The sequence below is a fragment of the Pagrus major genome, chromosome 7 (assembly GCF_040436345.1).
Source record: "Pagrus major chromosome 7, Pma_NU_1.0".
Lineage (NCBI taxonomy): Eukaryota > Metazoa > Chordata > Actinopteri > Spariformes > Sparidae > Pagrus > Pagrus major.
The window spans coordinates 26,802,963-26,947,141 of NC_133221.1; the positions used below are offsets into that span (position 1 = coordinate 26,802,963).

General features: G+C 39.5%; 5 protein-coding genes and 1 non-coding gene across 8 annotated transcripts in view; 3 read left to right on the forward strand and 3 right to left on the reverse strand.

The window, feature by feature from the left end:
* Nucleotides 1–597: 597 nt before the first annotated feature.
* On the reverse strand, nucleotides 598–5,947 carry e2f1 (E2F transcription factor 1). The gene is made up of 7 exons (XM_073470769.1): nucleotides 5,589–5,947; nucleotides 5,252–5,351; nucleotides 3,054–3,273; nucleotides 2,749–2,901; nucleotides 2,423–2,537; nucleotides 2,053–2,335; nucleotides 598–1,362 (listed from the first exon to the last, which is right to left on the reverse strand). The coding sequence occupies exons 1-7, from the start codon at nucleotides 5,838–5,840 to the stop codon at nucleotides 1,124–1,126; spliced, it is 1,362 nt and encodes a 453-aa protein (XP_073326870.1). The 5' UTR covers nucleotides 5,841–5,947; the 3' UTR covers nucleotides 598–1,123.
* A 1,609-nt stretch (nucleotides 5,948–7,556) lies between these two features.
* znf341 (zinc finger protein 341) lies at nucleotides 7,557–16,773 on the forward strand. Of its 2 annotated transcripts, none has more exons than XM_073470432.1 (16): nucleotides 7,557–7,587; nucleotides 8,411–8,521; nucleotides 9,745–9,935; nucleotides 10,170–10,319; nucleotides 10,413–10,727; nucleotides 10,876–11,059; nucleotides 11,168–11,261; nucleotides 11,352–11,442; nucleotides 12,004–12,187; nucleotides 12,313–12,557; nucleotides 12,947–13,155; nucleotides 14,057–14,153; nucleotides 14,379–14,511; nucleotides 14,979–15,090; nucleotides 15,337–15,407; nucleotides 15,791–16,773. In XM_073470432.1, the coding sequence occupies exons 1-16, from the start codon at nucleotides 7,557–7,559 to the stop codon at nucleotides 16,378–16,380; spliced, it is 2,808 nt and encodes a 935-aa protein (XP_073326533.1). In that variant the 3' UTR covers nucleotides 16,381–16,773. The 2 variants fall into 2 exon arrangements, with proteins under 2 accessions (XP_073326533.1, XP_073326534.1); XM_073470433.1 differs by having other exon boundaries at nucleotides 11,171–11,261.
* A 697-nt stretch (nucleotides 16,774–17,470) lies between these two features.
* On the reverse strand, nucleotides 17,471–44,348 carry itchb (itchy E3 ubiquitin protein ligase b). Its single transcript, XM_073469590.1, has 24 exons — nucleotides 44,224–44,348; nucleotides 39,721–39,812; nucleotides 38,363–38,504; nucleotides 36,126–36,250; nucleotides 34,320–34,454; nucleotides 32,866–32,911; nucleotides 32,594–32,766; nucleotides 31,929–32,235; nucleotides 30,962–31,057; nucleotides 30,448–30,622; nucleotides 29,859–29,928; nucleotides 28,720–28,804; nucleotides 28,485–28,613; nucleotides 26,497–26,569; nucleotides 25,601–25,672; nucleotides 24,810–24,898; nucleotides 24,370–24,529; nucleotides 24,081–24,214; nucleotides 22,567–22,707; nucleotides 22,313–22,433; nucleotides 22,046–22,150; nucleotides 21,605–21,701; nucleotides 21,091–21,163; nucleotides 17,471–20,203 (listed from the first exon to the last, which is right to left on the reverse strand). Exons 2-24 carry the CDS (start codon nucleotides 39,788–39,790, stop codon nucleotides 20,104–20,106), a joined length of 2,718 nt encoding a protein of 905 aa, XP_073325691.1. The 5' UTR covers nucleotides 39,791–39,812; nucleotides 44,224–44,348; the 3' UTR covers nucleotides 17,471–20,103.
* Nucleotides 44,349–45,757: 1,409 nt separating this feature from the next.
* calcrl2 (calcitonin receptor-like 2) lies at nucleotides 45,758–78,376 on the forward strand. Of its 2 annotated transcripts, none has more exons than XM_073469923.1 (13): nucleotides 45,758–45,817; nucleotides 60,041–60,098; nucleotides 61,559–61,730; nucleotides 64,418–64,525; nucleotides 66,907–67,019; nucleotides 68,343–68,434; nucleotides 69,206–69,335; nucleotides 69,490–69,643; nucleotides 72,710–72,770; nucleotides 73,119–73,185; nucleotides 74,498–74,716; nucleotides 74,855–74,896; nucleotides 75,115–78,376. In XM_073469923.1, exons 1-13 carry the CDS (start codon nucleotides 45,768–45,770, stop codon nucleotides 75,385–75,387), a joined length of 1,539 nt encoding a protein of 512 aa, XP_073326024.1. In that variant the 5' UTR covers nucleotides 45,758–45,767; the 3' UTR covers nucleotides 75,388–78,376. The 2 variants fall into 2 exon arrangements, with proteins under 2 accessions (XP_073326024.1, XP_073326025.1); XM_073469924.1 differs by lacking the exon at nucleotides 45,758–45,817 and adding an exon at nucleotides 47,697–47,715.
* Nucleotides 78,377–78,745: 369 nt separating this feature from the next.
* On the reverse strand, nucleotides 78,746–78,817 carry trnaq-uug (transfer RNA glutamine (anticodon UUG)). The gene has a single exon. It is a non-coding gene; the product is annotated as a tRNA-Gln (tRNA).
* Nucleotides 78,818–141,133: 62,316 nt separating this feature from the next.
* LOC140999762 (vitamin D3 receptor A) overlaps nucleotides 141,134–144,179 on the forward strand; it is a 41,641-nt gene continuing 38,595 nt past the window's right edge. Inside the window, exon 1 of the mRNA XM_073470288.1 lies at nucleotides 141,134–141,189. The gene's annotated coding sequence lies outside the window, so the exon portion shown is untranslated. The remainder of the gene's footprint in view (nucleotides 141,190–144,179) is intronic.

Genomic DNA, 144,179 nt, shown 5'->3' on the forward strand with positions numbered 1-144,179 from the left:
CAGATGCAGAGACTTTAGAGAAAGCAGTCATTTAGGATTCCAGTGTTTTAGACAAAACTGATCATTGATGGAGAAGCCTTTACGTTTGTGCTTGTGATGACTTTTATCACTATGGGGAAACTGCACCATAGCTCCAAGATGCTTTTGGACAGCTCGGCACTGAATTGGCACAGTTCATAATGCTGGTTTCCCTGAAGAAGCTTTTCCATTTTTGAGAAAAAAAACTTCAGACTCGAGCCATCCGAGAAACCAGCCTTATAAGCTGTAGCATGTAAGGTAATTGGTGTAAGGGATAGTTCGGATTTTTTGACATGAAGTTGTATGACATCCTCACCATCAGTGTCGTGCAACACCGTGAAACAGCTGACGGAGCGGTGCGGTGTGTCAACAGGTGGAAGCGCGCAGTGATACGAAGGGAGGGGAAATAGTGCCAGGTGATCGTGAGGTCTGACTTTTTTGTCGTAAACGATTTTGTGATGCAAATGTTTTACTCTTTTGAACGGATATTGTTTTTTGAAGCAAAACGCTTTATCTTCGTGACCCCGCAAATTAGCTGTAACTACTTTCTTCAGCAACAACAGCGGGACAGACCTCGGCTCACAGGACGCAGTGGGGGAAAAGTCACTGCTGATGCACTGATGGTGAGGATGTCATACAACTTCATGTCAAAAAATCCGAACTATCCCTTTAAGGAAACCAGCCCGATGAGTTCATACTCCACACACAAACACCTGCACAATCCACTCGGATAAAACATTATCAACAACACAACAAACAAACTCACTCGGTACGAATTATCAAAATAACATTCATATAAATAATTTAAATAGCTATACTCAAGCTAAAGTCTTGGTCTAAAATGTTTCAATGGCCAAAGAGAAGTGCTAATCATGTGCTGTACAATTTGGGGGACTTTTTGAAATTTTGTACTTGGGCTTGCATTTCAGGAATCACAACCAATTACGACGCAAAACATTCTCCCACACCCTCCAACACATCACCTGGGTTTTCGACAAAGATTTGTCCATAAAACGTTGATTTCCAGTCCTCCGTTAGAAGCCCCCGGGAACAGAGTAAACGTCCTAAATCGAGAAGCCCACAAGCTCCTCATCTCTTTCTCCGTCTAACTGTCCCCCAAAACCTGTGATAAGTCCCCAAAGTCACAGTCAAACAGTTCACTGATGCCTTCGTGGTCCTCCAGTCCAAAGTGGTAGTCGTGGCTGTGAGGGGGGGACAGGTTGATGAAACCATCCGGGAGAGAGAAGCCCTCTCCATTCAGGAAGTCCGAGGAGGAGAGCGGTGAGAAGTCAAAATCAGGCATGTCTCCGAGGCTGGCAAACGGGTCGCCTCCCAGGAGCGACTCTGTTAGAGAAAGTCAGATGTCAGAAATACTAAAGAACAGTGACATTCGTTGTACTAATCAAACACATGAATATCAACAGACGTGTGTCATCCGTTTTGTGACAGACAGTACATATCATAGAGCATGCGTCCATTGTACAAAAGCTTTAATCTTATCCTCCCTGAAGTTATCAAGATTGAGAGTAAAAGCAAAGTACAAAACAGCTCAATGCCTTAAATATTTTTCTCCACTTCCCAACTTCACTTGCAGGCTCATCTTTGTTTGTATCAACATTCTTTAATTTTTCTATTCAAGTCTCTTGTAACTGTAATTTTTTGTTAGTATGATAAAATGTTTTGTCTGAGAGGTTGCATTAGTAGAAACTTCAGAGCTTGCAGCCTCTTCTTTGTCCTGCACCTGAACTCAACTGGAGTTGGATGTGCACACTATCTCTGTTCCTTTTTATGCTTTAATATGATGAAATGTTGTCATTTACTCACACTTGCATTACTGCAAAACACTTCCAATTAATTGCAGTTACTTTGACTCTTTCCTGTTTTCAGTGTATTTAACTGCATCGACTGCCATGAGTTCAAGTTGACCGCAGCCTGCGTTCTCCAGAAAGAACTTTTTACAGCTACCCTTCAAGATTTTGGGACAAGATTCACTTAAATAGTTTCTGAACACTTCTGATAAATGTGAACGCTCACCTGTGTCACCACCTAACACCAGTGACGAGGGGTCCTGCTGGGAGGCTGCTGTCACTGTGGATGACGTGGACGCTGGTGATGATAAACCCACTTCCAGGGCGGTCGTTGACGTTCTGGCTTGCGATTGGTCTGTGGTTTGTGCGGGAGGTTGGACCAGGGAGGGGTCAGCACTGGGTTTCGAGGGACTACTTCCTGTCACGGGGCTGCAGACGCCAGAACTGTCTTCTGGACAGAGGAAGACGTCGATTGGACCCCGTGTGCTCTTCAGCGACACCTGGTAACCCTGGAGAGATGAAGCCAACATGTTAAACATCTCGCAACCAGGAAATGAGGGTATAAGAAAAAGCTGAATCACGTTTGAGGGCCGTACCTTGCTGGGTTCTGTGACTTGCATCTGGGTCTCTGGTGGAGCTCTGATCACCATTACGAGTTGGTCTGGGGAATCAAATGACTTCCTCAAGTCCTGACAGCGCACATAGCCTAACGTGAACAAAACGGTTAAGGAATACAAGCAGCAAGTGGTGTCATACTGAGACGGTTTTATGAAGTGAGCCCATGTAGCAATATCTTTTATACAACAATGTGTTTCGAAAAGCGTTGAACCTCGCCCGATCATTGCTTGCGAGCCACTGAGCCTTTCTAGAACGCCCCTTTTGTATCCAATCATGACACTATCACCTGTTATCAAAAGGATATTTCTTGTTCTGTGGGTCCTCGGTGAGCATTCGGAGCTGTAGGTTGCATTTGGAAATGAGTTCGTCCAGCTGCTCCTCAGCCTCTGTGAGGTCACACACCTCCCTCTGCAACTCTTTATGGCGGGAAACCAAAGCTGTATCGACTCGATTACCCCTGCACGAGAAGATAACACAGCAAAATTTAATAACAAACCAATACACCAATTTGATGTAGTTATATATTTTCAGTATGTATATATTTCCGTTTTCTACTGCAACAATTCACCAGTTTCCTCACAACAGTATTGTTTTTCTTTTTTTACTCACAGCCACTGGATGTTGTTCTTGGACTTCTTGGAGATGAGCTGAATTCCCTCCAGGACGTTGGTTATGTCGTAGATGCGTCTCTTCTGGACATCAAGGACCTGCGAGGCCCAGTTCAGATCCACCACGCCGTCAGCCGACTGGGACAGCAGGTTCAGAAAGCGCTTGGTGGTCAGGTTCAAGGACGTGTCATAACGTGACTTCTCCGCTGTGCTTCGAGGAACTGGAAAGAAAAGAATAAAACAACATATATCAGTTTAAAAATTATCTATTTAACCACAATGGGGAGTTTCTTTTCTTATAAAACTTATTGGCCCTAACTTAATCTCTGATGTGCCTACAGCACAAATTGAGGCGGCAGTGAAAAAGAACATCCCAACTGTCCAGAAAAACCAAAACTATATCTTTCGTCTTATTGGATTAAGACTGGTAGGCACTCAGAGTAATGTTTTTTTATGATGGGTTCTTAGGCAAGGGCACGATCAGGAGACTTTTTTGTATAAGATGAGTATAAGTCACTTTTAAATGACACATTACTTGTGGCAGGTTCATGTACCATGTTATATTGTATATCTATTTAGAAAGTCATCTGCAGAGATCTACAGTCTACTAGGTTATAGCTCCATGACATTTACATCCTAGAAAACAGTAGATTTCTGACATGTCATACCTGCTTATACACACATATTTAAACAACCCCACCCATCAAACACAAACTCTTCTCTCTATAACCAATATGTCCTCAGTTTTAACACCTACGTGTTCCTTCCCTATGTAATGTCCCATGCTGACGTGACAGGTGCGATGCTCATTTACTCATGATTTATTCCAAATGCTCTAGCATTGTGTCAAATGGAACTGTAATGTTATTTTTACCCTTCTATGTAATTATAGGCCCAATTTTGTGAGATCTGATGCCAGCATAATGCTTTTAACTTTGATTTATTTACCTTATTTTTGTAGCATATTGAATATATTACTTCAGACTGGAGTTATTTTCTCAGATACAAGTCTGAGTTTGCTGAGAAACGAGCCATGATCTGTGTCAGTTTTCTCATTTTTTTCATGTTTATCTTGCTCCTTTTATGAAAAATTGTTGCAAATACTGACATTTATCAAAATGTCATTTCATTACAAAAGTTCGGTTCAGTTTTGTTCTTCAAGTTATTATTATTAGTTTATTTCATTATTATTATTATTATTAGTTTATTTCATAGGGACAGTGCACCACTAATCAACAGAGTTAAAAGAAAAACTGTAAGTGGGCCAGAGTTAGCCAACAAGGCTAGTTTTCGTCCGTTGTCCCTGGCCAGATGTTAAAGGCAGTTAAAGTTAAACATTTTAATTCAAGGGACGTGAATTCAAGATATCTGAAGATCATCTTGGAGATTCAGAGACACATCTTTAAAATTGTTCCTGAATCTCGGCTGTCTCGAATCATTCTCAGTTCCTCTTTCAAGGAAAATTTGAGACATGGGATTTAATGACTGTGTGTCACTTTTTGAGCCATTTCAGTTTTATATTCATACTAAATGTCTTGCTCCAGTGTCTACCACATGCAATACTTTCATGAATCAACCTCCCTTGAACCAAATCTATTACGTTTGCACTTTTTGCAATACACTTCCCTTAATACAACTGTTGATTGTACTGGTTGTCAAAACATTATGTCTTCTTGTATTTATCCCATTTTAAAAGACAGAAAATGAATTCATAGTTTGTCTAATAATCAACTAAGAGGAACAACATGTGACCCTGCCTGTCTTTCACACCCCAAGTTTTTGTTTGTTGTGCATGTAGTGAAATGGGACTCCATAAGCGGCCACTTACAGCTCAGACTTTATATTTTGAACTAAAACTAAAAACTACTACTACTAAAACTACATGAATGAATGAATGAATGAATAAATGAATGAATAAGAACGCCCACTGTCTTCCTGTATGCTTAAAACATCTCTTTTGTCATTCAAATATTTCTGATATGAGGTCAGCCTGCTGAAGACAAAGACATGTTGGCAGGCTGTTGTCTGCGCTCATAAAAGGACAGCTGTTTTTAGGACAATGACGGCTGAAGCAAAGGTCAGAGCAGCATGTATGGATTGGACGGCTGACGTGTTGCCTCTGCTGTGAATTTTGGGCAACAATGAGGAAAAATCAGCAGAATAAGCTGCAAGGGTGTGTGTGTGTGTGTGTGTGTGTACCTCTGGGAGGGGCAGGTGTGGAGGGCGGTGCTTGACCTATGGACGGTCGAGTTGTGCTGACATACTGATGGTCACTATCCAGGTCCAACTTCCTCTTTACCTGAAGAAATACAGATGGCAGCGGAGGAAACATTGTCAAAAAACTACGATAATTATATCACGTTACCACAAGGATGTACTTGTTATATTAAGAAGAGGAAAAGACGAAAAATAAGCCCAGCTGAATGACAAGCAGAACATCTTAAAGCGACAGGTGGATGGACTTGTATGTATTATACCACTCAGGTATAAGCACTTATAAGCAGCTTCGTCCTACGCCTCCACCCCCCCTCCTCACCGGAGGTCTTCCCAGCACTGGTCGTCTCTTGTCCTGGATCCCCACATCAGCGGGGCCCTGTGGCGTGGCAAACAGCAGGATTTCCCCCGTGCTGGAGGGCGCAGCGGCCGGGTGGAGTCCCTCATTGCTGGGGCTGGTGATGATCACTATCTGGTGGTCCTCGCCCAGATCAATACTCCCAGAGTTGAGCAAAGTCTCAAAGTCGGCCAACAGATCCTCGGATGTCTGGCCTGTTATCAGGGTCTCTGACATGGCAGTGTGTCACTGAGGAGCCCTTCAGGGGTGTTGAGGGGTCACAAACTAAACTGGATCAACACCTACTGGGTGTGCTCAGTGAATTTAAGGAACAGTGATGAGATCTTCTGAAAGTATGCCTGCAGGTGTTTACAGGCAGCTTGAACATTTCTCTAAAAAGTTCTTTTATCTCTCTTTGTCCACCTTAATGTTTATAATCGAGCTACTACAAGTAATTTATGACTAACTATATTACTTAAACACAAATGATAACATATTGGAAGCTAACAGCTGGAAACTATTTTAGGCTGACGGTAAAACAGCAAGACAGGATGTTCTGCCAAACAGGAAATCTGGCAAATAAAATTATATTACAAAATGCGTACAAGCTCTGCGAGCCGAGGCTTGAGCCGCTGAGATATTATTAAAGAAAGCAGGAATAAATGGCAGTAATACACGCTGGAGGTTAGCGAGCTAGCAAGAGAGCAAGCTAATCTTTTGTTGTCATCTCTCCTGTCAGTACAGTAGAGCCGCGAGGCCTGGCCACACTGCCCTCAACACAGCTACCAGCCCTGCTAGCGAGCTAGCTTGTGTCCAAACAACAAAGACTGACACAAGTTCACAACAAACCCGATGTAGCCGGCTAACTACCCATTTAATTATATAGCACACAATTATTTCCCCTTACAGCTAAGACAGAGCTTAATTAAATGGCTATTAAAACTTTATAGCAGCATTCCAAGAGTGAGCTATCGAAATAAAATATCCACAACACAACAGGCATCACCATAACTCAAAAGCCTCTCTGACAGTGTGTGTAATAAAGCCACAGGTAGTTCGGCAGAGTATACACGTATTTTTATGAATATGGAATATAGGGCAGATTAGCATGCTAGCTAAGTTATTAGCCGCAATTCTTCAACCCCCTCGTTTTGTTGGGGCACGCAGGAAGCAGTCCGACAAAACTGGAAATGTAAGCAAAGAAAGCGGCGAAGTACAAACGCATCCTTTAAAACAGCAGTAGCAGGTCCTTTGGTCGTTCACACCGCACGCAGTCCATTTATAAAAGCGCCGTCCCGACCCCGTTATCGGCTGTTATTGTTGTTATTGTCCCAGCTGATCTACATCTAAACAAGGCTCGGACGGTTTTCGCGCGAAATCTTTTTTGCCGCGAAACCGGCACGTGCACAAATCCGAGGGTTTCCATTGGTCGAGAAGCTTCACTTTCCGCAAGGCGGGGTGGACGGCCTCTGATTGGTGTAAACGATGGTCTGTCATTTCACCGAGCGCAGAGTCATCGTTCCGAAGGTGCGTTCAGGTTCCACGGAATAAATACACTTCCTAGTTTCACGTTCGTTTTGTCACCTTACATGAAATGAACAGACCATTTATTACACTTCATATCTCGCAAGTTGTTCCACATTTTAACTATTGCCCGTTTCATTGTTATTCTTAAACTCACGTTCAATTGTGTGTTACACAGAAAAATATTATTTAGAGCTACGAGAAACATGAGCCACAATGTCTTGTATCGGATAAACAAACAAGCTCATTTCCAGCAGATACATTTTTTTTTACAGACCATCAGTTTATTCTGACCACTTATTAGGCGAATAACCTACCCCGATTTTTAGGTTTTATTTGTCTTTGTACTTTCAGTGAGTTGAAAGAGGCGCACCTCAACGGGCAGCCCTTGCTAATCGAGCGCCTATAGCGCAGCGGAAGAGCTACAAGATGGCGCAGGCAATATTTGAAGTGCTAGAAGGTAGGAATAATTTGTTAATAACCACGTAACTACAACTAGAATTAACCGTGAATGTGTGTTTTAAACAACGTCAATATAATGTAACTATTCATATGTGCGGAAAACTCATTTTGAAACGATGTAATGCGTCTATTGGTGTTATAACAATCAAAACATCCCATAGAGGGGATGGTGTATGTGACTGTAAACAAACAGATTATTTATTTTTCAAACCAAATGGACAGCTTATGACTGTAGGCCATTCTCATATTACTGGAGGCAGGCAGTAAAATGATGTGGGTCTCCTATTGCTACTGAGACTGCATGTTACAATTGTGCAGCAGGCCCTTGTCTTAAAAATTCACTGTATTTTTGCTACAGCACCAAAAAGACTAATGGTGTGTCTGTGTTAGTTAGCTAGCTTTGTGTATTTTGTTGTCCTGAGACTTTAATCATTACTTGAATCATATTTGTATACAATCTTGCAAAAAGTTGTTATAAAATTAGTAAGTAGAGGTGAAGTGGCTGGGAAAATATCTTTATATGAAGCTTCTAATCTTGATTTGAAGCCTGCATTCTTTTTTTCATTTTGCGTCTGAATGTTTAGCAGATTGTTTTTCAACCCCCCTTTTAACCCCTGTTGAAATGTGTTTTAACAAGACACAGGATCTATCCCATCTCCAGGGCCAGATAGTGTTCTTCCCTGTCAGCTTATTACCTAGAAAAGACTCAAAAACTAAATTTCAGTGAAACATACAGCCACGAGTGCCCAGAATGCAGTGGAGATTTGCAGCATGTGACTTATTACGCGTTTCTTCACCCTCCTTTCATTCTTCCACTTCAGGCATGGACAACCAGACAGTGTTGGCGGTCCAGTCTCTGCTGGATGGCCAAGGCGGAGTTCCTGACCCAAACAACCAGAACGTTTCTGGAACGTCCACCATCCAGTCAATGGGTATTTAATTCAAACACAGCATGTAACAGCTGAGTGAGTTTGATACAAACTGAGGGATGACAAAAACCTACAGTTAGAAGAGTAGCCTTGCTGTATGTAGTCCAGTAGAATCATAAAGTATAAAACCAGCAAAGAGTGCCATCTTCACCACAGTATCAATTTAATGCAAAAACATAGTATTCAGAAGAAGGAGCCCACTTAGATTTAATAGGTGAAGGTGCAAGACAGGAAATTGTATTCCCTTGGGTCACTGATGACGGGTGACAAGAAGCACTCAGATATTGTTACTGTCATATTTCATATTAAAGATGTGTATCCTATCTGTGATGCAATAAATATATTTGTTTCCTAATAAAATATAATGAGAAAGTGATCCTGGTATGTTTTATTGCAATATTATTTTTTGTTGCAAAGTTGTAAGAGTATTTTGATTATTATCCGAATAATACCGTGATCACAATAATGTTATAGAGGATAACCATGATTTTGATATCGCACCATGTCTTCTAAGGAAATTGTTTATTGCACATGGCATGTCACTCAGATCCTGACAAATTTTGTCTCAAGATTAATTTAGTCGGTAAATGTCGACTTAAACAAATAACTCCACTTCTTCAATATACAGCATTTTGTGTGTGAAATAGCATTTCTGCTCTTTTTTTCAAAAAAGGTTAATGTTTTATTTACTTTTATTTGGATTTGTTTATTTGTTTATATTTTCAGCTAGTCACAAGTCGGCTACAAATGTGCTTATTATTGGTTAGTGCTTGTTTACTAGCTGCATTTCATTTTAGCTCATCTCCCAGATGTTATGGCAGGGCAACTTTTGCATGTGTCACATATTAAAAAGTCATGCTTGTTATGCTACACAAGTTTAGGACAGTCCCTTCCCATTTGCCACCTTATATAGCAGTGGAAGGGTTTGTTTCTCCCTTTGACCCTTTGAGCTGTGTTGTCGGGGGTAACAGGACCTGGTAGGGTCTCATAAGGCAAACTGGTCCCAGTTGAGTGTCAAGATTTCAGGATGATTCAGAGACCTCTATGGAGTTCAAAATTGAAATAATCTTAAAATATTCCCCCTTAACCATGGAAATCCTATTTAAAATATTTTATTTACAGGGAAATGCTGGATGTTTGACTGCAGCATAAAGCACCATAAGTCTGTTATTCTTTTACTCCATTGCTCCATGTGCCTTAAACCTCCATGTTTGTGCTCCCTACAGACGATGAGGATGTGTTCCTGTGTGGAAAGTGTAAGAAACAGTTCAACTCTCTGCCAGCCTTCATGACACACAAAAGGGAGCAGTGCCAGTCTAGTGCGCCCTCCCTATCCACAGTGTCATTGGCCTCAACCAACGCATACACACCCGTCCCATCAATCAGCTCAGGACCGCAGACTCCTGCCAACAGACAGGTGATTGATGAATTGTTTTTAAGTAATATCATGTTAATAGTGAATCAGTTGGTTGATTAATGTACCAGGAAGTGCATATGTCCATAATTGTGATGGTAGTATTCAGCATAGTTGATAAGATTTTTAGCTTCTATCAAATCATGTTTGCTTTTTCACTGGTTTGTGTTTTTTCTGAACCAAAACCACAAATTTAATTCATATGTTTGTGTGTATTACTCTCCACTTCTACATCAGGTATCCACCTACATCACGGTCCCTCCGTCCCCCCTCACACACACTCTGGTCCAAGGCAACGTGCTGGTCAGTGACGATGTTCTCATGTCGGCTATCTCAGCCTTTACCTCCATCGACCAGCCCATGGCCACCATGCAGGCGCCTATACAGGTAATACAGCACAGCACTGCACAGTAGATGTTTTGGCATCAATATACAATAAACATAAATAATATCTTCAATAATGTCTTTTTTTTATTGCAGAGTAACTTGAGCATGCACACAGCTGGTGTATCCTATCTGCAGCACCATCACCACCACCATCATCATCATCATCATCACCAGCAGCAGCAGCAGCAGCAGCAGCAACAACAACAGTCCTCCCACCCCCTGCCCTCCAGCCAGACTCCAGCCCACCCCCTGCCAGCTGGACAGCCCTCGCAGCAGTCGCTTTCTTCACAAGTTCCAGTGAGCCACAGCAACTCAGTAGTCCAGGTGTACAGCACGCTGCCCCATATGGCTGGGGGTGGTGGTGCAGAGATCCACACGCTGGGTCTGCAGCCTTTCCATCCTGTACAAGTGAGTAAAGCTTGCTGTTTGGTCACCATCACTGTATTAAATATGTTATTCACGATTTAATTCCAGGCCTTCTGGTGCTGCGTGAGTCCCAAGAGTGAAAGTAAAAAGCAGCGGAAGACAAAGCACTGAGACTGTGTGTCTCCCTCAGGTGCCCAGTCAGTGTGTTGAGAGCCAGTCTTTCACCACACCTCCTGTCTACAGCCCTGGGAAGCAGTGCACCAAAACAAAGATCTGCAGCATCACCACCAACCTGACAGAGCTGGGCGACTTTGAAAAGGTCATCATCCCCAAACGACCAAGGAGCAGCAAAAAAAGCCCAGACGGAGCGACAGGTATGTGACGGAAAAGATCAAATAACACTGATCAGTTAATGAAATTGCCATGGATTGGAACTTTCTGATGATCAGAGGATAAATGCTCATTCACTGAATTTCACTCAGCAGAGCAGCTGAAAGGAAAAGGTCCAAAGCTGAAGTGTAATTTCTGCGACAAGATCTTCTCCAAAAACTTTGATCTTCAGCAGCACATTAGAAGGTGAGTTACTGGCCAGCATGTCACTGTACCCATCTAAAAAACACAAAAAAGGGTGTCCAGTTCTGACTTCTCACTGTTTTCTTCCTACAGTCACACAGGAGAGAAACCGTTCCAGTGCATCGTCTGCGGACGAGCCTTTGCCCAAAAGTCCAACGTGAAGAAACACATGCAGACACACAAGGTTCTAAATAGTTCATTGTTACACTTTCTGACATACATTTAATGTGTTTTTTAAAAGTCTGTACTGTCCACACAAAATGTGCGTGTGCATATAAAAGATCTTGAAAGTTAAAAAGGTAAAAAAAAAAAAAAAGTCCAACAGAAGCTCCTCTCTCCCGCAGAAAACACTGAAACGCCTCGTCAGTAGGCTCTCCTTTTAAATCAATGACTTGGTGACATCACACATTGATTTAGCACAGCTGCTCTGTTGTTGTTAGCGGTGCTGGCTCGGGTGTGTGTGAGCTGACCAACCAGAGGAGACTGAGTATTTGGGAGGGGGGGCCTTAAAGAGACAGGAGCTAAAACAGTTGGACAAAACTGATGTGTTATTCTAAGCTGTTAGGCATGTAAACCTTCTAGTAGTAAACCAGAACTAACTATGAACCTGAAAATGATCATAATATGTCTCCTTTAATCTTTTCTTAAGCCCTGCCCCCTTAGCTACTGTTGCTGTACCATCTTAAGTGTCGTTGTGCAGCATAGTGCCAACAACACAGTAATAACAATTGTCTTTATGTTAAAGGTGTGGCCTATGGGAGTGGCCAGCACAGTTTCAAGATTACCAATCACAGTAAAGGTGGTACCAATGTCATCCAATGAAGAGGAGGGAGGAGGGGAGCAGCAGCAGCAAGGTGAAGTGGAGGAGGAGGGGTCACAGCAGCAGAACATTCAAACACAAGCAGAAGAGGAGGCAGCAGCTCAAACAGGTAATATTTGTTTAATACGCCATACATCCAGAAACACATCTGCTGAGTTGCCTGTTTATTAGATACTAGCTAATACTCGCAGGACCAAGAAATGCTTTTTCAGTAAATCCAGTGCCTCATTACAGAAGCTCCAGGGGAGCTGGAGGAAAGTGTGACGGAGGCTCAGGCCGATCCAGAGGGCAGCCGAGGTGAAGCCATGCAGAACGGGCATCCCCAGGTACAGATGCAGTCCAACCAGAACCAACAGTGCCAAGCTCAGACCAAGCAGATAGTCGTGATCGACAGCTCCTACCAGTGCCAGTTCTGCGCCAGCAAGTTCAAGACCTACTTCCAGCTCAAGTCCCACCTGACTCAGCACAAAGGGGAGCAGGTGAGCACAGAGGGCAGGATATGTGGAAAGATACATAAAAGTGAACACTATCTTTGATTTTATTTAATTTTTTTCAGTGTGAATCTGCAGTTAAAAGATTGGTTTGAAAAGTCTGCCTGTGCACTGTTTTTTCAAGCCTCACACTGGTTAAGTGGTTTTGACAGAAAATATCAAGTATGTTTTTCACTGTCATGCAAGTTTCCTATCTCAGTGTTTTTTTATTCTTAATATGATATTTGTAATAGGAAGCGGTGGAACCATCCATGCAAAAGTACAAAAAGGATATGCATTAGAAAATGGTGGGCAGTAAATGGGATAAAACATGTAAAAACACTACATCTGTGTTATCTTACATGACGAGATGAATAACCGCTCTCGCTTCCCTGCAGGTTTATAAGTGCGTATTGAAGTCGTGCTCCCAGACCTTCCAGAAGTTGGATCAGTTCCTGGAGCATATCAGGACGCACCAGGAGCAGCTGACCTACCGCTGCCACCTCTGCAGCAAGGTGTTCCCTTCACTGTTTGAACTGGGAGTCCACCAGTACTCCCACTGCTTCTGCCCGCAACAGAACACACGCAAGGAGACCACCGTCTACAGGTCAGCACAGCCACTCGTCGTGGTCAACTGATTACTATTTATAGTATTATTATAACAGAGGAGAACACAGGCGTGCTGAAGTCAGCTAAAATGGCCTCAGTGTTTTTGACCCAAGATAACAAGAAAGAAAACGTTTCTCTCCTCAAGAACAGATGTCGACCAATGAACAGGGGCATCGTGGTTTATATTGAGTCAATCCCACAGACACCATACTGCTGTTATAAATACTCACAAGTGCAGCAATTATGTATTAATCCGCACCTAAAACTAGTCCCCAAAAATGCAAATTATTTCTGTTTGAACAACATTTGATAAAAACTACAGCCCATCCATTTTAGGAATCGATTTGCGAACTATATATTTATTAGCCATTTTTAAAGATTTCCATCTTCAGTAAGACTGAATGGGATTGGGGCTGAGTGCCACAGATAGGGTAGGGAAGGTTGGAATATGAGATACAGGGAGTCCTTTGGTTTTTAGGATTTGTTGGCAGTAAAAATAGATGAGCCAACCTTATCCTCTGCAGATTTTGCAACAGAGACAGTCAAAACAAATTCAGTATCTTTTGCTTCTGTGAATTTAGCTGAGCGTAATGGACTTTTCTTCCTCTTCTTCTCTGCTGTTCATACTAATTATAGAAACAAATGTCAAAAATCTGACCCTCCTCCCTCACGGCTGCAGTTTGTCCTCAGCTCCTTTTACAACCTCGTTGGGACGCTGAGGTTCTGTATATTTACAAAAAACAACAAAGTTTATCAGTTTGTACTGTATTCAGTTGAATATAGGTCAAAAAGGATTTACGGGTTGTGTCTGGTATGGCTAGTCAGCTGCTGTAGTTGGTTTGCACGGCAGTCACAGTTTTATTCCTAACAAAAACCTTCTTTCTTGTGTTTGCTACAAGGTGTGTCAAGTGTCAGAGCAGATATTCTACCCAGGAGGCACTGGAGCAACATCTGCTGACGGCCTCACACAGCTTCCCCTGCCCACACTGTCAAAAGGTACTATACACACTGATGTGAACACATGCAAACTATATTTGTTTGGAATCTGTAAAGTTGCACTCTACAGTATGGTTAGCTATTATTATATTGATATTGGGACTCTAGTTAAAGTAGTCTAAGTATTCCGTGCTTATGGGTACGATAACCTTAGGGCTTTTGTTTTTCATGTGACATTTTAAGACCTCGCTGCAGCATTTGATCTGTTTTCCTTGTCCCCATCAGGTTTTCCCGTGTGAACGGTACTTCAGACGCCACCTCCCCACTCACGGCATTGGAGGGAGGTTCAAGTGTCAGATCTGCAAGAAGGCCTTTAAGACAGAGCACTACCTCAAGCTGCACACCCGTATCCACTCAGGTCTGAAAGACTTCTTGTCCTCCTGATATGCATGGAGACTTATAGCCAAGCAACTAGACAATCGTGCGTTGTCGTAGTCAGCGGCTGATGTGTTGCTATTTTCGTGTCTCATTGCTGGACATTCTCTGCTCATGATATTTGAAATATTTTTGAAGGTGTCTGTTTAGCCATGGCGACTGTTGTTGAGACAAGTTCTGCTCTTTATTCCTATCAAACCAGACAATTTTGCCACATTAGACAGAAGAGTCTATTGCTAAAACAAGGAATGGATTCATTGTGCCTTAATAATATCTGAGTAAACTCCTCGGCTACTAGTTGATGTTGATGTTTCTCTGCACTAAAATGTTAGCATTTGAACATCTTGAAAGGCTAAGCAGTTACAGAGAATCTGAACACTTGAATTATGTTCCCCACCATTTTTTATATCATGTAAAGGTGTGACTTTGATGCTGAATTCCATTTTCTAGGTGAAAAGCCATACAAATGCTCCCTCTGTGAGGCGACGTTCAACAGGAAGGACAAAGTGAAGCGACACATGCTCATCCATGAACCCTTTAAGAAATACAAGTGTCCCTTTAGGTGAGGCTCTTCAGTGGAAGTCACTTAAATAGTCCTAGTTTTAATTCATTCTGCCCTCCTTCCCTACTGGATTTTTTTCAGTTTTTCTTACATCTAACTTTCTTTCCTTTTCCTCCTCTCTTTCACATTCCTGTCCCTTATTTTTATTCCTATTTTTCTTTCGATTCTTGCCTTTCAGACTGCCTCAGTTTTTCTTACAAGTTATTTAATCTAATATTATGCTAACTCTTCTGTTTTTTTACCCAGGACACATGTAGGCTGCACCAAAGAATTCAACAGACCGGACAAACTCAAGGCCCACATTCTGTCACATTCTGGTGAGTGAACAATACCTGAGATTTTTAATAAACAAAGATAATGTTCTCATAGTAATAATGAATCATCCATCCATTCCAATCAATCTTAAACATCCAGTCTGTGAGCAGAATTTATTTGACTGAACAGATTTATATGAAAATCAGTGAACAGATTGACCAGTTTAAATATTGGTGGTTACCCAAATGTAGAAATATTGCTGTTGGATAAATGACTGGTTTTGGGCATACCTGAGATTTGACTGCAAATTAAGTTTAATTTAATTAAGTTATAGCAATAAGATCGTGAAGTAGCTGCTTTCTACCCATAGATCCATTTAAAATCCAATAACTGTATCACTGAAGCTTCAAAAACGACAAATTCTAATAAAGTCCTCTCTCCTTAGGTATCAAACCCTACAAGTGTCTATTCTGTCAGAAGGCGTTCAGCCGCAGAGCGCACATGCTCGAGCATCAGCAGTCCCACACAGATAACTACCGCTTCAGATGCTCCACCTGCAACAAGGGATTCACCAGACAAAGCTACTACAGAGATCACAAATGTCCTGCCGCTGGGAACGGGACAGGATCTGACGGAGGGACTGGAGAGGCGGAGGGAGACGAGGTCACAGGAGCGGCGATGGCGGAGGAGAAGGACGGAGAGGATGACGGGAGAAGAAGCAGGTTCGCGAGAAAAGCAAAAAGGCCAGGGACTGGGGGAGATGATGGAGAGAAGGACGACAGCTCAAAGGACAGCCAGGAGCAGGAGGAAACACATGGGGAGGAAGAGGAGGAGGAGGAGGAGGATGATGAGGAGGAGGAGGAGGAGGGACGGGGGAGGAGGGCGGATGAGGGTTGTCAGGCTGCAATGTCTATAACCACCATTGAAGGACAGACGGAAAGAGACGAGGAGGATGATGGGATGGAACATGGTGGCGAGACTCTGGAGCAGATTCAGAGCAATGACCAAAACTGTTTGCAGCAGCCATGTTTGTAGTTTTAAACATCATCTTCATTGGAACAGGTCCAAACACTGGACACGGACCAAACACACTCCGTTCATTATTTAAAAAAAACAATAATCTCTGGGAAATTCTCTCATTATTTGTTTTAAATTAAAACGTTATTTATATTATACGCACTACTTTTACGACCTTTACTGTAAATGATTTGTGGGATATAGTAACTATATTGCCATAATAACCAGTGCACCATTATTGTGTTCTTGTGTGTAACCTTTGTGCAGATTAATGCACAGTGGTTCATTTCAAATGTCACGATGTCAAAAGCAATGGCAACATTTTCTCTAATGTTGTGTCACAGAAACTAATTTATTTAAAGTTTTAAAGTATATTTGTGCCCATATAAATGTCATTGCATACCCTTTTACTGTTATGTGTGATCAGTTTGATATTCAGTTTCTGCTCAAGTGTCGTTGATATAACCTGGGCTGGATCCGGGCGCAGGCATTATCGGCACATCATGGCCACCAGGGGGCCCAGACTGAAGAGAGAAGAACATGAACTGCCTACATTAAATCATATTTAACATACATTTTAAAATATTTTGAACATATAAAGATCTAAAAGAAAAAAATCTCCAATCTGAAACTTTTTTCACTGTTTATATATTAGTTTATTTATTTATTTAAACGTACACATTATTGTCAATGTACAAGAAGAATTTATCCCAATGGTTTCACCTCATGGAAAGTTGGGAGAAAGCATCTGTAAATAGAAGTTTTCCATTTTAATATCATAATCTGCATAATTACAGCAAAAAAATAAATAGATAAGCTAATTTGTATATCTAACTAAATTTATAAGCATAATAATCATATAGGAGTTACTAATTGTCAGCATGTGAGGGTAGGGAGCCCCGAAACACAGTCTGCCCAGTGTAATCTGTTAATTTAATCCAGCATGGGATTTTTCTTAACTTGTTAACTTCTACTTCACTTGCTTACTTCTCTCCCTGGTTTGAGCTGGTTAAGACTGCTGGAAATGACCACACATCATACTTAATAATCGATCGGATTCATCGATTTACACAGATTCTCTCATTCATCTAAAGCACAAACACACACACATTTTTAATTTAATTTATTAAGGTGACAATTTCTATATTACACATCTTTCATGTACATCAGAAATTAACCAGGGAAAAGAAAATATAGTGTTACCATAAAACTCTTATTAAAACCTTTCTTTTACAAAAGAAAATCTGTTATTGACACCATTTACAACGTGTTTTCATATACAGGAGAATGACAGTGGTTTAGTTGTACATGGAAAAATTCTGGAGGAAAAGAAAAGCAGTGTATTATGATATTTACATAATTGCTTAACTACTATGTCCCCAGGATTTTAATATGTGATCGACCCAGAACAAGATTAAAAACAACACACTGCATCAGGAGGAACCATCTGAGGCAAAAATGTAAATAGGCAACTCTACCGGTCAACTTTTCATCGTGATACATTCATTATATTACACTGACTTTGTCTCAGTAGTTGTTATCTCAGCTGAAGGAACAATGAGCCGTTGAAACAGACCATGTGTCATCAGCTTAAGTGTCGCAGCTTTTCCCACACTGGTGCAGTTTCTTCAAAAGAACTTTTCAGCCTCCTCTTGGTCTGGTTGCTTCTCCACACCAGGGTCAAGAAGGACTGACCAGAGTCCAGAGTGTTACGAAGGTGGAAATAAGGCTACCTGAAGGCTAGTGACAAACACTTAAGACCACCTCACCACACATGTGGAAACAAAGAACCTAGAGTTACTAGAAACAAGGACCGGATGCCCCACGTGCTGCAAGAAAGTGGAGGGAAATTTTTTTTTAAAAGTGCTGTGCTTTGTCAGACTAAAAACACCTGAATCCAATGTTCCTCAGTAACCACGCCTGTCTTTTCAGTGTGTAATTCATTCATTCAAAAGGACACTCCAAAATGAGCAACCACAATACCTGGTGTTTATATTTCATAGATAAATGAGATTAATCATCTTCGATTATTGTTGATCAGATGTTGTGTCACCCAAACCAAACCAAACAGAAGACTGCAATATAAAGATGGTTTCTTTGCACACTTGATGCTGATTCCACATTGGTAAAGCATTTAGAGGCTTCTTTACGCTCACAAAAATAAAAGCCGTTCTTGGAAATTCATAAACACCACAAAGAGAATCTTAACTTGTCTTGAACACATCTTAAAAAAGGAAAACACAGCGACACACATTATTCCATCGTGTGTTAGAAATAAAATTTAAAGCGGGATCTCTGTCCGTAAAACTGTAAACGAGTCAATGAATCAGGAGAAATTTGACCGTTCTGAAGTGGAAATACTCTTCTTTGACAGATTTATAAATGAATAAAAACTGTATTTTTCTTATTAATCTTGTGGTTTCTTATGAGACAAGACAAGAGTTCACTCCCTCAAATGCTACACGTGTGTGAGGAGCTACATGCGATTTCTTTTGGAGTTTTATAAAGAATGCATTCAAAATGTCATTTAAGATTTTACCTAAACTTAAGAGAGTGGATTTGGTTTAACTTGCATTTGGTGTTTTTCACACATTAGATCAAGTACATCTTAAGTACTGAATCTACTGAACACCACCTTAAAATACTTCATCGTCAAGATCTTCTTCTTTTTAAAAAGACCATGAATTGAAAGAAAGAGGCTGATATTGAGATGATTAACTTCTCCCACAATACTCCTAGACGTCCAATCCCACGTCACAGTGCACAAACTCTGGCCCTATAAAACTAGGGTCAGCTAAAGTTCTGTTTTTAAATCTTCCACATCTCCCCACGCTATAAATAATGGAGGCTACAACACTTTTCACAATCATTAAGTGATTCACAGTCAATACTTATACAAACCTCTATCTCTCGTTACTTATATTAGCCATGTCTCCCAATTGTCTTTGAAGCACCAAGACTGCCTGTTATTTAAGCGTTAATTTGGAGCAAAGGTATCATCTTATATTGCCAAGTGTTACTGTTCACTTCAAAAAGGATCCATTTAAGTCCCCAGTAGAGATGCAGATGAAAGTGTGAGAGATTTAAGGGCATGATGAGGAAAAAGGATGCAGCTCATTCTAATGAAACAAACAATCTTAGAGCAACAAAGTTTGCATTTTTGGTTAAAATTAACCCCGTTTCAGAAAAAACAAACCCTCTAACATGTTGCTTTAAAATGTAATACTTTGACATTTACCAGACGCTTTAATGCAGAGCAACTTAAGAACAAATCGGGTTGTTAAAGACAGATTGAGAAGACACCACTGTTAAAACCTGTGGCCCTTCTGGTTAAGAGATGACTGTAATCCCGAGGCCATCCTGTTACCTGCAATTACATGGTCACGTGCAGGGAAGAATCACTACTGCAGATGTCAGAGGGGGAGTTTTCAGGATCCCATGCATAATTTGCTGCACATTCTAAGAGACAGGAGCAGCTTCCGTGTTTTGGTTTAAAAGAATAAAAAATTTTCTCGGCCTGCTGCGAGCACGGTGTAGACGCACATCCCAGCTTCTCTGCAACAACATGCAGGCTCTCACACACACACCAGTACAAGTACCACGCAGGTGTGTGCATGCATGCAAGAGCACAATCACACGAAACACTCGCCCTTTTTCTAAAGAGGCTCCCTGATTTGAACACTGGTGGTCTTTATTCCTTCAGACTCCTGCACCCACTTTTTCAACCTCTCCCGGTTTCTCTCACTCCTGTCCGAAGCCTTCTGTCTCCTCTATGGCAAACATCAACTTCTCCTTCAGTTGCTCGTAGCTTTTGTAAGGTGGCAAGTCCAGTCTGTTGAAGCTGGGAAAGTAAAATAAAAAACAAACTGCATTTCAGCTCAACATTGGACCAATTGTCCTAAAGTGTTTATTTAAGAGAAGATCTTTAGAAACAGCTGAATGAGCATCGAACAAGACTCTAAATTGACCCGCAAAGAACTACATCCTCTCTATACCCATAAATTATTGTGCTATGAGGTCTTCTCCTGCATAGATATAGAAAAGTAGATATTGCATTCACAATTAGATTGACTGAGCGCCATATTGGGGAGGTCAAGATCCGCCAGTGAACAAATACAATGTGCACTGATTTCACTACAAATCGACTGTAACTTGTTTAATTTTTATTAACCGATTTTCATGAAATTTAGTTTGTTATAAATGTTAGAAATTGAACTAGATAGTATGAACTTAATTCAGTTAGGGGCAATCTAATCAGCTCTATGCCAAAAACATTAATCTTCTGAATAGCCGCAACACTGGGACATGCAGGCGCTGACCTATGAATAAGCAACATCAAGTGTAAATTATTACGAATTTCAGCTTTTGTGAGTTTCTCTCAAAATTGTAGATTTCTATACATTGTTATAAAAGGCACCTTGTTGCTTTTTAGTGTATTAAATATTTATTCAATAGACAAGACTTCTTTTGTTTCCTAGACTAGGAAGCATTTTATAAGTATCTGTATCGTATTGGAATGGGCGATGACAGCCTGGGTTTTACTTGGTATCAGTTCGAAAAGGAAATCAGTGGTATCACACATCACTAACAAACCAAACTAAAGCAGGAAACACTTCAGCTTCCTGTGATGAGCAGCTACAGACAGGACCTTAGCATATTTAGTAAAGTAACAATGTCACTTCAGGGGTTTTATCAACACAGAGTTAATCTGCTGCAGGTTGAACTCACCATGTGTGACTTCTGGGAAGCCAGTTTTCTTTTCCCACCTTCTCAATGCAGAACTTCTGGGGACCATTGCTTCCTGTAAAATGAAGCACAGGTGAATAGGAGCTAGAAAGATCACAGTATTTTAACACACCGTCACAGGACAAACAGAATCAGATCCCACTGTTACCAAACCGTACCATCTGAGAAACTGCTATAACAACTGAAACTAGCTTTTTAAAAAAGGCTTGATGTTAGTCGAAGGCTCACCGTCTGCTCCGTTTTTAAAGCTGACAAATATTATTGCAACATAATACATTGACTTTCTGAGCCAACATACTTAGGATTAGTTTAATCTTAGACTAATATAAATGTAAACACGTGCTGCTGTAAGTTCTAAATAGACAGACCTAATTCAAGAAAAGGTTTGCAGGAAACAAAAACAGAACAAGGCTAAACTGGTCTAAATGCATATTTCATTCACATTTGAAAATAAAAAAATGCCAACTTAAAATGGTTATATTGGTGTAATTATTACCCATGAGGTCAGCAAAGCCTCCTACAGGCAGACGACAGGTGCCGGTGACAAACTGCAGCAGCCTCATCCTCTTCTCATTGTCCATCTCCTTTATAAACTGCAGGACAAAGTGATATACTGTTTAAAACACTGAAATGTCACAAGAGAAAACATATATTAAATTATTTAAGAATGAAATAAATAGCCCCGTAAGTAAAGGACTATGAGTAGAGAAATACATGTTAAGGAATTTTTTTTTTTGTACTTTAATACAAAGTGTTTCTTGGATTTTTCAGAGAAACCACAATATACGAACCTGAGCTTCTAAGCAACTTGCTACAATTTACACAATGGAATATCAGTCTATATGATTCCTTAGGTTACTTCTTAGGATGGCTGGGTTCATGTTTCTGTACATAACAGTAAAAAAGTATAACAGGTGACTCCTTTTGGTGCACCGACCTGCCAGAACCAGAGGATCTGTTTGCTGCTCCGAGCATAGTGTCTGTAGATAGTGTTTCTCTGCCAGTCTGTGAGGTCGATCTCCTGCATACCACACAGCATCACCTGTGACAGGAAACAAGTTATTAATATTAGTACATCAAATATTAATATTTTTAATATAAAAAGAATCATGTCATTTCTCCCGAAAAAGATATTACAGTGACATCAATTAATCTTTATTCAACACAAAGTTCACACGAGTGATGAATTACAGTTCATCCATACCTCGAGCTCTTTAGCGTCAAAGTACTGCAGGTACTGCTGAGGGAGAACCTCGTTGAAGCCTTCAAAGAAAGCCTGTGTCTGCTCCTCCACGCCTCTGGACAGCCTCCACTCTGCTACCAGCCTGCAGGGGGAGACAGACACACACACACACACACAGACATTAAACTCCACCTCATTAAACTCAAAAACCAACCAGACACAATCTACTGTGTGAGTTATGAAAAAGACTGACTCATATTTTTTAACAAACCCACCTGATGTACTCCTCCTTGTTCTCCTCAGTGACTTGGATGTCTCCTCCTCCTGGTTTCAGCTCATGGGTGGAGATTTCCCCCAGGATCTCTTTGTCAACGGAGAAGAACATCTCCAGACAACACTCCTCAATGTCGTTATCCCTAAAGAGCAGCATTGACAGTTACAGCACAACTTTAACATCACTGTATGTCATTCATTCATTCATTCATATAACTTGACAAATGGATGTTTGACAGACACGGTAGAGTTGGAGCTTGTCATCAAGAAATAAAAAGTTGCATAAAGATGGTAAGAGCTGATTTATACAGTGTCCCTGTATTGTGGATGGGTGAGACATGGTGGATGTTGGGTCTGGCACAAGATGATTTCAACTCAATGCAGACCACTGAGTTTTTTCCTAATTTTGACTGAGTTGTTTTCCCGTACTTTCCAAGACTTCCAGATGTTGCTTCTCTGATTAATTACAGATGATTACAGTGATAAATCAATCATCGTCATTACAGCTGAATCAAATTGATCCTCACAGGTGCCTGCACGCATCTGTCTTTACGGTTAAATATTATAGTTCCATAAAGGGGATCATTACTTCTCACAAGTTGGTCTTTAATTGAGCCACCTTCACTGCGAAAATGCCAAACTCTTCATCTGTAATTCATCAGCTGTCAAGTTTCTGCATAAAATAACCCTGTTGTTGTGAAGTCTGCAAACTTTAGACATGACTTAACAAAAGATTTGCATTTTGTGACTCGTGAACACAATTGTCGGATCTATTTCATAATAAAGAGCTTGAACCTAATCCCATGTCCTATTGCACAAATTACCCACAAGTGTCACACAGCAGTAGCCTAACAGCAGTTACCTTATGATGTCTATCCAAATGTCTGTTACTTGACACTTGAAAAACTTTAGTTTTATGAAGTGTGCATCACAATCAGTCTAATAACGAACTAATAGATATATAATAATACAGTGATAAAAAAACAAAGCCAATCCTCTTCTTGGTCTATTTCCCAGTAACAACGGGGAAACACTATAGTTTTAACTCTATATCAACACAGTTTAAACTATTTGTTATTAATTGATGTTTCCTTTTTTTTCTTTTATAATATCTGGTTTTAGAAGGTGCTGCAAGCTCCCTTTTAAAAAGGTCATGGAAAATGACTCTCTCTTAAAAGACTACTTCACTTTGTAACTTTTACCTTTAAAATAAAAAAGATCATTGTTATATCAGTAAATTGTTTATTTATTACCAAAGAATTTATCAGTAATACAGTTAATATGGGAAAATTATGAATGGATTTCGTTTTCTTGATGACTGAATTTATTAAAAACTTTCAGTAAGGAGCACCAGTGCTGCTAGTGGAAAAATTAAGTCAGGAGAGCTGCCTATCTAATGGTAATCTAAAGCCATCAATCCTGTTTGAATTCTTTTTAATGATTAACTACAGAATAAGAAAGGTGTTAAAGTAGACACCTCTGTAAAAGTGCTGTCCAAATCTCTATGCGTACTCACTTGATCCACATGAGGGAGTTGTAGAACTCCGGATCTATCGACTCCAGGTCTTTGAGGGCCAAAGGCTTGTTCAGGATACGCTTGTAAAATGGCAGTGAGAAACCAGTGTCGATGAACTTGCCGTGGAAAAGAGCCTGAGGGACAGAAAAACATGCAGCATGAATATTGTTCACATTTCTTTCACAAGTTGCTGTGCAGGAATATTATTTTCTGTATGGCACAAAACCCTAAAACTATTTGTTCTTGCCATAATAATAAAGAGGAATCAACATATTGAAAAATGACAAACCATGGCGATGAAGCGTCCTATGAACTTGAAATACTTGAGATGGTCAGGGTTGATGTAGGAGGCCGGGTTGATCTGGAGACAGTAGTTATCTTTACCGGCATATTCGAACAGGCAGTACATGGGGTTCAAAACCTCATGGGACAGCAGGAAGAACCACTCCCTGTAAGAGAGGACGCCACAGAAATGTTAAAAGGACAGTACCATGTATAGAACTAGCTGCTGGCTAACATATTACACAGTGGGGAGCCTTCCAATCAGTGCAGAATTACATAAACAAGGTGAAATTATACAAGTGACACTGCAGAGGCATCTTAGAAACAGCCAAAATAAGGACACACATCAAGAACATCTCTAACAACTTGGTTTGCCTCTTTTCTGAAAATAGAGTAAATCCAATGCATTATATGCAACCATTTATGTTCAGCCATATTCTAACTTACCTGGCGACACCTCCGTAGTCGAGGCCTTCTTCTCCAGGGAAGATGATCCACAGTCTCCTTCGCAGATCTTGAGCGTTGAAGCTCATTATCTAAAACAGAGAAGATGTATTGATGGATTCAAGGGGGAATCACTGTATTACACGGTAGTAACAGAGTGCACTGGGGAAATCAGAGTTTTTCTTAACTGCTTAAGCACATTCACAAAAAAATCTATGGTGTAGTTTCCCTGTGAATCCACCGATCCCTAGTAGAGCATCACATTACTGGTACCTACATAAATCTATGTTACACCCCCTTTGTGAGTGAGTTTGATAAATGAGAGCTGAGAATTTGCATCTGTAAACTGTGGACATGAGAATTGGTCACCCCATTTTGAGAATTATGATTTTCTTTCAGCATTTGTGCCAGAGCAACTGAGAAAAACTGTAAAGTGGTGCAGTAGTAGTAGCAGTAGGGGAAGTGTAATATCAGATATTATAGACCTTCCCTTAATACATTAAATTAATAAAACAAAGCTTTATTCACTGCTGTTAAAACATGGGTAAACTAAAGTTTGCATCATTTAAAACATATTTACACTTCTGAAGATCATCAGACACTCCACTGTGGATTATATTTTCGAGGTTTATACACCGATTTTAGTTTCCACTAGAAAAAAGTAACGACCAAAACAACAGGACTTCAGGTGGAGGTGGCGTAGGTGAGCATATCTTCTCAATGGCAAATGGGACAATGGTCTGAGTGTAATAACACATTTTCCCACAGTTCAATGAGCTCTGAGTGACAAATACCTGTTGGAAGGAGTCCTCAAACAGGGTTTTTCTGGATACGTTGATCTTGATGTGTTGAGGCATCGACAGTTGCTGGAGAAAAAGGGAAAATGTCAGAAGCACTTGGGGAGCGAATGTACTTTCAGCATGACAACACCTGCCAGATCATGAGTCATTCGAAATTCAACACACACACACACACACACACACACACACACACACACACACACACACACACACACACACACACACACACACACACACACACACACACACACATATTATATATTGGTTAATATTTTGAGAATGACAACAAAAATGACCATAAAGTACAGTGCAGTCCTTTGACCATACCCTGATGGTGATTTTATGTAGCTGTAAACAGTCTGCACTGGTTTAGACAAATTCTTTTACTGAGAAGTTAAAGAGTTAATGATAATCAATGTGCTATATAACGGCCGATTAAACCGTGCTCGAATTGTATTATTATCTTTAAATGCTGGTCCTCGACTGCACTGTGAGACATGTCCACCAATGACGGTGGATTCAGAGTCAATGATTCAGAGCTACTATGACTGAAGACTGTCTCAAAAATAATGTTGTATTGTTTGTTTTTTTTTAAATATATTTTTGGCCTCTTCATGGCTTTTAGTGACAGGAAAGGGGGCGAGAGAGAAGGGGGGATGACATTCAGAAAAGGGCAACAAGTTGGACACAGCCTCTGTACATGGGGTGCACGCTCTACCAACTGAGCTACTGGGGCGCCCCATCATGTAGTCTTCTGACTGATAAGAATACAACCTGAAATGATGCATCAAAGCACTGTGATTCATCTTACTGACATGCCTCAAAGTTTATACTTGATATCAATTGCAATCAATATTTTATTAGACCCTGTGCACTGATATGACTCTTACCTGGCACCAAAATCTGAAGTACTGTACTTTGGCCTTGAAGTCTCGAACGTAGGTGATCTGAGGTCCGTTTTCACTGCCAGGGAAAAAAAGGAGAGACAGACTTACTACGTTTTAATATTTTAAAGTGCTACTTAGAAAATGATGGCATTCTAACATTCTAAACTTAAACTGTGAACATGGTAACCAGCTACCATTAATGTGAATATCTTCATAAGGGTTTAAGTTTAAGTTTAAGGTTATTTGGCCAGTATGTCAAAGCTCCTGTCAGTTCACACCGTAACGTTCTTATCCTCATTAACCAAACTGGTTTTTCCACCCCTGGGACCAAACCGTAGTCATTACTCTCAGTCTTGTTATGCTAAAAAGTTATTATCATGAATCAACTAAGGTGTTTCCTCTATGAGAAGACAACAGGTAACATTAGTCACATCAAGATTATGTGTCACAGGTTCTAAAAATAGAGAGGAATTTCAGAGGCAGTTACACATTTAGCTAAAAAAATCAGCACAAACAGAACTATCTGGTGTAATAGCGCTATTTGGTGAAGTCTGTCAAATATAAACTAAATTCAGCAATAAGTTGGGCTGATAAAAGATTTGAAAAAAATAAACATCACATTCCTAGTATGATCAAGTAAATATTTTTGTCTTAATACCAGTCCTATGACGTCACGTTAATTAGTTTATTCAGAACGTTATGACACCAGCACTTTCCTCTGGCGGAAAACACACGTCACACATTCATTGCTGGAATGCAGAGGTGGACTGGAAAGACTGAAGCGAGAAGCTTACTAACAGTGACCCCAAGCATCATGTATCCAAGGTGTAAAAGGTGTAACAGCTACAAAGAACCTACTAGTACGCACTTTTTACTCTTTGTTCCTATAAAGTTGCTCATCTAAACAGAAAATTCTTTCCATAATCCACAATGCTCATTCAATAAATCTAGTTATTTAATGACACACTGTTGTATTCACTTCCTCTAAACCTGCTTCATCTGCTAAAACCAGTCAGTGATTTCCTAATTTCTCAGAATGTCTTTGGAAAACAGGAATATAAAAATAAATTATGGTGCTATGAGAAGGCGTTTGCTGTTGCACAGGTATAATTTCTAAAGGTGTTATACTTAGGGATGTGTACTGGCACCCAGTATTAAACAGGCCCTGGGGCTAACCTAACCCTTGTTACAGTGAGAGCAAATAAAACCTGTGAGTGAGTCAAATTATTAAACTGGCAAATTCTTGTAAACTGCTGCTGGCTGAGACAGCCACCTCCTCCCTCTACCAGCACTACCTGCAGGCAGTGAATCACCTCAGCAGAGGGAGGAGGACTGATACCGACTGGTGTCTGTGTCATCTAAACTTCACTCAGTATTTTAATGTCAGGAATATTATTTATTTTAGTCACATTTCAGATTTGTTTCCAATGAGATATTATTGAGTTTATTTTGCTGTTGTAAAAGTTATTGTTGCTGCTCTAGAAACAATATTTAGTTATATTTAAAAATTAACTCTGTTCTGAATTCCTTTATTATATGTTTTAAAAGCATTAAGTTATGAAAAAGATATTGAGAACTGAAAAAGTTCCAATCAATAAAAAAACTGAAACAATGAGCAGTATCAATCAGAGTCGTAGTATTAATAACATCCTAATCATACCCATTCCTTCTTTTACTAGATCCAAAAAAGGATAAAACTTAGTTACCAGTAGTATTATTTCAGTGTTCGATATGGTAACACACTATCTCTTCATTAGTAGTTGATTGTCTGCTCTAGTTAATGAGCTTCATTGTGTCTGATAAATCCAAACACTGTGGTTAGAAGCTGTAATGAAAAAGTGTTGATTTCTCTAAAATCTGCTGATTATAGAACAATGGCCAATAGATACCCGATTACCTGATCCCTCTTGATGTAACAAGGTTATACTGTTATGTGATTCTCAAGACTCAAGACTTTGATGCAGAAGTAAACAAAATGGTGGAGGACGTACAGTGAGGATTTTCCAGTGCGAGGGTCAATGTAGGTGGTCGTTCTCCTGTTGTGATCTACGAAGTAGGGGATACCATCTACAGTGAACCTCATCTCCCAGCCCTCTGGAAGTGGCTTGTCATTCAGCAACCTAAAACATGAGATTACATCAACATGTAGTGATGGAATATTTCAGGAGAAGCTAAAAAGACACATGAAATGACAGCAGTGTCCTATGCACACACACACAAACTGACCCCTGTGTTCGCGGGTCCTCCCACTGTGTTGCCCGTGTTGGGTGATGTACAAAATAAACTCTGCCATTTGTGTCCGTTCTTTTCTCTGAAACAAGAACAATCAGTCGATTATTCATTAACACATTACTTGAATACACTCAAACAAACAAAAATTTGAAGGTGCCCACATGTCAAATTTAAATCTTACTTTATCTTATTAATTTGAGAAATTTGAGATTTGGAGGGATTCTCTAATTTCCCATTACCCAACTGTAATAGCCTCAATCTATGTATTTAGGCCTCTATGGGATATCATCCCATTTCTGTCATACATTTGCTGTTTTTTTACCATTTTAAGTGAGAGAGTATCTACAGTATTTAAGTGTTGAAGCCAACACTTAAACACTAATAAAAATCTTGTATATTTACACCGTGGTTTATGTGTAGGATTCCTGGGATGTTTTGATTATAATTCAAGAGCACTTGGTTGCACCAGCTTTGTGCACGTTCTCTCCTACAGTAAGTTAGGGTGTAAAACTGACACTAGAGGCTTAGTAACTTGTAGTTGGTTTGTAACTAAATCAGCTACATAAATTGGCTGCACCACGATTACTTTGTGCAACTAGTTTGGATGTGAGGTCATATACTGTATAAGGCAAGTGATCAATCAATTATCAAAGGTCCATCATCATAAATACTGTGCATATTAGCTAACAGGCATCGTAGCACATTGTAATAAGTTACGACATTGAAATATCGTAATCATAAAGTAGGTCTCTACTGGATTACTGTGTTGCAAAACAGTATGCAATTGATGAATTGTGTGCAGAAAAACTGCTGTTTTACCATTAGTGAGTATAACTGACATTTTATGAATGCGATATTTATGTTGTAACTTATCTCCATGGTGCAATAATTTTACATTATACCTATGCTAAGTGAACTCGCACACAGCTGTTGCAACAGGCTGACATTCAGAAAAGTTTGTGAGCCAACTTTTTTAAAGGAATTCAGCTACAACTCTGTTGTTGGACGTTACTTATCTAAAACAAACTTCTTTATTAGTTCTTAAAGGGAAATTTATGTGGAGTAATTAAACACACATTAGCAGGATGGAATAAAACCTGTGTATTTAATGTCAAAAGTCTTAAAGATCTTACCCCATCCATGCGGCAGAGGACCGAGAGGATCAAACTCCTTATTCTGAGTGGCTGCGGGCTGGTCTTGTACCTACACAGCAGAGAATCAGAGGAATTCATATGAATCAAAAAGCATCAAGAGGACAAAAACAACGTTTGTTGTGTCTTTTTTGATATACAAACAAAAGAATGGAGTTACTTCAGTTTAACGGGACATATTATGAAGGAGGACTCATGTAAATACAAACGTCAGATTAAACCAAAGTAACATCTTTAATCCAATTGGTTGTTAACATTTAACATTTATGTCACAAACATAAACACTTGCAGCTGAGCTGATTATGTAAATACTTTAACGATAAATTGCTTATTGACAGTGTGTATTGATAACAATCAATGTATTGAAGTGACAACATTAAAGAAAGATTTTCAACTTGCAAAACTCACTTTTCATTGGGAAATGTTTTAATTTCTTATGATGGTGACGTCCTTCTTTTTCATCACACACGGGACAACCAAAATGCTGTTCCAGGCAATAACAGTCACCGTATTCCAGTTTATTAACACCCACATTACCACACAGTTTCACTTTACAAAGAGGAAGTCTTACCCCGAATATGAACCTCTGGTTGAACTGCTGCATGGCGCCCTGTAGCTGGCTGCGCTGGTGCTGCCACTGCTCGTAATTCCGCACCGTCTCCATTGTGGGGCGCTGCCACGTGGTGGTTCGCGTGATGTGGTCGACAAAGTAGACCCGCCCCATCTGGTCGACACGACGCTCCCACCTAGAGATGAATGAAATGAGGGAAGACAATGGGAGAATGAAAAAAATGTGAATACAGGTCAACTTAAACATCTCAAAGTCATTTATTCTTATTGTTCTAAATGTAGCACTTTTCTGCATAATTGATGATGTCTGATGTACTTGCACCACGCAGTTGTTGGCAGGGTTGAATGCACTTAGTTTAAATGGCTTTGGATAAAAGTGTCAGCTAAATTAATTGAACGTAATGTAGATAACATAATCAGGAACTTAAAACTGGACATGAGCCAGTATTCTAGTAATCAAGGAAAATACTATCTGTATCTAAGAAGAGAGAGATAAAAAGGGGAGGAGTTTTTACCCAGCAGGCAGTGGTTCGGGGCGCTCCCAGGTTGTTCTCTTTTCCACGTGGTCGACGAAATACACCCTGCCGTTCTGATCCACCCTCTGCTCCCACCTGGATAATAAAACAGCAGTAAAAAGGAGAACATTAGGTAATGGTGCACAGCTCTGACCAGTTAGGTTATCTTTGGATTTAAAACAGCTTGAACAACATGAGTCACCCTGCAACAAAAGCAGAAAATAACCAGTGAAGGTCACAATGTTGTCATATTGACGACACTAAAACAGCAGCAATTATGGTGATGATAATGGAGCGAGTTGGTCACAACCACAGTAAAAATGTTAAAATGCCTTAAGTGACAAACTAACAGATGTAATAATGGTATGCTGTGTGTGTGGGTGTGTGTTACTCTTTCTTCACATTTGTCACTTGAGCATGCAAACATACAGTAACTGCTTTGTGTTTGTTTTAAAATGTTTCTTCTGTGTTTCAGTAAAGGTTTGATGTGAAATCTAAACCAAACCAAACCAACCAGTAATCCCACTTCATGTTGTCTCTGCTCTCACATATCCTTGTGTTCTTAAAGTGCACACACATCCATTTATCTGTATATCGCTTCAGGACTTAATAAATCACTAAACTCTCCCTCACTGCTGTAATTTGCTGGGCTGCAGTAAAGGTTATTCAGGACTTTTTACTCAAAGATGACCCAATTTCTTTGCAATACATTAATCCTGGCGAAGCTTTTAATCAATCTTTTTCTTCTTGAACTTTCTGTTGAAGAGGTTCGTGTCTTGTTCTGTTTCTTTGTTCATCACACAAAGGAGCAAAACATATAACCAGCCTTTTGGCTTGCTGAGCATGACTATGAAAGATCACATAACATTTGTCAGTCTTTCATGTTAAAGACACATTAACTTTTTGATTATTCTTTAACCACAACCAGCATAAGTTCTTCTGCAAAAACAACAAAGTAAGAGCTGACCCAGGCGGCAACGGTCCAGCACTGACAGCAGGGACCCTGGGAGTGACAGCAGGGGTGACGCTGCTGGTTGGCTGTCTGGTTGCTGCAGCTCCAGAGGCTGAGGCTGCGACTGAGGCTGCGGCTGAGGCTGAAGCTGAGGCTGAGGCCGAGGCAGAGGTGGAGGCTGAGGTGGAGTTCCTGTCCGAGCCGGTCGATGGACTTGAGTCCGGAGCTGGTGAGGGTCCTGAGGCCGGCGTTCGCACCGGTGTATCAGAGCCTGACTGACCATCGCTGCCATCAGCTGGTGCAGAGCCGTTGCTGGAAGATGCTAAGGAGATAATGAGATATCACAGAGTTAGATCGTATTGTTTCTAATCAAGGTGAGACTGCTTTGCAGCTCGAGATGGCAAAGGTACAACAGTAGACTTAATAAAATATCTTTTCTTTTTCATATTTTACCGTAATCATAGTTTCTGTTCTTCACTGTTGCCCTATGTGAATATGGCTAGTAGTAAGTAAAGTGGTTGTACAAAAAAAAGTCAGTCAGAGTGTGTGAGAGCTGTATGGTAAATGTTTGACAATGATTAGATCACGACAGTCTGTAGAGAGAAGAGAACTTGACTTTTCCCTTTCTTTCTTAGTTGAAAAGTGTCTAGAACAGATCCTTCCTTAAGTAAATGTCTGACCTGGTGAAGAGGTGGGTCTACGGGGGGTTGGAGGAGGAGGTCTGGAGGGTCTGGGTGGTCGGAGAGGCCTAGATGACACTGAGGGAGACCCTGTGCTGTTCGTTGACTTCCGCCCACTGGGAGAAGACCTGTGCTCTACACCATCCACAGCTGGAGAGTTGTCTCGACTCCGCCTGTAAACAAGGAGGGTTGATGAAGATTAATAAATCAGAAAAAAAAATAGAAATGTGAAACTTGTGAAACTCGACTGACAATGGGAATAGATACTTCACCTTATGACATGATCCCCATTTGGTTGTGATTCCCCATTCGATTTACCTGAAGTAAGACACACAACACAAATGAGACTTGTTTTGTGTTCACACAATGAAATCTTGTGTACTGGGAAATATATTGATAGTAAATCCTTATTGTGATATGACACTCTTAGATTTTAGATTTAGTTATATATCATTATGTAGTATAAAGGGCCACCCACACCAAGAATGATAACTATAAAGAAAACTATTAATAGGTTGTTCTTTGTAACATAAGTGCATTGTATTGTGCACACCACAGCTATTAACGACAATGGGGAACGATATCCTTCGGATCACTGTCAGAGCATTTTTGATGAACAATAGAAACACTGACAGCCAATCAGCATACACCCAAAATTAGAAGGCAATCGATCAGCTTGATTTTGTGGACATTTTCCTACAACATAATGTTGCAGCAGTGGTTATAATATTGGTTTTCAACTGTAGCCGACCTCTTTTATGTAAGTTAATTGATGGCATTCTTTAGAAGGTCTACTCTAGTATCTCAGTCTTGGATGTTTATCCAACTTATTAAATGCTTACATAACCTTTATTAGGCTGCAAATTACACACAAAACACATCAATTCACTTGAGACATACTGATGTGGTTTCTGAAGTTTGTTTTGATGTCAGCATAATTGATTTTGACTCGGCCTGAAGTATAAATAAAATTTGTCTTCAAAAGACCGCACCTCTCCTAACAAAGGTGTTGGATTCTCCTAACTCCTCATCTTTGAAGAATTTCATAAAACCATATCCTTCTGGGGGGTTTCTTTTTGTCGTTTCTGTGTGCAACATAAAGCAACAGACCATCAATATCCATTTTCCTAAGCTGCCGACACGGCTGCTTGGCGGCACTGTTTACACAACATTATCCTTCATCAGTGTGGATGCTCACATCGTTTTTGTTATAGTGGTTGTGATCGTTCTTGGTGTGGACAGCCCTTAAGTAACCATCAAGTGATGTAGTTTTCTGGACTTCCCAGACTGTTCTACTGGTTCCAATACTTGCCTTTACCCACTTACGCATTACATCCACATTACTGATGAGAATTTATCAAAAATCTCATTGTACTAATGTTTTGTGTCAGTACCAATAGTCATCCAAACAATATTGTTGTAATGTTTGATATTTGATTTTGTCCCCAGTCCTAACATTTATGAAGTGCTTCTGAAGAGATTTCAAAATACCAAAATATATTTTGTGTATCATGATCTAGCCTAAAAATATTGTGATACTATTTTAAGGCCGTATCACCGAGCCCTTTATCTGACTGTACTAAACAGAATGAAAAATATTTATAAATGTGTTCATATCCTGTTTTCACATCATTTTGTTTCAACCAGACAAAGGCGGTAGTTTTTACGGTAGTCAACAGTCAAACAGGTTTGCATGCATCCAGCTTGTGGCTCAGTTGCGACTCACTGTGATTCTCAGCCTCGGCTGTGGCGAACATCTCTGGGTCGACTGTCATGCCGTCCAGGCAGACAGACAAATCTCCCACCACATCTGACTGGTCTCTGTCCGCACACAGCTGTAAGGTCTGCACCACCTCAGAGACTACAGCCAGACAACAAAAATACAAGAGGTAAGACAATGACAACTGAAATATATCTTCTGCTGTTAATGACATAGGCATACCTTGAGCCAATCAGTAATAGGATGCATTGACCCTTTAAAGTTCCTCAAAGTAAAACCAGTGATATACAGCAGCAATACTAAAAAGACTATTAACATCAAGAAATAACTTCAAAATGTCTGTTTTATTGCCAAATATCAAATGTATTGAATATTTCCAGTATCACCGTTCCATAGCCATATTAGTAGTCTTTTCCTTGGCTCAGTGTAGAGAGACATTACAGTTTAAATTAAGATAAATTATCTAAATGAATGAGAGGAACACAATAACACTGTTCGATCAGCTGTTCCTGTTTAGGCTAAATGTTGCTGTTTTGCTCAGATAATCATGGGCTCAAACATGAAATCAAATCTCTGAGTCACTGAAATTACAAACTTATGGAGATCAGAGTGTATTATCCTGCTCTGACATGGAACGTCAATCAGCTCATGCCATGTGATTTGTACCCAGAGTTCTCTGTCATTAGCACTGCTGGACAGGGTCCATGCATAAAAAATGACCAGGCAGGGGAGTGAATGGAGTCTTTGACAAACAAACCAAAGATAAAAATCTACAAGGGAAAATGGGGGTTGACAAAAACCAGCAGCCTGCTCCAGAAATGTAGAGTGGACTGCCTCATTGATTATTTTTTTTACTCTAAAAAAAGTCTGATAATGCACATGTGTAAATGCTTTGAAACAGGGTTGCATGGTTGTTGATAAAGGACTTGAGAGCCTCCAAAAGTTTCTACATTTTGTTTGACTGCTGGAACACAGTTGTATCAACACGTACCACATTACATAGATAGCAGATAAGGCTTTGCAAAAACCTCGGATGTGCAGGATGTGATGCATTTTACATTTCTTGCAACTGCAACAGCAGTTTCAAATAAATGAACAATGCCCCACCTTCAAAAGTTTCTTCAACAGGAAAACAAAGAATATACTACCCAAACTATTTGATGAACAAAAACATGCATTGTTTAGCAATCGACCAAGAAAAGGCACCTTACTTTTTTTTTTTCTATACAGAATAAAGATCATATGAGAAGACATAAACTTTGTCCCCTAAAAAATGTAAATGATTAAATAAATAAATAAAAATATGTTTAGAATAATTTTAAGTGGCACAAGACTGAGTACTGATCTACATACGCTATTTCATATTGACATTTTAACAATCTGACATGACATCATGTCTTTGTAATCACTGCAGGCTTTTGAGATAACGGTTAATTTAGTAGTCTAGCTATGTCTTGTAGCATTTATCTTAGTTTGGTTTGAAGTGCAGAAGAGTTGGTACGGGTTTGGTAAGTGTTAACATCTGTGCATGTGCTGGTAAAGATTGTGGGTTGAAACTAGCCCCCAATCATCCAGGAGGTATGTTTGCCTGATTACACATCTCTAACAGAACACCAAGTGTGTCTATGTCAATTAAATCTAAAATTTTTGGAGAACAGATGCACACACACACAGGACACCCTGAGAGAGCTGGCACATACTGTTGTGAAAGAAACAAAGAAAATATTCATAGCATGTAGTGAAACAGGAAGGGAAAAACATACGCATAACAGCTGTGTGTGTTTTCAGTGTGTCTTTGTATCATACACTCACTTTTCATGTCGTTAGTCTTGAGCGTGTCACTGACGTCCAGCGTGGCCATACCCAACATCACGTCTGACTTCAGGGTCTGGTGGCTCCACACGCGAAACACCAGTTTGCTGAATGGAGTCACAATCCTGTCGAAACAAACAGTTCAGTTGGAAGATGCAATGCATTGATACTATTGAAAAGCAAAAGGAGCCATGCCTTGCTCTTGTCTACTGAGAATCTGATTTCAGAAAGCCCACCAAGGTCTAACTATCAGGACTTAACAGACATCTCATTAACCACAGTTTTTCACTGAGCTTTATCTCCTCTTTTCTGGCAAGAAACTGGTAATCTAAGGTAGCTTGATGTCACAGCTGTCACCACCTGACATCTCCATCCATTTATGAGTGTTTGGTTAAAATGATATTGTGAAACCAAGCAGTGTAACAGATAGCAACAAGGACAAAAAATTACTTCAACTTCAGCAGGTTTGAGCAGCTGTGAGCAGCGAGAGTCTGGTTGTGAAAGCACCACAGACAATAAAGTTCAGAAGCTATTCGGGGACAACGAGTGTCTATAACCATCACTATGACAGTTGTTTAGCTAGCACCCTCAGCGCCCCCAGGAAAAAAAACATTTGTGGACAGATGGACTCAGGTCCCATTACATCCCATAGTAAACACTTGTTATGTAATAACGCTACCCCCCATGGGTCCAGGGGAAACTGTAGGAGAGCTCTATTTTAAGAGAGATCGTGGACAGGCTAAAATTAAGAGGACATCTGATGTGTGAATATGTTGCACTGCAGGGAGTGCACCAAGTGTACAGCATATGTTTAGAAACAGGATTCCTGTAAGTGAACCGGACACACTCCCTCACCTCCATGTGGCATTTTCCTTGTAAGTGCTAACCACAGGGAGATAGCATATCAATTCTTTCAACTGTACACACCATTCTCATGAACTCTGAGTTACTCTAGAGAGAAAATCCTTCCCGTAAACCAAGTCCTGGTGACTCATTTAGAAAGAAACTTGCTGGAGGCAAGACATCTTGATCAAGATCAGATGTTACACCAGCAATTTTATACAATTAGAAGGAAGTCTATTTTTGAGCGCTTTTGAGAAACTCCTCAAGGTCTGGACAGTTTAATAAAGAAATTTTGATGTGCAACACCAAATACTACGGTCAGCAAGAACTTTTCAAACACATTTTTCTATCCCAAAACCAAACATCCAAATAATACACTGATTACTGTAATTACTTGATTCAATCTCTGGGGACAATGAGCAATCTCATGATTAGCCAGAATGGCTTATTACACAAAGACCATCAACAGACTTGTACAAGCGTTTGTACATTGAGTTGAACTGTATTTCACCCAGAAGCACAGGAAGTGATCACTATGTGCTGTATGGTTGTTTCTTTATCAGCTTCCAAACATTTTTAATGATCAACTTAAAGCTGACATAACTGATACAACTATGACTAACCTTCCTCATCATTTCTTGTACTGTATCAATGATGGTCAATTATGGCTGGACACCAAAAGAAAGTAATTTTAGTTTCTTGAACAGTTTGAAAGTGCTACCTAAGACTTTTAACAACAAGTGCAAAGTGCTGATAGTTCTTTCAAACTGAGAGGTAAAACAAAAAAATCTGTGTTTGAGTCAAATCTAAGATATGAAACTTTTACAAGAAACAGGGTTGTTTTGAGCTTCCTGGAATACCAGTCTGGTGAAATTTACCACAATGGGATCACTAATAATCAGAGTAAGATGTCTACCAAAGCTGAATAAATTTCCTGTAAACATTCAAACATTACAATTCACTCAGTGTCCTGTGTGTCAAATCCGAGCATGCAGACGGCAGAACAGAGCAAACATCAGCATTTTAAAAACTATTCAACAAGGGTATGGTTGGAACTAGAGCTGCAACTAACTGATTAGATTCGTTATCAATTCATCTGCCAGGTAGTTTCACTATTAATTGTTCAATTGTTTGGTCTAAATCCTCACGTTTAAGAAGCTTGAACAAGTGTATTGTTAGACATTTTTGCTTGAAAAGTGACTTGTATGATTAATCAATTATCAGAACAGTTGGCAACTAATTTGACAACTTAAATTAATTCAACTTTTTTCAATCAACTAATCCATTTTTCAACTAATTGTTGCAGCTCTAGTTAGAAGACAATAAACAAGTATGATCATCAATGTGATCAAATGTCATATGGGTCTGGTAATCCCGGCAAGACTCTGACTCACACAGTGAGCGGCTGCTTCCATTTGGGGCTGTGGGTGTTGTTGCATTTCTCAGTTTTCTTTGACTGGCCGTCGACCGTCACTTCCACATAGGGACTGGGACCAAACCAGTTTTTCTTGTTCTCTTTCAGTTTTGCTGACAGCACTGAAACAAGGAGATGAGGATAAGGAACCATGCAATATTTCAGGAACAAGGAAATAAAGCACACATTTTTAAATGAAAAGCAGAACAAGGGAACATGACTGCGATGAAATCTGGACTGTACCAGCTGAAATTAAAACCAGTGCAAAATGAATTTTAGCTGACGAGGCAGCAGTAATGACTACCTCAAAATGTCTGGCGTTGCCGGGATGGACAAACATCATCACACGATGAAACACACCCAAGGCAAACTAGACAGTTCTCAGTTGTCTAAGAGCGCAGGTGTTATTAGAGACATTAACAATGGCTCTGTTACATTTAAAAGGTGCAATATGGAAGAATATTCATTGTAAACATCCAAAAAGTAACTAAATTTAAAGTTTTGACATTATGATGTCTATGTAGTGTATTAGAGGGATATTTAGGCCTACTGAAGTCAGCATGCCAACCAGCTAGCCCGTCCTGGACCAAAGCTCCCTTGCTAGTGGTGTAAATACCAACCCCTGGTTGCCGAGCTTCCAGTCCATACCGCTAGCTGCCCGACTAACTGAGCTGAGCTTCAAACTAAGAATTTTGATATTGACAATATTAGTGAGGTAATAACACAAACTTTTCCATAACTGAATAAACACGCTGTTCTCAGAGGAAAATAAGGTCCCCAGAACACTGTTTGAAACTAGAAAGGTGGCAGGGTCCGCTAAAATATAAACAAAGTAAAACAGTATGAAATCGTGTTGTCTTTAAGGTCAGTTTGTTTATTCAGTTTATTCAGTCATGAAAACAAAGAGAGTTTGTTTATGTGGTTTGTGTAGGCAGAAAGAAAATGAATCAATGATGTCTTCTGATTAAAATTCTACATAGTGCACCTTTTAGTATGAATTTGACAGGTGGCCAATTCTTACATATTGCACATTTAACTGTCCAAGTAAGCCATGTGTGACAGTGAGCCAACATGCACATCATCAGGAATCTGATACTGAAGCAGCTAAATGGAATTTAGCCAACCTTCATTTATTATCATAACGTTACGGTAATTATTTAAATTATTTAGTATTATTTATTAATTTAATTCCTTGTTTACAGTATAAAAAGCCATGTTAATCATGTTTTGAACATATATGACATAACTTTGAATGCAAAATGAGCAAGAAATAAAAAAAAAACAACAAACAATAGAACCTGACTTTTTTATTTTTTTTTACTTGAACCTCTGGCTCACCAATAATTTGTAGCTGTGCCTTCATAGGGTATCCGTTGGAAGTGCCCGGCTTGGTTACTCCACTGGCCATGACATAGGGCTGGGAGGAGGGCCTGTAGCACAGACAACATATCATTAGGGTGATGACAAACTGGTTTCCCACTGCTGCAGATAAGCAGCATATACATGAATACACACATCATTTTGATTAATTTGGCCCACAATATGAAAGACTTGAAAAAATTATACTTCTGTTAACAAGTTAAAAATAAAAAGTCCAACCTTCCCTCAATAATTAAGGACTGCACGTTTTACTAACCCTCCTCAAGGCTTACTAATGCTTACAGTAAATAGGTGAACAATATCGCTCAGGCACAATGAATTTTAAGCTTTATTTCCTTTAACTAGCATCAGTTTTCCTATTAAGTATGGTATGGTTCAGCATTCAGACACATAATATTGACTGTATAACATCAGTCAATCACTACTATAAGAATCTTTATTGGCCACATACAAGCATATTGCGTGTAATGTCAATGAAACAAGTGCAAGGATAGGGAGAACAGAGAAAGCCAGCCGGGAATCAAATCCGGCATCAGTGAGGTAACAGTGCTGCCTTAATTTTTACTTATTCAAAAAACAGGAACAAAGTGGTTTACAGTGTAGACTTTTAGGCAAGAGGCATAAAACAAATCATGCTCAATAAAACTAGCTTCTATTGTTGCCTGAATGAATTACATTATAATCTTCATCTTGCCTAAAATGACCTCATGCGCACTTCCCATATGTACACTTGTTTTGCCTGTATTCATGGCATTTGACCGTGCACAATAGCTTTCATCAGTTTCCGCTTAAAGCATGAATAAGTTTTACGCCATGAAATAAAACAGGCTCTCCCTGCTTTTATTCACAGTACAAAAAAAGGCAAATGATCTGGTCTCAACCAGGTCAAACATACTGCCTACCAAACCTCCATAACAGCCTTCAGCCACATGAAATACTACTAATATTGCACTTAAAATTTATGATGATATCAAATGCACTCAAACATTTCTGCCAAATGGAAAGTCTTATAATGTAATGTAACAACGCTCATCAGGAGCATCGATTCTAATAGATGGAGAGGCTACGTTTTCTTGTTTGTATGTCTTCCCATCCTAGAATCTATCAGCACCAAAAGTATGATCTTGACTCTTGCATTCAGCAATAAGACAACAGACACACTGTACACATCAAGGTCAGGCCTGAAGTCTGTGAAATGCTGCTATCTGCAATTGTCAGCTTCTCATTCTTCCATCTTCAACTTTAAAACACCACCTGTGTCTATCTTCCTGCTCCGTGTCTGAGAGCAAGATACACCTGACTGCAAACACAACCACATAAAGTGTCTACACAACTCAACACAACTGAATGCATACAGGTTACACCCACAGTAGGTGCTGCTCTCTGTAAATATTTAATTTGTATTGTAGCTTGGACTTCTAACCACCTATCCATCATTATCTTTCACCAGCAGCTAACCACATGTTTTGTCATGTTTTTCCACTTTAGTTTGATTGCCTTCATTTTCCACCAATAAAGAACCACAAACAAGCCACTACAGTATGTTAACCTTTGCTTATTCACTGCTCAACAGAGCTCGACCAATATTGGCCTATCACCGTAAATCGGCATACATGTTGCCCATTTCTTTAGTGATTATAATGAAAACAAAGACGCTTGGTTGATTTATAATTTTTAAATCCCCAGTGAGGTTTAATGTCTCCAGCAGCTGGTGTGCTTTTGACAATACTGTTTATTGTTAAACTGTAAAATATCTTGCCTTCGTTACATATCTTTGTCACAAGCATGTGATAACTGCATTTGAGGGATCACTGCAAAATATGTGTATATATGGTATCTATCAGCTGTAATAGAAACGTAATTCTAAGACACCCTGACAACAGGGTTAATAGGTTTGGGGGATACTTTTGCTTATAAAAAGAAGGTAACACCAGTCATAAAATGTTTGCTTTACAGAAAAAGGCAGACATGCATGATGTGTCAATCACAGGGAAAGTCAAAGAACAGGGACGTGCAAGAGTCGGGTCCTGTGATCTTTCCTAGAATCCGGTCCGTTACCACGATGCGTCGCTGAATAATGCATGTTCCCCCGTCTATCTCGTCCAGTATGCACATGGCAGAGCAGGAGAAAGTGAGGAGCTCCTGGGTAAACTTTCACTTTGGCTACTGCTTTAGTCTCTGTCAATAATTAATTGCAACTGCTGACTTTGCAGCCTTGCAAGCAGGCTGAACGTGTTTTGCAGAAGAGGGTACTCGCTGCATATTAAACTCTACAATGACCTGCCATTGACTTTTTTTTTAACCAGCTAAATAACAGCATCGTCTTCAGGCATTTGAAAGTGAGTTTGAGCTCATATGGTACCATTTCCTCAGCAATAGAGCTCTGAGTGTGTTCTCTTATAAAGGTGTGTTGTGCACCTGAACCCCTCTAAAGATCAGCAAAATCTCAAAAACATCAGCCACACTTGTATTCTCTGAACTGTTAAATATTTGGACTGGTTGCCTCATTGAGGTAAACTGTTTACACCATGACTAAGTGTAAAAAACAACAGTGCATATCGCTCAAACATAACTTCATGATGATCAACTTGATTAGAAGATAAAGGGACAAACATGTTGTTCTATCATGATGCTTAGAGGAAACACAACTCAAGAGTCTCACATCTAACTCATGTTAATCACTGTCCATACTCAGGGAAGTACCTCATTCTATATACTATTCAAATATAATGGGTTGTTTTCTACTTTGAAATATAAAATAGCACATATTTCCTGATTTACTGAAAATATGATGTGATCACTAACTCGGTCTCCAGTGAAAATTAGAGGTGGACCAATTATCAGCCCTGGTCAATTGTCGGGGCCGATATTCAGCAATTTCAGATTAACTGTATCTGTGATTTTTCTGTCAGATTGCCGATAAAATAATCTAATTAAAAATGTGCTACCTTGGCTCTGATGCAGCATCCTCTCTCACAATGTCCCACTCACAACAATATCTGATGGGTAACACGTCACAATTAATAGCCTATAAACACTAAATAATCAGAATCTTTAAAGTAACTAATAACTAAATGTGTCAAATAAAGTGGAAAGGAAGTATAAAAGTAGCAGAAAATGGAAACACTAAAGTAAAGTACCTCAAAATTGTACTTAATAACAGTACTTGAGTAAATTGTACTTTTATTCCATCACTGGTTGTTCGAAATTTTGAGACAAAGAGTTTTTACTGCAAATGAATATCGGTCCCATATATTGATTTTCAATCTCCTTGATTTCTAAAAATCGGTATCAGTATCTGCCCTGAAAAAGCCATATCGCTCGACCCCTAACGAAAGTCAATAGCATGGTTCTTTCAGGTTAGCCGATCGTGTTGGTAATCTTGTGATGGGTTATTAATAGTCAAAACATTTCCCATAACAGCAGAAACAGACAGGAAAACAGCAGCCAACCGCCCTGTTCAGTCACCAGATTACTCAACATTACGCTGCCTATAGATAACAACAGTGGGAGCCGAGGACACAAACCAACACAACCTTGCCAAGTAGCAGATGACTAACAACTGTGACAAAAATATCATTGTCTCTCTCCTTCTTTGTCTCTGTTACTCCCACATAACTGCAATTATCCAAGCAGACAGAAGTATGCAGTCAGAACTGCGGCAGGTCGGGAACACTGGAAAGAAGGAAACATGGTTTTCCATAACAGCATTATAACGTTTCAAATACCAGCTCGGTGTTTCTTACAACCAGTTCACTCAACTCGCGCGAAGAAACAGTATTTATAAGTTAAATTTAGCTTTAATTAATACTACTTTGCGGCTTAATGTATAAAATGTACGACATGTCGCACTAAGGAGTGGTTGAGTATCATATTTTGTGTCCTACAAAGCTTGCAACTTTACCAAAGAACGCGGCGAGATAAAACAGCCAAATACTGAATGGAGTTTGGCGTACTGTCCTCTGTATATGAGAAGACGTAGCTCAGCAAAACAACTCCAACCACTTTAATTCTAACTGCGCCAGCCGGCATGTGCATTAGTTACAGACAACAATCACCGAGGTAGCTTAGCTAAGCATTATCCTTCAACATTCCCTTTCAGATATGCTAAGCTAACAAATGTTGGTTAAGATTACATAATTTTATCCAACTAGAACTGGATAACGAGCTAACGCTAACTCAAGTTAGCCGTGCAGTGAGGAACAGTATGTCCTGGCTAGCTAATATACCGCACTGACGCTTAACAGTGTGTATGTTTACAGTGGCGGTGTGGTCACCGGAGTTGCTGAGTACGTGTTGAATGTCAGCTGGCCGCCGGTTCTGACAGCCTGCTGCCATCCCAGCCCGGCTAGCTGCTAGCATACTAGCTCGTGTCATCATCATGGCTGGCTGGAAATTCCAAAGTCCGAAAGGCCATGAAAAAACAAATAAGTGATGTTGCTGTCGGCTTCTATCGCTTACCAGGATCAGAAGGGAGGCTGTAAAATCAAGCTGGTAACGCTGCAGTGAACTCCCAGCCCTCGGTCTGCAGGATGTTTAGGTTTCAGTCGGGGCTTCACTTCAAGGAAGAAGAAACTTCCACCATCTTCGTAAGCAGACGTCACGTGACCGAAACAAGGTGGGGCGCACGCTTCTGCCCCGTTGCGCTGTGATTGGACCAGAGTTGGACCAGGATGGACCAATGGACGGCCAGTAAACATGGTGATGCGTTTATGGTCCAATTCAAGTGGCAAGGAAGCTTTTTGCGGTGTAATGTTCAAGCGAACGAAATAAAATGACACAATGCAGCAATTGTGTGAGTATTTGTGTCCTACTGAAAAATATAAGCGTGCTGATTAGTGAAAGTTTTTTCTGATTTTGCATAAAATCACATTTTGTTGCTCCCAATTGCACACAGTAGAAAATTACATTAATTTTTTGAATCCCATGTTCACCTGACTTCTATGAATCTTTACTGCAAATAATGTGAAACCTGATAAAGTTCCAAAAATAAACTAACAAAATACTTGCCGATTAAAAAAAGTAAAACAAAAGAAGTTATATTTGTGTTACCCGACACTGCCGTACTACCCTTAGATCCAATGTTCTCCGGCAGCACATAAAGGCAGCATTACCTGAGATAAACAGACTCCTCAAACGTCACATGATTCGCATGGTATTCAGTTATCGGATAAAGCTAATAGCTATACTGCATGTATATTGCTGTTATAGTGTCCTGTACTTTGCTATTTTCTATGTTATGGTCCAGCTGTCACCAACTACAAACAGCAGGTGGCATTGTTGTACTTCACAGCAAAACTACTATAGGCCTGCTACAGAACATAATATAAATCAGTAATGGTTTTATCTTTACTCATTGACATTGACAGCTCAATAATAATCTAATGATAAAACATTTCTCATGATAGTTTCATATCCTTTCACTTTTTTCATTACATTACCATTTACAGAATACAGCAGTTATAATCTTTTTTTTAAAATGCTTTTATTCATGATGATTTAAGCATTTAATCCTTACCGTCAAAATAAAAGCATCGCTTTTGTCCCACTGGCAAAAAGATTAACTCAACCACAATACAGGCAATGTGATGATCTATAAGAAATGTTTATTTCTTAGATTTATTTCACATCATATATTGTCACTCATTAACATCCAGGTTCTCTCCTGCCTTCAGCAAATGATCATGACTCCAGTCCGTGCTGATGTCCAATATCCTTGTCCTTAACTGTAAAAACTGTACATCAGAGTGGTGTGAAAAGCATTAGTAGTCATAAAGTTTACTAGAATGTGTGGCTTCATGGCTTCCTTCGTGTCTGAAGACGCTCATCAGTATATTCCAAACAAAAATGGCAATATGGCGGAGAGCATTTTATTTTGAAAGTGATAGCAGGAAGATGTGTATTTGGTCCTATTCTCAGCTTGACTGCAGTAGCTGAGTGGCCGGGGTTGGTCAGTGTTGACAGTAGAGCAGCATGAGACCCTCCTCTGCTCGGATCATGCAAGCATGGGGATATTTGGAGGAAAAGACAGTTTGACAGCCCACTCAAAGCAAAGGTAAGCAACTTGTGTCTCTTTTTTACTCAAAAGCCGGGCTGCCACATACTGGGGACAGTCCAGGTCTCACTTATTGCTGTGGTTTTTATGAGGCTTCACTTGAATGTGGTTGTGTGAAATGTGTCCATAAAACTCAGGATGTGATGTACTTTCATTTTCATGAAAAAGAACCACAGCAATATAACAGACAATGTAATTATGAGACTAACATAAAACAACTTTATTTTACAAGAAAAGTTAGGTAAAAGTAAGTGATTATAGGAACATAATGAGGATGATGATTTTAAAGTGAAAGTGCAGGCAAAGTGCAACACACCATAAAGTACTTTATGATCTATAATTCACATTTGAGCACCATAGACTGCAAGCTCCTATAAGAAGACTGTAGCAATATAGGACTGTGTTTATTATCACAAACCATATCAAGATCACTGTAAAGTAGCTCATGACTGCCACCCTACACACAGTAAAAGTTCTTATAGCAACAGAAAAGAAATATAACCTTAATTCTGTACAGTATATATCATTGAGGATGAGTGCAGGTTAAGGGAAGGTCACACCCTGAGCTGGCTTGTTGCCTCCTTCTACAGTTGCAATTCTGAGTACCATATGAATAGAAATAGAAACAGAATAGAGTTGAACAGAGTGTCACTGTGATTATCTCCATTAATACGAAAGACAACAGATGGCAGATGAGTCCTTGGTCAACATAATGGATGCCACATAAGTCAACACAGAGTCAAAAGTGAATGACATGAGACAATAAAGATGGGCATTAAGCAGTCATTCAGTCATTAACTGGAAGCTGGTAGTGTTGTCTGTCATCGCAGAGTGCTGGGAGTGCTATCAAGTTTTAAACAGCTTCTGGTACAGTAGCTGTAGTAGTTCATCAATGATGAAGGTTTCAGCAATCAGTTAAAAGCTAAAACATATCTTGTTTGCAGACTTGTAGAGTTTGATTTAAAAAAAATAGTACACATTAAACAATAAAGCTGAAATCCATTAACGTAAAGTAAAACAGTGGAGGTTACACGGTGGTGTAGGTACCTTGAATCTGTTCCCAGCAGGCTGGGTGCGCTGACATGTGCTTTGTTATTTTCTCCATGAATTTGCATTTCTCCTAAAAGATTTTCATTCGCTTTTACATGCATGTTAGCAATCACCAGTAGTAAGTTGCTCTGTTCATAGAAGTCATTTCATGCTGCTTGATGTACCTGATCTACATAGAAAAGGAAACCTATAGAGTATTATTATTCCTTAGCTGTCTCTCTGTAATAGAGTGACACTCACTAATGTTATTCTAATGCCACCCTGCGCCTCGTCCTTGCCTCTGCAAAATTTGCATGCCGGCTTTTATTACTCTGGCGGAGGCTATTTGTGTTGCTTTGTGTCTTTCTATGTCAGTCAAGTGTCTTCAGGAACACCCTTTCCCCCCTCCGCCTACTGTTGCCAAGTTGTAATCCTTCACACCCAAGACATCGATCTGAGATCAGCTCCTAACTTGACTTATGAATACCTCAGAACTTCCTGGACTCTGAAGTCTGACCGTGCGTCTGCCCGTGGGAAACTTTCACCCCAAACCCCACCCAGCGTTGTCTTTGACTGGAACAGTCTGCTCTTGCCAGGCAGCTATCAGTGTATTAATAGGTGCTTTGGCTTCTACTTCGGTCCCAACCCCCCACTTCGCTCTCCAGTCATCGGCCCTTTCATAACACAAACAAGCCAACAAGCCCTCCCCTCCAAGTACCTGAAAAAAACATGTGCTTATTTTAGGCTCAGTGGGAGACAACTGACACGTCAGGGTTGCATACTAACGGGTGCAGGGGTTGTGTTCAGAGTGGCAAAGACTTCCTATTATTTTGGACAATAGGAAATGACAGACGACCTCTAAATGCAGAGTACGTATATGCAGTATCTATATATAGTATCAAGGCTAACTGAGCTAAATAGTTAACAGCAGCTAGCAGTTATGAGCTACCCCCAGGTGGCCAATTCTCACAAATTGCACCTTTTAAGCTAAGTCCCTATATTATGTTTATTTTGATAACATCGTACTTGTTGCTACTTTAAAGGGGCACTATGTAGCATTGGAGAAGAAACTTTTTTGTTCGTAAGTGAATAAACACGCTGTTCTCAGAGGAAAATAAGGCCTCCAGATTACTGTTGAAGCTAGAAAGGTGGCAGGGTCTGCCACACATAAACAAAGTAAAACAGTATGAAAATGTGTTGTCCTTTAAGGTCAGTTTGTTTTTTTCAGTTTATTCAGTCATAAAAACCAAGCAAGTTTATTTATTTAGTTAGTTTAGCCATAAAACAAGTCAGTCAATAAAGATATTTGTCTTCTGATTAAAATCCCATCTCCAAAACTACATAGTCCACCTTTAAGGGCTTTAACAATGGGAACCATCTTGTTTATGAAACTTGAATTGCATCCCATTTTCTACAATGAGGAAACATGTGGGGGGCTCTCTGTAACAAGTTGAGAAAGAGAGATAAAAACGGAGAGAGGCATAGTGTGCTTATTCTCATGGGGAAACTCAGGAAAGACCTCAGTGAGATGAAATGGGATGAAAGAAGAATGGGAGTAGATGCTTTAGTGGTGAACGTGGTGTCAGGCTGACCATATCTAAGAACTGTGTCGGGGTGTGCTGGCTCCCACACTGATTGATAGGTGGGGGAGAGTGCTAAGGCTGGCATGGTTACTGTTGTACTGGTGCTGATCTTCTTCTCTTTCAACATAGCCTGCAGGCATCAGCAGTTGGCTGTGTGGTGGGAAAGCTTGCGTTTGGTTAATAGAGGAGTTGTGGGGGTGATCATGTTGTGTCTTGAGAGCAATGCCTCTCATCTGTTCTCTTGTTACTCACTGCCCGCGCTGCTTTTATAACCCCAGGGGCAAAAAATACAAATAAAAAATCACAAGAGACTACTTGGCGCAGCGCCAAACTGGGGGAGCTATTTCAGGGTTCAGCTATGGGAAAATAACCAAGTCGGTGATCATTCATACACGGACAGCTCAGTTGCTGTAAATCCTGCGGCTGCTGGTGTGCCGGCTCTCGCAAGTGATACATGGGATCGGACAGCGTTAAGAGACCACTTTCCACAATACGTAAACCCAGAAATGCTGGAATTTAACGCTGGGAAGAGAAGATGTCAAATGATGGACGTGCAAACACTTAACACTATATTGTTTGCAGATCAATGCATCTTCTGGACAAGAGACTGATCCAAAAAATGTGTTCTGTAAAGGTGCAGTGCATCCCTTCTTCCTCAGTCACCCCCTGCCTGCAAGTTCAAGTACCCTGTTCAACCTGTAATTGAACCCCCTTGTGGTCATTGCATAACAGGATCTTGTGGTGTTCACTGGTTTTTGGCTCTCACTGTGCTACATACTTGGTTAGCAGAATGTTTTTTTTTTTTGCATTTCAAACTAGCTGCCCTTAAAGATGCATTATCCCTGGGGTGCCCTGGCAGCTCAGCAGGTAGAGCGTGCGCCCCATGTGCACAGGCTGAGTCCTCACTAGCAGCCTGGGTTTGATTCCTGCCTGTGGCTCTTTGCTGCATGCTCTTTGCTCTCTCCCCACTTGCCTGTCTGTCTACAGCTTTTCTATCCAATAAAGACTAGAAAAACCCAAAAAATGATGCACTATTCCATATTTATAATTGCATATAATCAGCAGGCAGCTGATTTTAGCAAAAAGTCGCTAGTAAAGAAACTCAGACACCCAGCCATGCAAGCTAAAGAACCAAATATTTTTATTAGGAGTTGTTGTAGACCAAACCTGAGCTTAAAGGAGACCAATTACTGAACTTACATTGATCATCTGGTGAGTGGTGATAGTTTTGTTAATAAAAACTTTGTTTTTGTTTGTTTGTGACCTTTATTTTCACGACTAAGATGAGACGATGATGGAGTGTCATTAAATGCAATATCAGCATGCAATATTGTTGACAAAAAAAAGACGAGACTCAAATTGTCATGGTTTTGGGTTTCAACTTAGTTGTTTCCTGGTTTATTTTGTAGGTTTTATCCTCATGTGTCATGTCTTGTTTTTACACGTCCTGTCTTTGTCTTCTTCCCGCCTTTTACCCTGTTCACCTGTGTTTTATCTATTAATTAGCCACTGTGTATTTATGGTGCGTTCCACTGCAAGTCGGAAGCCATAATTTTGAAGTCGGTTTAAATTGTCCCATTGCAACTGCTCGGAAAAACACAGACTCTCGCTGCAAACGATTGTTTGAACAGCAAGTCTGCTAAGCAACTACAGCAGCTGATGTAACCGTTAAGGTTAGTTATTAAGGTTCGCTTTTTGTTACGTCTTCCTGTCTGGCTCCGTATCCATCTTGCGTTTGGGTCCTTTTTGCTAAAACATAACAAAACTGTAGTCTAAAGAATAAAAACTTTATCAAAATCTCTCTTTATTTTTGTTGACAAAGAAGAGGAGACGATATATGATTCACAGTTTATTTTTTCCCAATGCAGCAGTTGGGTTTCCTGTGCTGCACCAGTCAGTTTCTTGACCTTCAGTCTGAACTGTAGTCCATATAGGGACGACACCAGCAGGACACAATGACTCAGGAGTCGGAGTATAATTTATGTTGTTCAAAAGGCAAGTTTGTCATGTAGCTTCTTTGCACAGCCAAACAGTGGTTTCACAATGTTTTATTGCTTGTACAGCTCTCATTATTTTAGAAGAGTATTGGGTCCAAGGCTGAAGTTGTTGAATCGTCGTTTCTGTTGTGTATCTTCACATCTCCCTGTGAGCCGTCATAACAGTGTCACTGCTTATTTTTCTTGTGATGAAAGCCATGAGGAGATAACGAAGGCCATATTTGGCCTTGCTTTGTGTCCAAGCATATTGTGTAGCTTTATTATTGTTGATGCTAGACTGTTGAGTAATATGCTTCAATTGCTGCATCTAGACACTTTTGTGCTTGTTTTATTACTTTATATTGAACTAGATGTTTTTAAATATCACTTCTGAAACTCGTGATAGACGTTTTTCTCAAATTATTGATAACTTACAGACCAAACGTTTGCAACACTCTGCAATGATAAACCTCCTCACCTTTCAATGTCTATAAGGATGTTAACTCTGTCCCTTATGAATGTCCTTTGTATGTGTGTAACAATGGCTTATTTTTAACCTGTGGGGCTGTTTAGAAGTGGAGAGGGGAGAGAAGGGAGGAAGTGGTTGCAGGATGACAGAGGAAGATAATAGCATCCTCCTCAACCTTCATCCTTCCTCCACCTTTCCTCACACACACACACACACACACACACACACACACACACACACACACACACACACATACACACACACTCTTGGGGTTTGTGTTGCTTCCCCATGGTTTTCTGGATCCCCCGCTGGAATACAAATAAGTAGGAATAATGTGTTAACAGATGCACACAGGCAAGACGCAACAGACACACACACTTCCCTGATCCCTGGAGCTCTGACAGTTTGACCTATAAGACACTGAACTGGAGCAGCTTATAAGAGGGAACCTGAGAAAACTCTAGGGTTATGAAGTCAGTGTCAGTGCTGAATCTTAAAGTAACTCTGACAAGAAAACAGAGCCAAAATCACTTGCTTCAGCTGCTTTCTCATCTGAAATCCAACATGAAATTGAGAGACACTGAGAGATGTAAATAAATGAAGTAGCTTTTATGAATGATGCTAGAGCTGGGCGATATGAAAAAAACATCTTATCGAAACATGGATGGAATGAGTTCTATCAACGTTATCGACCATGTCTTCTATTTCTATCGAGAAAAAGTTATTTTGTTTCGTTATTTATATTATTGTTTTACCACCCAGCCCTAAATGAGGCAAAGCAAGTTCATTTATACAGCACAACTTCATACACAGATTGTGTTGGTTGACATGATGAGGTCCAGGTGTAAGAGGAGGAATGAAAGAGCATCATATGTCTTTTTTACATAAAGAAGTTTAAAGGTTTAGGTTTAGTTGAAATGTTCATAAAATTAACTAAAACTACCAACAGAATATGAAAGAATAACATTTTAGATGTTATGGCGTCTGTGTATTGTGGTGCAGAGATATCTCCTGAAGTTAGCATGCTAACCAGCTAGCCCCGGCACTCCTGGGTCCTTCACGTTCTCCTTGCTCTCAGTCTGGACTGCTAGCTGCACAGCTAACTGAGCTAACTGGCTAACAGCAGCTACAGTTAGCCTAGCAGCAGTTAGGAGTTGCTCTAGCGATATGCTCCCCTCTATTGTTTTTGAGTGTGAATTTGACAAGTGGACAGTTACATATTGCACCTTTAAGGTTAAGGGACCCATTAGAGTGTTCATACATGAATGAGGTAAATTTCCAAATGTGGTGGAGTTACCCTTTAAGGTGCTTGTACTTTACTTGATTGTTTCCATTTCTTGCTACTTTATATATACTACTCCACTATTTCTCAGGGAAACATTGTACTTATTTGACAGATATAGTTACGAGTTACTTCTTTAATCATCTTATATCCCTCAAATTTATCTTGTGACCTTTTAAGGGGGCTCTAACGAAAACCACTGGACTATGCAATCAGTCATCAATTTTACAGATTTTTCTAGCAAAAAAAGGCCTAAACCTTCTGGTTCAATCTTACTAAATGTCTTCTTTGTAAAACAAGACATTTGAAGACATGTCCTTTGAATTAATATTAGCTGATTCTGTAATAGTCTGCAGAGGGTTGAAAGCTTTTTTTCCTTAAAGCAATAGCTGTTTACAACACAATGACTTCATGAAAGTTATAATTAAGCGGTCCTTTCACTGCATCACCATGAGCCGTTTCAAAGAGACCGGTTAAGCCCACTGTTTCTTCTTCTTGCTCAGCTCTGTTGTAATTGGCTGTGTACTGGTTTTCCCTTGTGTTGAGTTTGTGGTATTTTATCTTATCTCTGGCAAGCACTCACTTCTGCAGCGCACTGTTATTGTTCCTTTTAGTTGTGTTTGTTTTGGTTATCTTCAAAAAAAAAAAAACATAAGTGAATTATGAAATGATATCTTGTGTTTTGTTGTTGACATCAGTGGAAGAATTCCAGTCAGCTGTTTCCTATTCAGGCTGTTGTTTTATGTGACAATTTTTCCAGGCTTTTGTTCTGTTCTCCCATAAGCATATGTTATATTTATGTGTCTGGAAGTGCAATTCATCCCAAAAGCAATTGCATCCAGTTACTTTGTTAAGGCAATTTTACGCTTTCCAACAGTTTGTATCAAAGTCCCTCCAATCTACAAAAATGCAAGCCTGAAAATGGTGAAAATGCCGCAACGGTAACACCATTGTACCAGGCAACACACAATTAATTAATAACAGGCCTTTTTTTAAATTACTTCTGCTCATATTGTCCCTCAAGCGGTAACTCAGTGACCTCCAGGGTCGGGACAAAAGCCTGCTTTACGTCACATCAGCATCTGCAGTCCATTTCACTGGTTGCAAAGGCCAATAAACCTAAATCTGGTGTTGCAAAACATCAATATTTGGATTTACCATCATTCCATCTGATGACCAGTGACCCCATGAGAGCAGTATGACTCCCACAGTGAGGTTTAAGGATGTGGAGTGCTAGTTATACTCTAACAGAGTTAGGATCAGGATTTAAACATTAGCTATATTAAAGGTTCGATAGTCAAAATCACCCTAAAAATTTAATTCTTTCCACTCTGGTGGATTCTGACCAAACATAAATGACATGAGATATTTTTTGCAGATACAGTTGAGTTTGATTAAAAATGTCTCAGTAATCTAAAACTGGGTTTTTTGTTATGCTTAGTTGACTCTCACATTTCTCACCCCTGCACAGTCTGCTGTTAAAATCATTAATGCTTTTCCCACCTACACATCCACATCCAACGTCTGAATGGAAAATGACCATTCCTTGTCCAAAGGCATTCTGGGAAAGTTTGGACCTCACTCATTGATTTAAAGGGAGAAGCAGGTTGAGTGGGTTGAACAAAAAATAGCAGCAGTATAATAGTAAATGATGTTGTGGTAATATTTAAAGATTTAATAAGTTATGGATATTGTTCTCCCACTTCTCTCAGCTAAGCCTCAGGATATATGCACATGATACAGCCACAAATAGATCTACTGGATGTTCTAACTCACAAGAACACATTGCACGCGCAAATTCTTATTTATTTTCAACCTATTACTGATCAAGAAATTGTAAGAAACACTTTTGTTTTAGCAGAAAATAAAAGTTTAGTCACACTGACTGGTCCAATGAACATACGCCATCACACAAACCTTTGGCTCAGGAGATGTGTGTTTAATTTCCTCAGTTGGGGTTTGTCTCCTTTGGATATAAAGTAAAGGACCCTGAGGCTCCAACACAAGCCTTTATTCTTTGTTTCTGGACTGCGTAACCCTCTTTGATCCAATCAAGCCAGTCAGGATGCGCTGAGACACTATGCACAACATATTAAACCTCCCTCCTCTTTGCTTTAAACCCTTGTGAAGTTGCACAAGGTCGCTGTTTTCAGCATTTGTGGTGCATGTGTGTATGAGTCCACAACTAATTGGACTGTCTCATCATTGTGTTTGTTGTGTGTATGTTGTGTGTGTGTGATTTCTGCACACAAGAGACACAGTCATCAGAAACATCACTTACCTTGAGTGCTGGTTGCCAAGAGACACTGCTGCAGCTCTTTCAGCAGTTGTTTTCAGCAGCTGGCAGCAGCTTTGACAGTAGATTGTTTCACACAGATAACTGGCATTACAGGGTCTGATGTTGGGTTTTCAAGGCTGATACTCTCATATTTTTTATAATCAAAGCTGCCAAAAGCTTCTGACTTTCTCCTGTATTCTGATGGGATTGTGTGATATTATGAGTATAAGTCTCCTACACATGGTGTACTCGTGGCTATGTGTTGTTTCTACAGCTGTTACCAGACAAGCAGAGCATGCATTCCAGTTTGACAATGACTGCTCTCAGACCGTCTAAACATCTCGTGGAGGAAGAAATCAGGGCTCCTTTAAAGGAATACACTGAGTTATCGGGAGATTTGTCTGCTAATAGACACCAACAATAACTCATGTTTTACTTCTGGATTATTTAGTGATTGGTACTATGCTTAAAGAGACCAATTATGCCTTTTTTTTGTTTGTTTTTTTCCCTTTCCCTCAGTGTTAGGTTAAATAGGTTCCTGTGCATGTAAGAGGTCTTGCAAATTAAAAAAGGTCAAAGTCCGCACCTACAGAAGCTCAGGTGCTGGCTCAGGCGTGTGTGAAGTGACCAATCACAGGAGCCTGGGTCACCGACAATATATTATGAACCTGAAAATTAGCATAATATGTCTCCTATAACTTGTGAAAAAGACTACATCATTTCCTAAATTATCTGGCCACTGTTGTTTTACAATGTTCATTGTAATGAAGGAACATGTCACCCAGTGCACCATGTGGCTCACCGATGTGTTTTTAATAGTTTTTGGACAACAATGGAGCTCTGTGGCACAGAGGATAAGATATCAGGCACTGCATACACAGGCAATACTTGTTAATAGGATTTGTCTGGAAAGTCAGAAGTGTATGTCGATGAGGTTCCTCATTGAGGCCATTGGCATCTGTGTGATTTTCGTGGCTATAATCTCACCACTGTCCAGAGTTAAACTGACCAACACAACATGGAATAAAGTGAAAGTCCAGAGTTAAGGACACACACAGACTCCACATGAGACAGACTGTCTGAGATAAATGTTGACAGACGACAGTGTAGGAGAGAAAAAACAGAGACGACAGAGGCGGGCTGAGAAAAAAGGGACCGTCAAAGAACAACAATGAGAGTAAAACTAGAGACAACATGAGAGTGGAGAAAGAAAGAATGAGTGGCAGAGTTGATGTGGGTGTCTGTGTCTGACTGTCTGTGTTTGTTTAACCTGAATTTAAACTCCTCTTTCCCTCGTGTGCCCCTACGGGGGGAATGTCTGAACACAAAGGAAGAAGTTTATCCAGAGAGTGATGAAAACACAGACATGCATCTCAACATGGACAAGAAAAGGGAGTTTGGACACCGATCAAGCACACAGACCCATATAAATCAGCATGAACAAATATATGTACATACGTTTAGTCTGTGTGAAGTAGGCTTTATCTTATTGACTTTTAAAACTCAAATATTACCCTACAGCTTCCAAGACATGCTTCCATTTTGCTGTAATTCTTTTGAGCGTCTTTGCACCTTCCTTGCTGTTGTCAGTGTCCTTGTTTTTTTAATTACACAGTATTTCCTCATGCCTGATACTCTGGATCACCTCCACAAATATTTATCGGTGATGACCCTGTAGAAAGGACAAAAAGACGAGGACAGAGGAAGTGAGAAGAGGGGCAGCCTTTCAGTTTGTATCGTTACTAGAAAACAAAGACAAACCAAACTACTTGGCCACAGTTCACAGACTGCTTGTCCACAGTGTTTGTTGGTGACAATGGCACACAGCGAGCGCTGCCAAGATATTATAATGTGAGTGTGTGTGTCCTTGGGTTTACAATGTCCTGATCGAGAACAATACCATGTCAGAGGCGACTGTGTACATAATAGATAGAGAGGCATTCATTGTTTGGTTTTTCTTATTGAATAGAATTGTAATTATAAATGAATGTCTGTTTGTGAACCATCGCCATCGCCCACAGAAATTCAAACTGCAGTCCAAGGGAAAAGATGTCACTGTACTGCATGAAATGCAAACATTACAACACATCCTCGTATCAAACTGACAGAACAGGTCGATTGTCAGCAGTTCCCAAAACACCATGTTACTGTAAGTAACTTCTGTTACGTAACCTTCGACTTCTGGTTTCCCACTGGACATGAACAGCATTTTCACTGAAACTCCTGTGCTTGTTTCACCTGATCATCCATCCCCAACTTCCTCCCTATACAGATTTTTTGCTCATTATACTACTTCCCCTCAATTTCTCCTTTGCAGACGTTATTATTACCAGAGCCACTAGAGGTCGCTGCTTAACAAGAAACCTTAATATGGGTCATAATAAGCTGCTTCCATATACCATATCCTATATGGTCATTTTTCTGATGAGCTTGGGCTGAAAAATCAACCAGGGATTTGGACACATTTACAAATACATACTGCATAGCCCAGCGTCACAGGACAAGTTTTAAATCTGTCTCCATGTACACGTAACTTAAAGATGACATTTTGTCAATATTTCATAAACTGATTTTTATTAATATACAAACAAAATCACAATCTTACCTTCTAACCAATCTAACCTCAACCAAAATGAATCCTAAAGGTAACATTTCATGACTTGGAAACAAACTTTTTTCCTAACTTTAACCACAGTGTCTTTGTTGCCTAAACCTGACCACAGACTGGATGTGAACCCTGGATTCTGATGTGACAGGCCTGGACTTTGTTCGCCCCACCATCATGACCACCAACCTGTGACTCCCATGGATCCATTAATGTAGCGTTTCAACCCAATCGCCAGAATAAATCTTGGCAATGTACGTCTCTGCAAATGCTAGATATTTGGTTAGGGTTGAGAAAAGATCACGCTTTGGTTGATAAGACCTACTTTGGTTACCTATTAGCATCAGATTGTGTTTTGTGGAAGAAAAACATCACAACTATTTTCTCTGTAATTTGTGCAACATCTTGTTCCTTTCTGGCCTCAAAACATGACTCACTGCAGACAATTACTGAATGGTGAACTACACATAAATATTACATTCTTCAGCACTGACACATTATTCACTGCAAATGTATTAATAATTACTTTTGTAGTTGAGTCAGAAGAGCTTACTTCTGTACAACCTTTGCACATCATTCCCTTTGGGTATGAGACATGACACAAAATCGCTGAACATTATGCATGAAATTATGCTTTGACTGCTCACTGATCATCATTTATTAAAATGTTCTGTTTCAGTTAAATCTGGGCTACCTTTTCCCTCTGTTATGCTCGTCAACAATCACGACACGCACAGGCTATGAATTTCCTGCTCTATGTGAGCAAGTAGAGGAAGAAAGAAAAAAGAAGTTCCAAAGAAGGAATGAATAATGTTTTTTTCATACTATTCACGGCCCTGGTTCCTGAAACTCTCAGACCCCTGACGCAAAACATTCCCACATTTCTTTCTCCTGTATTTTCTCATCTCTCTTTCCCGTACTCTGAACTGTCCAAATGTTTGTGTTACTGGAGCTTCTTGGCTTGAATTTTAACTTGACTTCCTGCCTATCTAAGCTTTAATCACCTCAGCTTGAACCTTAATACTTCCAATATTCCACTTAAATGTCATTCAAAGTTATCTAGACCAAACAATCTGACAATTTAAAATGACTGGAATACTCAAAACCATTCATCATTTTTATGTGTTAACTTTAATATTAATATCAATGTGTGTCATTTGCCTGTAATTCAGGAAGACTGGGTTTACTACACTTGAAGCTGATTGGCGTCTTTGGCCTCATCTCAGCCCAGTGCAGACTGTAATCTCTGTCATGGTCAAACGAAACGCACGGCAGCAAAATCAGCACATGTCAGCATTTCTTGATAACCCTATCTGTCTACCCTAATAGCTGCTTGGTCCACAGCACAAAATGTATTGGTTTCACAATAATGGCTCTAAAATTGTAAGATACTCAAAATATGTGCTTCGCAGACAGAAACTTGAAAAAAGACAGACATTTCTTTCTCAGAGGAAAATGCAGTATTTAAATACACATTTTAAATGTGTTTTGATAATAATTCGAGTGAGAAATGTATGTTTTATTTTCATAATATTCATTCACTGAAGGTGTATGATCATTAGTTTATTTATTATTACAAAGATTTTGCCAGGATTTTGCCAGAAAACTGAAAACTGCTGAAATGCAGTGTTTCCTATTGTTGCTTTTGTGGTTGCTATGGACTGTGCTTACACTAAAAACCATGTGGCTTGCAAGTTTCGAATCATTGTCTTTGCATTGTGTAGTTACCTGAGCTGTTATGTTATCTGTGTTATGTTGTGTACCTGTTTGATGATGCTCTTTCAGTTAAAAACAAGATTTTAGAGGTCAAAAAGGCTCCAAAGTCAGGCGTACTTCCAGTGCACCTATTAGTCTACACATTTGATGTGAGACTGGGTTGCACCTGAACTGAGCATCCGCCATTTTGAGTGACAACAAATTAACTAATTAATTACTAAGTTTTACTGCACTTACAACAAAATTAAAGAACACATACAAAGATATTATTTCATATTTAATTTCCTCCTTCATGGATAAATAGAGGCCATTATGTTTTCCCACCAAAGAGACACTTTTTGTCGCATTTGTATTGTTTTTCAGAGACACTGCCATCGTCACCTCTCTGACACCTCCTTATGCTGAGTATTTATTTCACCCTTGTTTGGCTCATTTGACTCAAGAGGAAACACTAAAGGGAACTTGCTGCCCCTACCCCTAACCCGCCCTAAAATAATAATAAACACACATCTGTTTCAGTGACCCTGAGCGACAGTGAGAGGAATGACTGGTGGAGCATGAACTTCCTGTCCTAATAGATGAGAAAATACACATAAGCCTACTGTAAATAAACATTTCTTCAGCGCACTTTCTTCCGTGGACCTCTCAGACACATTAGGCCTTAGTCCTCCATTTTGAATATATGACTTTTTTACTAATTAAATTAAATAATGAATGTGATGTTAGTGACAGGGATAAGAGCACTTTTGGTCCAGACTGATATATTGATTGGCGTGAATCCTGTGACTTTTGCGATCCCCTGACTTTTCCTGTAGCGCCCCCTACAGGTCAAAGGTTACCTGACTAATTAACGACATCCTCATCAATCTTAGCTTTATTTGTATTTATTGCTGGTTACTCAAATCAAGGGACTGTGGACAGAGGGTTTCGCACATTATACAGATGCAGATATTAAGTTCCCTGGAGCATTGTGATTTGTGATTTTGGGCTAAAAATAATAATAACTTGACTTGAATTAGCTGATGTTAGCATGCCAACACATTAAAGCCAGTGAACACGGTAAACATATTCATATAGCATGCTGATATTAGCATTAAGCTAAAACAACTGTGCTTAAGTTCAGTCTGACAGAGCTGCTAGTGTAGCTGTGGTATTATATAAAACTACAAGTATAGAATACATTGCTTATTATAAGATCCACAGTTTTAAAATAAATAACAGCGATTTTGGGATCTGGAGTACAAATGTCTAATAATCGCATTGTCTTGTTCTTGTCTCTCCTCAGAAACATGTGGAGGACCCTCACACTCTCACTGATAGTTGCACTGGCTTTGGGCACAGAGGTGAGTGTGTTTCTCCCCTTGTCATTCTCTGTTAATATTAGCTAATTACTTTTTGACACCCTAAATGTGCACACTGGGTAGGTTTTCACTTCCAGAAATACTTCTTTCAAGCCTGGCATCTTAATTCATTTTCATTTTTCAAGGGGCATTATCAACGGAAGCAGACCAAAATGCCTCTGGACACAACTGATAAGCTTATAAACCTATCGGAGCAACGGAACATGTAACATGAGCATGCACTGAGCTAATTAACATGACAGCACAGCTCAAAGCACAGAAGAAATGTAAGCTTGTTAGCCTGCACTGTATCGTAGTTTAGGGATGCTAGCTAGCCACTACTAAAGTTACAAGTTACTACAAAGTGGTGTTGCTAACATCTTCAACTCAACACTGCAACTATTAGCAAGCTAGCTTCTGTCAAGAGTCACCAGTTAACATGGTCACCGGTTTAACCAAAACATGGGCAGTGCAGTACTGCCCCTGCCTTATGAAAGTCAGAACAAGCTTTAAATTAGGCCTTGTATATCTAATCTACCATAAAATACGATTCAGCTACTGGGTTGCTTATTTCTCACCTCAAATTTGTTCAGAAACAGATTTTGGCAGACTGCTACAGGAAATAAGTGAAAGTTTACTCACCTTCTTCTTACAACAGAACCCTGCTACTCATGCTCAAACCCCATTGGCTCACAGAGCGCCGTATCAAATCATAGACTATATAAGGTCATTGTATCAAGCCCGCCCCATTTTAGATAAATGGCTGTGATTGGCTCGTCACAAAATGTGAGTGGGACCAGACGCATCTGCCAGAGTAAATGAAACATGAGCAGATTCATCATAGAACTTCTTTCTATACTCCAGTACTTTTTTGCCTTTTCATTACATTTTAGCCCTGCATTTTTATCTTAAAGGTCAGACTGATAACATTTTTATTTAGATCTCTGTGTAAGAATTCTGACAGTGGTTCCAGTTTCTAACAAGGTTTGATAGAAAATAGTGTAACCCTGTAGGTATCATGTGGTATCTGTGTTCCGTCAACAGTCTTGTAAGTCGCCAGTTTGTGGAAAAAAACCAAAAAAATATTGGCTGAGTTCTACAGTATGTGCCCAGCATACCACTGTAAATTAGCTAGCTAAGCAACGTTTGCTAGCCAGTGTTAGCAACGCTAGCTAGGACACAGTCTGGCAACCATTTGAGGGGGCAGATGATTCGAACAACAGCAGTGTTGTAATGTGAATGCAATGGAAGATGGATGGAGAGATGTAATGCTACATTTAGTGGTTTAATGTTATCAATAACACTTTTAAATGTTCAAGCTTTTTGTCATTTACGTATAGTAATAAAATCCCAGTTTCTTTGTAATCTAAAGTGATATTGGAGTCGAACCACAAAGGTTGTGCCAAGAGGAGACATTCAGCATTCTAAAAACTCTAATATACAGTGTCTGAATTTTTACCCAGGTGTCCCAGTCTGAGGATGTGGGGTCCATGCTGGCTGTCGACAAGGCGGAGGAGCAAGAGGAGAATTTCAGTGACATATCCACCGTACTGGGAATGTCCCGTCAGCAGATCCTGGCTGCTCAGTTTGAGTGCTACCTGAAGATAATCCATGATCCACCACTTACAGAAGAAGGTGATAAGACAGAACCTATTGTTCTATTATTTTTATAATCACAGTCCAGCTGATAACAGCTGTCCATCTGGGACTCACATATCCTCAATGGAATAAACATGTTTTGCCTCCACCGGATGGCAGATAAACGTTAATCGCATGAATCACAAGTTTGAGTGCTGATAGCTGTAATGAAATGGCTCCCCGTGCTATTGTTATCACTAATATTACCAGTAAAACACTGAATGACAGGATATCCTTTTCAGAACTAATTCATTGTCATTGTGCTTAGCTAGCTTTTTTTGGGCTCAAACTCCTATCTCCACAGTGCTGTGTCAGTGCTCTCTTATTGTGGTGTAAGGGAAAAAAATGCTCTGTCTTTTTATTTTTCTTTAAACCAGTCGTCTTGGGTGGTATGAACCCTACAAAATAGTTTCGGGGGGAATGTTGTTTGCGTGGGGAGGCGAGCCTTAGCATGAAAACAGCTAAATCACCGCAAAAGAAATGGTAGCTGGCTGCTGCTAGCTTGTTTATGTTCGTACCATTAGCAACAAGGTTACTGTTAGCGTAACTTACCATTTCTAGCTTGTAGGAGCTCGCTCGGTGGTTGTTGTTGTTTCCTGTAGCGGCGAGTGTTTTCAGAACAGTAACTTGCAGATAGCGGAAAGAAAGGGGGAATGTTGCTAAATGGAAGACTTACACCAACAGTCTATCCAGTAAATCAAACTATTGACAACATATTTTATCACTACATGCTTGAATCCACAATGGAGATGTAAATACAAGGCAAGGAAAAAATGTTTTCAGCCAGTTATCCCCATGACACAATTCTTAAAACATTTTCAGATAAATTAATAAATGTTTTACTGCATCTATAAGATGTTTCCTACTACAATAATCAATTAATCTCATTAAAGCTTTATGTCAACCGTGAACCACTGTGTAGAAAACTTTAGGTAGATGGGTCCACCAGTTAGGTCTAGACTAAAATATGTCAGTAAGTGTTGGATACCGTTAAATTGTATGGCCTACAGTCACAGTCACCAGAGGATGAATGCATCGGACTATGGTAAACCCCTGATTTGATAACCTCGAGTGCCACCATAAGGTTGACATGTTTGTTTTATACTTTGATATCTTGACTTGAATACTTTATTACCAAAACTAATGTCATTCCCATCCACCTTAGCTGTACTACTAATTAGCAAATGTTTGCATGCTAGTGAGTCATTTTGCGGGGGTTGTGATGTTAAAAAAAAAGTATCCACGGTTTTACAGACGCTTCTTTTATAGCAATGTAACCTGTAAAAGTGTTTTTTTGGGCGATGGGATGCTACATTTAGTGGCTTAATGTGATCAGTAACAACAGTTTTACAGCTGCTTCTTTCATAATGTAAGCTTATGGGAAAAAAATATTTTCGTGCATCACGTGACGTTGTTATTACACAGTATGGCCACTATGTAAAATTGGCTTCAAAGCCTGGCGTTCGTCCTGGGGGCATTGACTACACAGTAGCATCTTTGACAATCTGATGGCGTTTGTTGTTGATTGAAGAAAGACATTCCTCATTAAAAGTGGTCCAGTGCATATGGTGTTTTCTGACATAGGTTCTATTTGGATATGACCACTGGGAGTTGTCAAAGTAAGACACTGTCAAATCCTACACATGGGGGCTCTGAAGTTATTAACTGTCTCAGTTTATCAGCTAATTGCTCTGAAAATAAAAAGCTGCTGGTGGATTTCAGAGATTCAGCCTCCTGTTGGCTGAAGCAAATGACTCGAAGGCTTCATGAGCGGTCATCATTATTGTAGCATTGTGAAAATTGAGGCTAGTAAAGCACTTCAGCTCATTTTCATCTCTAACTTTTGTATAGCAGACAAGCAGCTTAATTATTTTAATTTAACCTTATGAACTCATAATTTCACACATATTTATTTAAAATTGCTACTTTGATACAATACAGTGTTCAGGGTATTTACATTTTTAATAAACACCTTATATTCTCATGCTGTGTGAACATAAGCACACACAAGCCAGAACATAAATGTCTACAATGTCTATGATACACTTTATTGAATAAAACATATGCACATGCAATTTTAAAATAACTGACTTAGATGTATGCATACTGGTTGTCCGACCTTCTCACAGTTTCCAGTGTGTGTGTGTGCACACGCTAAGAGAGAGAGATAGAGGAAGTGAGTCTGAAAGAAAGGAAACTTGCCCTTTGTCGCTTTCCCAGTGGTTGTTACTCCCTCTCAGTACTTCACTGCCTTTGAAATGTTATTTTGTGCTCCGTTTCCCAGCATGCCACTGTGCAACCTGGTACGACCAGGTTTCCTGCTATTGTTAACGCGCTTTGTGTGGGCCAGCTGAGGTTAGACACATAGTTTATAGACGTGCAACACGCCACTTATGTTGAATAGATAATTTATATGATTCATCCTTCCATGCAGGGACTTTATTAAAATTTTAAAATGTGTGTACCTTCATGATTCTGTGTTGACATGTGAGCTACCGACAGGGCAAACTTATTACACAGCTGTTATAAATGTATGTGTTGAGTGATTATACCTTACAGTAGACATCAGTTTTGGTTGGTGTTTTCTCAAAAGTTCGAAAATGTAATGTAAACTTATTATTTCTTTGCCTGATTACAATACATGAATGGAACACTATGGTATAATATTTTACTGCCCCCTGTAGGATCGTACTGTAACCGTACGTGGGACGGCTGGCTGTGCTGGGGGGATTCAGCTCCAGGGACTGTCATGCAGATGTGTCCTGGATACTTTACTGACTTTGACCCTGCTGGTGAGGCTTTAACATACACATACACACACACAGACTGCTGTTAATTATGCATGTCTTATATTTTCTTTTTGTTTGTACTGATATGGACTTTTTTCTTTTTTTTTTTCATTTTAAATTTGCTCCAGTCAAATGTTCACATCATTTTTTTTGCCTTTTGTTGGTTTATTTGCAATAAATAAAAGTAAAAAACAAATAACAGCTACATCAATGCAGAAACACATGCAAATTATTGTTAGTATTTACAGTAGGGGTAGACCGATTATCATCCCTGGCAGATTATCGGGGCCGATATTCAGCATTTTCCGATTTTTTTCTGCCAGATTGCTAATAAAATAAACTAATTTAAAAATGTGCTGCTTTTGCTCTGATGCAACATCCTCTCACACAACACCATCTGATTGGTAACATCATAATTAATAGCCTATAAATACTGAATAATCTGAATGTGCAAAGTCACTAGTACCTAAATTTATCAAATAATGTAGTGGAGAGGAAGTATGAAGTTGCAGAAAAGGGAAATACTCAGTAAGTAAAGTACCTCAAAATTGTACTTAAGAACAGTACTTGAGTAAATTGTACTTTAAGGTTTATTCCATCATTGGTTGTTCTAATTTTTGACACAAGAGTTTCATTTTTGTGCAAATATCGTTCTCAAATATCGGTTTTCAGTCTGCTTGATTTCTAATAATCGATATCGCTATCTAGTCAGGAGGCTTAGTGAAATTACCGTTACCGAGCGGATAAAAGCAAAAAAATGTGTGTGATGTTTCTTTATGGTCTAACATATAATTCTAGCCTAGGAGCCCATAAAAATGTCTCTGTAAAATGTCATATTACAAGATCATCAATATCAATGAAATATTTCAAAAACGCCTGCTATTTTTAAGTCTCTAAGCATCATAAAATGATTAAAAAAAATAAGAATACTTACAAAAATGTGTGTGTGTACGTGTGTGACATGCTCCAAGAACAATGAACATCAAATGCTAGTCTTTCTGAGTTTTATTTTAGCTGCATCATTGCTATAAACCGATTGGCTCTGTTTTAAAGCCATGCAAAAGAGAAGTCATTAGGAATACAACTCAAACTTAAATAACTTAAATTGTTTCCACAATTTAAGTGGGAACCATATTCAACTTAATTAAGTTAAATAAAATACTGTTATGATAAAGTTACATAAAGTACTGTGCCAATGAATCAAAGTGAAAACACTGGTGACAACAACAACAGCAGAAAGTTATACAAAATCAAATAGAATCGATCCTCCCCCCATTCCTAACAGTTGCACTTGCAAAGTGGTGAGCAGTCCAAATTTGCTGTGCCGCATTTGCAGGTGGAGCAGGGAATCACTTGCTCTGCTTGTGTGCAGGTTGCCCAGATGCCTGCTTGATACACTGCCCGTCTAATATGTTGAAGTAGCGCATCCTGGGTGGCTGGCAGTTTCTCCATCCGCCTATTCTCACGACAGAACCGCTCTTTACTTGCCTGGTTGAGATTCACCCATTTCCACACTCCTCCTTCCTGTATAAATAAGTCACAAATAACTTTATATTGCTTCACAACATACCGCATATCAAAATAAACAGAAGAACTTACCTTCTTAGCATGATGCAATCTTTTTTGCTAGCCCCTTCTAATCAAAGCAGGATTTATGTTTAAACATATATTGACATGTCTGCAGGTTGTCTTAAATACACAGAGACGCACACACACTGACGCCGGGACAATCAATTTACTACATAATAACTTTATTTAATTTATAACAACTTTGGAATGATAAGGGCTAGAAACTTACTTTAAAAAGCTGCAGGAAGCTCAGATCTGCACAATCGAAATGATGGTGCTTTTCTACCCCTTCCAGATGTTTTGTAATCCACTCTTGAAGTGCACTGTTTTTGTAGTTTTCGCACAATTAATCCATAATGATATTGAATGAGAATGTGAATATTTTTAGTAAGGCACTCAGTTTTATACTTAGGTTACTGGTCAGTGCACAAATTAAAAGCAGATTCAGCTTATACAATGGCCTAAAAAGAGCATATTATCATCAGTTATCTCCTTAAGACTCCAGAAAAATGTATTTTTTCGTCATAGAAGTTGATCAAGAGAATATTGTTCTCTGTATGGATATTTCAAAAAATTCTGGTGGGCTCCTAGGCTAAAATCCTTTAGTGGGTACTAAAGAAGCCTCATACCAAATTTCATGCTTTTATCCGCCCGGTAACGGTAAGTCCAAATAAGAGCGCTAAGCCACCGGACTAATCGGCCCTGAAAAAGCCAAGTCGGTCAACCCCTTATTAAAAGTGATCATTTCATCTGAAATCACCTAAATCAAACCATAAAACATGTTAATGTAATGGAAATGAAAATGTCTTCAACAGAGAAGGTTACCAAAGTGTGTAATACTGATGGCCAGTGGTTCCACCACCCGGAGAGCAACAGAGTCTGGACTAACTACACCCAGTGTCAGGCCCACACCAAAGACAAACGCAAGGTAAAACACAATGCCATGAAAGTACTGTTTGTGAGATGGTTTCAAAGCTTCCACCATGTTTGTTACCAACAGTTAGGGACACATTTAGTTTGGCTCCTTGCACCAAATTAGAGTCATTTGTTTGAAAATCAGAACCAAAAATCGAGGCTCTCAGTCCTCTTTCATGTGGACTGATGCATAGTAACCATGAGACTTTGAACAATGCCCTCAAGTGTGGTTTAGTGCACTCCCTAGAGTGATGACTAATGTTTTCAATATTGTCGAAATTTAATCTGAGCCGACTACAGGAAACAACACCAGAAGCATTCATAACAGATGTTGATATCTGATAGTCAGAAGTTGCACGTATCCTTGGAGAGTTGAGCACAACAACGTGAACTGACTCACGGACTCATGTGGTCTGAACACATAAGCTGGATCTCTGCTCCACCATGCTTATGAATCAGATGCTTTTAGTAGCAGAAACGTTCTGAACATTGCACTTTGATTGGCCCAGCGGAGTGAGGATGGTATTCATTACATCTTATTTCATAAAGATGCGCTGACACCACCCAGCTACAGGTGAATCAGGGCGCCTGAATTAAAGTCGTGCTAAACTTTGATCCTAAAGAAGTTTTTGATGAGTTCCTGTGTCCTTAGCACTGGATTTGTGTGTAACATTCCTTGTTTGTTTTTTGTGTATAAGGTGGATATAGAGGATCAAATTTGGAGATGCAAAATTGCAATTACCTTCACAAGAAAACTCAACTACATTTTTTCTCCCAATCCTACATCTTTAGAATTCAAACTCAACATGTAACTTGTATAATTATAACTCTGTGGAGTTTAAATTTAAGTCTAACTTTACGGCAAATCTTTTTTTTTTTGTTGCCCACTGTTTTTTTCATGGAGGATAAACGGTTTTAATTCACCTCATGGTTACAAGTGCAGGCTGTACTGACTTGCAAGTCATTTAGGATTTGTTCCACCTGGTGGAGGGTGAGGCTCACAGATATTTCTCTCATGGTAAAGACAGTCTTAGACATTGTTCCATGAATGTCATTTAACTGCCATGACATTTGGCCAACATCTAAATCTGTGGCCATTCAGGAAACACTTTCATTTCTCAATTTTCCCAAAAGACTTGTATTCTTTACAGATGTTTCCTTTGCTTTCTTTCGTGCCGCAGATAGGAGACTGTACTTTTGATGACATAACTGTAAAGATGCAAACACTGTACCTGCTTTCACCTGGATTCTCTCTTAAACCTAAAATATAACCATCCTTCATAGGAGGAGAATTTATGTATCGTTATCATGAAATCAATTTTTTTTGTCCGTCCAGTTTGCCATCAGTCTCTTCTACCTGGCCATGGTGGGTCACTGCCTGTCCATTGTGTCCCTGATCATCTGTCTGATCATCTTCTCCTACTTCAAGTGAGTCTCTGACGTCTGATCTACCTTAACAGTCCTGCAGCCTTCACATACTTCTCTTACTTTATTTGTCCTATTTCAGTGTCAGTGTGTGAGTGATGGTTTCGAAGCTTCTTATTTGTAGACCAACATATGGAAACAATTGATGTTTATGACCTAATCACAGATGTGGTCAGTGTCGTTATATAATGAATAACACTATGCTTAAATATAATGATAATAATAACTTTATTCATAGAGAAACTTTCAAAAAGAAAGTTACCAAGTGCTTTACAGTTAAAACAAGACCAAATACTTGAGATATGAACGAGATCAAAACTTTAAAAATAACAGCAAATGCCATCAGTTAAGAAAAATGTATACAATAAGTGACTTTTAAGAAGAGTTTGAAAAGACACTGAGTAGGATATTTTTTTTTTATTTTGGCAATAAAATATGGTCTGTGAAATATGGTGCTTGTTAGCTCAGTTAGCCGTGCAGCTAGCGCAGGGAGTAAGAGGTTTTTTTAGGCCCGAGGCTAGCTGGTTAGCATGCTAACTTCAATAGATAATCTACAATGCAATACATAATCTTTGACCTAATATCAAAACTGCTATTTCCCTACATTCTGTTGATAATTTTAGTTAAGTTTATAGATTTTTAAGCTACAATTCTTACATATTACACCTTTATGTCAAAAATGTTTGAATATCCAATATGCCAATGTGTTGTATCTAAAGAAACCTTAACTAACAACCTTTCCCTTTGGTCTCTCTGTCTGTATCTGTCTTTCAGGAGTCTGAGTTGCCAGAGAATCTCCCTCCACAAAAACATGTTTCTCTCCTTCATCTTCAACTCCATTGTTACTATAATGTGGCTCTCGCTCAATATGGCCAATAACCCAGCCATCGATGCCAGCAACCAAGTGAGCCGCTGACTTTATATGTATTTCACCTCATTACACTATGATACCTAAAAACCCCACATTTAACATAATGGTGTGCTCATTAGGTTCTATAATCCAAAGCTTAGTGCGTTACTCAAACTGTGGGTGGTTCTTACTATTCTATGTCTGTCAGGTGAGCTGTAAGATCCTGGCTGTGCTGGTTCAATATACGTCTACTTCCAACTTCTTCTGGATGCTGTGTGAAGGCATCTACCTCCATACGCTCATCATAGTGGCCGTCTTTGTCGGGGAACAGCAGCTCTTCTGGTACTACGTCCTGGGCTGGGGTGAGTCAGGAGAATCTGGTATTTTACTGGCATCTCCAAAACTATTTCATTTTGTTTTAAGTGCAGGCTGCTTTTATCTTGTGGTCATGTTCATATCAACAACATACATGATTATAATTACACTGATTTCCAATGATTTATACAATGTCTACAGAGACAACGTTTAAGTATCATAGTGCACTTGAATTACCTCAGGATACCTCCTGAGTACCACTCCTGAGTGCAGAGTTACTGCATTAGCCCCTACAGACACAGTAATGATAAGTCTTCCAAGTGGCAAAAGATTATTTACTTAAAAGTCCACTTGAAGCCGGAAGCTGCCCGGTGGCAAAGCACCGGGGGTGGATGAGATCCGCCCTGAGTACCTCAAGTCTTTGGATGTTGTGGGGCTGTCTTGGCTGACACGTCTCTGCAACATCGCGTGGCAGTCGGGGACAGTGCCTCTGGACTGGCAGACCGGGGTGGTGGTCCCTCTATTCAAAAAGGGGGACCGGAGGGTGTGTTCCAACTACCGGGGGATCACACTCCTCAGCCTCCCTGGTAAAGTCTATTCCAGGGTACTGGAGAGGAGAATTCGGCCGATAGTCGAACCTCGGATTCAGGAGGAACAATGCGGTTTTCGTCCTGGCTGTGGAACACTGGACCAGCTCTATACCCTCAGCAGGGTGCTGGAGGGTTCATGGGAGTTTGCCCAACCAGTCCACATGTGTTTTGTGGACTTGGAGAAGGCATTCGACCGTGTCCCTCGTGGCATTCTGTGGGGGGTGCTTCGGGAGTACGGGGTCGACGGCCCTCTACTAAGGGCTGTACGGTCCCTGTACGACCGGAGCAGGAGCTTGGTTCGCATTGCCGGCAGTAAGTCAGACCTGTTTCCAGTACATGTTGGACTCCGGCAGGGCTGCCCTTTGTCACCGGTTCTGTTCATTATTTTTATGGACAGAATTTCTAGGCGCAGTCATGGGCCGGAGGGGATCTGGTTCGGGAGCCACCGGATTTCATCCCTGCTTTTCGCAGATGATGTTGTCTTGTTGGCTCCTTCGAGCCGGGACCTCCAGCATGTTCTGGGGCGGTTTGCAGCCGAGTGTGAAGCAGTTGGGATGAGAATCAGCACCTCCAAGTCTGAGGCCATGGTTCTCGACCGGAAAAAGGTGGCTTGTTCCCTCCAGGTTGGGGGAGAGTTCCTGCCTCAAGTGGAGGAGTTTAAGTATCTCGGGGTCTTGTTCACGAGTGAGGGAAGGATGGAGCGTGAGATTGACAGGCGGATCGGTGCGGCGGCCGCAGTAATGCGGTCGTTGTATCGGTCTGTCGTGGTGAAGAGAGAGCTGAGCCGAAAGGCGAAGCTCTCGATTTACCGGTCAGTCTACGTTCCTACCCTCACCTATGGTCATGAACTTTGGGTCATGACCGAAAGAATAAGATCCCGGATACAAGCGGCCGAAATGAGTTTGCTCCGCAGGGTGGCAGGGCGCTCCCTTAGAGATAGGGTGAGGAGCTCTGTCACGCGGGAGGAGCTCGGAGTAGAACCGCTGCTCCTCCACATCGAGAGGAGTCAGCTGAGGTGGCTCGGGCATCTGTATCGGATGCCCCCTGGACGCCTCCCTCGGGAGGTGTTCCAGGCATGCCCCACCGGGAGGAAGAGACCCCGAGGAAGACCCAGGACACGCTGGAGTGACTATGTCACCCGGCTGACCTGGGAACGCCTTGGGATCCTCCCGGAGGAGCTGGAGGAAGTGTCCGGGGAGAGGGAAGTCTGGGTATCCCTGCTCAGGCAGCTGCCCCCGCGACCCCGGCCCCGGATAAGCGGCAGATAATGGATGGATGGATGGAAGTCCACTTGAATATATGAGAGCAATTTTACACCATACTTCACACTTCAATACTTTTGTTGCATTGAGAAAATCCATTTTCAACCATAATTCAGTGTTAAAATGTACCCTTGAAGCTTGGATGTACCCGTGCTGAGATAAGTGTTCTTTCATTTCATCTCTTATGCAGCCAACCAGCTCTTATGTATTAGTAATGGATTATTTTATGTCTCTCACAGCTTACATCTTTTTATATCTGTACGGTATAGCCTGCCTGTAATGGGCATGGCCCATGTACTACGTGTGCAGTTGAGAAAGCAACATAAAGTTACTTATTTAAAGGAATAGTGTATCATTTTGGGAGATTTATTAATACGTTTTCTTGCCTGGACTTAGATGAGAAGATTGATACTGCTCTGATGTCCATATGAGCAATATGAAGCCCTGTTTCTACTCTTTATGCTAAGCTAAGTAGCTGTCTCCTGTTTGTAGCTTAATTTTGACTAGACAGAGATCTACTGATCTTTTCATCTTGTTATGGTTCAACGCAAAAATGACTCAAATGTAAACACAGGAGATAAAGAAGGAAATGACACACAGATGAGCGCAGAAAACAAGCAGAAAAAGACAAAGACAGGAAGTGGAAAGTAAAACATGACACACCAGATGAGGCTTTCAACATAAAACTGGAAATCACACTCAAATCAGGACCATGACACATCTGACTCTCGGCAAGGAAGCTTCCCAAAATGTTATTGACCATACTCATACGGCGGACATTTTCCTCTGACATCATGCTCAGGGTGGGAAGCTTGAATGTGGTACCGGTGTGTTCCAGGTTGCAAGTCTGATAAACACAGCCTAGTGAATTTGACAAATCGTGATCATTTTGTTGTTTCCTGATTGATCAGCAACTGAAAAGACAATGGACAGTGAAAATCTGGACAGCCAAGAGGTGTGAATTCATTCTAAAATATCAATATATATTTTATGATTTTTTTTAAATCTTTAAATATAACCGGATGTCCTTCCAGATTTTCACTATCCATCATCCTTTCAGTGGTGAAATGAGGACAATTTGTCAGACCCACATTTATTCGATGTGTAACGTGGAACACAGCAGCATAACATTATCCCAGCATTCATGCTTCTCACCCTGAGCATGATGTGAAAATGGCCGCCACGTGAACATGGTCTATTCCTTGAAAGTTAGTTAAAAGTACTGTAGTAGTAACAGAATTGTCTCTCTTTTGCTTCAAAGGTTTTCCCATCATTCCTGCAGCCACATATGCTGTGGCTCGTGGGCTCTTCTTTAACGACAAGTAAGATATTGTATGTCTACAATTATTTTATGGCCTCAACTGTAAGTCCAGGTCCAGATCAAGACCATGAATGTTGCAATATGCAGTCGACTGTATCGTCACTACAGAGCGGGGTTTCTCCCTCGCTCACCTTCATGTCACCTTCTTCTTGGATCGCTGTTTGATCATGTTCAGGCTGAGAGGAGCTGAAAGATATTGATAAGCCTCATCAAGTGGTGTTTGTGTGAGCTCTTTGTCTGCTGAGTCTGGTGCTAACGATGACTGATTCAGGCTTTCATTAAGCCCTTTTATGTCTCTGTGCATGTGAAAGCTCATCGGAAAGGTGTCACTTTTTCTTGCTTGTTTCAGCTGTTGGGTCAGCTCTGAGACACATCTGCTGTATATCATCCATGGGCCCGTTCAAGCTGCACTGATTGTGAGTAATTAATCAAAGTATATTTTATATACTACTATGAAATAATCAACCACAGAGTTTATCTTGCTCCTTCAAAGTTGACCACTAAAACTTCTTTGCAGACACTTTAGTGGCAGCAAATACAGACTGGTAGAGTTCTTTTACCTGAAACTCAAAATGTAAATGACCTCCGCGAAATAGATGCAAATACAGAGTCAATCCAAACACACAACTGCCAGTTATCAGTCAGTTTCTAATGCTGTATTCCAGCCAAAGTCCAGCTTCTGACCTCCAAACATTTCAGGTGCACAACGCTAAAAGTGAACAAAAACTGTAACAAAATGATGTCTCTGGCAGTACAAAGTACCCAGGAGTCATAATTGAGTAAAAGTAAAGACACTGTGTAAAGTAATTACTTTGGTAAAAGTGATCCCATACAAATAGTACTTGAGTATCAAAAGTACGAGTAAAAGAACATAATACATATATTTTGACATATATGTTGATACTGTATGCTATGGGTCGACCGATTACCTCCCTGGATGATTATCAAATACGATGTTCAGTATTCTTCTGATAATCAGAATGTTTTCGCTGATAAAATAAATGATTTTAATTTATGTAATCTGAAAAGTAACTAGTAACTAAAGTTATCAAATAAATGTAGTGGAGTAAAAGTACAATATTTGCCTCCAACTTGTTGTGGAGTGGAAATATAAAGTAGCAGAAAATGTAAATACTCAAGTAAATCACAAGTACCTCAAAATTACTTGAGTAAATCTACTCAGTTACATTGCATCGCTGCTCTTTGGCAAGTGTTCACACAATTGAACCGTCAGCAGGGCAGCCTCCTGGAGGGAGGACGCCATTATACATTTTATTTGACAGCACGGAAACATATCTACGTATTCCTATACTAGCCTTTTAAAATACTGTCAACTACAAATACATCGTACCCTCTCCCCATGGGTGCTGCCATTGTTGTGTGACATCAGGCATCTGGCTGATGTATTTGACCCAAGTTTACAAGTCACAATTCTGACTTTGAGTGGCGGGTTATGAGTTGTCTATTGTCGGCCTGTTGGCTGTTAGACAAAATGTAGCACACTTGAAGAGGTTGAACTATTTGCAGGAAATATTTACAACAGAACTCAAAATAAGATTGTGCTTTCTCCATTTAAATGCCGTGCAGATATACAGGAAGAGAGGAGGCCACCTTCCTTGAACTGGTTATCTGAAGGTGTAGTTATAGTGCCACCATCTGGCCAACTGTTGTAGTTCCTTAGATGTTATGCAAAAATGTGCCTTCCCTTCACGTATGGTCCTCTCCTAGGTGAACTTTTTCTTCCTCCTGAACATCGTCCGGGTCCTGATCACCAAGCTGAAAGAAACCCACTGCGCCGAGAGCACGACCTACATGAAAGCGGTTAGAGCCACCCTCATCCTCATCCCTCTGCTGGGAGTCCAATTCATCCTTTTCCCCTGGAGGCCAGAGGGACGCATCAGCCGGGCCTTCTATGATTTCTTTATTCATATCTTCAGCCACTTCACGGTACAGAATCAACGATATTAACACCAATGATCTGATTACTTTATTATTATATATTTTTTATTATTATTTATTTATAGGATTATCTCACTGACATCTGTTCATGTATTCATATTTAATGTATGTTCTATAACATTGCAGGGACTCCTGGTGGCGATTATATTCTGTTTCTGCAATTCTGAGGTACGTTAAATAAATAATACTTTTCAAAGAGACTGTAAATAGCTAAGAGCTAACAGAGACTCCACGTAGATCATTAGCTATGATCATGAGAGAAGATCAGGCATATAAAATCAGTCTAAAACTAGTTAGACTAATGTCCAAAACTAAAGCAAAAATATAAAATAACCAAAAAAATAAGAAGAAATATATTTAAGTTGACTATCATTGTTGACGTTCAGGCCCAGACAGCGCTGCAGAGGAAGTGGGCTCAGTTGAAGTCTGCCTGGGGTAAAACCGGCTGGGGAGACACACCCATCAACAACAGCAACTTCAACTACCACAGCTCCTCCATCACCGAAACTAGCCGTGCCACCATCAACTTGGAGGCGCCCGTTCCTTCGCCTTCTGAACAAAACGTAAACTTCCTGCCCAACGGGAAACAGAAGAACAGCAAGACATGCAGCAACGGGGAGGTAGACGTGTTCAGCAAGCTGGAGACCACTGACATCTGACTGGAGTAAGCGAAGCGGTGACGGTTGTGGTACCAAAAACAAACAAGCTCACTTATATGTAGACACAGAAAGAGAAAGACAGAGATTGCAGGTGAATTTTCAAAATAAAGGTTAACTGATTGTACAAAAGTTCTGCAAAGCACTTAAAAAACATGTGATGCTCACACACATACACACGTTTTTGCAGTAAGAGCTCCACTTAAAAAAAAATCCAAAAATCATTTATATCATGGTGTCATGAAGTCCACTTGTGTATTTCAGTATTTTTTTCTAGTTTTTATAATGTATTTCCTGTCAGAACGGAGAAAGGTGCAAACCTGCCATTGTAATATCACAAATGCAGAGTTATGTTTGTGTAATCTGATGCCTTATAAAGCCTCTGCATGCTTTACCAGCCAGTGCTCCACTGTGACGAATGAACGTCATAGCCCACTGATGTGATCTATATGTTACATGCTCTTACATGCTTTTATTTAATACAGATAAATAGAATCACCACTGGCCTGCAGAAAGCCAGCAATCATATTTAAGCTTTTTTTTTTTTTTTCAGAAAATACAATCTCTTGTGTTAACATTGTAGAAACAACAAAAGCAACACAATCATGGTTCAGATTTCCTGTATACATGTAAGAAAAATATGAATTACTCTCAGTCAGAGGAAGTGTACAGTGGCTGAAGGGCTTAACGTTTTGAACACGCACTACTTTATTTTGTAATGCATTTTGGTCTCGTCTGCCCTACATAGGCAAAAAAGCACTTAAAAAACATGTGATGCTCACACACATACACACATTTTTACAGTAATTAGGCCTATATGTTGAATAAAATTTGAGGAAAGACCTGAATCTGACTTTTTGACATTGGTTTTAACATATAAAAATGTCTAATAGCATATAGATTTTTTTTGTAAAACTGGGTATAGCTGAAACACTGAGCTAAAATCCAAAGTGTAGTAACTGCATTCAGGTTGAGTCACAGCCAGCCAACACATTAGCTAAAGCAACACATTAGCTTAAGCAACATGTTACCTAAAGCAACATGTTACCTAAAGCAACACGTTAGCTAAAGCAAGTTGGCTAAAGCAATATGTTAGCTAAAGCAACAATGTTAGCTAAAACAAAACAGTTAAAATGTCTGTGGTTATATCAAGTTAAAGCTAAAGCTAAACCTGCGTTTATTTGGACCTGCTGATTTCTTTTTTTTAAAGTAAGATCACTTTGTCAGATTTTATAGTGGATTACAGGAACTATGACAATGTTTTTGGGGGAGTAAAACAAAGCTTAAAAAGGCAGACAATGAAGGCATTGCAACCTTTCCATCAATTATTGCCATCCAACCTGTAAACTTTAAACATTTTTGCCAACTTCAGTTTTTTGTATTTTATTCGATTTGCCTTTGTAGGGCAGTAATGTTAAAAACAGAAGCCATCTTTCAAAATGTTAAGTTAGGACACTTAACTGAAGAAACCCTTTATCCCCATATTATTGCTGTAAAATTTGTGTCTTTAACGTTGACGGTTGCTATATGTATTCCTAAACAAATCTTTAGTTTGACAGAATCATTATAATTTAGGCCGACATTTGTGGCAATATAAGACCTCACTGAATGTGGAATTTACTACGTTGAACAGGCTTTTCACGGCTGATATCAGGTCATGTAGTCGAGTAGGAGACAAAACTGTGGAAATTTGTATGTGAGTAAATTTCTCCCTCGTACAACATGCTGCCTACACGACAGCTGAAGATGCATTTAAGGACTATACCGCTTATTTTGAGCCTCACCTGATTTGAACTGATTTACTTCTGGGACTAAATTATGTACTGATGGGTTACAAACTCTCCTACATTCAAAATGGGAGCAGAGTTTTGAGTACAGGAGAATTACTGGTGCAGAGATAATAGGGCTGTGGAGTGCTGCAATCATTTCTACTTCTTCACTCACTCCTTTAAAAACACAGCGTTGGGGGTATTTTGGTGCCCATACAGTACATGTAAAAACACTATATATGCATATGTGAGGAGTGTTTGTACATGTGCTTTTCACAAATAGTCCCTCCAGCTTTGTTACAATTGATGGGAAGTAAATGTTAACAATTTAATTTCCTACAATTTTTACTTTGTATTATGACAAACATTTTATTATAATATATCTGATGAAAACAAACAGAAAAGATGACATCATGCTTCATGTTTAGAATTCCATTTTAAAATGTTTCTGTGCCAAATATAGCTTTTACAGACAGAACCACACTGTGCAAGTTAGTGTATAAATTGTTGGGAATAAATGTTTTTTCTATCTCTTCACTTCAGTCAGCATGAGAAGGAGACAATTTCAAAGATGTGTGATGTCTTTATATTTTCAGTGTCCAATTGCTTTGTAATATTCTGTGTTATTGTTGTTCTGGTTGTTAAAATAGACTGTTTCTCTTTAATGGCTTTTATTATTGTTACAATATGCTTTTTTTTCCAAATACAACAATACAATTCACTGCCACTTCATGGAGATATAATTTAATAGTTTTTCCATTGCACATGTACCGTGCTGTACGTACACTGGCAGCACCTTTTAAATTGGAATACTGAACAAGTCTGATGCTTGAAAGTGAAATAGTAGCAGATGTATTTGGTGTTCTTCCAGGATGAATCCAAGCACATCGTACTGGGAATACAGATGTTCCAGTGTGGATACAGCAGGGTACACTGATGCAAGGGGAACAAAACATAACTGTGGTGAGAAAAGAGCCGAGTATGAGAAAGTCCTGTTAAAAAGCCTGTCGGTTCTCTCTCAGTTCATTCTGCACAGGGATCCCACCCTGTACACTTATGCCAATGCTGCCCAGTAGAGAAAAGCTGTCATGGTCATATTTGTAGAGAAATTTGACAAACATTCCAATAAAAGGTCAAAAGAAATGTTCGATTTAAGAATATTATTGTATATATATTTTTAACACCGCCTTTTATGCGTGGAAATAAAGTTGTTTGAACATAAACCCTGTGAGTTGTATTTCTGGATGAGATTATTTGTCACAGTATGATTTCCCAAGGTTGATAAATGTCTTTGTTACAATATTATACCACACTTACTATAGTATACTTCTACTGTCATAGAAGGAAATATCGTCCATATTAAGTATTTAAAATGAGCTCCACTCTAGCCTGGCAGTATTGGAGATCTTAAGTGAGGGTTCTGAGTATTGCAGGTATATGGGCCAGAGAGGGTTTCAGTCATGAGCAACCTACGAGGAAATTTATTCTGCTGTTTAGTTAGTGGAAGTTACACATTTTACTAATGTGCCGACTCATCAGCTGCTGTTTCATCACTTTTGCGGTAACGTTGCCCGTCTACACGCAAAATGACGAGGTCCCACCGAGATTTGAACTCGGATCGCTGGATTCAAAGTCCAGAGTGCTAACCATTACACCATGGGACCGGATGGTACCGCCTTGATGAGTCGTCACTTTATGAAACTTAAGTAAACCTCACATATTTGGCCTCTTACGGCAACGGTTTTCACATATAGGTACATAGACACGTGAGTATACCCGTGTTTTATGACCTTTAACTTAGCTGGGATACGACGACATAAAGCTAGCTCTTGAGGTGACAGCTAGCTAGCTGACGTCTGCTAATCTGAGGTTAGTTTAGCCAACATGCGTGCCTTTGTTCCGAAAACCCGTTCTGATGCTACCGACAAGCTAACTCAAAGTGGCCGAAGCTTAAAGTGCTCATTGTGCGGCCATACGCGTCAGTGCATCCATGACTTAATAATTAGATTGGAAACGCCGCGAAATACAACAACATAGCATAAAAACACGACGAGATAGTTCACTCCCTCTCTACTTGTGTTTCGTAGGTAAAAGCCAGGAACGTTGTGTAGACTGGAGCAGTCTCTTCTCGCGTTGTTTCACAGTTTAGCTAAACCACTGTGGTTGAGGCCTTTATGCCTTCAGCCTGCCCTCTCTCTTACCTATATTGTATAGATATATAGTGTACTCATTTGGGATATAAAGTTGTCAAGATACTTCTAGCCATCTATAGGTTGTAATGGGGTGTGACCTATCTTGATACTTATGTATCTTTGGTTATGGTTAAAGGCAACCACCCAAGTGTATGAGGTTTATTAATATCACAATAATTATAATATAATTGTAGTTATTATCACTATGATTGTAACATGGCATGAACATGTCACAAAAGGATAAGTGTTTTTAATGTTAACATAGTGGTTGTGTGGTTACTGCTACGTTGTAGTAACTAAAATTGCCACATGGGGGCAGCAGAGCACCTATCTATCTATCTATCTATCTATCTATCTATCTATCTATCTATCTGTGTGTCTATCTGTGTGTCTATCTATCTATCTATCTATCTGTCTGTCTGTCTGTCTGTCTGTCTATTTGGGTTGTAGGATATAGTGAAGGATTTCCAGCCTTATAAGCTTGTTGGCCACTGCTGGTTACAAGGTCATATTTTCTAGCCTGCTTTTAATCAATGTGAAGGTAAATCTTTACTTGAGCTGTGTCTCTACACCCAGGAATACTGGTTACATGATGTTTAACACTTCCAACTTGCACATTTTCTCTTTATGGAGATGATTATAATAAGTCTGATAATAATATGTTTATAATCATCATTATAATACGTTTTATTAAATCTAATATTTCAAAAATCCACATTACCATACTCACTGAGCATTACAGTTAAAGAAGCTTGATTGTTTGTAATGGCTCAGTCGCTCTCTCTCGCTCTCTACAGCTCCATCCAGCCAGAGCTCAACAGAAAGAGTGCTGTGAGGATACGTCAACCCGATGTCCCACAGCTTAGTCTATACCAACAGCTTAATGCACACACACTCCATGTCATCACAATCCCTGACACGTGAGCGACCTACTCCCACTCGACCCGCTGCTCCTTTAGCCCCATTTAAGACCAGTACACACACACACACACACACACACACACACACACACACACACACACACACACACACACACACACAGATGATTAGACAGAAACACACGCAGACACACATTTGACCAGTGAAGAAGGATTGGTGGTAAATCAATGCAGTGCTGGACTTTGGATGCAGGAATATGACTGAGATCGATAGGATACAAGGCTGTCTGATTATACAGAGTGTCACTGCTGCTGGTTCAACCTATACCTCATGTGCTGGAAGTAGGTCAACCACACAGAAAGGAATTAATATTGTATGACTATTTGTTTTCAGTCTCCCCGCTATGTGATTTATAATTTCTCACAGTGATCCTAAACAATCAGTCTGGTATCAGACGACGTCAATAGCAGATCCTTTTACCTTTGATGAAAAATAAAATAATTTAAATCACTGCGATACAAACAGAATAATGAAAGGCCACATGGAGAGAGATGAAAAATGAAACGTTTTCTCACTTTCATATCCAAATTGCTGTTGCTGTGTTTCCTTGGCAGATTGTATGAAGTGTCGAAGAGAGGAAAATTATGAGGTCAAGCAAATGTGAATTTACCACAAAGATACACATACAATACTGTGCAGGCAGAGTCACACACAGCAGTAGAAGGGTCTCTGTTCTTTCCTCCCCCCTGTAATCTCAGTCGGTCCACTAAATCCTGTTTTAGAGATAATCTCAACTTTTGCATAATTGGAGTTGGTCAACAACCAGACCCAGTGAGATAAAATGGATTAGTGTGTGACAGTACCTGTCACTAACTGTGACATGTTGAGAAGCATACAGACGTTATCTCATGACCTCTTATTCCATTTTAAATTCAGCAAGTCCATCTGTTTTGTGGTTCACATTTGTGTTTGTGTTGGTGTATACAGCATTTAATACCAGTTAGTTTTCATACTTTATTTACACATAGTAGATGTTCATAATTTAGGCCAGTATATTCTCCTTTTTTTAAGTAATTCATCTATACAGCATCTGTTGTTGTCCCTCTGCTGCTGTGACACGTATCAATAACGTTTATCTTATCCAATGTTATCCCTTGTTGGCTCAGGGTTAGTACTACACAGGGTTCCGAGAACCTTACCTGGGAGCAGTCCAAACAAGCGACCGGTCAGTGTGTCACTGGGACTCAGCAGGTTCCCCTTTGGTCCAGTTTCAGATTCTGTCAACCTAAATTAGTGTAAAAGTGTGAAATGAAGAGAGCTTCTTTAGAGGAGACCCAAAACACTTTCAAATGTTACAATATAATCATTTGATAACTATAAATTTGATGACCACCAGATTAATGTAGATTAAATACATTGACAGATATCTGTGGTATTACATACGGTGTATAGAAACTCAACTGAAAATAACAGCACCAGTGTACATACTGTGAAAAATGCATGAGTGAAAAATAAATCAAAGTTAAATTTAGAGCATACTCTAAATATAGTCCTTACTGGCATGGTTCGTGCACGGCCGAGGACAGGAAGGCTCTGCAGCTGGTGATTAAAATCGCCCAGAAAATCACTGATACCATCTACAGTGCGTCAGTGATTTGGAGCACTGTTTCATATGAAAACTGCTCAGTGGCTCATAAAGCCCAAAAAAGTTTGACTTCCTGGACATAAATTTACTAGGATCCTCCGCATTAGAGACATCCGGTTTAGCCCCCGGCTAACTTGAATAGGGATACAATTATTTATGAGCCAAAAGGATACTAAAAGACTAAAACACCAACCCCAGCTACAGTGTGTTCGCCCTGCTGCCATCTGGCAAAAGATGCAGAAGTATCTGCTGCCACACCTCCAGACTACAGAGCAGCTTCTTTCCCCAGACTGTGAGACCCGTTTACTTCTTGTGTAGCTTAAAGGGACTACAACTGGCATTTTCTGGTACAACCCTTGAGCATTGAGCATGACAAAATGAAGAGAGTTGAATGTAAGATTGCATCCCAAAGATGTGTAAGAACATTCAGCTTTGATTCCTCACTTTAAGCAATCATAAGCAGCAATTTAGAAATATGTAGAACCGATTCAGAGCTAGAAAGTCATCAAGTGCATGCTTAAAAAAAAGAAATGCATAAAAATCCTTTTAGTCACACTGTAGACGGGAACATTAAGATAATAACGCCGGCCTGACCACTGCTTCTCGAGACAATTACTGTAAAAGGTGAACAAAGGAAAGCCAACAGGGGAAGTGTGCTTTTAACTATTACGTACATGTGATAAGATGACAGCTATAATTGGTTTTTAATGCTTGTTAACTGAAGTACTGGGTGGTGGGCGACATAGCTATTTCTTATATGAGTGGAGGTGTAGGGTCAACTAATTCAGTCTACAGCCATGCAAGTGATTCTTTTAGGCTGTTTTGAGCTAAATGTTAACTTAGCTTTCTAACATGCTCACAGTGACAATCCTAACATGCTGATGTTTAGCAGATACATTGTTGTGTATATACTAAAGTTAGATGTTCACCATCTAACTTTAGTATATTAAATCCTGTGTGAAGCCAATGATCAGTAGTGGTTTTAAGGAAGTGATCATTTTAGGCCGAACAATGATCTTTTCCTAAACTTTACCACATAGTTCTGGTGCCTAATCCTAACCAAGCACTTTCTATCTCTTAATTTTGAAAGTGTAACCAGATGCTGTATATTTATTATTGCTTACTTGACCAGGGAATGAGAACATGTTGTTTTTATGGGTTGGTGAGTCTAAATGCAACAGTAACATGGTGGAGTGGCAGGTTTATTGCACAATGCTATCATTTGCTATTAAGCACTAAACACAGAGCACAGCTGAGGCTGATGGGAATGCCATTAGTTTTGTAGGTTTAAATTTAAATTTTGACCCCACGGTGGAGCTAGTTGAAGAGTCAGAGAATCCATCCAATAGTTGTCAAGATATTTCAGTCTGGTGAAAGGAGTGGACCAACCAACATTGCCATCTGATGAGTCATGTTGCAAGTGTGGCTTCAAAGCACCTTCCTGCTGTTAATATGACTCTGTAATGTATCTAAGTTGTCTCTAGTCTTCTCTCTACATGGTGTTTCAGTTTCGTTGTAAATGCCCTAATCCCATAGGACTGTAGGTTTCATTTTTATCGCACTTCCGCACGCCGCCCTCTTAGCTTGCAGTCGCGGATATTCATGAACAACATTTCGGTACACAGACCATCGTCAGGTTCACCTGAAACCTTTCACTCCAAAATGCTGGTATTAAATTTCCTTGATTGCTACTGAAGACGACGTGCAGGAGTTTTGTGTCGTGATTTGGTCGACCCTTGGTCTTCTTCTACACACCTGTTGATCCACAGGTGCACAAATGTTTTGCTCTTTGATTTTAACAGTCTCAAGCTTCCTTCTTTTTTTATTTTGTACCTCCTGCAAAGCTGAAACTATGCAAATACTATAACTTCCTCCCAGTGAACAAGAGAACAGCAGCTCTACCTTCCCCCTAACGTCACAGGCTGTAACCAGCAGAAGCTTCTTGCTGCGGTGTGCCTAGTTTGTTTTCAACTGGATGAGACTGACAGGAGGTGGTTCCTGAGTTAACCGCTGAGAATGTTTGTTATTGGTTGAAAAATTTATTTTGGAGATGAAACTGGACCCAGGGTGTATTGGTAACTTTAGCTTTAGCTTGTTTTACTTACCCCCGCAGTCTTTTCTCAGCTCTCAGGTGTGCCCAAACGCTTGCTTCAGTATGAATCATGCTAGATGCTTTTTAGAAAATGTGTGCGATATTAGCCAGATATCAGCAACAGGCTATCTAAGGGCCAGGGGTTAAAACACAGACACATCTGATGCACACAGGGTTAAGATTAGGTTCAGATTAAAGTTAAATTAAAGGTTTGATTGACCTCAGGAGCACCTGGGCCTTTTAAGTATGTCCAATGTGCATTTTATCCACCATCATCTGATGTTAGCCAAGCTCTGAAAATGTACCGTGTGTAGCCACAGGTGTTCAAGAGATAATGAGGCAGTGTGCAATGACAATGATTCACACATGAACAAGACAGTCAATATACATGTTTTATGGGTCAATCATTGTTGTCATCTTGTTTTGCTTTAGCAGTGATTTGAGGTTTTAGTGAAATATCTGACTATTGGAGGGATTGGAACTGATTAGCAAATGTTAGCAAGCTAAGAAGCTAAAGTAAGATGGTGAACATGGTCAACATTGGGTCGAAAGCAACATGCACAACCCTTTATTTTACCTTTTGTTGTGGTGCACAGAATCAATGTACATTTCTGCAATGAATATGTTGAAACTTCACATTTCTTTATGTTGCAAATTTCTTTAGGTCCAGTTTTCTATTTTATGTTGTGACACGTTTTGTAGAAACGTCAATGAGGCACGATGCCATATGGCAGGTAAAACGTGAGCGTATCAGTGGTTTACAGAAACGCTACTGGCCAACATTTGATCCTGGCGACCGGGCTGAATGCTTCACAGTAGTGCTAGCATGGCTGTAGACTGAAGACTGTAGATCTCTTTTCAATTTCGCTTTTGTCTTTTTACTATTTTCAACAATGTCAAAAAGTGGTAATTTTTATAGTTTTTATTGGTGATATCAATGTCACAACCCAACTGCCAGAATAAATGTGAGCTAAGTATGCTTCTGCACAATCACAGATATGTTCAAACTTCACATTTCTTTATGTTGCAGCTTTCTGTTTCTCCAGGATCAATCTTCCATTTCTCTGTCGTCACAATGCTGTGATTTTGGTTAGGGTTAGGAAAACATCATGGTTTGGATATAAATAGCCTGCCTGTTTTGGCTGCCACAAAAACGGCTGGAAATGTCCCCAGGTGTCCTTAAAAAAAGCACCCAGGAGATGGACCGCCCTCCCGTGAAAAACAGCTGGCTTTGGTCGCCACAAAAAGCGCTGGAAACCTCCCCACAGAGTCGAACTGCTGTTGACCACCTTAGCAGCCTTGTGCTGATAAGAATATAATGTGAATGTGACATGCCACATTTGGTACAGCCTGTGATGTATCTGTGGTTTGCAGAAACGTTAACAGCTAACATTAACATTATTGTAGCATTAAAAGGCCGACTAATCTTATTGATAAGATTAGTCGGCCTTTTGAAAACCCTTTCGACACTGATGTGTGATCACACTGTAGAGTCTACCCACGTGAGCACTCCACTACAAAGGGGTTCTGCTATGAGGCAACAAGCCTGAGGACTAATTTCCCAGCCCTGTGGTGAACCCTTGTTGTTGTCACCCCAGTGTTTCATTCATGTTATTGCGGTGTCCTCCTGCTGTGTCTCCTCTTGGCTGTACATAGTGGCCTGGCTGTGACTGTGACCTGACATGCTCTGGTTGGATCGTGCGACCTGACTTCAACCTGGCAGGAAGGCAGAGACTGTTTATGTAACACACACAGCCTCAGATTAGCACCTTTGGACCCGTGCTCCCCTTCTCAGCCTCGCTCTTATAATCTCTTGATCTCATTTTGACACCTCTCTCACTCCCTCTCATTTAATGGGCAGGGCGTCTCACGGCGGCTAATGATTTTTCTCTCGCCTGCTGTCGTGCATGATTTCCTCCCACTCTCATGCCTTCCTATGATGTAAATCCTGCATATGTGTCATTAAGGGTACAGGACAGTCCTCTTTCGTTTTTCCCCACTTCCCTGGGGCAGCGACTGGCCTTTTCCCCTCGGAGTCTCCACATCTCCTCCTCTCACTCCTCCTCCTCATTCTTTGTTCCTTCCATCACCTCGCCCCCCTGGCTTCCTCTCCCTCCACTCTTTTGGCGTGCAATGTTCCTTCATTGCAATTCTGTCACATGTGATCTAGTCACTCACAGTCCTGGCTTCACACCCACTTGGCTGCAGAGAGAGTCACCTTGTACGACCTATACAGAGGAGACAGTAGCAATGTCAGGCAAACAAAGACAGTCAACTGACAGCTCTGGTTGGCCGTTGTGGTGGAAGTCGCTCCTGACCGTTGTTCTGAAAATTAACCTGATACCCCACAAAATATCTTGAGATCATGACTTCAGATTTTGTGTTGGCTATAAACCTATTTTACTGACTTCATTTCATTGCTGTTATTTTAGGTACCAAACATTTTGTGCTGTCTGACTGCTGCATTGTTGCTCAAGAGTTTATTTTGGCTTAGTCTGACAGAACTGCTGGACACGAGCACAGTGTGTTCTCTCATTGATAGCAGTCAATAATGTCACTGACGAGAAGAAAATAGCCAGAATAGACTTTAAAAGGCCATCTGGCAAAAGAGGGCCATTTGGCAAAAGATTTATTTTTATTTTGAGATGAGAAAGATATTTATCACCATTGCTGAGCTATATAAAGATATATTTAAGACTGTGCCATTATATTTTCAGCCTCCATGTTGTGACTCATGTGAGACACTTTTCAAATGTCAATTAAAGGTATAAGTTAAACATTTCTGTTCTTTATTATATCTTTTGTTGAGTTGTGTACTTACGTTATCCTAAATGTTTCCGACAATGTTTCATTTGGTGACCTGTTGCTACAGGAAGTCAGCAAACGAGACTAAGCGTAAAGTGAATTATACTACTCAATACCTCGTCTGTGAACACATGTGCCTGATTGACGTCAGATACATTTTTAATCAGCAATGCTGGTTGTAACTGAACAGCCAGATCACTTTACTGTACATTACCCGTAAGCTAGCGGGCAATATGACGCACCAAGGGTGTGTGTTCAGGTCAACCTCTCACCTAAATCAGCACTCTGTTTCTCTCTCTCTTCTTTCCCCCTCTCCGCTCTCTGATGTTGTTCGTGTAGTTAAGTACATTTCCCCTCCAGCTCCAGTCAGCAGTCAACATTATTGAACGTAAACACCTGATAATAGAGGTCACTTCCGTTGATCGCTGCTGCAGTCGGGTTGATAAACAGGAGTCAAGAGAAATCCACTTTTTAATCCCAAAAGTGTAAAAGTAAGCCCTAAGCTCTCCTCCCGCCGGTTAATGGCTCCAGATGAGAGCAGAATCTGATGTGACTCTGGGTGTTTATTCCTCCAGAACATCTGGCTCTGCACCCGACTATTGAAAGACAGACCCATGGCAGAAGATATGACATATTATGCATTTAAATTTGTTCAATATGTTGTTTTATCACTGTTTATTGTTGTATCATCGCAGTTTTATCTCTCTCTGTTATTACACTGCTGCAATTCGGTTGAAGGGAGCACACTGAGTCTAATAAAAATCATAATATTGGAAACACAACAGTTAACGAGACCTCTCGATAAGCACTCCTTTCATCTCTGTGTTTAATTTGTCCCAGGACTGTCCTTGGATCCTGCCTGACTGCTCACACCACTGTCCTGCATCCCTACTCTCTTTTGTTCCGGCTGTCTTATCTGTTTATTTTCTGTGCTGTAATCAATGTTCAGAATCAAAGGTTGCAGCTGTACTTTAAAATGATCGTTATTAATCTACCCTGACACTTTTTTGTGTGTAGCTGCCAGGGCCTGAAATGAACACCTGGTGACTCGCCAAATAACAAACAACATGGCTTCTGAACCAAAGTGTAATATCTTTTGATCGAAATTGAGGATGTAACCATATCTGCACCTACTCACCACAAAGAACGTGAAAAACGCACAAATCTAAAGAAAAATAGCGATTTCATTATCTTATTTGGCAGGTTGCATCTCCTAAGTGTTTATTATCACACAATGTTTTTCTTGGATCTCAAAAAAGATTATCTTGGCTTAGTGGCTTTAATAACCTTGTGACAACATTTACAACAAGCTAACAACAGCATTATGTTAGCATTAAATCACATACTTGTCAGACTGCTTATCCTTAAATGCTAACAGTAGATGCAAATGTCTTCATAAAAGGCTCAAGATAAAAAATTTCACAGTAGATTGTTTTCTATTTTCCTAATTTTATAGTTTTACTGTTACGTTCTTGTCCTGAGAAAAAAGTTAAAACCAGTGTTTATGTAAAATGATTTGCGTTTATAGGCGGACCTGACTAAAAATATGAACGTGTTATAGAGAACCGGATACCAGGTTACAAGATGGTGCAGCTTTCCTTCAGAGTTGCTCATTGGGTTCATTGGAGGAAAAAGGTTTTCAGGCTTCTTCAGGTTTTGAGCCCATAGAGCAAAAAGCTTGTCTGGCTGAGCTGGCTGACAGCCGCAGAGATGGCATTCAAACGATGCTCTGTTGTGACTGTTTGAGACTTCTGGACTTTCATGAATTCACAGCATTCACATCAAGTGACACTGTGATCACTTCACCAAAAAAAGGACATGGCAAAAGCAATAGCACAAGTGCAGAACTCAACAAAAGTTGGCAGATCAAAAATACACCCAGTCAAAAATGATTGATGCCCGCTAAATATTGTTGCGGCCTTTCCAAAACCAAACCCATGAACAAACAGCAATTAACCATCTAATGACCTTACAAAGGCAACAAGACTGCAAACACAAAGCAAATCAAATAAGCAACTCAAGTCAAAACCAGACACAGTCAACAATAAAAATAAACGGGAAAAAAAAAGAAAAGAAAAAACATTGAGAGACTCAGGACAACATCTTATCTCAAGGATCATATGGTCAAGCACATCCTCAATACAGAAAGACTGTAGGTGTACAATCAATCTGGTGCAATGAGAGATTTTCCATATGATGCGATAAGGGTTGCCATATGTTGTAAAACATTTCTTATTCTTTAACAAATAAATAATTTTCTCAAAGGATATACAGTTATTAATATTAGAAAACCACATTACAATTGTATGTATGTTGACTTTACATAATAATTATGCTTTTATTAAAGCAACATTATGTGGAAATTGGCATTTTGTGCGTTTTGGCGCCCCCCACAGTTTCTGAGTGCAACACCACTGTGGTAAATACAAATCCCAGGTCTGTAACAATGTGTCAGATGTAATGTAGGTGCCGACTACAAACAAAACTCATTACATCATAACAATGTTATGTGTTGAAAACTTGTATGCTGAAGTAAACATGTATATAACACTGTGATCCTCTCACTGAAGTTGCACAGAAAAAAGTGATGGGGGGGCGGATAGTCACTTTTAAAGGTGTCATTTTATGTTTGTGTATAATGCATGAAGAGCATTACGTTTATTATAACCATGTGCAATATGAAAAGATAATGGAGGAGAAGTACAACCCCGTGTCATTACACTGTTGAAGGCTTACAATCACACACACACATTACAATTGTAACCACATGTAATATTATCAAATAATTAAAGAAGCGTAGTACACATGCTTTACATAAACACAATACAACTAAACCATAGTTTATAAAGGATGAATAACCAACACAAGGTGAAGTCGTTTTTATGCTCTACCTGTTTTAAATTTGCATTGGATCTTAGTGAGTCTGATTTAATTTAGTCCCAGTCACATACCACACCAGCCCCCCAAAACAGGTCCGTGACTTATTCTTGGTCCCGGACTGTATTTTAAGAAGACACACGGTTCTTTGACAAAGACAGCTGCTGAACACATGGCTGCTTCATCAAATCCAGACACACAGTATGCCTGCAGCTCCAATTCACAGTGTTTTAATTTTGTTATACTGACACAATTATGTGGCCTACATTTCTTAAGTGCTCCATTTTCCCGGCATCAAATTAGGTGCAAAAACCCAGGGAACAAATTTGAACAAGAAAAAAATGAAGCAAATGAGCCAGCTCAGGAAGAATAATGACGCACAGGACAAAAACATCCTTGAATCCAACTGATGCAAAAAAAAAGGTTAAATGGAATTTTTGTCATTCCTCTCACTCCATTAAAAGCTTGCATCTTGCAGAGAAACTATTATAATTGACATAGTACATAGTTGTTTGTAAGTGAGGTACAAAGACTATTTAACACCAACTTGTTATTGAATATCATTACAAGAACACAAACAAATCAGTGTCTTGCTTTTCTTCGGTCAATTATGTGTGTTGACATTTTTACAGATGCGAGACTTTTATCCAACAGCGTCATTATGCATCCTCACACTCCAGAAGCCACTCACCAATGGGAGGCTCCCTCCAGAAAGGGCACTATTCAAACACCGCGCAACACAAACACTGCTCGCTCATTCCTGCGGAGCAGAAAGAGCTCTAAATCTGTCTGAAGCTGTGTTTTCGCTCCCAGACTCCCTCCAGGTGGAACACCTCTGATAAAACCCACAGACTGCATACTGTACCCAGGAGAACTCCCACAGACAGGCTTATACTGTGAGTTAAGTGTGTGAGAGTGTGTGTGTGTGTGTGTGTGGAGGGAGACGGTCAGACAAATAAAACTGAGACATAAGGGAAACCATCTCAGGAAGAAAATACATGTAGTTGTACAGTACCTTAAATTACGACAACCTTTAGTGTAATATCAGTCTTCTCAAGCAAGAAAGTGAATAAACATTTTTCCCAAAATGCAAAATATGCCTCCAGCCTGTGGTCATTACAGTAAGAAGTCATAAAAATATTTTTTAAGCAATTTTTGTAGTCTCCTACACTACTCAATTATGCAAAATCACAGGATCCCTCCACAGGAAGTGCAAAAGTAAAATAGCAGTGGAAATAATAATCAAATTTTTAAATTCTTTCCCAAAGTTTAAAATGATTTCTACCCTGGATGAAACTCTGCTGTGACAGTTCCTCCTGGGATTCCTGTCCTCTGATCGGCTTAGAGCGTCCCGGGGCTGTAATCCACTGCAGGTTAGGGCAGCTTAAGTGGTTTGCTGCACAGAAGAACAGTGTTAATGGTCTCATTTTAGCACTTTAAGACTTGTGTGACCACACACTGGACTTCATGCTCTTGATTTGTAAGATGCCCATGTACAAGTCTGTGGCCAGCTCAGAATTTTAACCAAAGATTCTCTATTTTTTAATGCCCCAAAATTAAAAGAAGTCAGTGTTTCCTGCCTCTGGAGGAGCATGTCGACCATCATGAGACATTCAATTTCCACTGAAACTCAGACTAATTAGGTTTCTTTAAGGTTGGCAGCATCTTAAGACAGCGTGACCCCTTGCATCCATTCAAAGGAGGGGAAACACCCTCACTATATATGGACTCATTATGAATATGTCATATATAACATAACTCATTTTTCCTTTTGGTTTGCACTAACTGGGCAATTTTCATGCTCATATTTATTATTTGTTAATAACAATACACTGCCCACACTGTTTATTATTACACTGTATATATTTGTACATATTATGTATATATGATTCTATTTCTATTTCTGCTCTAGCTCTTCTTCTTACCTTTTTATTATATTGTTTATTTTTTACTATTATAATTGTTTATTGTTTAACATTTCCCCGTTTGTGGGACTAATGAAGGAATTTTGATTCTGATTCTGATTCTGATATATGTTTTATGTCTGCAAGTTGTAAACAGTGCAATTGAAAAGGGATTTCTCTCCTTGCCTCATCAGATTATTTCATCTGAAATATTTTTAGTGGCCTGATAAGGTAAAACTTTACAGTAGTTTATATAAAAAAGCAAAGATTATTACTGAGACTTTTGAATTCCCAAATGAACTTAAGCCATGAGTAAAAGGCCTCCATCCTCTCTACTGTAGTTCTAAGTCTTCATCTGTTTCCATGTTTGGTGGTTGATTTGTTTTGTCTTACAACTGTGCTCCCTATCCAGCACCACTCCCTTTGCCTATTTTGAAGTTCCATGGATTCTTGCTGGGTGTGTTCCCACTTTGTTGGTGTTGGTGATGGTGATGGTGTTTAGCCAGCAGACTTTCAGAAGGCTGGTATCGACAGCGGGCGACGATTAGAGCCAGAACATTTTCACATCTTACTTTGCGAAATGAGGACTTATTTCAACCAGACCAGAAGTGATAATGGACAGACATACCAAGAATGTCTTGGTGAGTTTTGTTTTATTCATGTCGAGTTTTGCTCAGACGGTGTACTGTTGTATTTCTAAGTAAAGAAAAAAAGGTGTAGAATTTTTGGGGGGGACATTTTGTGAGTTTATTCTGTTTACTTATTAGACTAAATTGCAAACGCATTGCTTGTAAATCTCCCAGTTAAAGTACAGGGGCCACTGGACTATCGCCTCTTTCAGGCATCGTGATATTCCATATGATATTACATTACATTGTATTGAGACAGGACAGGCCGGAGCTAGCTGGTTAGCATGCTAGCTTTTGGTGACACCTCTGCAACGCAGTGGATGTCTTTGGCATGATGTCAAGACTGTTGTTTCTTCAGTCTCTGTTGACAATGCTAGTTCTTCTTTTGTGAACATTTTCAACTAAATTTCTGGCCATATTTTACAAATTGCCTCTTTAAGTGCGAGGGTTGTTCTTTGTTTTCCAGGCATTATTAAGGAGACTGACTGCTGTTCTTGCTTTTCCTATTCTGGCTTTGACATCTTCCTCTGTTCCTCTGTGCACAGTAATTATTCCCCCAGGATGAATAAATCTGTCTACCTCATCCTATTGTTTATGCGCCATCATTCTTGGTGGGTTACTGGTGTTATTGATTGTCATGATTTTAGTTTTTCTTATTTTATTTTAAGGTACTAATAAGCGAAAATATTAGCTTTCCTGCTTTTTAAAGCAAACACAAAATGCTTATTTTTTCCGGGTATTGATTAATTACTGTAGGTCTATATAGTATCTAAATGGATGTGCTTCATGTCTGTGTTTACTTTCCTGGAGTGATTTTTTCTCATTTTCTTCTATTCTTGCATTGTCTTGTTCTTTATTATATTGTCGCCAAGAGGACTTACTTTAGCTTCTAAGTGTTAGTAAGTGAGTGGAATAAGTAGAAACATAATTGACGAACTAACTGGGTAACTAGAGTATGCAGTAAGTGCATAATATATGTATGGGAACACAAACATAAACTACGCAGTCGCTGTGCTTAAGCCCATACAGTAAGTGAGCAATACATGAAGTGCAAGAGTAAGTAAATAAATACATAAAACAGCCGGTGTGTACTGAGGTGGTGGGTACATGCTGGAGTGATTAAGTAAACAAGAAACCACATACGTACACACAGCCCCAGTAAACAGGAGTGTATGCACAGCGTGAATGGCCGCAGAAGAAATAATTTGAGAGGAATCTGTGAAAAGTTCAGTTTAGGTTCAGTCTGTGCGTGCTTCTCCCAGCGCCTGATTTTTTGGTGACATCAGTGTCTCCTCCCCCTCTCAGGCCTCCTCTGCACACTAGCGTGCAACAAATCCAGCAAGCGGGGACACTCTTAGTCAAACATTTACCAAAGGCAGGTCAGGGAGCTAACAGTGCTGTCTAGGGGGCCCTCAGCAGCCCTCTTTCTGTTCTCTCCCACAAGTCAATTTGAAATGTACGCCAAGCTTATAGCTTTATTGTGCCTCAGCTCCCCATTGCTTTGACTTGACGACTCAAAGATGGCCTTAAACATTTATCCAGATCGACCGAGCTTCATCTGCCCTGCCTGTCACTCATGCACACATGCACACAAACAAACAACTCCCTCTCCCCCCGTCTCACATGAAAGATTTAACCCTGGCATGTCAGGGAGCTCATTGCTTTGCCTGGAGAGCTCCGACAATAACTGGTTTCCTCTTTTACCTCGCAGCTTTTTAAAAACTCCACGTTTAAAAAATTAAAAAGCGTGTCGCCTCGTGTTGCATAACAGTCGGGTGGTTATGAAGCAGCAGCAGCAGCAGCAGAACTTCATCAGTGTAAATATGGAGCCAGGATGTAAAGGGCAAAGAGCTGAGTGGTTTATGAAAAGAGAATTTAAAGTCATGTTGTAAAACGTCATGTGCTTGACTTTATCGAAAGTGTGCATCTATGTGGAGTATTTCTATGTTTGTGTGTCTCTCTGTGTTGCAGGCTTGAGTCAGGAGGGGTTGGCACACCAGTGTGTAATTTTCTATGTATAACTCTGGCTCTGAGGCATTACGGTCAGGGTTGCCAGTTTATGTTTTTCTCCTTTTTTATCTTTGAAAAATGAGATCTAACACACACCACACACAACGCAGAAATACACAGGTTCTTGTAAACATACAAGCATATACTGTACACTCACATGACTTCAGGGAACACATATTAGTTCTCCTTTTGGCTCTGCAGCCGGAGAAAGAGAACACTTTCTCAAGTCTCCCTTACCTCCTTTAATCCTCCTGCTCTCCCTCTGGGGAAATTATGCAGGATAATGTAGAAAGCAGTTGAGCTTATACAGATTTGCACCTGTTGTCTTGGAAGGAGAGCAAAACATCTAAAGACAGCCTGTACTTTACCGGGGTATGACCAGGAGGACAGGGGCAATAAAGTCGGCAATGTAAAGCCACACAGAGACATCCCTGAATACATAACCAAACACATGCAAACCACAGTTATTATAATTTTATATTTTTCGTTTGCTTTTATTTTTATTTAGTTTTTTTCAGTTCCAGAGTGGGTTTGATCCTTTCAGTTTAGTTTTAGGTTAATTTTTAGTAATTTCAGTATGATTTTTCTGTTTATTCTTATGATAAAATAGGAGGTAATTGTCAGGGGCAAGATTAAAGAAGATTACAACTTATACTTTCTGAAGGCAATTCACTTGCAGACATGGAGACTTCCCAGTCTCAATAATATACACATACACGCCTCCTGAAGCTTTTTGTTTTGACAGTTTTAAACAAACTGACAAACACTGAAACTGAAGAAATAGCCGGTGTATTTTTATTTAGGAAAAGAGACCATATAATTGTTCTGGCCTCTCTCCACCGGTGACCAGGATTGATTTCAAGATCCTTTTATTTGTTTTTTAAAAGCCCCGCATGGACTGGCACCAGGTTACATTTCAGACCTGCTCATCCCCCTACTCCACCTCCCTACCACTCAGATCCACTGACCAACTGGCGCTCTCCAGCCCCCGCGCTCAGCTAAAATCCAAAAGTGATTCAGTTGTTGGCCCTAAACTGTGGAATAGTTTGCCACAAACAGTTTAATCATCCCCCTCCACTGATGCATTCAAAACCCGCCTAAAAACCCATCTCTATTCTTCAGCCCACGAATTATCATCATGAAAATGCCTCATCACTTTTTGGTTTATATTGTCCCTGTATTTTATTTTGTTATTTACTGTAATGTCATGCTGTTTGTTATCTTTTTTTGTCTATTCCTGTGTTTCATTGAAATTCTTGTGTTTTTATTAGGAAATTCCTGTGTTTTATGTAATCTCCTTGTAAAGCACTTTGGTCAGCATTTGTTGTTTTTAAATGTGCTCCAGAAATAAACTTGACTTGACCTGACTTTATTAGCTTTGCAAGTGCACAATATTGTTCCAGTCAGCTTTCTCTTTTGTTTTGAAAGCCAACTTTTTATTTCCATTTCAGTTAACTGAAATGTCTTTTCAGCCTAGTTTTAGTTTGAGCTTAGTTCAAGTTAACTAACCTTGATGCAGACGTGCGTCCATCCTTCCAAGTGTACTTAGGGATTTGATCTTTTTTGCATACATGCAGAGGCTGAAGACAACACAGGACAGAAGTCCAAGAGAAGCCATGAGGTACAATGAGTGTGGATGCATCTAGCAATTATATATTTATAGATTACCGATGATTTTTAAAATTATTTGATTAAGTGTGTAGACCCGGCCTATTTAACAACTTCTTTAGAAGGGCCTGATTTGAAAAAAAAAAGTGCTAATGGGCCAGACTATCACTTTTTTGACCTGTAAAACTAGGAATTTAACTGTGTTAAAACAATGCAAGGTTTTAGTTTTTTTCTCCACTTTTATTAATTAGTTTTCAAGAATGAAAAAGAAATGTTATATTTTCAAAAAATGTACAGACACAATGCACCTTTTTAAACTGAGAAGTAGATTGTCAGTTTGATTCTTGTAAATTTCCCTCTGGTTAAACAGCCTGAGTAAAAACTTTTAAATTAATGTTGTTGTTCTTGACAACTAATGAATGGGCTAATAAGCCTACTAACAAAATGGTCAAAGGGCCATAATGAGGTTGGTAAAGTGCTGCATTTGTTCCCAGGGGCTGCTAGTTGAATAGGTGAGAAATACCAATTATAATTTCCCGGAGACCAAGGTGTCTTCTTCAAATTGTTCATTTTGATCCACCCAACAGTAAACACACATATTCAATATGAAATAATATAAAGTAGCAAATGCACAAAAACTGGAATCTAAGTATTCAAACGAATACACACTCAAAATCACTGTGTCAAAATTGATCCAATTTTGGCCAAAAGCACCAGCCATGAATTGACCCAGGGCCCATGGATAGAAAACCACCTAAGACAAGTGTTAGTACTGTGTTAGTGGAGTGTTAGTGAAATGTTTTTTCGTTATTACCATTGGATTATTTACCTAAACTAAATTATTTGGTTGTATTATAATCATCTGCAGCTCTGTGTAACCTCACATCAATCAATCATTCAATCAATCGATCAAACTTTTTTTACATATTACCTTTCAAACAAATCAAAAATGCAATTCAAATTGCCTTACAAGTGATTGAAAAAACATGGGATATTAAGAAAACAAAAATGGATTTAGAGGTCAATGCACAGCAATTGCAATAAAATGAATAGGTAAAATGATAAAATATAGAGAATTAAAGATAAATGCAAGCAATATAATAACAATAAAATAAAGTATTACATGTAAAACTTGTTAAAAATGTTAATAAAATAAGTAAAATAGAATATAACAATAATAATAACAACAATGGTAAACAGTAAAATATATAGATAAAAATCCGTATAAAATATAGATAAAAAGAATAAAGGGTTCTGATAAAAACAAATTAATTAAAATATTTATACACATTAAAACCATGAAATTATAAGACACTACATAAAAGCCAGACTGAATATATAGGTTTTTAGTTTATGTTTAAAAGTATCAATAATTCTACATATTGACAAAGACTAAAACTAAGGACATTTCCTGTATATTTTTATTTAAAGGGGCATGATGTAGTTTTGGATAAGAAGTTAAAACTCAGAAATATTAATTTTTCCTACAACTGAATAAACAAGCTGTTGTCAGAGGAAAATAAGGTCCCCAGAACACTGTTTGAAACTAGAAAGGTGGCAGGGTCCACCAAATATAAACAAAGTAAAACAGTATGAAATTGTGTTGTCCTTTAAGGTCAGTTTGTTTATTCAGTTTACTCAGTCATGAGAATGAAGAGTTTGTTTGTTTGTTAAGGCATAACAAAATCAGAAGATCTTTCTCTTCTGATTCAAATTTCTTCCCCAAAATGACTTTATTTTGAGTAGCTTTGTAAATAGGCAAAATTGTTTCAGTTAGTTTTCTCTTTTATTTTGAAAGTGTACTTTTTTATTTCTGTTTCAGTTCACTGAAATGTCTTTTCAGCCTGGTTTTAGCTTTTAGTTTATTTTAGTTAACTATAATAACCTTGATGCAAACATCCATCCATCCTTCCAAGTGTACTTGGACATGGAGTTGCCATCTTGTTGCATACATGACAAGTGCGAAGACAGCACAGGACAGCGGTTCAGAAGTCTAAAAGAAGTCACAAGGTACAAAGAGTATGGATGCATTTAGGAATTATTTATTTAACTACCAATCCAGGGATAATTTTTTGGGATTATTCGATTAAATGTATAGACAAACATCACAAAATAGCGAAACATACCATTTAATAACATTTTCCGAGACAAAGGCGTCTTCTTCAAATTGTTCATTTTGATCAGACCAGCAGTCCAACACCAAAATATATTCTATTTCAAACAATATGAAGCAGCAAATCCTCACACGAGAAAAGCTGCAACCAGAGAATGTTTGGCATATTTGCCTGACAAAGTCTTCAAACGAATATACACTAAATGCACACTGCATCAAAACTGATTTAATTTGGGATTTTTCTGGACACAGGGCCCGTAGGGTAGAAAACCACAAGACCAGTGGTTGTTTTGACCTGGGGTCAGTGAAATGTTTCCCTTATTACTGTTGGGTTATTTATGTGGTTGCTTCTGTAGCTCTTTTTAAATGTTCATGTGTGTATTTAACTGATTTTTAATAATATTTGTTTTGCAGTTTTGAACATTGTGCATATTATTTTGTACAACTAAAAATGTGTTTGTGACAGCTGTCAGGTAAAACTTACATAACATATTTTAGTTTGGACAAATGAAACAGTAACGTCTAAAAATGAACCAAGCCACTGATGCTGTGCAAAGTTGACCCAATATGAGTTTTTTTTTAAATTGATATTAGTTTATTATCTAAATGATTGTTTCAGGCATAATAATAACAACTCCAGATTACATAAGTGATTTTATTAATGCTGCAAACAAAACAGCCTCAAAGCATTGAGTCACATGTCGAGTCACATGTCAAGTCATGTGTGCACAATGTGACAGACACGGTTTATTTGTTAACGTGAGAGTGAAGCCTCCACTCAGTTCAACACACTTTATCTCAATTCAGCTCATTTAACTTCAGTGAAGATAAATCACTTAAATTTAATTCAACCTTAGCGGTATGGAACCAAAAGCCATGTTGCCTATGCAAAAATCAATCAGTACTTGTGAGCAATAAATATCAGCAATATATCATGAATACAACAATAACAAATCAATAACAATCCATACCGTCACATTTGCTTTCCCCTCCTCACATATGATCTTGCAGTCACATGCTCTGTGCTCCCTTTAACCCCTAGAGCTAAGCATGTGCTTCAGGATGTTGTGATCTGTGTCACATGTGTGTGCTCATGAATGCTCTAATGTTCATGCTTGAAAACAGTCTATACATGACCAACAGGGGGAATGCGTGCAGTGAGACATATCCATATGGTTGCACTGAGACCGTCTCTTGTGGCAGCGAAAGAGAACTTGTTTGTGCACTCGCCTGCAGGATTGCGATGAGAGAAAAACAAATTGATGTACAATGGGAATGTGACAACTGTGAGTGATATGTGACTGGTGAGACTCTCCGTGCAAGAATGCAGATGAGAAAACAAAAAGCAGAGAGAACAAAAACAAGATAATGACACCACAAGGCCTGCAGTGGAAGGAAATGGCAACCAACCTGAGCCAGAAAAAATAACATGGTCAAAAGTGGTAGGTTGAAGGTGGACTAGTTGAAGGGACATTGGCATCGTCCTCCTCTCTGCCAGTCTCCAGCCGTGGGGAATGAGTGTGGAACGTGTGGTGCACTTCATAAAAACAGAAATCTTAGCGGTAGGAAACTGCCAGCGTGGAGTGAAAGTGTATGATTTCATAGTTCACTGAAATTGAATCAAAAACGGGACAAAAATGCCACGAAAGATCTAAAAACGGGTTGGGGCAAGAAATGCACTCAGAAAAAGGAAAGTCTTAACCAGCCGGGCAGCTCTGCTCCCTCCATGTTATAAAAAGACAATCCTCATCTTTTATACATGGAGTTTATACTACAGCAGCAGTTGTTGGGCTTGTTCTGGCTGCGGAGCGTGTCGCCTTGTGGACAAACTCCTGTCATGTCGGGATACTTTTTAGGGTGTGACGCAGTAGTGGTGGAGCGTTACATGAAACATGGAATCAAGTCCAGTGATGAGGGATGACTTCAGAGGATGATATGTGTTCAAAGACATCTGACTGCAGAGGATCCGAGCAATTAGACTGGAATTTCAACTGTGTTTCCAGACGTCTGCTCCGAAGTGTTTGTTGTGGGGAGGAGATCTTCAGTGTTTCCAAACACGGATTCACTTAAAGCTGCGACTTGGGCTTCGTCTTTGCCACTCGTGATGAATCCCACTAGGGCAGAGGTCATGGGGGAGCAGAGGGAGAGGGATGGGGGGACAGGAATGACAACAGCAAGCCGAGAACAGAGGGAGACCCGTTGTATGCATTGTCATTTTCCTTTTAATCGTTATCCAAATGAGAGAAATTGTGTAGAGGAGAATATTTGTTGCAGGATCAAAAATGAGGGGACACACAGGGAACTATTTGAATACTGATGAAATGACCTGTTTTTGCTTCATTTTGTCCCTTTAAACATCAAACTGTTGCAGTTTTCTATGTGACTTGTTTTCGCTGCAGTAAGAATTACTTCTGCTGCTGAGCGAGCAGGAGGGAAAGCATGTGGGCCAGCAAGAAGTGAAGCAAGAGAGTGAGACAAAAGCAGAGGGGGGTTTGGTGTTGTGCAATAGCTCGACATTGATCAGGGCTGTCGAATGGTGACGCGGCAGCCCTGTTGTCTCATCGGTCTGCAGCGTGCAGCCCCTCTTCTCTGTCTTCCCCTCTGTCAACTCTCCCCACCCAGAAACTTTTCTTCTCCATCTGTCAGCGTGTTATAAAAACTCTAAATGATGGTGGCCATAAAAGAGTCGTAACAGCTCGGACTGGACTTCAGTTTTCTTGTGAGAGCTCAAAATTTTTTCCACAACCTTTATTTTGAAAATATATCCCTAATCAATTGACTGTAATGAAAAAACTGATCATGGTATTTTATATTTGCATGGTCGGGTTGTATATGTTTGTTTGTTTGTTTGTTTGTTTGTTTGTTTTGGGGGCATTAAAGTGGCTTAAATTCAGTATTTGCTTATATTTCACTTGTTGATATGAATAAATAAGTAAAAACTAAATCTGATTAAAGCATTTGTTAAATATAGTTCATATAGCAACTGTACTTAACTACAATTTTAAGCTGCTACCTCGAACTTTTAACTAGTTATGGAACCTCAACTTAATACTGATGCCTCTATATGACTTACATAAGCAAACGCCGTCATCAGCGAGAATATTGGCTATTTCTATATAGTTATTATTAGTTATTAGTTATTAAAACATTTGATATAAGAACTGATTAAAGGATAACGCCAACATATTTAAACACAGGTCTTAGGGAGTACTGCATATGTGAAGGAAGTAGTGTAAAGCCTTTTGTGGCTCCAGAGGAAGCTGCGTGGAATCTGATAAATTGCCTCCAGTGATGTCACTCAGTGGCTGCTTTGCATTGTGGGTAATGTAGGTGCTGTATCTCTGGTGCTGTATTGATTTTGATAATTTGTTTTTTTAACTGTCCATCATGAATCTGACAGTGTTAAAGGAGTGCAATGTTGGACCAGTGGACCTTTTCAAAACCTGGTGCCTTCATTACCCAAAATGCAACTGGAGGCAATTCACCAGATTACATGCAGCTTCACCGTCATCATAATACAGTTTTTGAAATAGATACATTACCTCATCACAATATAAGATGCCAACTCTGTTTACAAAAGACAAATATTATCAAAAAAAGTTGGCTCTTTTTTCACGTGCTTTCAAAAGAAATGTGTGCACATGCTAGATCAAGATCTTTATGCAGTAGGTGGTGGTGCTCATGCCGCTTTTGTCCACAGGGGGCGCCAGATTCAACACAAAATGAAAGTTCCCCGTGGCAGCTTTAAGGTACTTTTACTTTATTTGACCAGTTCCAATTTATGCTTAATACTTTCTTTCCACTACACTTGAAAGAGAACTTCTGTTATATTTTTAATCCACTACATTTATGTTACAGCTGTAGGTACTGGTTACTTTTCAGATTAAGATTTTTACAAGGATAAAAGTTATGTTGGTAACAATTTTTCTGCATTTTTAAATATTAAACCAGGGGTTTTCAATCTTTTTGGCTTGTGACCCTATTTTAAAATATTGTATAAAATTTCCCCAGAAAATGGCCCACAAAAATTCCTTTATTCTGACAAACAGAAAATTAGTACATTCTTCTGTTTCTTCTTTTCAGTAAAAACACTATTTTCTTCTTCTCAGTACAGGAACACTGGTGGAAACTATTTTTGCTGACACTTGCTATACACAGGTGGTGTATTATGATAGGGCTGATTTATGACTGTGCAGTGAGCTGCTGCATTCAATCTGGCTGGAAGTGTCGGCGCTTGGTGTGTATCCTCTCCGCAGCCCAGCCACTTCACATTAAGCGCTTCCTGAAGAGCTGAAATGAGTGGAAATAATCCATCAAATATATTTCCCCCTCAGCCAAGTGGATGCAACACAACATGTGCTGGTATTTACTTGGATTTGATTTTGGACCGACAGCAAAAGAAAAGTGGAATTCACTTGAATGCAAAAGCAAACATATTTAATTGCTCAGATGGCGCACAAATAAAATGAGCTTTAGAGGCAATGAATAGAAGCGTGGCTTGATCTGTCATCTACGCAGGTGACACATTTAATGCCGCATGACTTCCTCAGGAAATATCTTACACACGTGTCCCTAGAAACAGGAAATTCATTAAAATGACTTAGTACTTTGGCATTTAACACACAGAAGAAGTAGAAATCAAAGAAAACATTTCTAAAGGTTACCTGAGTGAGAAAAGTATAAAAATAGAATGTATTGGCAGATCAGGGTGCCAATTATAGATAATTTGTATTGAAAAAAAAAAAAAACAAGAAAAAGAAAAAAATGAAAGACAACAGCTGAATAATTCATATAGAAATATTTACAAAACAAGAACATAAGCTAACAGAAAAGATCAAATAAAAGTGTGATGAAGTAAAAACAGACTGGCCTCAGATATTTCATATTCTGTCTGGCCCAAACGTTCACATTTTGGTTTTGTGCTTATGATCCATAAAGTGGACTGCAGAGTCAGTGGGATTGTGGTGGTCACAGGTTTTACTGGTCTTTGGATTCAGAACTATCTTTATGTGGCTTTTAAGGATTCAAACAGAGCAGGGCCCACAACCGGTGCAGATTGTTAAAAGTGTTGAGCAGGTGATGTCTGCTGTGCATGAGCTAAATCCTCCTTTAGGTTTAAAGGTTAAGTGAGCGACTCTGAAGGAGGATAGTTTATTCAATCAACTTTTTCTCAAGAATCGCTCACCCTAAACGATGGACCATATAGCCACATGCTTGCTTGTTTGACCGGTGGAATGGCAGGTTGTAGTAAGGTGCCTCTGTTTCTGTAGGGTGCTCTGTCATAAGCTGTCTACGCTACATTCCTTATATATCCACATTCTTGAACCCTGTCCAACACATTTTCTGCCTTTTTGATGTACTCCCTCCTGCGGGAACATATATAAGACAGGAGAGTGGAATAAGTAGGAGAACGGGTATAGGGAATTACGGATGGTGTGATGTAGACATGAGTAGGGTGTTCTATTGTTTTGCATATGAACTACTTTTAACTGTGTTTTCAGAATAGATAAAGTTCATAAAACTACAGTGATATACTCATGTAATACACAATTTCATTCACTTTCATATGCATGTAAGCAAGTATCAAGTAATATCAATTAGCTGGCAACAACAAGTTGTCCTGGCAACAACAGGCAGACCAATTACAAAAAATTATATTCTATTGTTGTAAGTGATACTCCTATGAGATTTAAACAGAACTTATGTATAACTTAAGTGTGTTGTTGTGTTAGTACTTTTGCCATGTATCTGTCCCTCCTGGAAACTCTTTCATGTCACCTAATGTGACCCCCATGTAGAGAAAACATGTCCAAATAGAACAGATTTATTCCAACCAGACAGAACGGATCAGATTAAGCATTTAGCCTACATGATTATTAGGCATTTATATTTCCATATGGATCACATTATCAAAGGTTTACGTCACCCCTCTCAACTCGAATGACATAATTCCAATCAGAATCATCCGATTGAGTTGGTTGCATGAGGCATTTTTATTTGGATCATTAGTCCATGTAAATGCAGTTTATGTCAGCTGAAAACAGGACTTACCGTAGGTAAGCATACAGTATTTGCTGACTTACTGACCCCATGTTCCAGTTTTGCTCAGCTATCAAATTCCATCATGTCTGATCGGAAGGAATGCAGCTAATATGTTGTGAATATGGGTCGAGTTTATTGATGTTGGAAGCTGATGATGACATTGTTGAGGAGTTGGAGGACGAGGCAGAGCTGAGGAGCATGCCATGGAGGAAAGGCCTGGTTGTTAGTGAGACAACTCCCTCCCTGGACTGTGAGATCCTCTGTGTGGCCGTGGCTGCCAAAATATCCCTGAGAAACTTATGGCACACGAGGGTGACGCTGCTACCAATCTTCTCGCCGCACACTGCCAAGTTGATCAAAGAGTGTGTTTGCCAACTGCTGCAGCATTCCTTTAGGTTTGTGCAATTGCACTGCTCCTTGTGCTTTTTGACTGCAGCTGAAAAATCAGTGTGAGGACTGCATTCATCGAAGTAAAGGTCCAGTCATGTGTGAGAGCCAGTGGGCCAGGGCTCGGCCTGCTTGCGACTATTTGCTTTTCCAGCTGTTTCCTAGACTCACCCTTTGAGTGGGAGAGAAAGTGGTGTGTATGTGCATGTGTTTGTTGGTTTGGAGGTGGGGAGTGGGGGCGTTGAAGTGAGATGGAGAGATTCTGGGCTCTAGGAAGGAAGATAGTGAGGAAAAGAGAGCGACAAAGAAAGTGTGTGTGTCTGTGTGTGTGCAATCTAAGCGAGTGTCTTCTGTTCCTATTACGCTGTGGCGTGTTTGCACAGTGGAAACACCCCTAGACAACCCAGGCACCTCACACTATACTCTCTTTCTGGCTCCTACACACACAGAGGAAGATGAAGTCCTGTGTGCGCATGTCCCAACACAAACACGCCCATATGCCTGGCTGCCCCTCATATAGACTGATCCGCCTCTCAGACACAAAGCCACAAGGGATGGCCTAGATTCCAGCACATGCACACACAAGCAGCCTGCAAGGAAAAATATAATGCATGCATACAAGTTAATAGACAGTATATATGTTTACACACACAGTTACAGTTTATTTTTGTATGCATTGTCAACATTGATTTATGCTGAATTGTACTTCTGATGTTTGATGTTTACAGTGGGGACTTTAAACACAGAGAAAGGTGTTACAGGAGCTTGAGGGCACAGGCAGGTCTGAGCTGCACGGAGCCGCACTGTTTTAAATGGGATTTATGCAGTTATTGGAGTTACAATGGTTGCTTGATCTTTGTCAAACCCCATATGCACCATTGTATGGCTATACTTGCCCATACCCAATTGTGTTAAAGCACTTCTCAAAAAATCTTACAAGGTTAGCATCATAATGTTTGCAGCAGTTGAATCAACCTAACGGGAGATAGCTGTAGAGCCAGAGGGCCCTAATGACGTTCTTCTCATGGAAGAACCTGAGGGGGAAAATAGAGGAGAAAAGGAGTTTAACCAATATCACTCTCACACACACTTATCAAGTCATTTGGATCATTTTAGTTTCATGTTCCCATTAAATTTACTTGCCTCTTAGATTTCTGCTACCACAGTACAATTGATGTAATATAGATTGTAACACAGAGTATAATATTGTATCTAAGTATCATGTATAGTATAGTATAATATAGTATAGTATAGTACAGAATAGTTTCATATGGTATGGAACAGTATGGCATAGAGTATATTATTGTGTAACAGTATAATGTATAGTATAGTATAGTATAGTATAGTATAGTATGAACGGTATAGTATAGTATAGGATAGTACAGAATAGTATAATATAAAAAGCCAAGCATGTGACCTACATGATGACATAGTTGTTTCTTAACATATAATATGAACATGTCTTGTATCACATGAAGAAAAAAAGAATAGCTTTTCAAAAGCTCCTTTAAACAGCACAGAAAACAAACTTTGAAACACCCTAATCCTTTCACAGAGAGCTCAAAGCCACCAATAATCAGGCACCAAGTTGCCTTTTTTCATCTGTAAGAAAGGGGCTTATGTAGCTCATCTAGTGTTGCATCATTGCCTCAAAGAAATTACAAGTTATGAATCTCTGACTGGAATGTTGTCAACATGATTCTTTATTGTACTTAAAGGTTATGTGTTGGATCTTTGCAACAGCCACATGGCCTGAAGTCCAGTTGGCGTGCCCTTGATAAAAAAAGACACCATAGTCCAACTCCTCCAGGCTGGCACCCTGCATTGCATGGCCCATCCAAGGAATTGACAAGACATGCATATAAGAAGAGAATGGCTCCTAATTACAGAGTGGGTAGTGTGGTGATTGAAGTGCTATAAAAAAATCCCCCAGGGGGCACATAGTATAACACCTCAGGGCCATATCATTGCCACTAATTTCTCCTTCCAAGTGGCCAGATTAGCTCTGCTGTGTCTCCACATTTAGAGATAGTATAGATAGTGGTGGCTGGTGAAAATATTTTCGCTGACCTCTTATGTTCTTGCTATGTGTATACACTATCAGTTACCACCAGTTTCCAGGACAGAGAGATCAGAAAGAGAGAGAAGAGGATGCTGGAACTTTCATATATTATGTATAGGTAAATCATTAATCATTCATGATGAGAAATGTGGAACTAGATAGAACATTTTGCATTCAATGTCAACATTGCTAATACACATATTTGCACCCTCAATGCATGAACAAATTATAAAGATTCTTGTGACATTTCTCACCAACTCTCCAGTTTCCACAAACGCAGGAAAGGAAACGCCCTGAACGTCACAAATTCCAGAATATAACTCTCATCCTTATTTTTAATATACCTAATTATATATTTTAATTTATTTTATTATCTATTATTTTTAACGAAATTGTTTACCGCCTATCAGGCTGCCTGCTACGTCACGACACACCCCTATATGGTAAGGAGACAGCTGGAGAGTCAGCCGGAGACTGATCCGTGTGTCGACCAATGGGAGCAGACACTATTCCAGAGTGGAGAGCTGTGATTGGACACTGAGGGGATTATATATATGTATAGATATGCCTGCTGGTAAACCGTGGGGGCGGGACTATGGAGAAGTACAGTCCATCTATGTTGATACAGATCTAAAAAACTGGACTAACAGAGTGTGTGCTTACGTTTCTCTTCGCATGGACTAATGTAAGTTATTATACTCGCTCCTGTACCTTTGGTAGTGTTTCGTGTAGTGAAAGGTGGCACAGCACTGCATTAGCATTGTAGTTTTTGCTCTCTCGTTTACGTTTTGCTGAGAAGTGCTTTCGGGCCGAGTGGCACACACGCACGTTTGAGGCCAGTAAAGTGTGCTTGTGTTCACGTAGCGCTAGCTGTTGTTATGGCTTTCCAGCGGGCTGCAATATTTTGACATGCCGCTGACACAAACAGTCAGCCCACAGGCGTACTGTCACGTAGAGAGGCAATTCCACTGTCGCTATTACACCCGCGGTGTGTGAGTATAGAAGGACGTGTTCGTTTTGTAACTGCTGGCACCGCTGGCGTTTTTCTTTTTTTTGTTAGCCAGTGTCTGTCCGTTTATGTGTAGAGAAAAGGGGACGACGAAACCCCTTTAAAATGTGGCAATTGAATATGGCCGTGCGTGTTGGCAAACGGACAAACCCTAGGAACATGACTTCAGACGTATGAAGAATATTCAGGATCCACTCTTCAATGCGAATTTACCTTCTAACATTTAATTCATGCTCCTGCGATTAGTCCAACGTCTTCCCAACAAAAATGCACACGGGAGGACAGCAGCAAGCGGTGCGAACAATTATACAACTTTAAAGCTGTGTGGATGAAGTGCTGCATTATGTGTAACTTGTGTGCCGAATGTCCCAGAAGTCCCATAAGTGATTCTCCAAAGGTCTAAGTCTCGTTCCCAAAAGTGTTTACCTCTGTTTGAGCAAGGCAACAGTTTCACTGCCAGATTTATTGAATGACGTTTGGCGTAACAGAGTGTCCCTGCAAGAAATAACGGGACGTCATCGAGGCTCTAACGTTACCCAATCCCCAGCCCCCCGACTGACCGTTAGATAGCCCTGCCTCATCATTCCTCCTTTCTTCTCTGTTGACAGTTTGGTTTTATACGGAGGAAAACTTTTTCGGCGTGGGGAAATTGTTAAAAAGCCGCCTTCAACTCAACTGGCTCGGAAAATTCGGCGACCTGGCTCCTACATTTCGGGCCCCCTCCGCTACTGCTCGAAGTGAAGGTTGATATGCCACATCAGGTAAGAGTGAATTCACTAGCTTGGTTCTGTGACAGGGACGCGCCGAAGAGTCGGTTAGCATGAGATGTTGGAAGCTAGCCGCCGCACGGGAGCAATAAAGATTGTGTAGCTTCTCTCTTTGTTCCCTTGCTATACCGTGTTGACGTGCATGGAGGCCACATGGCATTTCACATTGCAGATTGATTTCACATTTCAGCACAACTTCTAAGCTAGCTCTCGTCCCGGTTATGTTTTGTGTATGGTGTTATTGTTAAAGGCGGGTGCTTCCCTCCACATTCCACATGTGTATGCCTGCCTGCCTGCAGCAGGGCCAGTGCGCAAATCCCTGCAAATCCAAAAACGCCAATAGGAAAATAAACCCAAGAGGAGGCTATTATACTGCATTTAATCACCGTGTTCTTTCTTTTTTCTTTTTTTTTGTATGCAGTGTGTGTCAGCGTGCAGACTGACTGGTGGATGTTATGATGTGGTTTTGAGTAGTGTACTGAGGTGTTGCATGCCTTCCGTCCTGGATGTTGTCAGTGAGATGTGGAGGAGGCTGCTCCTCTTTGCAGGCGGGGAAGACAAAGGGACACATTAGCATGGAGCTGTGTGGAGTAGAATGGGCCCGGACAGACTTCAGTCAGTTAGAGAACACGCTGTTGTGTGACTTTTAGGGAATCATAGACAGGATTAGACAGTATGCTGATAAGTTATTCTATTTTGTTTGGTACTCTGCATGTTTATTATTAGGTAATGGCAACTTTCAAGTTGTGGGAGTACAACAGGAGTGTTGAGAAGAGGCACTATTTTGTATTTTTGTTCATTCAGTAACACTTGTGCTGTTGTGGAACTCTTGTGGATATGCCTTTTTTTTTTGGTATCAAAGCATCTTTACGCCGCATTGTTTATCACTAATGTGTGAAGTGAATGTTGAGCTTACGCGTTTCACTTTGAGGCACAAGTGTTAAACGAAGCCATCAGTCTGGATTTAAATAAGAATTGGTAATTATTTAAATGTTGTTGAAAGAGTATCATTAGCTCGAGTGTGGACGAAATGGATTTTTACGAGTGTTTCAGCTCAGGCTGAGAGTCGAGCTGAGAGAGGAAGAAATTAAACAGCTTTTTGATTATAGTTGAATTAGTTTCACTACTTATCTTCTCTATTGATAAACTGGTACAAGCTGAGCTTTTTTGCTCTCTTTTTTCCAACAGCACATTGACAGACACATTATTTTTCAAGGCCTAATCCAAAGAGAAAAAACAAATGTTTCTAAAATTGGCATATTTAATGTTTACTACAGTCCTTCTGCAATTATCTGCTACTAGCCAAGAAAAGAAAAGTCGTATTCATTGTATTGTAATAGCCTTCATGTATTTATCTTTTCAGAAAAAAACTAAAATTGCATGCCCTCAGTGTTGTGTTCAGTTTTTCCCAGTGTATTGAAAATAGTATATTTAGTTTTGGATTTTTTGTAACACAGTATGAAAAGCCCTTGTAGCTGTAATGCTGTGTTTGTAGTGCTGAGCTGGAATCACAGGGACTGTTCCAGTCTCCTTTGTAGTGTTGACTGAATATGATGAAAGATAATGTACCTTGTAGAATGTAGATTTGATGAAACAACATTCCAGAGATTAAAAAAAACCCATTGAATTCATTGAAGAACATGGCGTGCTATTTTGCCACATTAAAGTTGTGTGGCTGTATTTGTGTGCTTGTTTTCGCCTTGTTTTGGCACATTGTGATTTTACTGGGCTACTGCTCTCCTATGTTGTGAGTAAACACTCCATGCTTCACCCTGCAATAACATGAGTCAATGACCACTTACCTCCTGCTACTGTTGGAGCAAAAACGTATAACTGTAAGAGCGCAGGGTGCCTTTTGTAACACAGAGTTATGTTTCTCAGTGTCACCAGCTAAGAGATCTTCCATCATGCAATGATTCCATAGAGTCGACGCACAATTTATTACAGTTTTATGCATCTAGAAAGAGCTGGAAGTTGAGAGGTTTGGTCTTGAAAGGGCAATCACTTTGCTGTGTTGATTCCTTCATCTAAAGGATCCTCCCACCCACCTATTACCTCAGTGGGATACAAAAGGCCTTTTTCTATAATGAGGTGCTTAGTGGAGCACATTGTGCTCAGGAGGTTTGTACTCTGCTGAGTTACAGGCAGGTTGTAAAATGATAACAGATGCATGGGGGCCTCAAGGTGCAGCACACTATTTTGAAATGTAAGCTAATTCCCGGCAATATGGAATGCATGTGTGTGCACAGATACAAACACACTCACAGATTTTCACAAATACCTACAGGTCTGCACTCTTACAGACTTTGATTCTTTGAGTAAAATGTCTCCACTGTGTTCATTTAGTTCACTGAGCTTAAAGTCGGTGCTGTTTCTTTTAAGACTTTTCGGCTTAGTCATCACATATGTTGCAAGTGATCTTGGGATTGGATGTTTAAGATAAGATGCTTCATACCTAAGATGAGTATGTGCCTTGATATGGATTGACAGTTCAGGTCTTGAGCAATGTTGTATGAGCAGGAGGATGTTCTGATAATTTCAGATAGGAGACTAGTATAGCTGCAGCTAACAGTTATTGAAACTATGGATAAATCTGCGGGGTATTATTATTATTATTATTATTATTATTATTATTATTATTATTATTATTTGTTTGGTCTATAAAAAGACTTGTTTGTCCAAGCAACAGTTAAGAAAACATAGTTTACTATCGAGTAGCGTTGTCATGATACTGGAATGTTGAAGTTCAATTCAATATCATGAGAAATATTGATATTTGATTTTCAATACAATGGGGAAAAATTGACCAACATTAAGGGCATAACATTTTTGATTTTTTATTAAAAGGTAGATACAACAAGCCCCTTTCACACTTGACAAAATGCCACTTACACCCACTTACATCTGGCTTTTGTTTTTAATGGGAATGGGTACAATCCGCATTCATGCTTCAAATGACTCTGCGGCAGTCACAAGTATTTATCGAGTCTAGTGTCGATTGGCTGTGATGAAAACACAACAGCCAGGTGAACACGCTCATTTTCGCTCATTTTCGCTCATTTTCACCCCTTTTCAGGTCTAATGTTGAAGTTAAGGGAGCTGGCTTGTTAATACTTCTCCAGCTGTCTCTGTACAAGCAGCGCTTGAACACCTTTCAGTCAGTGGTGAGTTTGAAAGAGATACTGAAGTTAAAACTATTTAAAAAGTAACCACTGTGACATTATCAGTGGCTACCTTGTCAGTACCAGATCCTAAACGGTACTGTACATGTGCAACTCTCAACAACAACAACAGAGATGAGAAAGAAGCAAGCTGTCTCACTCCAACTAAGGAAAAAAATGACGTGTCTAATGGAGAATATGATTGAAGACTGTTCCCTATTTTTCTGGCCCCTTTGTGATTACAGATGTGACACAAGAACAGTCATGCTTTAAACACCAGGATAAACGTGCATGCTAATTTTGGTGTAAAAATTATGTAAGTTAATGTACTTCTGGTGGAGGTGGGGCATATGGTCTCTACAGTCATGCATGTGGCAACTCGCTGTTGAAGAGGAGAGTAAAAAAAAAGTTTGTCCTAAAAAATAAGTATCAAAACCCCTTCAAATATTCATAATTGTTACAGCAATATATCAATATTTTTGACAACACTACTATCACATTGGTCAAAATGAAGCAGTATTTTAGAGGTCAAACCAGAGAATCAATTCAATTAAGAAATGGTAAAATGGAGAAAATGTGTTTTTGTTGGTTTATCCAGCAAATCAAATACCAGAAAAATCGAAGGTCTTGTTAACATTGGTGCAAAAAAAATCCTATAGGCTACCGTGATATAAACGATACGGCAGAATTTTTGATGGTAGACAAATTTATATTGCTTCACTGGTATATGTTATTATATTACTAATACAGACAATGCTGGTTTTCATTGTTGGCCATACTACTTTAAGCATCAAGTGCAAGATTTGGGACTGAAGTGTGTAGAGCTTGTCAATGAGCTATAGAGTACAGTATTACCAAGTGTAGTGGTGAGTATGTGCTAGGTCTGGGCAGATGGGTAATAGTGTTGTCTGTTGATGATGTCCAACAACAGTTTATGATTGTTTGGGGGTGTGTTGATGCCAGTGATTTTATTTATGTGGCTGGCTGTGATGTAGGTTTGGCCAGGTCTCGTCCTGAACCAACACTGTAGATAGGGGTTTTCAAAGTTCAGACAAATATTTGCATACTGATTCCAGTTTAATCTGCTCTTCTGTCTGATGAGTGATTGTTACAATCCCTTGTCATAGAGGCTCAGACTGAGCTAAATGATGTTTGAAAACAGCTGGGTATCTACTGATGCTGAGACTGAGCTGATACTTCTTTTCACCGAAATGTTGTTTGAATATGTATCTGGCATAGAAATAGAAATATGGTTTGTCAAATAAACCAGCAAAAGCAACAGTCAAAGTTACTTCTTTAGTGTTTTTGCACGGTGCTGTTTGCTAGTAAGAAACAAGGAGAGATAACAGATTAGTTAGTGTCACTGTGAATATTGCCAACCTTAGCGTCAGAACTCGGAGTCGGCCCCTGCTGCACCCAAATAATGTTTAACCTAAACCTTTAATATTTACTCTCATTTCGCACTGTAGAACCAGGCTGTCTCAAAGCAGAGCAGTGCTGCAGCGCTAACAGGCTGTGTTGGACAAAACACACTACATCAGAATTTGATCGTCTTTATTTTAGCAAATACCGATCCATTAAATATGCATGGATTGTCTCTGATGCTGATCTTCAGGGACAGAACATCTCTCATAATGTGTCTTACAGACAACCGTGAGCATCATCATCTATCTATCAAAGATTTCTCACTTCTTGCCCCCTTAACAGAGAAGATATGACCAAGCCTAGTACTATGCCATATAATTACAGATATGTAGAGTTACACATGAAGTGACAGTGGCAATAATCTCACGCTTAAATTTTTTTTGTCTTTGTCTCCATTTATTGTTGGAAGTGCTGATTGATGCATTATTTCTGCACTTCTGAGTTCTCCTGTCATTCAAACAGCTCGGTACTCTGTTGTCTTTTCTCTTGAATTTTCCCTTTGTCTGTTAAACAAAACACATGACTCCCTGTGTGGTAGAGGTTTCCCCCAGGAAAGAGCTACCAGACACCAGGTGTTTGCAATAGCATAATTAAAAGTTTGAATGAGTTGGCCAGAGGTTGAATCTTGGTTTTGGAGAATAAATCGGCATCAGAGAGGATGATAACAATCTGCTTTGTGACATTCACATGTCACGGATTGCTCTTTTTTTTTTTTTTTTTATTCCTTTATACCTACAGCCTCAGTCAGCCCCTCCCCTCTGCCCTCCTAAATGTGAACAGGGGCTAATGGATTCCTTATGAGAGGTAATTGTGTAGCTACAACATAAATGTAGTGGAGGCTCTGGTGTTGTGGCTGGTGTGATTAGGTCTTGTTTGAAGCCCCTAAGGGGCTTGGCGAGATAAACGTCAATAGCGGCTCACCTCACAGTTTGAGGTCACAGGCTACCATACAAATAGTGCTTATAGAATCACAAGTCCTCAGGGTTCAACATATGAATGACTCGGTGGTGGTAAAAAAAAATAGCGTAGAACAAAGAGTTCACATGGTTCATGCAGAATGTTGTGTGTAGGTTAGCACAACACAACCTCTGCCAGTGGTGAAGGTTCCATTCCCACACGGTGGAAATATTGGAAATGTAAGGCGATGTGGTTAATAGGAATTGTCTCAACTTACAGTTAGGGGTGAGAGAAAATATCAATAGTATCACCAAGCTTTCTCTTGTGATTTGATTACTGATAAATTGATGCCAAATAATAATATTTTCATTAAAGCATGCATGCACTTTATAAACAGACCCCTGACAATTTGACTTACCAGAGTCCCTACTTCATGACCCCTTGTGAACAATATGTTTTTTTCACACACTAATTTGAGGATTTTATTTAACAATTTAATGCACCGAGGGTTAGTGAAATACTAAAATACAGGGATATTTCCCTTCTCCTTCCCATAATCGATCCAGCTAAATCTATACAAATTGAATTGGCTTGTAAGTCTGATGAATAATTGCAATGCTATACCAAGCAAGTCCCTTCAGGCACAGATCTACTGACCAGCCATGTAACATTTTACCTGTCAGGTTGACTTAAAGGGAAAGCACAGGCCCACTGTTCTTTAAGCGTAGCTGTTCAGGGCTTAACGTGGCCAGAGAACAGCTTAAATGCTTAGCAAGAGTCGAAAATCACCATCAATCTGTCTTTGCAGAGATAACTCGGCCAGCAGATCTGGATTGGTGTTTAGGTGGCAGTAATCCCATGCGAAGTTCTAAAATAATACATGGAACAGTGAAGGCCTGACGCATAAAAATATCTTATTGGCCCAGACACTTCCTACTCTAAATACACATGAGATGCCTGCTTCAGAAGCTGAATGTTTAAAGTGGCCAAGTGAAGAACTTGTTGACTGATAAAACTGTTTCTAACCCTTACCCTCCATAATGTTTTTTATATTTTATTTTTTTTAAGGCTACAGTGGATCGCTAAAGTAAGTTTTTTCATCAGTGTAGGACTTTGTGCTGCCACAGGCTGTTAGAGAATTGAGCTTCTGTTGCCACCCACGACCACACAAATTATGCTTTTAGAGGTTCATTTTGTGCATTACATTTTACAGTTTGCATGCTGATGAGGCTGACATACAAAGGTTGAATTTTGGTTATTTAAATTGGCAGAAAAACAGTCCATCCGCAGTTGATTTTGCCTATTTCATGTCCCTGATGTATTCTTTTAAAGTGGAAAAAAAAGTGTATTTCTGGAGGATTTTGTTCAGGTCTGAGTAGTTTATTCATCACCTTTCTGTCTCAACGAGTGAAGTGGACTGGGAAATTTGGCCTTGGGGTCGCAAAAACAACCCGGTCAAATTTTATTACATATAAATATATATTATATACTTGTGCTCTATGACATGACGGAACAGTCATGGGAAAAAGTTGTGAAATTTTACTGTCACAAACAAGCAAAAAACCCCATCGTTTCCCCTGTGACACAAACGCAGGCCTTTAACAGGGAGTCATCAAAGTCTGCCCGTGTTTCCTACAATACAAAGCTCATTTGGTGACTTTGATTTAATTGGAATCAGACTGCCAAACTCAACGCTAAAGATATTTCGGTAAGCAGCCAAAAGTCTATTATTACCATCACTGCCTTCTGTGTGGATGAATCAGACTCATTATCCATTGATTTAAACGGAGGCCTTTTAATTAGACTGATGTGAGAGTTAACTTTAACGTCTTTTACTGCCACACTAAAAGCACAACTAGCTCATTAGTGCAGCCACTCATTAAACCTAGGAGTGTATGTGTGGGGACATGCATGAAGTGGTCTCCTGTGGACTTGAAGCAGTGTAGGTATATAATGTCTCTGTGGACTATGAGAGAAGAGGGACAGCCTTGCCCTTTACTTGAAGCCTTCAGTCCAGTGTGTGAGGTGTTCCTGTGTGATTCTGTTGCACAAGCTCTGCATTGCTTTGTGATTATGACTTAAAGCTGCAGTAATCAATACATGTATGTTAACAACAGATCAAATGACTACTTTTAACAGCAAAGGAGTCGCTTGTGCTGACAAACCCAGAGAGAATATTCACCTGAATCTGCAGTTTCTCTCAGCTCTATGGAGTGTTTTCATATCTTCCAGCTCATTGTTAGCAGTTAGCAGGCAGATGTGTGATGTGCTTGTGGTTCATGCTTTGCTTTATCTATAGATATTTAATTTTTCATAAATACTAAGCGGTATTACTGATTTTTTTTTACCTACATTATGAGAAATAAATCATTAACCCCTTTCACCAAGTTGTAGCACACCTGCAGAACAGCTGCCCCAGACTTAACTCCATCACTGTTTTGTTGTTACTGATACAATGTATGCAAAGTATTTTCAGGATTCCTCGATTCATTGTTTAGTTTATCATTTGAATTTTATTTAATAAATATATTATTAAGGGACGATGGAGTTAAACATAGTTCCAATACAAAGAATGCAACTCATGTGCTGCACAGAGAGTTTATAGCCGTTGGTAATTTTTAACTCTTGTCGTTACTAAAATGTTGAAAAAAAGTGAAAAATTCTCACCACAATATCCCAGAGCCCAAAGTGTCATCTTCAAATTGCTTCTGTTGTCCAGTCAACAGTCCAGAACCCAAAGACTCTTCATTTACTATCAGGAATTACAAAGAAAAACAGCAAATCCTCAAATTTAAGAAGCTGGATCCAGCAAACTTTTCACATTTTGCTTGAAAAATGACTGAAAAATTTAATCTATCAAAATAGTTGTTCTTTGATAGAATAAGTGATAAATAATCCAATCATTTGAGCTCTTTCCAGATCCTTGATGTTAAGGTGGTAAGCCCTACATGCCGTCATATGTGTCATCATTTGGAGAGCACAAAAATTCAATTCCGAGAATGGAGCTCTCCCTGAAACCACAAATTGACATTTTTATATTTCTGTTTATGTGAGGGTAAGAGAAACAAGATACATCTTGTTAGAGAGCAAACTGTTTCCCACTTAAAAATAGGAAGGAAATAACGTCATCTTGTGATTGTCATCATTTATTAATATTTTCCATAAAGGGAGTGTTAACATTTCTGGATCTTGCGGGGAACTATCCCAGAGTAAAGAGGAAACATAAAACACTCTTAAATGGGATTCAGCTTCTGTCTCCTTCTTGCTCACTCTTTCTGTGTCTGTCTGTTGAGGCCCAGTGTAAGGGGCTCCTTCTCAGCCTTTTTTTCCCCCTCCATTCCTCATTTTCTCTTTCCTGATGCTACTGTAGCACAGAGAGGGAGAGACAAGCCCACTTAGGGCGATTGGCTGTAACTTAACAGGCCCCCCACAGAAGGCTCCACCCATCCGGTCCTGTTTGTGGGTCAGTTAGTCATCCAAAAGTGTTGTAGATGACGGGGCACCCGGCTGCATGCACACACACACGCTTCAAATGCAATCAGGGTCAATATCCCTTATTACTATTGGCATGAATATTTCATGCATCACTGCCTTCCGCTCACTTGCATCATTTTTGACACGTGTACACACACACCCCATGGATCCAGTGTAAATGAAGAACAGCAGACCAAAGCCCACAGGACAGGACGAAGCATGTTTTGGCTTAGAGCTGTAACACTTTTGCTCCCTCCCTCCTACACAAACGCACACGCTCGCATGCACACACGCACGCATGCACGTACACACACACACACACACACACACACACACACACAGCAAATATATGCATATCAGATGTCAGCAAAAATCCAGCATCATGCATTGCTTTCTTAAAAACAAACCTTTTCATTTTCATTTTCACCATGCGTTCACAGGTGTTATTGTACATAGACCGTCCAGATAAGTCCAGAACAGAGTCCCTGTTGCCTTCTGGATCTAGTCTGCTGTTCTGAACACAACAGGACTTCATGTCCCTTAACAGGGCTCCAGAATAACTTTCCTCACAAGGAGCACCGATACCAGTGCCAGTACTTGGAAGAACACAAAAAAACAACAAGACATTTATCCTGCAGCAAATGTCTCTCTCTCCCTTTTCTTTAATTTTTTTTTTTAACTCCTTGGCACTTTTAAACACTCAAAGCTGCCTCCGAAATGGGTGGAAATGTGACTAAAGGGCTGCAGTCTGGAGATCTGTTAACAACCTCCTGTCTGTCTTTTTATCCTGTTTGTTTATAGCTTCACGATGAACTGTAGACGAGCTAGATTTGACAGCTTTATGTCTGGATTTGGATTTATAATTGGTCTTAAACTCAGGTCCCAGTAGAATTACAAATGTCTTGGAAAGTCCTAAAATTGGCTCCCTGAATGCTGGATTCTATATCCTCTCTGTAAATCTATTAAACTAGGAGAAAGCTCGACTCATACTTTACATCCCACTTTCTGCTTTTATGTATTTTAGCTCTTCCACTCTGATGGATCTACCAGTGTGTCCATCATTCCAAATACAAAACTGATTTATAAATCATAAAGACTTTCAGATATTCTGTAGTTTCTGACCTTTTGATCTCTGTGATAATTACAGATGGGTACCTCAGTATTTCCTTGTCTGCACTGTCCCTTCTCTGTACCTCACTACCTCTCATGTAGTTTTTCTGACTGTGCTTGCCTTGAGTTTGTCCATCTAGTGCAGTACCCAAACCCAAGCTGTGTGTTTGTGTGTGTCTGAGTGAGTGTGTGTGTGTGTGTTTGTGTGGGCTGTATAATTATTTAAACCAACTTCCTGCTGCTCTTTTCGGTTAATGCAACCTGCCCACCTCTAAAACGTCATGCCAACCTCTATTTTGCATTATCAGGGAACACAGGAACAGAATGAGAAGTGCAGGAAAATAAGGTTTACGGATTCCATAGTCCTGCATGGTTTCATATCCTGGTTGATTAAAGCTGGAGTTGGTAAAGTTGGAGAAATCGACAAGAGCAAGTTAGATGCTGAAAGTATTCAATCGCAGAAATCCCACCGCCTCCCTACACAGCCACTACGCCAAGCTCTCTTAGCTATTTTGGTCTAAAAAATACATAAATAAATGACTCTGTTAAATGCTACAATCATACAAGAAAAATACCCGTCATGAACGTACCTCAGTCCCAAAAGGCTGCCCGGCAGTTAATGTGTGTGCTTTGTGCTAACTGGCTTTAGCTACTGAACGTCAAGCTTTCGCTGCTGTTGTGGCTACATCTCATGTCTCATTCACTTTAGACTTGCAACGGTATGAGATTTTTTTTAATGGTATGATAACTGTCAGAAAATACCACAGTTTCACGGTATACGGTATGATATTATTATTATTATTATTATTATTATTATTATTATCAGTTACAATAATGTACGTTGATAGACTAGCAGGTAGGCCGTCCAGACATTTTATTTGGGCCAAATTAAATGATTGTTGTGTGATGATGTTTCTTTTTTTGTCAGAGCTTTTGATTTATTGATTGCTGTTGGGATAATAATAGATTTTCTACAAATAAAGTAAAAATAATAAGTAAAAATGCTTCTCACCACATTACCAAGCCTAGCTTCATTTTGGTTTTGGTGCTCTGATCCATGGTGAGTTGTTCCTGTGTGGAATGCAGTCTGTACATACTGTACATACTGTAGTGTGTACAGCAGTGTTACATAAAGGCTGAGCTCAATAATCTCTCCCATATTCATTTAAATCCACAGTCAAGGTGATGTTAAAGTCAATATTTGAATACCAGTCTTTAAAAAAAAAAATGAATACCTTCTCATAGATAGTGAAGACTGTTTCAAGTTTTTTGTCCAGATAGAAAAAGAAAATTAAATTGTGACAAGCATGGATGTTTATTTGGAATTAAAGGCAAATGAAATCAGGCTGAATTTCACAATAACAATAGAAATGGACATGCAGCAATGTTTGTTTTTGTATGTATGTGTCTAACGTCACCTCAGATGGTCAAAGGATGTTTTATTTGCATGCTTGTCCACTCTTAAATGAATACAGAATGGGTTTAATGCAACACAGCTTTCCCTGTTTTTTTTCTTTGTTTTGGGTATTAAATTGGTTGTAAATCAAATTCCCTGGTAGCAGTAAAGTCTTAATTTGGCTTTAAACATGCTCTGTCTCGTTCTTCTTACAGACTGTCTCTGCCTCATTTCCTCCTGTTGTCGTTTGCCCGTCTTCCTCTCCTCCACCACCAGCATTTTACGCTTGTTATTCTCTTTCTGTCTTCCCCTCTCTCCCCCTCTCTGCCCTTCTTTTCGCATACTGTGTTTTTTCCTTGTTATGCTTTTTTCTGTGTTGCTCTATCCTGTTCCCCTTTTTCACTCCTGCTGCGCGCTGTATTATGGAGCGTTTAAGACTCTATTTGCTTTTGGCAGGAGCTGGAGTCTGCTTGGGTCAGATTTGTTTTCAGCGCTGCACTGATCGTGGCTTGTAGTACACTGTATGCCCCAGAGTATGCAGCAGAAGAAAAAACACTGCCCCATACACACGCATACTCTTCAACATATGTACATTGCATGTTACCTCGCCCCTCTGACTGACTCATTTGCGAAAGTGACGCATATGGAAGACCATCAAAGAGATTAAATAGGCCAAGTTGGTGTGTTATTGTGTGTGTTTGGATGTGGACATGTACATTCTTTCTTTAGACTAGACCATCTTTCATACACCCGTTCAGTTACTAATATACTTAATAGGCATGGGATGATATGAAAATGTAATGTCATGATTAGCCTGTCCAGCACAACTGCGATTCACAACATTATTCCCATAATCATCAAAATATTCTTCAAACTTTGAAATAAAAACTGAAATTTCACCAAAACATATTGGAATCACTTTAACCTTACATTTTGTTACAGAACAAATTATTCATTGCATCAGAGATAGGACACACATCTTTTTTTAATGTAAAACATTCAAAGAATCTTAAAAAGGAGTCATCATAAATCATAAGATGTTCCTGCACAAATAAAGGATAAATGATTTAACTTGTTTTTGTGGGGGATACAATGTGCAAGCCATGCTTGGATTAGGCAATTCAAAATAAATCTGGAAACCAATGAATAACTGTGTGTCAGCGAGCTTGACAGCTTTTTCAAGTGATTCTTGTGAGGATATTCATGATTTTCCCTGATACAGAAAATTCACCAGAATCAACATATTAATATTTTTTTTTATCCCGATCCGTAATAAAATCTTTTATCAACCCATCCCTAGCACTTAATTGATATTTATTAATCCGATAGTTTATATTGTAATGAAATTACATTATAATGATCAACTGCAACAATACAATGGATTATATTTGACGAAAGCCACTGTGAGACAAAGGTGACTGAATTTATTTAATCTTTTAAAAATTCTTTGACTTAAAAACATGTATTTTTTTTGTGTGAATGAAACATTATCAGAATGGTAGGCTATACACTGATATTAGGTTATCTAATTGGATAATTTCTTCCTACTTCAAGCACAGAACACTATGTTTCTTTGTGGAATCAGATCGAAAATGATACGGCACATCTGAATCAAGTTAATTGCAGACACACACGTACACTGAGTTGGCACGGAGCGATGCACACATGAAGAGTAAGAGAGAGCTCAGGCCACCAAGGCTGATCTCATAAACTAAAACTCACACTGACCATCATCCTGAAAGTCTTTGAAATGCTCCCTTTGCAGACAAGCATGCTGGTGGTGGGTGTAGTTGGCAGCCTTTTGGCTCCAGCCACACCGAAAGGAAATAAACTGTCATCGTTCCTAATTACTTATTACTTGCAGCTGTGACTAAGCGCTGTCATAGCACTGATCCTCTCCTGGCTCACACAAGCGGACACAAAAATGAACAACAACAACAAAAAAGAACTATTACAGAGAATGTAATAATCCTAATATCTGGATTTGTTTCTCTGTATTAACCTGGCTGCAACCCCACAGACAAGATTATGTTTTGTCTTGTATCTGTGCCCAGGGGTTCAACAGGTAAAACCTTGTCATCATTGTATCAAACCACATGTCTCTACTTTGGTACGATTACATTCTTTGGTTAGAGCGGTGGCATTACCCTTCAGGCCGCAAGGCATCAACATCGAGGAAATGTGACTTCTCGTGTTGATATTTGGAGTATTTAACAGCAATGTTTTGTGTCTCTCATGGATATATGAACCAGAAAAGTATAGCGGTCATGTTTTTAATCATGTAATTTCTTGTAACATAGTGCTACCTCCTTCCACCTGGTATTTGTGTCAGGACGTTTCTCCACTGCACAGACTGGCTTGAGTCTCTGGCTACTTACAGGAGTTTTGACACCAGTCGTTTCAGCTCATTCCCTGCGTTTCCAAAATTAGACCTGAGCAGCGCAGATGGCCTATTTACCGGGTTGGCTCTCACAACACTCACTCTCATTCATCCACCATCCATGCTTTGTTTGTAAGGCACAGTCTGAGGGTTCACTCAGATTTGGATGGATGGATAAGTATATCGTGCAGACTATCTGTGTCTTTGCGTGATATTTCCTGTGTGCGTGTGTGTGTGTGTGTGTGTGTGTGTGTGTGTGTGTGTGTGTGTGTGTGTCTGTGGGTGTGTAGGCGTAGCAGTCAGATCAAAGTGTATGTGGATGACACTTATGTCAATGTTGGTGTTTGTGGGTGTGTGCAAGATGTCACATGCTTGGATCTGGCAGCCTCCCTACACTTAGAGCATGTTTGTGTGTGTCTACGTATGTGTGTTTGTCAGTCTCTCTATTGCTGTAACTTGTGTATCACAGGGAATGCATACGTGTTTGACTTTGTCCAGTGAGTGCGCTGAAAGCTGACACAGCTGTTTCACAGTAACCACACTGTTTCTCCACACTATCTACAGTTTCACTCCATGGCTCTCCTCCAATCAACTCTCTCTATCACTGTTTTTTTTCTCGGTCTCACTTTCTTCGATTTTCACTTTCTGTCTGTCCTCCCAATCTGTTGCACAGATTCACTGTGTGAGTGTGTGTCCTGTTGGTAAGCCTGTAATGTTTGCTATTGAACACAGAATTTATAACAAAGTTGATGAATAGTGTTTTTATCATGTCCTTAATGCATGAATGACATACATGTATGAAATGCATGCAAATCAGTTGTGCATTAAATAATCAGGATTAGATATAACCAAAGTCACTGAAATGGGTAATGGAAGCTAAAGCTAGTGATGTGGCCCACTCAAATAATATTGCAATATCTCTATCTTCTAGGACTGGGCGACAAAATCAAATATCAGAATATTTTTGAACAAATACGTCCATCAATATTGTAACAGTGTTGTAGAGATGACTATTGGTACTTTCACAAAATATTAACATAATAATTGATAATAATGATCAGTAATGTGGATATTGTGACTACTTGTGTAAAGGCTATTCATTGACAGGTGCGCTGTCTTGAGTGAGTGAGAACAGGAAGCACAGCTCCAAAAATGGAAAATCAGTGTCAGCCAATGTAGATATTGGAACAGTGGAAGTGGAACAGTCTGGTACAGAACATAATGTAGGAACTGAATATCGATATATTTTTTTTTTTTACTCCTTAATATGTAGGCAGCGGCCTGAAGAATCCAATATTTGGTGGGCTCTAATATAAAGTCTCATATCAGGGTAATGATATAATATCGATATATTGACCCACTCTAACATAAGCCATGGATAGTTCAGTTTTCAGAATGATGCACATTTCACTGGGATATTTCACTGCACAGGAAGACCAAACTTTCCATTTTTCTTAGGCTGTCATGGTGGAAATAAAAAATTTGTAATTGAAAATTCCACAGATTTGTACTAATGTCCTTCAACCATTTAACCTTTTTAAAGCACCATTGAAACCAAGTGAGTGTGAAATGGCGAGCGTGACGCCTCTCCTCAAGGAGACTGTGGATTTGACAATGATGTGGAAGGAAGAAGTCATCAAAATTGACAGATAATCAGCAGAGAGCGCCAGGAGACAGTGTCTACCGTGTAAAACATACTGTTGAGTTTAAAGCCACAGCAAATGAAGGCAATACACCGCAGCTACATTTATGTCACTCTCTTTCGCAAACATTTGAAATGTTAGAACAACAAGAATGTAAATCAGTTTGTCTCGGTTGTGTGTGGGTTATGTAGTGGGAGAATGACACATTCTTTAGTGTTTTGGCTTTTTGCTCTAGCATGATGACTCGAGACCCTTGAAGTTTCAGCGTTAAAAGTGTTTGAAGCAGTTTATGTCCGTATTGGGTTGGCTGTGTACTTGTATCCCTTTAATTATGCACAGTTCTGAATTTTATGACAATGCAGCAGGACAATGATTTTTTCTGTTGTGGCCAAATAGTGGAATGTTTTGGACTGGTCAAGTTAGGTCGCCTGACCTCAGTCCAACATGTTTTTCACTCTCTGAAAACCAGACTAAGGACAGAGTCCTTAACCCTATAAAGCCTGACACATCAAAAAATTGCCAGAAAATTCAATTTTTTTAAACAGCCACACACAGTATGGATTACTTGGAAAGATTAACACATTTTCTAGAGGATTTATTGCTGCTTTACATCATTGCTTATTATAAATGGTCTTTATCCAATAAAACTTGCTTACAGCAAGCAAAAATAATTTCATGTTCTTCATTTCTAACTTTTTTTTAATGTAATGCACCATAAATTGCACAGAGATCTGTAGAAGGAAGCCCCGTGATTCTCCATCAGGGTAAAATGGAGGCTTTCAGCCCCCATCATCCCGGGCGAGAGGCCCCTCAGCTGGCTGAGAGCCAGGGGCAGCAGGGAGGTGAGGTATTTTAATTCACCTTAGCCAGGAAAGGAAATTGTTTGCACCGGAGTGAATCAAACAATGGAAATAACTTTTGTGAAAGTGCAGATGCTATCGGACAGACCTAAGTAAGCAAAGTAACAGATTTGATACATTTGGGAAAAAAGGCGACGTTATGAATGAACTGTCTGTTATTGACAGATGAAGTTGATTTGACTGCTCACTTACTGTAGTCTGGATTGACAGGAGCTACATTTTCTATCTGGTACCCCAATGCCCTGATACATCTCTCAATTCAGAGAGACACAAAATCAACTTTTCCTCCATTACTCTGTACAGTGAAATTGTTGCTGTCATAACTTCCTCTTTCTTGAAATGCCAGAATCCCACTAGACACCCGTTGTGTGTATTTCAGATCAAAGGTCAATTTAATTGCACTTATTCTGCAAGACCTGGTGGAAAATCAGGTCAGCATGCATTGAACTATGTCTTGCCTAGCTGCTTGGGAGAGCACATAATGGCCTTGCTGTGCTCGATGTTACACTTGTGCCTTTGGTGGGAAGCCTAATAAAGCATCCTGAGCTGATCACATAATATTAGGGATATACCCGAATCACAATTTACCAAATCGACTCTGAGTTACTTATTTACGCCAAATAAAGTAGTTGGTTTTGTTGTTTGGTACTTTTTGAGACAAGACTTTTTAAGCAAGCCTACCAGATTGAAATCCTGCATTGTTCCGTACAATAACGCAACTTAAATATTCGACTGGCAATCTTAGATTGATCACTTTCTGACTGATACTCTGTGTTTAGTGAGCAGCTTTACTAAATGCAGCGTGCTCCTTAGCACTTTTTTTAAACTGACTTTTCTAGTTCATTGAATTCTTCTGAATTTTATGATTTTAGTGCTGTTGTTCCTTTATAGATCAAAATAGATCGAAGGTGCTTGTTCAAATCAATCATGAAACGTTACAATATTAATGTCAGTTATGTGGTTAGGAAAGTTTGAATATTGTCTGTACAGTTAAATGTAAAACAGCTTGTGTTTTAAGTAATCTAATAAATCATATCATGTGTGCAGATAAACTTGTCATACTTTCCCTGTGATACAACAGCTGTTGAATATATTCTCCTAATGTAGTGTTGACATCAGAGTCGCTGGCAAAAAGAGGAATACCATTATGATTGGAGATGAAGTTCTACTTCAGCAAAGAGGCTCTTGAAGTAAGCTGTGAGCTATGTCGGACATGTTAGTCATCATTTTACAGAAGACATTTATGGAAAATATATAAAAAACGTATTATGCTTGCAAGTGGCGAATTAATGTGAAGGTCTGACTGTTCAGGGCTTATTACGGTTAAAGTTTGAAAAGAGCAGTATGCAGGAACTTGCAGAATGTTGTCAAAGGCTGCAGGCCATATACCACTTCACTGTCCTGTACTGTATTGTGCGATTCTATACTAAAGAGAAGTGGGGAGAGAGGAGTGGGTGCAGACACTTTTTTTCAACGGCAATACTGTTAGTGTGACCGCATTCATGTATGTTTTTCATGAAATGAATATTGATGATTGAATGTAACTTTTCTCAGCCCATGATCAGAAATAAGGTAAACTGAGGTCTTTTCTATCCAGCCTTCCTGCTGGGAGCTTTGACTGGAGTCAGCATCACGTTACATAACACTGTCATTCCATGAATGCCTTGTAACCTAGTTTAATTTTTTTCCATACATTTGTCTTTGAATCGAGGGTTTGGTCCTTTTTATTTTGAGGAGTCACTCATCATTTAACTTTAATTACTGATGAAGACGGATTGATGAATTAGCTTGCTGTCTTTACTGGCTGATAAGAGTTCACTTATGAGGACCACCTCATCTGTGTGTGTGAAAATTAAGGACTGTTCCCTGAGATTTAGTTTTTCATTGTGTGATCAATTAGTGTGACCAGCCCTAATGAGAGTGATGTCATCAATGGATGTCATTCAGCATTGTTTACATTCTCTCACTAATTAGAGGGAGTCATATGACAAACACAGCTGTGCTAACTGGTAAACAATGATGTAATCTAGCTCAAAAGCAATAGTCATTATGTGTATAATTCCTTCACTGTGATCTGAATTACTTTTTCTTGTACACTGTCAAACTGGTTGCATTAATTTAGGGCTGGGCGATATGGCAAAAAATATAATCACGATTTATCACATGAATTTGATTGCGAGCCCGTTTCGAGATCGTTTAATCGCCCAGCCCTACTGTACGATATATATCTCAATATTTTGAAACATCTACAACAACACTTAATAAATGTTAGGACTGGATGAATAAATGACCAAATACCTCGATACTGATACTGGGACAATATTGTAGGGTTGACTATTTGTACTAATATTAACACAATGTGATTGCTGCTCAATAATCATCAGTAAAGAGAATATAATGACTAAGTAAGTAGAACAGTCTGGTAAGTTCAGAAAAATACATATTTTGTTATGTAATGCAGCTTTTAAAACCAGGAAAAGACGACACTTAATATCATTAAATAACGGTATCCAAAATCTAAGATGGTACTGTGTACAGTCTCATATCATAGTAACAATATATATTATTAATATTGCCCAGCCCCAATGTTCATCTATCAAGATTTTAGGCCACTGAAAACTCTGTCAGTCTTCGTAGGTGGTGAGAGTCAACAACAACAGGACTCATGGCAGTGATACACATTTGTGGATCCAGTCCAGTGCAATTAGCAAGCGCCTGATGATTCATCCTGGGTTCTCCTTCTGGCCCTGTCAGCACAGAGCCAAAAGTTTCCAGCTTGTGTGAATTGTAAACAGCTTCCTAAGTTACTCTTTCTACTTTATCTTAAACTGGTAGCTTTGGATTGTGATGAAAAGTTAGACAATCGTTTGATCAAAATGTCTGATTCTGAAACACCGCGCTGAATTAAGCTGCAGAGCAGAGGCCAAGAGTGGTGTTTTGTTTGCCTGCCTAAGACAACATACAGTCTTGTTACAGTGAACATGATTCTTTGTGTGTCTGTGTGTGTGTGTTTGTGTAATTGTGTGTATGTATACACAGCGGCTGAAACCAGGAGAGAGTGGTTATGTTTTCCGAGGATGTATGCTCATTTACTCAGAGAGGGAAAACCAAGCAACAAACAACAGCCACAAGTCTAAACAGAGGTAATGATTTAAACTCCTCCACCCCCCTCTTATCCCACTCTCTCTCTTTACTCTCCATACGGTGTTGGTTGGTTGTGGTTTTTGTATGCTGCAGCTCTGTGTGTATGTAGTGATTTGGTGAAGACCTCATGCATGGTTGGGAAATACAAAGCGATTGTACACACACGTACACACACATGTGATGACAGATATCAATGCATTAATTCAGGCTCATTTGCTGAAAACAATGTAGGAAAGCACAACTAAATGTCTGTGCACGTGCACACACACACACACACACACACACACACACACACACACACACACACACACACTGCTCTGCCTGATCACTCCCTCATCCCACTTGTTTACAGTTGTGCTGGTCACCACAGAGTTGAAACTGTCACTCACAATCAAATTGTGCTTTCACATGTGGTGATTCAGACCGCCTGTTTAAAAAACAGCCATCATGTTTGACAGATGTGTACTGTATGACTTCATCTGAGACTTGATTTACAATTCCTATTGTGACTCGCTGTACTTCCGATATGTGTTTGTGTTCTGTGAAGGTTTTGGTTGGTGAGACCACAGTTTTTCAGAAATGATAATCCACCAAAGCAGTAGCAGTCAGGACAATGTCTTCTCAGAAAAAGGATGTTGTGTTTTCAAGTTTTTCAAGTCATTCTAGGATCAAAAGAAATTCTAGTTTCCTGAAAGTCATCATTTCAGGAAATTATTTGCCAGCCTCAGCTTTTCTCTTGATGATCTTCAAAATAATTTATAAATATATAGAACTAGACTAAATAATCACCCCTGGACCAAGTTAACACTGCTGTTAAATGCTGAAAGCAGTCAGTATAGGCTTCTGACTATGATGTTTTTATTTTCCTGCTTGAGAGATGCCACAATTACTCAGGGATGTGCTTTTCTACTCAAACACACACTTTATTTTCTTTTCCTGTTTTTCCTCCCAGTCTCCCTTTGATTTTTGCCCTGATCCCTGACAATATCACAACATGGACAAGTGATCGAAAAACCTGCGTCTATAAATCCATGTAACCCTACAGGCAGTGGAGCAAAATCTTGTTTCTTTCCTTTGCTGGTTTACAGGTTTTTTTCCATCTTGAAAATGAGGACAATTCTGTCACTCTTTTTTTTTTTTTTTTAAACCGAAAACTGCAACAGGCAAGGGTGCTGACAAGGACAAAGTAGCAGTGATCAGACCAGCTGAGGCTGGAGACATGTTTCTGGCAGCTTTCTCCACAGGGGCCTCTCACACATACATGCGCTTGTAAACACACACACACACACACGCTTGTTCAGTGATGACCTGCTGTTTGCAATCTGCAGAAACTGCCCTTATGTAAGTAGTGAATCAAGATAAACAAGTGTCTCGCAAGCGTTCTTTACACTCATCAGTAACACTGAGTGTAGAAGGGAAACAATGATTGGAAAGACGTATTTGTATCGCCATGTAGTGCTGTGTATTATTCTAACAGTCTACAACATTTGCCAAATAAGTTGTGAGTAGTATATGTGTTCATTCTTGCTTTGTAGTAGGTCTGCACTATTTTAGTTAAAATAACAGTTAACAGATACTGCTTTGATAAATGGTTGGTTATTGTTTTTGTTTTTATTCACAGCAATACCAAAAATGTGAACTTTAAAGTAAAACTTGAATATGGATACGGCTTGACAGAAAGTTGGCATCTATTGTTTGGGTGTTTGGTCTGTGCCCCTGGTCTGTAACCACTCTAACTCTGTTCATATGGACAGGTGAATATACGTTTTGTTTGCTCAGTTTAGTTTCCTGCTCAGCACTCCTACCAGTTTGCACTGTGCAAGGGTTTCCTGATGAGCCCTGCACTTTTATCTTGCCTGAGATCTTATTTTATTCACCCACTGGCATATCTGCCGCTCTCTCAATCTCTCTAATATGATACTTTATGCAGATTTGATAGCTATTTTATCAATCATAACCACAGCAGTTGACTGACTTATCTTTGCCTGCCATATTTTAACATTTGAATAAGTTCAGAGAAACATATTGTCAATAGTCATTTAACTGTCTGTTGTTTCATTTATGATTTAAGACAGTTTCAAGCTGCCCACTCTTTCTCACACTGACTTGCCCTCAGCAATACAATCTAACAAAATCGCCACAGTGAAATGATCTGTAGCTTTATCACCCTGGTCATGTTGGCCCAAGCAGCCTGAGCCTCATCTTCTCTTCATTGCAATTCCTCACCAACAAGATTTAGGTGTAGTCTCTGCATATATCCTTTCTGCGGCTCAAAATGTGGTTGACCTTCAATAGCCAACTGGGCTTCTACGTAACCCATAAAGCTCCCATGAGAGAGAGGAAAATTAATTTTATCTCAAGTCCTCTCACTGTAGTTCTTCACCATGCGTTACTGACATCAGAATACATCAGCTGATAGTGGAAAGAAACTAGGCTGCAACACCTACTGAAAACAACCTTGGCAAGTAAACTGTCCATTACAGATATCCCACCCTTATGAGTAAAAGTGAAAATAAGGTTGAACATTTTTGTCCTTTCATTTTCTTTCTGTGCTCTCTTATTCACTTTTCCTTTCCTCTTTTTCTTATTTTAAAAGAACATGAAACACTTATTTGACTCATCATTTGTACCCTATGTTTATTTCCTTAACTTTTTCAGTCCATCCCATCAGTTCTTGGAATAGAGCGGTAAGCGTGTTGTGCTCAGTGTTGGCGTCTGTGTTCTCATTGAAGTTCAGCTATGTTTTTATGTACAGGGTGTGCTGGAGCTGGTAACTAGTAAAGAGGAAGGGAGAGAGCGAGAGATGGAGGGATGGAGAGAGAGATGAGTCATTTTCTCTGTCAGACACTGTTGTTTTCCACTAAGCCCTGTTATTTTCGCTCATAAATGGATGCCAGGTAGTGGGTGGAAAAAGAGTCTTTTTTTTTTTTTTTGATTTTCACATTTGGTGCAATTTTATAATGGAGGCAGACTGTGGTTGAACTTGAAACATTTGCATGGACTTGTCCCTACGTAACCCTCTTCTCCGTCTTTACATAGACCAAAACATGTTTTGTGAAATTGCTTAGTGTAAAATTAAAAGTTGTGGTTTGTTATATTGAAATGCTCATAGTTGTTATAGTGTTTCAGAATAGGGGTGGCTGAATAAAATCGATTCATGTCTCATATGATTTATTATTGATTCTCAAATCTCTAAAATGGACTTGAAATAATGTTATGTTGACGGAACAAAAAAAAATTATTACAATAGAAATAAAATCATTCTTTCTTTCTTTCTTTCTTTCATTCTTTCATTCATTCATTCATTCATTCATTCATTCATTCATTCATTCATTCATTCATTCTTTCTTGCGGGTTTAAAATGAAAATACTTTAGATAATCTTAATTTCCAAATTGTAGTCCAGTGGACTACGGACAATAATGAATGGTTTGGCACAAGTATACTGAGTGAAAGACTGAAATTAGTGCCCCCTTTTCTATTCATTCACTCAACAATCCGTTTTAAATCGAGAATTCATTCTGAATCGAAATTTTTTGGCAACTTGGAGGCAGGGGAAACACAAAACTGACATATTATCACCCTATAAAGTTGATATGCTAGCATAGAGTTGCTTCTTTACGCATCCAGTCAATATGGAGCAATATTAGCATTTGTTTTGTGTCATGTTCTAGCCACAAGATGAATGTAAATCCAATATCCACTCGCCTTTAGCGCTGTCTAAATTTGAGAAATGTCTCTCATCCGCTGCTAAAAACCTCAGTGAGCAGCTAACTGTTGTGTCTGCTGTTTGATGCTTTACGGGTGGGTTTTTCAGAGCTTTATCGCTGAAAACAGCTGCCTGCTGCGGCCAAAAAACGACCCTATGAGACTGAACCAAAACAGTTAAGTTGGGGGCCGTAAAACCAAAACAATGAACTGACGCCGTAAAGGTCAGTTGAGCTGAGTGGAACTGCAGAGTTGGGTGATAATTCTCTGTGGGTTTGTCACTATGAGTGGACCCTTTTACATACAAAAGCACTTGGCTCATGCTAATGGTATCCTGACAAAGGGCTTAAAATTGATATATTGTAACTAGCAGTTGTGGTAGTGAAGGTACTGATGGAAATATACCAACTGCACAGCTTATCAGTCTGGATAAAGGCATCAGTAAAATATTATGAATAACGTTTAAATTTAAAATTAAACAGCAGCATGTAGTGAAGATGCTGTAGTAAACATCAAAGATTTTAAGTGCTGGCAGAGGCTGAAGAGTAACTTTTCCATTTAGATTCACTCATGCCAAGGCATTTGAAACATGTTTGTTAGTCTGTGATGATACAGAACTCTTTGTAAGCCTACAGGTGGTGTTGCTTCTCAAAGCCATCGATTCAAGTTGGCATAAGTAGTATGTGCTTGTTTTCATGGCAAATTGCAATGGAGTCCACGCCTGCTCATCTCAAACCTGCACTTTGTCACACAGGTTGTGGCACGTAAGGTCATCAAAATCCGTGTACTAATAAAGTGCAAGTTGTAACACAATCAACAGCAGAGTGAAGGAGATATTTTTCAGGTAGCCTGCACATACCCATTCAGGCTTTTTTTGTGAAGGAACCCGAGTCAAATCTTCATGTAAAAGCATAATTACGAAGAAAAAGCCACTTTTAAGATTTACCGTATTTTCGTTTTCAGGTCAAAATCATTTTCAATTGCGTGCTAGGGGCAACTTTAAGGTAGCATCAAATCAATCAATCACGCTAGCAGTAGCTTGCTCTGCTCGCCGCCATCCTGCCAGTCGAGAAGCGTCAATCACCGAGTGCGACATAACATGGAGGAGAGTAAAGGTGGAAAGCTTCATGTTACGTTGCACTCTACTGCTAGGCTTGTAACACTAATTGTGAATATATACAGGTATAGATGAGCAGTCACTGTTGAAAGTGTTGGCAAGTTTTTGTAGAGAACATCATTATCATGCCTTAACTGTACATCGTTGTGGAGGTAGGGCAGAGTTTCATTAAACTCATACCTGATTCATGACTATTCCAGAAAGAAGGCCCATCAATTTGAAGAAATGGCTAACTCTGCTGCTTAACTGGTCACAGACATGATGTGACATGTCTCCTGTAAGATTGTAATTTCACAGTAATCAGCTTAACCGAGCTCTGGGGTAACACCAGAGAAGTTAACTTAATGATCTCATGGAAGAAGTGAATATTTAATTTGTGAGAGCTCTATCGCTCTTTGCTTGATTGACAGACTGTGTTGTTGAAGATGCCAGCCCTGAAACCTCCTGTGAATACTTCTGTGACACTGAATAGAAAAAGAATCGAGCAGTATTAGATTAGCGGCAGAATGCGTTAAACTGAATCAAAAGACAGATGGAATGGAATTGAGTTAGATAATAGGAGTTTGAATGGAAGCTTATGTCTGTGTTTGGGTCTGAAGTAGCTCTTTCAAGGGGCCATTTACACTCTGTTAAGCTGCCTGTGAGAGTTTCTCTTTTTATCACAGTGGCTAATCTCTGGCCCGGCCGCTGCACTGTAACCACTTCTTTCCCGCCGTGACTCGTCTAAGATTATGTGCCGGTCTTTCACAGTGGGAGCCATTGTTGAGAGCGGCATTCATCTCCATTCATCCTTTATCTATAGTACTAAATGTCTGATATACTTCTACTATCAATTATTCTGGATTCCAAACTGAACACTCACATTTAAACAAATAAACGTGTTCAGGCTCACAGTCACCATGAATGACAATCCGTCATGCGTGTTCGGATATACATATGTATATGACTCCATTACTTATTGGATAGTTTCCCCCCTCAGCCCTTCCTCAATATCTTATCAGAACATGCTCTATTTAATGTTTGATTTCTATGGAGCTAAACATAGTGCTTGGCAAATTACCCACCAGCAGATTCTGTGTTCTTTAATGCTCATCATCACACAACACTCGCACTTCCTCACACGCAGGCACATGCATACCTTAATTTGACAGGGCCTCTACTAGAGGTCGACCTATTAATCGGTTTGGCTGATTAATTGGCGCTGATGGGACCTTTTTACAAACTATTGTTATCAGCTGAACATGGCTCTGAAAGTTGCCGATGCCACACTGTTGACATTACGTTACTTAATACTGTACTTACCAATGTGGTGTTCTCTATTTCAAATAATCCAGCCACGTAACTATCCATCCATTCGCACACTTTAGGAGCCTCCTTACTGTGGGAATATGCACAAACATGGTTTATAAGAGTGGGATTTAACAATGTAACGGGACGCACAACAGAAGTTATTCCGGCCAGTTCAGCTACAGAACAGCACATCGTCCATTGTGAATAGAACAGATTCCAACGATGTAATCCACTGAATCACACGTTTCCAGATCTTATGTCTTGATATCAAACAGACAGCTGCTGCTGAACTTTAAACTCAAATTAAAAACTGTGTCCTGCACATCTCTAAAGTTACTCTATTTTACTAACGTTACAAAGCCCGAGTTTCACTGTAAGTAATCACAGAGAGGGTGGGAGGGACTTGGGGGAGCGAGAGAGGGCCCATAATGTTCACTGCAGTAGTTCTAATAAAGTACCTGTCCAGCTTTCACCAACAAAAAAATCGGCTATCGGCTTTTTCCTTCTCCCAACTATCGTTATTATATCGGCCTTTAAAAATCTGCTATTAGTCAACCTCTGGCCTCTACATAGAAGCATTAACACACTTAAGTCAAACAGCTTAGACTATATCAAACAGCACCAAATCTAAATAGAGCTAAGGAATATATTAAACCATCCATCTTTGCTCACTATATCATGCCTTTCTTACCCTCAGGTGTTCATGAACTAAAGGTTCAGAACTCCTTTTTACTATACAAAAATGTGAAACTATTGGTTATCAGCCGCAAGAAGCAAGTAATTATGGGTTATCAGTATTGGCTGAAAAACATCCATATTGTGCATCCCTACTGCTCTTATCTGTAAGCTGAGGATACGGAGGTTGATAAAACGTTTTTACAGATATAAAACAAGCTGGCATCTCATCTTGGACTCGCACACTCATTTGCAATCTCAAATCACATCTGAGAAAGTCACATTAGTCTCATGTTATCCAGTTTATAGTCTTTGGATCAAGATGGTTACCTTAAACTCCTTCTTTTTATGCTTTTTGTCGGTTTCATTTTAAGATGGGAGATCTCTGCACTGCAGCTTTTAATTTTTTTTTTACTTGACCTTTAATTAGATGATGTTGTAGATGCTACATTTTCTGTGTCTGCCTCGCCAGCATGCACTAAGACAATAACATTGTAAAACATGTAAAACCAACAACTAAGTAATGCTAAATGCTAAGTTTTATTTCAGATGGATAAAAAATGTTAATAAATGTTTACACTGGACACCTCCTGTCTCTCTGTGTTGTGAGATAAAAAGTGTGGCTGGTTGATCCTCCTCTTCCTATGTATACGTGCATCAGTCTCTGTGTGTAGTGATCAGGTATCAAAGTGCTTATCTGTGATAGCTTGCTTGGATTAGAGGCATTAAAAATTGAGGCCTGTGTGGTGACACCTGTAGTGTTGTTGTGGGAAATCTGAAAGTGACACTTGAAACTTATTCAAACACAAAGCCACTGTCTTTCATTTCTGCAACAGTGTGTAGAAGCATCCTTGTAAGCATTGCCATACAATTAGTATGTCATTATGTATCCACCCTAGATACTGGCAGTTAAACTCCACTGAACTACATCATAAAAACTATATTCTGTGTCTTACACTCTCCAGTTTGTGTTACTGGACAGTTAATGTTCATATTAACATTTTATGTTGACGATGAAATTCTTATTCAACACATTTGTTTACATTTGTTGGCACAGCCAGCATATTGTTATTTATATTCAACGATTTTATCACAACATCTCAGAGTTGATGGTTCGCCCTCTTCGCCGTTCTTTGGAGAAATAATTTGTCCATTCTTTATCATTTACTACATGAGAATTTTGTCAGTGATGAAATAACTGGAAACAAATTGTGGCTAATGTTGGCGAAAAAATCAAGTCTGGTACCCCTGAATTCATAAAATTATGGGGAAGAGTGGCTGGATGTTACAACACTCGCTATTATCTAGAAAAAGCCAGGCTCTTCTTCTTCAGTAAGAGGCCCTTCTGCCTCAGTGAGTGCCAGGCCCTTCTCCTTCAGAGCTCCTCTCCCTTTAACAGCTTGCCAAGCCACATCAGGGAATGTGAAAGAGTCTGTTTTCAAGCACAGACTCAAGATCCATCACTTCAGTTTATTATATCTTAACCCCTGCCCTGACCCTGAACCATGTCCGTAATCACAATCACCTGGTTTTTATGGGGCGGCGCTCTCACATCTGATAGATTTCTGTCTATCCTGTGTTATCTATTTGTTTGTATTCTCGTTGAAGTGAGTTTGTTTTACTGTTGTAAAGCTTGCTGAGAGCACGCTGTTAAATACACTTCAAATTCCAGTGAAGTTTAAATGTGAACTTTGAGTGTGTGTGTTGTTGGTGGTGGGTGTATTGATTTACACCTGCATACTTGGCAGTCTAGACAAGCTGGGAGGAGTCCTCTGCACAATACTGTGGTGGAAGATAAACTGATACTTGGCTTAATGTTGCCATTATAACTATTATTACCTGCAGAACAAAGGTGCTGGCAACTGTACACTGGGCCGTCACCATGTCCACTGTGTCAAATCTCAGAATGACAGGAAACTGGAATCAGTATCAGGGAAAACATGGGAAGCATGCTATGCGTGATTTTCATGAGTTGTATGGATCTTTGGCTAGATTGTCTGTTAATACGCGTTTTTGACATAGCTCATAATCGTTTTATTCCACTTATGTGTATCTGTTTCTCCTCACTCCGCCACCTGCTCCCAGTAACACGTGGAAATAATACACAAAGGAATTCACCTTTCTGCCTTTAGAGAGGATGAAGGGAGCTATGGACTAGAGTTGCATACCGGGCGGGCTTATCCTGTACTTTTGGCTGTTAGTGGCTACACAAATGGCCTCCCCACACACAAAGCACAGCGCGCTAAGCTTTCAACTTAGGAAAGAACAGGGTTGTATTTCCCTCCAAAGTCCAAGTTAGGAATGGCAAGTTAAAGGATCCTTATCGAGTTAGTGCTAATACAAAATGGAATCTAAATTTTGAAAACAATGCTCAATAGAGATGCTATTTCTCCATTGATACTATTTAATTCAACCACAGAAAATGGTTTACCATCACATCATAGCATCATTTGGAAGATAAAATTTAACCCCCTGACAGTTTTTAATCACACATTCACGTCACCATGTTAAGTTAATATTGTTACTGGGAATATGTTAGCATCCTAACATTCTGATTTTTTAAGACAATTGTAGGGCGTCAAGCAAGTAGAATAATATAAAACAAGCCTGCAAAACATCTTTCCTGTGCCAGACAAGATGAACACACTCTGGAATAACAGTAGACAAGATGTTCATATTTTGTCATTATAGTTGATCCCGGTAATATGTTCTTGCTCTACATTGCTGCCACATTTCTAACAGCAAACATGTGTTTTAATTCAGTAAACTCACACAGGCAGACCTTCCACTATTTTGTTTTTAAAAGGAAATTAATAGCAAGAGATGCCCTCAGGAAGAGCTTTTTATGTGATGTGCGCTGTAGCCTCAAATATTTTATATACGCCACTCAAACCTCATCTAATGGAGAAATTTCCCAATAATAAAGGAAGGAAAGGAAAATATTTTCTGATGAGTCTGTTTGGAACACTAAAAACATTGTTGATTTGCCGGTAAAGTGAGAGAAAGTTCCCTCTAAGTGCTGTCTGCCCACATTAAGCACCCTATTTTTCAATGAGCTAATATGTTAGTTTTGGCCTGTTGCCTTTTTTTCACTTTGACATGGAGATTTTGGCAGAGGCAGAACTTTTTTTTAAATCTTTGTTTGAAACTGCAATGAAGTGATGAAATCACTGGGACTCAGCAATGTGGACTTTGCTGCAAGTTAAATCGGCAAATTAAGTTTGATTTTACAACATCGTAATGGTACAGCTGTGTAGGAAAAATGGTTGCTTTAAGTTCATGGCTCAATATGTTAAAAATACAGATGATTTCATATTCTTATATATGAGCACTTTAAAGGAAAAGGTATTGAAAAGTCGATAAATTAATAGCTGTTTAGATTGAGATTTTTAGGTGTCAGATTTTCTTATATAAAACTCATGCATGCTGTCTTACTGTCTCTTCAGAAGCCTCTTTAATGTATAGTATGTTAGATGTCCTAAAAAAGCAACACACTCAAGTTTCAACTGACTTCCCTGTAATGTCAGTTGTCATCATGTCAGCTTTTAGAATACTTCAGTCTTCCATTAACTGAATCACAAGCGTTATAAAAAGTGTATATTAATCTAATATACAGCGGTCAGTATACTTAAATGAAATATCAAAAAAACGCATATTGATAGTTTTGATAATCCTTTCTTGTAAATCATGATCCACAAGAAATATATGACAAACCATTAGCATCACTGCATATCCGGCATGAAATCATAACATAATTCGCTGTGGCAGGTCTTAGGCGAGCTGTCCAAATATTAACATTATATGGGAAACACTGCTGTTAGGCTGCTAAAGGCTCTGTCAGATAGGATGGTTGGACCTTGAAGACCACACGTTACTGATATGTTAAACTGTTCAGTCACTGAAGTGGTTAATTTAAGTCAACATGAGTAAATCAGGGAGTTGTTGAATTATTAAAAACCCTTTTCTTCGTAAGTAGAGCAAGATGCACTACTGCCGTCAAGTTGAAACTGTCATTGCCATCTGTCACACACAATATGTCCAGAGGTATAGCTCTGATTCTTTTCCTCCTCCATGTTCCCTTTTCAACATATCCTCATATTTAAACGATTGAATAAGTTGATTACCATTGTCACATGGTTAACATTGAAACGATCACAGTTTGGTTAGGTTTAGGCACCAAAACCTGTTCGTCAGGTTAAGGAAAAGATCAAATAAGTACGTTATTACTTAACTTGCGTACATAACTTTAGTTACATTATGCACGAGACATAAGTACGTTATGGCAGTTAGAATCAGTCATCATTGACTTGGTTTCATACGGGACATGAATAGTGGTCTCCTCGGTAAAAGTGTTGGTTTCTTTGACCCATCCATCTGGTCCAAACTCCTCCAAATGAGGATTCTGTCACTTTTTACTACACAACCTGACTTCTGCCTTTGCTCCCATCATAATGACAACAGCCACAAGGTCGCTGCTTAACAATCAACATGAATATGGCTCCTAATATGCTTCTTGCACAGACAACCTATACAGCTGTTTTTCTGTTGAGGATGGGCCCTTTCATCATCAGTATGTCTTAATTTGAAATGGCTAATCTTGTTATTGACTTCCTCAGGCTACTTGAGGCTTAGAAAATTCTTATACCTAAAGTTCACTGCCCTATTGCATTCCAATGTCATGTGGTTGCACCCTTAGCTTATAGGGCCAATTTTACTAACTTAAAGGTCACCAGACATGTTTATTCAGGTCATATGGCTCCAAAGGTGACTTCAGCTCAAGGGTGTCTAATACTATTTTGTTTCATGTTGGTATGCTATTGATATTGCTATTGTTTTCAGGTTATTGCTCAGTATAAGTACTTTAGTGGTAATGTGAGAGGTGTTGCATGTAGTCTCCATCAGCTCTACAAAAGCATTTAAGTATCCTTTAGCTCATTGTTTTGGTTTTAAAAAGCTTTTAAAATAACTTATTGTGCGCATTGTGACTAGCTAGTGAACATAGTTTAAAACTTAGCAGCTAAATAGCCTGATAATGACCTCAGTAGTAGGTAGCTCCCAAAACAGGAGAAGAGTGACAATAACACTTATTATAGATCTGTTAGGCAGCCAGAGACATGTCTTTAAATCAGTGCTAATATTGCTTTGCTGTGTGTGTAAATAGGCAAATGTTTGCTAACATGTTCATATCAACTCTATAAGGTGAAAATATCTTTGTGAAAATAAAAGCAGTTCATATTGCTTTAATTTATAAAGATGACTAATATTGAATTATTAGATCCTTACAAGGTCTTTATCTAAGTACAGAACAGTGCTTTGTTTAGCGAGGGACGTGTGAAAACTCATCAACAAAGACGGGACTGGGCTATTCAAAATACACATTTGAACTTGAATTTGGATTAGTAATACCATATAATAGCTCATGTTGGACTGTTTTCAAGTTGTTATATTTATCTTGAGTGTAGATTAAAACAAAAGATGAGTCTACTGGTTTATTACCTTTCCCGCTATAAACTGTCATTTACTCCTGGCTTCAATAAATGTGGTGTGGTGTTGCCAAGATGCAGCAGTTGTTAGCATATTTATCTCAAAAATGGCTGTAAAAACTGCTACATCAAAGAGCTCTGTCTGCATCCAAGCATCTGAATTGGACCATTTTGTTGATGCCCAACACATTGTTCTAATTTTGAATTCTTTGAAAATTAACTGAATTATGGGTTGTAAAACAGAGTTGCCAACATTCTTCTTGAACTTTTATGACCTTTTATCACACTCCCTTGATTTAATGACATCATAGTGGTACATTTACTGAGATAACTGCAAGTCAAAGTATAGGAGTGTTTGCCCAGAGGTTATTTTTGTCCGTTTCCCTCTCAGTTCAGGGAATCCTTCTTCTTTCTTTTGTTTTTGTTTTCCATGACCTCATTTCTGCCTGCTTTCACTCTCTCCTTGTTTCCTTTCCTCTGTCCCTCTTTCCTTCTTTTGTTCTTTTTTTAAATTTTTGAACCTCACTCACATTTCTCCTTCATCTGCTTATTTCTACTACTTTCACTTTTTTGTACATCCCTGCCTTTCAGATCATTCTATCTTTGTATTTTTTTTTTACATTTACATCTTCACATTCCCCCCATATTTTGCTCTTGACGCTCTGCATTGTTTGTCCCACTCTCGCCCCCTCCACTCCCTTCTCCGTCTCTCACCATTTCTCTCATTCCCTTCATTGAACCCTTTCCTCATGTCACTGATGGTTTGTACTATATTTGTGGAGTTTGCCCTCAACCTGCACACGCCAATCACCCGATTAACCATTAACTTAGATGTTTCACCTTGTTGGCCCTTTGCCCCCCCTCCTCGTCATCACTGACACAGCTACAGGCTGCATGTGTTTTTGCTGCATCAAATATGCAAGTTTCTTGTTGAAGAGAGAGGAAGAGAAATAAGAGGAAGTTATTGGTGTGGTGGGAGGAAACAGTCAAGGTGTACAGGAAGCGGCAAAGCGTGGGAGCGGAGGGAGTATCAATGAATGTCCGAATCACTGAAGCGGCTAAAGAGTTAAACTAGAGGAGGGAGGGCAGAGGAAGAGCCTGAAGTGGGATTTATACCTCTGCACCCTGCAGGGAGATTTTGTCTGGAGGAGTGTCGACTGTGAGCTACTGTGTTTGGCTGCTGGGAGGAAAATGGAGGAAGCTCTCTCATAGTAGTAAAAGATCAGTGGTAGCTGCCCATGCTGCTGGGTTTGGTAAGGTGTCATATTGTTTCCTTGTATCAGATATTATTTATTTTTGTCGGTTAATCTTAATCAATGTCAATGTTATTTTACATAAGGGAAGTGTTTTTATTTATTGTTTGGTAATGTTAAAATCAAGTGCACGCATATGTACACACAGCATATTATTTATTTTTAGAGGGACTTTAGGATGAAAGATGAAAAATATGCAGAATGGTGAAAATAAAGAGGTAATAATATCTAAAGAGAAAGTATTTTCTTCCGAATTTATTGTTGTTGTGTTTTTAATCATTGAGTCATAACATAAGTAACGTATGACTCATGACAGGATATGCCAGCAAATGATTTGGTGTACTTTTAATAGGCATGTTCTGTTATGATTACTCTGTTTTTGCAATTAAATCAGCATGCATCTTGAGGACAAGAACAGAATTCACCAAAACCAAACCAGACGAGAACTAAACCAGACAATCAAAACAGAAAAATAGAGATGGTTAGAAACTGACAAACAAACAGACAATAGTGGACTGCATGTCGGCTGTTTAAGTAGATTCTGTTATTGTCTAGTCCTTCTCCAATTCCCCCGTAATTTTCAAGTTGTATAACAGAGTAAAAGACGAAGTAAGCAGTTTCTAGACACACTTTCTGCTAACTTGACTAACTCAGCATACTGGTTCAATATTTGGTATTCTTGAGGGTTTTTGTGGAGTGGCCTATGAGTGGGTTAAGCAATCAATAGCCTGATAAGGAAGGCACTAATTTGAGAAAATACATGTTGGTATGCATTCAAGAACAGTGTAACATTCTCTTTGTAAACTGCATTTATACTCCTCATAGCAGCCATAACCAGAGCCAGGAGGGTTACAACAGAAAACAAAGTAGCCAGTGAGGTCCATGACCTGGTTTGTATTCGCTGTGCTTGTCAGAATTACTGTACTGGACCTCACTCAGTCACCATGTCACTAGGGCCTCTCTCAGTCCACAGGAGACTGACCTCCTTCCAAATCATTACCTGTTTAGACCTTGTCATTGTGTACACAGCAATGGAAATTCAAACAAAAGATCATTTTCAAATGGGAACTTTTGGCAGAGAAAACTGAATTGGAATAAATAAAACAACAAAATACATCTACATACAACTGATTTGACATTAGATAAAACCAAGAAAAGGAAAAGCCAAATCTGACAGTGCGTGGGCTAGAACTGGCACAACAGTCTGCTCTGCCTCCCAACTGAGCTACTGTAACACTCTGAGGAAAATAACCCCCTAAACATTGTTCTATTTGTTCCATTATGTGGATATTGCATAATGCTTTCTCTTGTTTCCTCAGGCCCAGATCAAACAGTAATATACAGCCTTCTCTGTATATTGTCAGTGTAATTAAAGTAATAGAGTGTAGTTAGAGTGATATTTATTTGTCTGTTTGGTCGTGGAAAGATGAATACACACATCTAGTTGCTTTTGCCGAGCTGGTTGTTGTACCACGCACACGGACACGTGTGCGCGCGCATACACACGCACACGCACACACACACACACACACACACACACACACACACACACACACACACACACACACACACACACACACACACAGACCACACAGAAACGCTCTGTCCTGACAGCTTCACTGGATGAATGCTCAGACAGCTTCTTCTCTTGCCTGAGTGAGGAGCAAGAAACAGGGAAATGGAGGCTTGTACAGATCTTTAGAGAAAACAACTAATAATTTATCCTAATGTTGACACTACATATTTAGCTTGGAGTCTGACTTTGAATCAGTCGGAGTGTGTGCTTAGGCCATATTTTATGTAATGAAAATGTTTCTCTGTGGAAGTGGTGGGTGGGCTTCTCAGCAAGAACAAGGTCATATTTGATGTTATTTTTGCTATATATATTTACCCAGAAACATAAAATTAATTAATTGAATGTGGAATGTTTTAATGCGTGTACAATTTGACTCATGTGGAATAGCTCAGAAACATTTTCACCTCTGTGGACATACACCAATCTGACATGTACCACTGGTGCTCTGTCTCCACCTCTGTCTGCTGTTCACCAGATCACAGTTTACATCAGCAGAGATCTGGCCTGAATTATAGCTCCTATTAATGTGTTATTTGTTTTCCTTGGCCCACTCCAGAGTGAAGGCCAAGGTATCTTCAAAACCTGCTGTTGTTTCTATGACAAAATCTAACAAAAACAAGTCAAATATTCAGCCTTCCTCAACTGGACAATTACTCCTCTGATGTCTTCTATTAAAACTATGGACATTTAGCATTTTTACTTTTGTAAACAGTGTAAAACATTATGCCAGATACTTCTACTAACCCTACAATTTTAGGAAATTATATATCCCTACATTGATGTACAATCCTGGGTTAGAGGAACAATGACACCCCACTTCAAATAGTGTTCATTGGGGTGTCATTGTGACATAAGAGCTCAGATCTGAATGAATGAAGCTTTGGTAGTGAACTTGTAACCAGTTTTTAATGTATTGTAGAAATGTTTCATCTTTACATTCAGGTCACACTAACAGCATTCATTGGTAACAACGGTAAAATGGCCCTTTAAGCACATCGAAAGCAGAATTTTCCTGGCATGCATCATTGTCAGCCTGTTTGTGTGTGGATGGATTCCTACTTTGACTCTGCATGATATGATGTCCAGTCAATTAGCTGGTGTCCTTTTGCCCTCAGTCACATATTCCAGGTCAGCAATTGACAAGAATGTATTGATCAGTGATGAGTGAGCCTCAGCTTAGCTGTGCATGCACACAGTCGTGTCAAGCTATGGATCTGGTTTGGAAATTTCACATTCAGCACAATTAGAGACGGTGTAAACATCCTGAAAGTATACACTACAAATAATATAAACAGTTTCAGCCTTCAGCTGTACAGTATTAGGTGAACTCTCCTGTGGTTGGACTTGTGCCTAGAACACTTCAGTATTTACACCTCACGTGCCTCTATGTGCTTTTAATTCTTACAAAACAAAA

Excerpts from the sequence above, each read along its gene's own strand:
- calcrl2 (XM_073469923.1), top strand. The coding sequence starts at position 45,768 with ATGGGGATATTTGGAGGAAAAGACAGTTTGACAGCCCACTCAAAGCAA. Across the intron at positions 69,644-72,709 it reads GTACTACGTCCTGGGCTGGG|GTTTTCCCATCATTCCTGCA; the intron begins GTGAGTCAGGAG and ends TTTGCTTCAAAG. Across the intron at positions 73,186-74,497 it reads CCGTTCAAGCTGCACTGATT|GTGAACTTTTTCTTCCTCCT; the intron begins GTGAGTAATTAA and ends GTCCTCTCCTAG.
- itchb (XM_073469590.1), bottom strand. The coding sequence starts at position 39,790 with ATGGCCAGTGGAGTAACCAAGCCGGGCACTTCCAACGGATACCCTATG. Across the intron at positions 31,058-31,928 it reads GCTGGACCGTTGCCGCCTGG|GTGGGAGCAGAGGGTGGATC; the intron begins GTCAGCTCTTAC and ends TTTATTATCCAG. Across the intron at positions 20,204-21,090 it reads CTTCCCAGAAGTCACACATG|CTTCAACAGACTGGACTTGC; the intron begins GTGAGTTCAACC and ends TTACTTTCCCAG.
- znf341 (XM_073470432.1), top strand. The coding sequence starts at position 7,557 with ATGGCGCAGGCAATATTTGAAGTGCTAGAAG. Across the intron at positions 11,262-11,351 it reads CTTCAGCAGCACATTAGAAG|TCACACAGGAGAGAAACCGT; the intron begins GTGAGTTACTGG and ends TTCTTCCTACAG. Across the intron at positions 12,558-12,946 it reads CTCAGCACAAAGGGGAGCAG|GTTTATAAGTGCGTATTGAA; the intron begins GTGAGCACAGAG and ends GCTTCCCTGCAG.
- e2f1 (XM_073470769.1), bottom strand. The coding sequence starts at position 5,840 with ATGTCAGAGACCCTGATAACAGGCCAGACATCCGAGGATCTGTTGGCC. Across the intron at positions 5,352-5,588 it reads CAGTGCTGGGAAGACCTCCG|GTAAAGAGGAAGTTGGACCT; the intron begins GTGAGGAGGGGG and ends GTATTTCTTCAG. Across the intron at positions 3,274-5,251 it reads CACACCTGCCCCTCCCAGAG|TTCCTCGAAGCACAGCGGAG; the intron begins GTACACACACAC and ends TTTTCTTTCCAG.